Below are 106833 nucleotides of genomic sequence, written 5' to 3'. Positions count from 1 at the left end.
AATCAAAAAACTAAAAGTGCCAAAAGTGTGTTTTGTTTAGTTATTTACGGTTAAGGTTAGGGCTGGGTTAGGGTTAGGGTTAGGGTTGTCATGTTGTTAAGGTTAGGGCTGGGTTAGGGTTAGGGTTGTCATGTTGGGATTAGAGTTTTCTCAGTAGAAATGAATGAAGTCCCCACAAAGATATAATTACAAACCTGTGTGTATGTGTTTGCCTGTCTGTCTGTGAAAGTCATGCTTTTAAAAATGCCTTTTAAAATGTATTCATATTCAGTTGCAGCCTTAGACTTAGCAGTGGTTTAATGAAGCCAGCGTTGATCTTTTTGTTTCCTTTGACCCTGTTGAAATAAAATCTGTATATATTGTGCCTGAGTCTTGTGTTTTTCAGTTTCTTTTTTTGGTGCCAGTCTAGCAGAAGTGAAACTGTGTCTCTTAGCATGAGCAGAGAGCATAGCTGAGCTGATAAGGTCCCAGGCCAGAAGTTCATCAGCTAATTTACCGTAATTTTTTCCTGTAAGGGTCTAAATGGGGGACTAGACCATAAGTAGCTAGTTTCCTTTCCTCTCAACAACTGACACTGTCTAGACTGTCGCTGGCGTACAAGGAAAGGAAAAATAAACACAAAGTGCCATTTTCACGGCATGTGTGTGAGATGCAGGCCTGGCGGTCGTCGAGATAAGATGAGCGTTTCGTAAACCGCAGTAGCTTTTGCGCCTAGAGCTCCTGTCCTCCTCTTATTTTGTTTGCATGTGCACAGTTCATGTACGGACATATGATCAGTGCCTATGAGGGCAAAGGTTGAGATGGAACAGAAATGGGTTCAAATGCACGCTGAGGAGATTAGAGGAGAAGGCTTGGGGTTTCGTGTGCTGTGTTTGAACAGGAACGACAGAGGGTTAGAACCCAGCCCACACGGCCCCTTTAACAAGCTGGTAAAGAGCACAGCCTGGTGTAAATGAGCCTTGGGTGTGTGGAACGGCATCCATCCAGCATGCGGTGCGAGTGCTTCAGCTCCAGTAGCTAAGGGAAGTTTGATTTAAGTGCAAATACGAGGCCATTTTCAAGATAATATCAAAGGCTCCTGATCACTGAAAATGCTAACAGGCCAGGCCAGGTGTGGGCAGTGGATTTTTAAACTTGCCAAAATGAACCCCTCCCACGTCCTCAAGGAGAACCCAGATCATCCATTGTGGAAGGTGTGGCACGTCAAAGTTATTGGAAAGAAGTCACTGTGACAATGGAACCCTAATTGAATGATCTCTGACAATCTTCGACGATGCCACCTTGTAGATAATACAAATAAAACCCAGTCGGATTTTACAGCATGTGTACATCTCCCCACTGACCTCGCCCACCTGGCCGCTCACAGGTGGCCTTGACGGTCCCTGGTTCAGTTTAATACTTAAGCTCTGGTGAATAGTTAATTCCAGTAAATGTAAAGCAATGGTCTTCAACCCTTTTTATGGAGTTGGGGGTGGACTGTCCCTCTTGAATAATTGGAAGTTGGATTGCAATCAACCAGTTTGGAGACATCCATGATTCAAGGGTTTATTTGCACTATGCAATGAGAATCTTACTTTGATGTCCTTCCATCCATCCAATTTCTGAAACTACTTATCCTATTTAGGGTCATGGGGGGGGTCCAGAGCATATCGGCACAAGGCAGGAAATAACCCAGGCTGTGGCACTAACCCATCACAGGGCACCATCACGTACCATTCACTCACAGACCATTAACTCACGCACCATTCACTCACAGACCCATACACGACGTGATAACTCTAATTAGCCGCAACATGTTTTTGGACAGAGGGGGGAAACCAAACAACGACAGAGAGAGAACATGCAAAATCCACACACGCGGAACCCTGAACGCAGATGTGTGAGGCAGCAGTGCCAACTACTGCACCACCCCTATGTCCTTTTGATAAACACAGATTAAGCACAAAATGCAAATCACAAGAACAAATTAAGATACAATAAACAGAATTACAATTATAACAACAGATACATAGACACGATGCAAAGTAACAGTGCAATGTCATCACGTCACCAATTCTTCAGAGATTGGATAAGAGGAAGTCCTAAAAATGTGGGGGGGGGGGGGGCCCTAAGCGACAGAGTACTGAGGAGTTCGCGGTGTGCAGCAGTTTTCCGATTCACCCTTGCTCCGCTCTTCCCCATGTGAGAGTTCTCCTCTGTTCCGTTACTCCCCTCTACCACCTGGTCCCTCGGGGCCCGGGCCTCACTGTGGGAGGAGCACGGCCGGCGAGTGAGAGCGGATTCAGCCCTAGCGGAGCCAGACCAGGGAAAAGGGCAGCAGATGGCCGCCCACACCATGACGTGTACAGCAGCAAATGAGTCACGGACACTGTCCTACTCGTGTTCCCACGCGCGTCAAGGCCGGACGCCCACACCTGGGGGCCATCGTTCCTCCGCATGTTCTTTGGACAATGCCCTTCCCCCCAACCACCCTATCCACTCCCTCACTACACTGCCTACTCCAATCACCCTAAATCCAGGGAGCCTGAGGTGGCAGCTTCAGCCCCCAGCAGAGGCCTGCACTGACCTGGATCTGTCAAGCTGGTCGCCTCTTGGTGCCGATGCTTCATTGTGTCTCCCAGCAGAAGTCTTTCATCTGCTGCAGCAGAAGCACAGTCTGCAGTTTTACTGATACCCATTTAAAACTCAACTGCAAGACATCGGGGAGAATCTTTCAAAAAGTAGTTTTCAGTTTATGTAGCCGGGCGCATATATTATTGATCATCACTTATTGGCTATCTCTCTGCATGGCATTATAATGTGGTACACCTATCAGGCCCTGTCACAGGTGACCAGTTTAATGCCCGTTTTCAAATATCCAGGGACATTCACACTCACCCAGCCACACATAACATACGCAGCATGTTTGGCCCGCTTGTCAACCATGATATCGACACCCCACTAATTGATCAGCAGTCTCCAGTGGCTGTGTGTGGCCACTAAATGGACAGGCTGCCTTTGATTATGTCATCAAGGGTGGCCTGTGGGAGGTAAGCAAGAACAGGGACGGGAACTGGCAGACCGGAGACAGCAGGAGAAAGATTCATGCTGGAATGTCTAGTCAGAGAGGAGCTTCAGAGAAATCCCTGAACGCCATCATGGTGCGCAAGGTAAACCCATCCACCCAACACATTTAATTGGCTCTCTTAGGTAAGCAGGCCTGGCCCCAAAGTCTGTGCTTTGTGTGTGATTGCTGAGCGGGGGGGGTGGGGGGGGGGGGTCACGGCGGTAGCTAGTGAATGGCTCCAGAAACACGCAGGGACCGGGCAGCCAAAGGAAATGGGCAGATTCCAGCGCGGTCGTTCTCTCTCCCCCACTTAGAGGCACGCGGACAGCAGCCACGTCCTCCGGAAACTCTCCCCCATCTGCCAAGAAAGACCAGCGCCCGCAATGCCCATCCCTCCAGTCTCTCCAGTTCTCGTCCCGACGTTCTCGCAGGACGCCGCCAAGGCAAGTGGCCCAGGACGGCTGGGACCGGCCATCTGGGCAGCACTCCTAGGCGCGGCGTGGGATTCTGGAACTGCACGTAATGTTCTACTGAAGAACCACCGTCTTCTGACCTAAAGGGGAAACCCTGGGATACGTATATGCGAACGTAGGTGGGAATATCAAACAAATATCAAATACCTATACAATAAATTCGTCCGTACATCCGGACGTAAGTACAGATCACCTATACATGTATATATCAGAAAACCATCAAAGGCCCATAGTGACCCCATACTGCATAAGTGATTATGCAAGATGGATGTAGTGTATTACAGAAGCATATTTCAAAGTTTAACTGAAATTGTAATTCAATGCAACAGCATTTGAGATATTTATGATTTGTGATATTTATGATGAACATGTGTCAATATATAGCATCTAAGATAAGATAAGATAAGATAAGGTAAGATAAGACAGCCGTTATTAGTCCCACAGGTGGGAAATTTGCATTTTTACAGCAGCAAAGTGGACAGTGCATGTTAATAGCAGCAATAAAAGGAGTATTGTAACATAAAAACATAGAAACTGTCTCAATATATGTGTGGGATAAAATCTATACCATTGATATACATTTACAACAAACTTAGAGGAAGTGCTAGTAGACGGAGTGGTTGTGCTCGGCCATGCAGCTGTGTGGTGTAATGCAGACAGCGTTCACTACCAACAGATCCCTCCTCCTCGTCCAGATGGAGGCTCCTCTGGGGGTCACGCTTCTCCTACTACCCGGGTGGTCTGACCGCTTGACCTGATCCATATGTCGTAAAGCAGGATACCAAGATTTCTGGGGGTGAGGGAGAACAGAGTGGCCTAAGCAGCCCCCACTGCCATAGTCCTCTGAAAGCCTAAGCAAAATGGCATGGGATTTTAGATGAGGGTTCGAGTACCTGACAAGGTTCATGGAGGAAATGCAGTCATCTTCTGGTCCAGCAGGTGTCGCTGTTACAGCTGCATTACAGTTCGAAGGAATTTATGCAGGAGAATAAAAATCCACATAGATTAGAGAAGGTCTGTCTTTTCTTCTTTTCTAAGGCTGAGCTATTACCTCCATCAAAATCAGGGTTTGTGACGAAGAACGGAGAGAGTGAATAGTTTAGCTGAGGGATAAGGCACCTGGTCCCCCAGCCCCACACCGAATAAAACCACAGGCTTAATAAACGTTAAGGTTCTCAAGAACAGAGATCCCTAAAGGCAAAACCAGCAGAGCTCACTTCAAGTCAGCTGGCTGAGTTGACATGGCACTTCAGCGCCATGGCAACAGGTGATGCACACATGCAACCTCACTGCCCAGACTGCGATTTCAACTTTGATCCTAACAGGCTGGCATCATGTTATAGAATGATATAATTTATCATTCCGGTACCCAAACCAAGAGGTAAACTATGAAAATCTCTGCTTGCCTGCAGAATATGCAGAACCTCTCTCCAAAGGGAGAGATCAATGATTAAACAATTCTGTGAAAAGCACCTAAAGTGACTGTGGCTGTGACTCCATGGTTCACCTCCACATGTAATGAAGAAAATCGCACATGATGCCTAATTTGCTGTGTGACATCCGCTGGGAAAGAAATCCCACTCTGCTGTCCCTTGTCAGCTTGCACATCCGTTCCCGGACACCATGGTGATTTCTTGCTGCCACAGGTTAAGGATCAGGGTGGCTGTGGACAGGAACGGTCATTGCTTTAGTCTTGGGCAAGCCTCTGCTGATTGGCCAGCAGAGTAGATCACCCAAGTTAAATTTCACATGAAATATTGAGCCGTGTGAGTGGATTAGACATTACGTAAATGTTCCAGGTATGCCAATCTCTTTGTGATGTAACGGGCCAAACCAAGTGATTTGGGGTGGGGGGGGGACCTACTGCCCTTCCTCTTGTTATTGTTTTGGTCCATATCCTGCCATTGCTTAAAATCAAGTTGGTTGTTTGGAAACACACGAAGGGAATAAATAGGAGGAAAAGGGACTGAGAGTCCTTGATGTGTTAGAAAGTCATTGTCCCCCGTGGCTGTGATGAATGGTTTAGACTTCATAGCACATCCTCGACAGAGGAACCGGGTCCACCTGTCAGACAGCTGCGAAGGGAACACATCCAGTTCAGCAGGGAGATCCCAGCTCGGCCGGAGATTCAGCCAGTCACATTCTTGTGGCACCCAGGGCCACACGCTGGCTTTTTTTGGCCCCTGGGTCTAGACAGCGAGAGACGAAGAGGATCATCCCGGTTTCTCTGCCCTTAGCAGGCTGTTGCCCAAAATGGCAGGGGGGGGGGAAAGGGCAAGTGGGGGCTGGGAGTAAGGGGGTGGAGGGAAGCTGGCACCTGACTGCAACATGAGCGGGACAAATCAGGCCACGGATTACGTCACAAGCACAGACGGAAACAGATTTGCGTCATGTTCCAGACACACGCGACGGCAATGGTGGCCTTTGATCGTAACGATCCCAGGTAGCATCACTGCGCTCAGCAACTAAAGGCATGATTGCAGGGCACAGAACATGATGGAGAAATCATACAGGGGCCGATCATTTCAACAGCTAGGCCATTCACATTCCAGAAGTTAAACAAGGGGCAGGGCTAGAATTCAGTCCTATTATAGGTTAATCTCCTAGAGATTCTGTAGTACACTTCAATGTGCCAAACACACATGAATAGAATGAAAAGAGTCAGACCTACTGTGGCGCCACATGCAAAAAAAAGAAAACAAACCCTTCTCATCCCAACGGAATATAGAAGCTCAGAACATGGAACCTGGAAACTGAAACTCTTTAACCCCGGAACTCTGAACCTAGATTGGCGACAGGAATACCCTTGTGTCCTGTTCAAGAACAATGGAAAAATCACATGCACAGACAAGGAATGCTTAGGTGTGGAGGTGTTTATCTGGCAACATGAAACAGGATGAACGTGTTTCAGTGTTGGGGGGGGGGGGGGGAGCTTCTTCATATACCCCAAATGATGTGCCGTAATTGGAGTGAGCAGCAAACCTTGACTACACTGTCTGGGGAAAGACTTTATAATTATCCTCGTCAAAGGCATATTTATGGCCCAACAGCAAAAGTGGCTGCAGAGAAGTTTTACCTAAAGGGAGCCCTTCCCATTCTGTCTAATCCTGTAATGCTACAAGGCTGCACACAAACCACATACAGGCCCCCAACATCAGCCAATGTTTCAAAGATAATGACGCGATTATGTAATGGCTCACTACAGACTCTGAGTGCTTCGGAGGTATATTAGGGAAATACCACCTGGCTTAGGGGAAGACCTACAGATGGGTTTAGAGATGATCTGCATGATGTTTACTGGCAGCCAGAAGCTCACCACAGGTCTTACTGTACCATTCTAATGTTCTGCCCTAAATTCCAGAAAAAAACAGGATTAAAACAGAAACGTGCCACGGTGCTGGGTGGAAACACGCCGAGACCGGAGCCTGTCTCACGGTGCTGGGTGGAAACACGCCGAGACCGGAGCCTGTCTCACGGTGCTGGGTGAAAACACGCCGAGACCGGAGCCTGTCTCACGGTGCTGGGTGAAAACACGCCGAGATCGGAGCCTGTCTCACGGTGCCGGGTGGAAACACGCCGAGACCGGAGCCTGTCTCACGGTGCCGGGTGGAAACACGCCGAGACCGGAGCCTGTCTCACGGTGCCGGGTGGAAACACGCCGAGACCGGAGCCTGTCTCACGGTGCCGGGTGGAAACACGCCGAGACCGGAGCCTGTCTCACGGTGCCGGGTGGAAACACGCCGAGACCGGAGCCTGTCTCACGGTGCCGGGTGGAAACACGCCGAGACCGGTGCCTGTCTCACGGTGCCGGGTGAAAACACGCCGAGACCGGAGCCTGTCTCACGGTGCTGGGTGGAAACACGCCGAGACCGGAGCCAGTCTCACGGTGCTGATGCTTCCACAACATTAACACAATGTTACGTGAACGTAACAGATGGGACCTGGATCTGTCCATTCAAGGTGTGTGGCTTTTCTGACACATATTTTAAAAAGAGGTTTAGAAAACATTCTTGGGCAAGCGCTGACAGTTAGTTATCTGATGAGGCCTTGCACATCATCGGATGAGAAGTAAAATCTCTCTTAAATAGGATAGGCTCAGGGGGATATTCTTGCAGACTACCTTAAATCACCGGGCGAGATTTTAAGAAAGGAGGCTGTTTTTATTTAGTGGAGTTACCTGGGAAACAATCAGAACATGCCTGAGACACGATTCAAACTCCTCCTTTGCCACTTTGTATGTTTGTTTCCCTCAGAACATTTCTGAGCGCCGTAAAAAGCAAATGGTGATAAATTGCTGTTTGTGGATCCAGACGTGGTTCGCACAGGGAGCGCTGTCAGCACAGCATGTATGCTGGGGACGGGAGCCGTGGTTCCTGAGAAATCAGCCACACATCAGCTGACACGCACCGTAGCCAAAAAACAAAACTCCTTCCGCTTGCCCTCAAAAACAAGATCAAGGTTCATTTAATGATATACAATGAAATGACTAACATTGACATGTGTTAAACATTAGCTTGATACAGCAGTCTGTATAATTTCTGAGGGGTGATTACAGTCACCCACAAAATAGCTCACCTTAGCTTTGCCTTTCGTATGACTGCATTTTTAACAGCTATTTTCCATGACACTGGTTTCCTGGGCCACTGTCCTGTGGGACCTGATTCAGAGGAGCAAATCTGGGCCTGAACTTTCTTAAGGGCATATTCGTTGGACCCACATTATCCTATTTGCTTCCAGAAAACCAATAAACCACCAACTCAGAGGTCAGAGAAATTATCAGTGTTTAAGAGCCTGTTTTTAGTGCAGGTCGGTGGATTCCAACTGCAATAAAACACTCAACCATTCTGGAATGTTTCTCGTGACACGCTGTAATATATTTGGTGAAAGACATTTAGGCTGAAAATAGGCTGCGTGATGAGATTAGTTGCTCCTCTAGTTCCTCCTGTGCTATTCTTTTGGATGCTACTGGGTGTCCAGAATAAATTTAGGCACATATGTAGCTGGAGGGTAGAGGGGGGGGGGCAACTATTTCCTTTGCTGCTCCAACCATTTACTTTACAAGTTCAGGCAAATCTTGATTAATGTGTTTCATTCATTACCATATGGGTCGGAGCGGGTCACATGACAGCATTCCCATGGTAACCATGATCAATGCTGCCAATGTGGCGATTCGGAAGCCAGATGGAGCACCGGATTCGTGCAGCTGAGCGAAGGTGCCAAGGAGCTAATTCAGCAATTGTAAACAAACAAACAAACCTTCCTCTGTGATTTGGGGAATGGACACAAGGAGACGTAGAAGTCTGCTGGTTACGGAACTGGGCCCATGGAGAAACTGGGCCTGAGGAAGCAGCTGACCTGTCAGCCAGATACTGAACATAGCCGTAATTATTCCGGTGAAAAGGCGACTCTACAAACTTGCACGGTACCAAGTGATTTGGGAAATTTGGTAACACTTAACATAATCTCTTACCACAACACCTTGGCTGATCTGCAGAACTGCCACAGTGAGAGAATTCAACTCCAAGTCCTTCACTTAATGCTGCCACTGTGTTATTGTGGTCCAGAGAGCATTTTCCCCCAGAACATGTCTGATACGGACTATAAACAGCCATCGTGCTTCCTCGCATTAAGATTCCTAGAGTGTCTGGAAACCCTGGTGACAGAAGAGTCCGTATAACAATGGTTAGTTTGGACCGAATCCCATCATGCTGATTTAGGCAAACAATTTAAAAAAATCAGGAAGGGGGGTTTTGTTTAGATTTTGGCTTTGAGATTAAACACAGATCGGCTAAACAGTTTTACTCTTCTGCCCTTGCATAATTGATATGGAAAGACAAAGCACAGGCTGTGAGACACACTGCTGACAGCACAAAGGTGCTGTGAGAGTATCTGTGGGTTTATCTGGTGGCTCAAGAAATCCCCTGCATCAAGACTGCTGGACCGTTATGGAGTTAAGAGACTTATATTTGATCTGAAGAGTTCAAATCACCTTTTTTTTTGCCAATGGGGAGAATCAGGATGAGATTAAGAATCCCAGTCAAGGCCCCAGACTGGTACTCTCCTGATGTTGAAATTAATTTCTCCACACACTGTAAACACCCACCAGGATGAGTGCTTTAAGTTGCCAGTGATTGGTGACTGTTCCCTAAATGTCATGATGAAAGTGGCTTGTCATCATTTCCTATGGGGATGGGGAGATTCCATATGGCTTTTTTGGGGCCCTGAACTACTCGGACTTCCCTCATCTGATATCTGTCACATCTTAGGACCATGCTAAAAAGCGTTCCGTTTCATGCTGTTACTTAGATATAAGGTTGTATCTTAATATCGGGTGTGGAAAATATATATTTGCCTCTGTGTATATTTAGTGTATACATAACGTAGAAATATAGAAGCAGTCAGCAGGTGTAAAGTAAAAATATGTGTATTATATGTAATTACTGCGAGGAGTGTCCGATTGCGCGCGCATATTCTCAGCGATAGAACACTCACTATAGCGAAATGACAAGTTGCGTGAACTTCACATTTCTGACCCAGACGGAAATTGGCCAACTCTTGTCGGATTAACGTGCCTCCTTCAGTTCTCGTCAACTAAAACGCTTTAAAAAGCGTTTGAGCTCTATTGCCCCATAGTGTCTGTTATCTTCGACCAAGAGTTAACAGCAAGCTCATCTGCTGTAATACCCCCCACCAAAATTACTTTCACACACACACTTTGGCGATGACTTCTGAGTTAGTTTTAAAACGACAATAACAATGCATAGAAGGCTAGCGTTTCACTTCCACATTGCTTCTCAATGCACTGGATAAACCACATTTCTTCTGAACATATGCTAATTTACATTTGGGTACAGCTTACGTGGGTATACATTTAAAACAAACAGGCAAAACATTTCTTCGCGCAAAAAAAAACTATAAAAATAAAAAATTATAAAAGTGAATAACAGATAATCCCGTATTTGGTATTGTTGCGATCTATAACCACTGATAATTTTAGTTTCACATAATTGTAATACCTGTATATGTCAAACATGACAGCATATTACATTGTTATAGAATATTACAAAATCACTAATGAACTAAAATTGCCAAAAATATATATATTTTGTGCAATTTCTCAACAATCGCCCACGCAGCCTCCCCTAACATTTCCGGATCCGAACCCAAAATGCAGCAGCGTGACAGACGCAGGTTCAGACTCGCGCTGATTCGCACGCTCTCCGCCCCTTCCCTAAGCTCGCGCAGCTCACCGCACGGCACGCACCGCACCACACCGGGCTCCTCCGCATTCGCTTACCGAGCGCTGTCGGGCTGCTGTGCGAAGTCACCACGGTGGATTTTTTTTTCCACTGGAGCTGCCGCCATGTTTTGTTGAAGCAGAATGACAGCAAGTCGGGGCGGAATAGGGGGGACGCGCAGCTAATTTCTCAGTCGCTCGCGAATTATCTTCAATTTTTGTCCGGGAGATGGTCGTGGGAATAGACAAGACGGTCGAACGAGGCGCGTTTGATTTGCTTTGCCCCCCAAAAGTCAACTGAAAGGATTTAAAAGCAAGTTCAATTTCCTGGATATGCGGTATTACGTTTTCCTATGGCGTAGGCACCTTCTTTTAAAAAAACAGTATTTTGCTTTTTCGGGACAGAAGTCAGACCTTGCAGCAATATAAGGGATACTTTTGTACATTTTTTTCTACAACTGGCTTAATAAAAACGACTCGATCTGTAATGCTAGGGCACATCGCTGGCGTACGTATAACTGGCTGACGGTGCGCGTCTCAGCCCGAGTGCAGGAGTATATTTACCAGCAACTTACTATTATTATTGTCATTATTATTTTTGCGCTTAACTAAACTGGTGCTTCTGAAATAGCTGACGGAGGATTTTTTTTTGTTGAAGAAGAAGAAGAGGGGATCTCGTTTTTATACCTAGGAGCTTTAAAAGGAAACCATTCAGAGATGACAAACAGTATTCCAGCGGATATGGTGAGCCCCCCCGTGAAATTAATCGGATCGCTCTTGTAGTGTTTCCGTGTTGTTTCCTTCGGGCTTTTAGACCACCAGTTTGTGCGTTTAAAAAGTGTGCAGGGGGGGGGAGTGGGGGGCGACCTGCCGTATATCTGCGGAGCCGGTGGCAATGCGCCGCAATAGGACGGCATTGTGGAATTAGGGAACGGACATGAAGCGCTTTTAGGCTGCCAACTCGGATCCAGTGTGAAAGGGACGATATATGAAGTGCTTGACATTCGCTTTATCGCTATTGCGTGTGCGGTTGCTTAACCCAATATAGCAAATGCAATTTCCACTGCGTGTGAGCAGTAAAACACTTCTGGAGGTCTTAGAGATCACCCGCCATGTGACATTTTCCATTTAATCAAAGATAATTATCCCACAGTGGTTCTGCTGATTGGAAGGAACTGTTCGCCCTACAGTGGTAAAGGAAATCGTATTTTTGGTGTATAAGTTTAATTCTGAAATGTAATATGTCGCAGCACGGATGTTTTTGAGACTACAACGATCTCTTGCTTAGGTTGGTAGGTTTTTGTGGTTGAGCTGTAGGGTGGTCAGATCGTAGATTGCCTTGGTTATAGAAGTTGAGTGTCTGTGGTTTGGAGTACAGACTCAACACTTCATTGGACATTTCGTCCACATATACGGTTTTGTGGGTCGGAAGTGCAGGATTCAACGTACCAAGTGGCTTTTAGCATGCTTATAACCAGTGATGAGGATGCATGACTGCTTTGAAAAGCAACCCAAACACAAGGCCCTAGAAGCAGCGCGGATCAGAGCCGATGTGGCGGCCTAGGCGGGCATCAGTGCCGGCGCACCTGAGCCCCAAGAATAGTGAAATTGATTGGCAAGTTGGCGCTGCCTCCTAAGTTTTCGCCTTAGGCGGCTGCTTAAGTCGCCTGTAGGATTCACTGGCCCTGCCTAGAAGTTTATCATCTTAACTGAAAGGGCTTGTTTGTGTGTTAAAGTGGCCATAGGCTTGTTTTAGACTCGGATGAATGGTGAAGTCAGTCAGTGACTAACTCAGGACTCCGCACTCTTGGTGACAAACTGAGGTGGTGGTTTTTACATGAGAAGTGTAGGTATGCAGTAGTGTGGGCATTCTGGTGCGGGGGGGGGGGGGGTTGTTAACTGTTCACCAGGGACCAAGGCTCATATGGTTTGTCTGTTTGTCATCCCTGGGAGAACCCGTGAAAACGACACTGGTTTCAGGGGAACAAAGAGCCCTGTAACTAGCACACAGGCTGGGAACCTCCCTGATCCTTTGGTGTTTCTCTGCGAGGAAAATAACAGCGGTTTGCTAAAAGCAAACTGGGACGTAATGGAACTGCTGAACATCAGCCATGATGATGCACCGAAGGAGGCTGTTAAAACGTTTTTGTTGATACGTTTTGTGACTTTCAGTTAGCAGCGCTGTCTGAAGGCACCGTTGGGGACAGGAGGGGCAGTAGTGTCGGTGTGTGGGGCGTGGAGTGTGTCTACGCTGTCCTTCAGCAGGATTGAAGAGGTTAGATGGCTTCACCTATGATGAAAAGGTGACCTTTAGTTGTCTGTACCTTTAAGAAGGCCTCATTAACGCTTCCCTCAGTTACGTAATGTAGTATTTACTGGGGCAGGCCACTCCGTCATTAGGGTTTGTGTTTGCATGCCACTGTATGGCGCTTAAGCTGATTTGTGTGAGGCCAGTCAATCACTGGCTGGATGTCATAATGCAGAGTAATGCGTTTTCAGTCATAGGATTTTATCGAGCAGGTTTTCTGTCCCGAGGCTACTGCCCAGTGTGAAATGGGCGCTTTGACAACCAATAGTAATTTTCCTATGGAAAAAAAAATCTAATTCACACCTAGGGTAAAGGGTTGGAGGGTCTTTGGAGAATCCCCAAACTGCTGACATGGAGGAAACTTGGGGGAGGGGGGAGGGGGTAGTTTTTTAAAAAAAAAAAAAAATTATGCTTGAAATGTCTCAAATAACAATCATAGTAACAATTTTGCCTTTTAAAGCAAGTTCACTTACAAAGACCCATCATGCCTTGGCGTGAGTTTTCCATTTTCTCTTTAATATTTTTTAAGGTGACCCACTTAAATGCATCTCCCCCATTAATCCTTATATAATGTACAAGGCCAAGTCACATGTGACATTCTGCGCTGACTTCGCTGGTGTTTTCTCCTCCTTTCTTAGCCAACTCCTCTCAATGTTTGTTTATCTATTTATTTATTTTTCTTGTCCAGTTCTTTTTGACCTCCTGGTGGATGACCACAGTGAGGGGGGGGGAGAATCAATAAGGTATATGTGGACTCTGTCCCCTTGGGCCTGTGCGATAGAGGTCAGAAATCATCAACTGCCCTGGGAGGGGAAAAGGAAAAACAACATCTATCTGTCCATCTGCCTGCCCCCTTGTTCGCTGGCTGGACATGTCAGCTTCAGTGTTGCATGTGTGTGCTCAGCTGTATAGCCTTTTGTAAGCAGCCCTTACTCGGAGTGGGGCGGGGGGTGGGGGGGGGGGGTGACATAGTGGGTGTCCGATAGGTGAGGAATGTTGGTTTGTGGGTAAGAGAGACTCATTCCCACCGCCCCAGTCCGACCCACGCAGGTTTGACTCGGGGAATCGTCATTGGTGCACTGTTGCCCACGCGGTGCCGCTTCGGCCAATCAGAATATGTTTCTGCAGCGACTTGTGCATGTTTGATTATTCATGGAGTTAGTTTGGAGTGACATAACAGGCATGCAGCTGACCCCTGAGGTTGTGTGTGGGGGGGGGATGTAAAAAGGACATGACTTGGGGGGGTGTCACTGAGGGTGACCCCTCCACCCTTGTTATAATTTATATGGTATATAAAACAAAACCTTTTGACATTTGTTTCGATAAAACCTTTGAGTAGATGTCGTGTATGAGTTCTATAAAGCTTTTGAGTAGACATCGTGTATGAGTTCTATAAAGCTTTTGAGTAGACATCGTGTATGAGTTCTATAAAGCTTTTGAGTAGACATCGTGTATGAGTTCTATGAAGTCTTTGAGTAGATGTCGTGTATGAGTTCTATGAAGCCTTTGAGTAGACATCGTGTATGAGTTCTATGAAGCCTTTGAGTAGACGTCGTGTATTAGGGCTGGGTGGCGTTATGATTGTCGTAGTTGGCATTAGGGTTATGGCCCCAGAATGGAGAGTCCCCATAACACACGTGTGCGTATGTGTGTGTGCGTAAGCCTCATAATTAAGTGGCTGAAGTGCCGTGATTGCATCTCCGTGGAGTGACCTGCTCGGTAATGATGCCACTGGACTTGGAGACACAGAGATTCAGCCCATTTTTCCTGAGCTGTGTCATCTGTTCCTTCGGGCCCTTATCAGCCACGTTGCTGATATGCTGTGATCAGGCAGGAGGTGCTGAGGTACGAGTTTGGGGCTCCGCCCCCTTGGTGGTCTGGGATATTATGAGGCACTAAGCACAAGGCTTGCAGTCTGACTGCTTGGCAAAACTGCCTGTGAATACATTCTCTAACTTGACTCTGGCACAGTTTTTGCGGAACATTCGCTGAAATATCGACTGTGCACTTCTGCACTTCCTCCTGTCACTTTATAAACCTTCTCAGAAGCCCCGTCTCAGTCGGCCACAGCGTCAGCGTGCGAGTGTGAGTGTGCCTCTGTTCATCTCATGTGCTGCTCCTACATGGGCTACTTGGTCCCACAGAACGGGGGCAGTACCTATGTGAGGGGTGGTCTGTTACTGAAGGAAGTGTGTGTGTGTGGGGGGGGGGGTGGTGGGTTGGGTTAAAGGGCTGAGGCCAGGCTTTGGGTTGGGGTGGGGCGACGGAGCCGACTCATTCAATAAAGGAGCCTTTCATGCTGAGTCGGGAACAATTTACAACAGTATCTTCAGTGACTGCTCTCGGCCAGCCATGCACACGCTCCCTGCTCGGTCCTTTCTCATGTGGAAGAGGAGACGACTGATACATCAGTGTCTCACACTCCAATCCCCCCCCACACACGTGAAGTTGCCTTTTATTTTAAGCTGCTGTGAATCCACCTCCCATAATTATCACGCCAGGATTAACCCAATACTGATGATGGAAGATATCAGCCCTGTGCCTATGGCTGCTAGTTCCTTTACTTTGTTAGCGAAGCGGCTTCTGCCTTTTCTCGAGCGAGGGGCTGACTGTGCTCTTTAAGAATTAATGTCAGATGCTTTGATACTCCGGTGAAGAGGATGACTTTGCCGGACGGGGGCGGTGTTAGGGGGGAGTGGGTCTCTTGTTAGGTAACCACAGACCCTAACCTCTGTGTTGTGTCCCGGAGAACCTGCTGTTAGTTCTGCTGCCGTTTCTCCCTTTTATTCCTCGTGGACCTGGTCCTGGACCCGGCTTTAATCCCGCAAAGGCCGGTTCTATAATCGCTGTGGTTTTGGGCCCTTTTTGAATCTCAAAGAATAGCAACCATATCAAAATGAAAAGTGTCATTGTTTTGGTTTCTGTATTTTCATCTGAAGTTATTGTTTAAAAAATGAAAAAAATAGAAAGTGTCCATTAAGTGATGTAATGTTCGGTTTCTTAGCAACCTTTGTGAGGTTTTCCGTCTATGGTCCACCCTGGTTCCGTAGCCCTGGCAGTGACATCGCGCCCCCCCCCTTTCTCATGACAGTGACGTCACCCTCTGGCATGAGAGAGAGAACATTGCATCTTTTGCACAGAGGGCTCCTTTGTTGGGACGGGTTAATAGGTGCCGGCTCTCCATCGCGCCTCTCCCCGCAGGCAGCAGCTATTGTCCGCTGACTGTTCTGTCCCTCGTCTGTGTTTTTCCACACAATGGCTGTTTTGAAGATACTCCATAGATTGTCTTGGGCTCTTCTCTATGAGCTGAATTATGGGATGGAGTTTGTCTCCCCCCCCCCCCCCCATACAGGATGCTTTCTGTGTGGTCTCACCTTTTTTACGGATATGGTTTTGTAAGATGTGCTGATTTATGGGATGCAGTTACACGGCTACGGCGCTGGCATGCCGGCGGCTGGAGGAGCAGCTGCAGTGGCTGTCCTGCGCCGCCCCGTTGTCTGTCGCGTGATTTTGAGACAGATGCGCTTCCAGTTTGTTTTGTTTTTTTCTATAAACACCCCACCTCCTTCAGGCAAGAGTAATCAAAGCCTCTGTCATGTGTGTCTGTGATCTTTTGATTCACTTATGACATTTTTTAAAACTCTGAGCATGTTGGCTTGGGGGGTGTTGGGTGGTGTTGGGGGGTGTCCAGTGGTGGTTATAGATGACCATGTTTAATTGACTAGTCCCCTAGTGCCCTCCTGTTTAATGACACCCCTAATAGGATGTGGGGGGGGGGGGGTAATGGAATAACGTAAGCTGAAAATGTGACACAGGTGGCATTGATACAATGTCTGGTGTCGCAGAACCGAGGCAGTTTAATGTGGTGGTGGGGAGAGCAAACTCTTAATGTCATAAGTATGGACGGCTTCCTGTGCGCCGGTTAATCTGCACGTGCGCGGCGGGCGATGCGAGGGCCGCGGTTCAGAAGGACAGTCAGTCATAGGTTGGCAGTGGCTTCCGGTGTTTCCGAGGACAGAGAATCCCTTTTTGCTTGGAGTGCAGGGTGGCCCCACTGTCCTCTGACCCCCCCTCAACCCCCCCCTCCCTCCAGCCATGCAGATGTCTGTCTTTTTTTTTTATCATTTTATTTTTTGCTCTGTGGCCTTAAGGTGGGAGAGCTGTGTTCTTCTGGTCCTGCTGGTTTGACAGAGAGAGGAACAGAGAGAGCAGATTGGGGGAGGAAGGGGGCTTCTGCAGACCTCAGGATGCTCCGCTTCCCCATGTTTGGCCCCCGTGTTGGAAATAAATATGTATTAAAAATGATACTTTCAAGGAAACTGATAATTAATGATGCTACATAATAGCAAATGTAAAGTACAGAAGGGTGCTGCTGTTTAGATCTGGCAATTTATTGACAAACTGATTAAATCAATTAATTATTTTTGTAGCCTCATCCCTCCCCAGGGGAAATCCCGTGTCAAATTGCCATGCCGTCTGGGGACACCCGCCTCCCCTCGATGTCATGCCCTTACATGTCTTCTGGGTCCAGGCTCCCATTGAGACTAGTCCCATTGACTCATGGGAGGTGTAATAATGTCAGCATCCATGACGGGACTGACAGTCCTTTGCTTGGGGGTCCTGCAGCCCCCCCCCCCCCCCCATATATCCCTGTCCCTGCCTCTGGTCCCTAGGCTGGCCGCATCTGATTCCTCTCCTTCGCTTAAAAGATCTTTGTAATTATCGTTAATTCAGCTGGGTGCCCGTTAATCACGCCGTGGGGCATCACACGCTTCTGTTCTCCAGTCCTCCTTGAGCTGCATGCAGTGGGATGGTAATGCCCTGGTGCTTGGGGAGCGTCGATAAAGAAGGCATTGACAAAGTGGACATCCTCGCTTAATGGATATGGACGTGTTTGTAAGTGCTGGGGGAGGTGGTTAAACCAAAAATTAAAAGTGACTTCCGTTCACTAACCCTTTGTGAAATTTCTTATAGGAAATAAATATGACTCCGTCTTCCCCAGCAGTAATGGTGCAGTGCACATTTGATACGACGTTTTTTGATTTGCCCCGAAGCTGGTGTGGTTTCGTAGCTGAGAGGCCTCTGTGTTCCCGGTTCGCAGTCCAGCACATGGCAGCTACATGCGATATTGTTGCTTTTTAAATTCTAGGTAGGGCTGCATTGCTAAAATTATGTGTATAAAAAAAGGTGATAATGAAAGTGCTGGGGCAGTGTGTGAAATGTGAGATGTGTGTTTTTTTTTTACGCGTTATGGTGTAGATCTGTAAAGGCCGGTCAAAGTTCATAGACATTTAGAAAATGGAGGGGGGATGAGTTTCAGTAGTGGGTCATTCTTTTTAATTATAGTGCATGAATGAAAATAGGCCCTTTGTCTTCACACAGCGGAAGGCTGTCAGTGCTGTAGATCCTAGTCTGCCGCCTTGCTGGCCACAACTTGGAAACTCGCTCCTGATTGGTTCCCCCTCGCCAACACACTGAGTGGGCTGGACCAGACCAAGCCTGTCATCTGAGCCCGGCAGCCGGAAATCGCGCCTCGGAACCTGCCTCCTGAAGTTCTGAAGTTATGTGACAGACGGGATAAACGGGCAATAGCCGAGTGGGCTGTGGAATTCGAGGTGTTTATGCTGCTGGTCCGGAAGACGCTGCCCACGTGGTTCCCGGAATTATCTGTGCGTCTGCGGCCAAACGGTGCCGCCGCTAATGGGCCAAATTGAAGCCTTTGAGTTTTTTAATTCTGTGCGGTTGGGGCCGCCACCTTTTGACTTTTTGCTTGGCGAAGTGAAGCTGCCGTCATTCTTATGAAGGAATGTTCTTTTGAGGTTGATGGGGTGGGGGGGGGGGGGGTTGGTTGGTAGCCCTGTGAGAAGCCTGGAGTGAAATTTTAATTACGAATATCGTCAGTTCAGTGTAAATTCAGTGTGTTTGAATGTGCCGGAGGCAGTGGTTTCATGTTTGGCGAAGCCTGGATCTTTAACCACTACCAGCTTCCTCTGTGGAGTTTTGTTTTATTGGAAAGGAGCTCCGTAAGGAGGATTTCAGATCCTCTGCTACTGCTCTGCCTTATTTGTTTTTTGGCTTTGAGCCCCTGAAGGCCCCTCACTATTCCCCAGGGTCGTTTTAAGGCTTTTTTTTTTTTTTACTTTGAATGGAACAGGTCTGGGGTTCAGCGATGAGGACGACATCACTGTTTTGGGGCTCATTTCAGCACAGCGGGCCTGACATATTTATATAACGTTCTACATCTCGCAGTTCGAGTCATTCCCCGTGCGTAGATCATGACTTCAACCAAACTTCACGCATGCCTTCGAAGTGTTAGCTGTAAGGTGTCATAGAGCTGAACTTTGCTAGCCGGAATGAAACCACGCTGAGCGCCTTCTCCGTCCAGGTCTTCTCTTCCTCAGTCCAGATGGAACCTCTGTCACGAAAGGATTCATTTAAAAAAGTAGGAAGTGTTTTTGTTGCCCTTGCATGCAAACGCGCATCAGCGTCCTGTAGGGGACCAGTCTGATATATGTAGGTTTGGGCATATTCTGTTCTCACCTGAAGAAGTTTGTGTAACGGACCACACAGTGTGCAAATGACCCCCCCCACACACCCCCAACACACTCTAAGTAGCCAAATGGTAGATTAGCTCCTCTGCTGGAGCCAGTTGCATCAGCCTGACCACATCCTGGTTTCACGGCTTCACTTTGTGTGTGTGTGTGTGTGTGTGTGTGTGTGTGTGTGTGTGTGTGTGTGTGTGTGTGTGTGTGTGTGTGTGTGTGTGTGTGTGTGTGTGTGTGTGCGTGTGCGCGCTAGTGGGCTATATGTCTGCATAGCATGGCTGTGTGAGCTAATCCCAGGGTAATCCCTTGGCCAATCTTGGCAGGATGGGGTCAGGTCATGACCCCAGCCTCCTATCCCTTCCTGCCACCCCTGCCTTGTTTGTGGGGTTGTTGGCTGAACCAATCCTCATGTTATCTCCTGTCGTCACAGTCGACGATCACAAGATCCCCCACCCATAGTCCTTTTACTGTGCGAGCCGGATAATGTATGTCAGCCAGTGTGTGACCTCTGTTACTGGTGATGACACGAGGCCACAGCAGCCCTCCTTTCTACAGGTAGGACTTTTTATTTTAAAAGCATCACAGACTTCTTCCTCTCCCTCAGCTTCGAGACTGGGGGGAGAGGAATCCCAAGTCTGTGCACCGAAAGTCACCGTGTCTAGTTTCTGAACCAGGTTTCCCAGAACCGGGCTACAGGCATAACCAGGACACGAGTCGCGCTCACACACTGGCATGTTTCTCTTTGTGCCTGGCTCCGCCTTCAGTCACTGCGAGGGGGGGGGTCAGTGTTCGCTGGCTGGCAGGAATCCAAGCAATTCCAGTGGACATGCAAAAGCAATTTTGGCAGCTACAGAACACCCCCAGACCTCATATTGTGAAGCGCCCCTGGAAGGTGGTTTGGATTTGATGTGGGGGGGGACAGATCCCTAAAGGGGGGCACAGAGGACGGAACTGTATCATTTCCTTGTACTTAACCCCATCCCCTCCCCCCCCTTGAGCTTTTATCTGGAAACTCCATTGTGTAAAAGGCTTCCTCTTGTGAATAACTGTAGGGTGCATCTGCTCCCTGTGAATCCTTTATGTCCCTGGTGCATGAAGAGTGGTATATCAGCAGATACGGCCCATGGTAGTCAAGGTGGTCGTTAGCTCCTCCCCCTTTAAGTCTGCGTGGAATCCACATCGTCATCGTTTGTGTCTGCTTTGCCTAATTCACTGCCACATGGAATTACTTACACAGTCAGTGCATTTACATGCACAGCTAAGCCAAGCTACGGTTATAGCTCCACTACGCCACTTAATCGCACTACTGCCCTTGTCCCAGTATACATGCACGGGAGGGGAATCGATTTATTGACCAAAGTATGTCCGACTCCGCTACGATAGGCAGTGATGTAGCTCCTCTCAGCTTGTTAGTATCTCGTGTTTTCCGGTTGACCTATTATGTCAGTCATAAAAAAAATAATAAAATTAATAATAATGGATGTGTGGACAAATGAACTGACACAAGTTTTAATTGCGATCTGGTTAGAAGAATGGATGCGAGAAGATCCGGATAGCGCAACGAAATAAAGTATTTTGTATAATTATGATTGTCTCGGAGAATGCGTGCGGCGCTCATGCAAAAGCAGCGGATTTACAACTTTATATAGCATGTGTTTCAAAATTAGCTTAATCTTGAAAATGAATAATCATAAAAAATTTCAAAGGTTGTTAGGTTTTTTTCCTATGACAGAGTAAAAATGTTTTAGTGAGACAAACTTCCTCCGCTATAATATCCGTACCAAACTGAAGGTAAGAAAAAGCCTGATCTAATCTAGCGGACCAGTGATGTAAGAATTGGATGTGCATAACATACCATGGTAGTATTAATATCATACATTGTCCAGTCCTACTACAGCCATTTTCCAAATTAAGTAGAAAATACCCACCTCGCATTGATGCCATTTGGCCCCGGTACCAGTTTCTATGCCAGTGGAAAACCAATATCTTAAAGTACCATAATTTTGGTACCGTCTTGAAGTACCAAAAGTACCTGGTTCAGTGGATAAACGTCCTTTAGTTGAGCAGTGAATTGGACAGCTTTACAGCGCTGTACATTTCCTAAGTGATGTACATCTTCTGCTGTGCTCCGTGCTGCTTCTGTGTACCGGCATCTTTAGTATACGTCCGATTGAACGTATACTAACATGTTTACATGTACTTAAGGTTCGATTTCAGTCAGACTAACACAATAATTAGGTTTTCTTACTGTGTGTGTAAATGTACTGAGTGAGGAATATGTACCGTAGTCTGAAATGCCCCCCAACAGAAAAAGTGTTCAATGCTGAGTGATTTTCATGGCGCCCACCTTTTAAGATAAGTTCTGCAGCACTCTGAGGTGGCTGTAATGTACTGATAAGTGGAGGTGTTTTCTCCAGAGCTGGGAGTGCAAACCGCAGTCTGGCACTGGAACATGGCACTGCCGTGTTTTTCGTTAATTCGAAACGTCTGTCCACTGTAGTGGTTGAGCCACGTATGATCTCAGCTTTTCTCCATTCTATATCTGTACCTGTAAGCTACTACAAAGGCTGTCACATTCGTCTGCATGGAACAGAATTTAATGATGCATTAATTTTAACTTTCTGTGTTTAAATTTAGCCACGCGTGACTCATTAATGCAAGTATGGATTTTTCTGGACTTTCGTGATCTGATGAGTTCTCATGGCACCCTATCGTCTGCTTGTATTTAATAGCACATCAGTGAGAAGTTTTCTTTGATGGACTAGGCTTGGAGCGCACCTTAGCGGACATTAAAGACTGTATGAGATAGCGACTGTTAAGCTTTAGCTTATCCACTGACAATCACGCATTAATAATTATTTGCGTTAATAATGCATAAAGGCCAGCTACTACAAGCCCCTTTTGAGATATTGGATTACCCTTAGGGGGACTTATTGATCAGATGTACATAAAGACAGCAACTTGTGTTTCTTCAGTAAAGGTTTAGATGGGAATTTAAACTTTGCGTCAATTCGAGTGGTTAGGTTTACCGAAACTAGTCACGGAGCTCTTCGATGAGATGAGCTTTCGGGAAGGTGAGGTGAGGATCGCTCACAACCCTGATCCTTCTGTGGGCCGTTCGTTTTCCTCGTATGACCTCTGACGTCATGTTTTTCAGTCAGGGATTTGGCTTGCGCCGATTTCGCTAAGCAGAAACACATTCACTTGGGCATGGGAGTCTTTCCTGAATTGTTTTGCAACAAAAATAAAATAGAGCGCATTTGTTGTTCGTCCCTGTGACTGATGTCTCAGAGGAGAACATATGTCATCGGTCCATCCCAGTTGCCTAGGTGGAGTCACACGAAGATGGATTACACCACCCTGCAAACCACTGGGGAGCTTTGGGCGTTGTCTGCCATTTATAAACCAGTGGGGAGGGGAGGAGGGGGGGTCTGATTTCTGTCACTTAAGTTGATTCCCCTCCACCCCCCTTTGGTTTACGGTTGTTAAGCTGCTGCTGGTTTTATAATCTTTGTAATGTCGGTAAAGCTTGAATGTTCCTATTGGCTGGTCTTCCTTGGTTCTGGCCAATAAAGAGGGAGTTCATTGGGCAGGTTGGAATGTCCTGAGTTGCTTGGTGAGGAACTGTGAGCTTTTTATACAGTGTCTCTGAACGTGCATGTAAGAACATCTATTTTGGATGGCCCACTCCCCGCCTTGTTTTCATGGGGATGATGAGGCGCCCACTTGGTCGCAGGGCGACGTGAGGCTGCCTCTCGCCAGACGGTCATGAGTATGAGCCACCGTCAAAAATTATGGCCCTATCATCAGCTGTCCCTTTGCCATGCTGCCTGTGCACTTCTTTAATTGCAGTGTTTTTGTGCCTGTGGGTGTCTGCTTGAGGGCATGGAGCTGATGTGAGGGAACACTCGCTGTCTGACTGGCCAGGTGGGGGAGGGAATTGCATGGTGTGTGTGTGTGTGTGTGTGTGTGTGTGTGTGTGTGTGTGTGTGTGTGTGTGTGTGTGAGAGTGTGTGAGAGTGTGTGAGAGTGTGTGAGAGTGTGTGAGAGTGTGAGAGAGAGAGAGAGAGAGAGAGAGAGAGACCGACCTCCCATGGCTGAAGGCCACCCTCACGCACAACGCAGGTTCAAAGTTGGACTTTGAACCCAGAGTCATGGTTCCTGTGAACTCGAGAGGGCATAGTGTGCTATCTTTGGTCCTAATGGGTCTTCAGGGTGACGCCCCGTCAACCTGCTCTGTTTTGTTATGGCAGAAAACGGGCTGCCACTATGGTTGACTATCCCCAAGGGGGAACAGAGGTCAAAGGGTCACTGGTATAACTAGGATAAGGAAAAAAAAATCAACAAGCCAGGCCCTTCGGATCTTCAGATACTGTGTGTTTGTGATGGCATCTACCTCTGCATTCCAGTCGAGGTGATGGCGGTGTTGCAGAAGGCAGCCTTACGTGGTAGAAAATGTCATCGGCGTCTTTGACACGCGTCGACTCTGCATTCATTTACTGTTCTGCACCCATTTCCTGCCCCCAAACTGAACCCCTTCTTCCACGCAGGACCTCGGCATGTAACATGTGCCGGTTTTCAAAACTGCGGACTGGATCGCCTCTCGTCAACGTCACCCTGTCACCCTTTCTGTCCTGCCTGTTTCTACTTTGGTGTCTGATGTAGAAATTTTGACAGACATCATATTGTCTAGGTGCAGCCCCCCCAAAATATAAACGGGAGGGGAGGGGAGGGTAGGGGAGGAGTGTTTCTTTATTTTGCCTTTATTCCTTTTCAGGAAATAAAGATGAGAACTTGTGTGAATCCCCTGACGTTGCTCTGAATTACTCGCACACTACATGCCCCACATCCTTTCACACCCCCCCTTCCCCCCCATGTAAACTTCAGACAAGATTTTGAAATCTTCCCCAGTGTGTGATGTCATCTCGACAGGCAAACAGAAATGCCTCTGTAGTTATTTTGTCGGATAGATGGATCTCTTACAGCTTGACACTGGAAAATTGCCCTTCTTGACAGGCTCTAAAGCATTTTATTATTTCACACAATGGGCTGTTACATCTTCTAAAAATCCAATTTCCTCACGGCGTTACCCCCCCACCCCTTGACAGGCGACGAGGCCCAGTTGGGCCCTCCCAGAGGTGCGCGCCGCTCGTTGGCGTCTTCTCTTCCTCGCCCCTTCCTCTGACGCGTACGTTCCTTTGGCATGTCTGTCAGCCCAATTCCCAGACCGACCCCCACCAGCCGTTTCAAACTCCACGGGGGCTGAAGGAACATTCCGAACCCTTCCATTCTTGAATTTTACTCCCCCCGCCCCAGCAGAGCAGCTGAGATGAAGGTGAAAACTAACCGAAACTGGTCTAACGTGATGTCCACAGCGATATTAATGGTTTCCTCCTTTTCCATTCCGCCATCCTTCATGTCCGCAGCTTTGTTGGCGGCAGACACTGAGCCAATTTGTGGTGATGAGTCCTGCGACAGAATCCTTCAGACATAATGCATAACCTCAGCTTTTGGGTCGAAGGACCTCGTTTGCCATATGAAGGACGCAACCACTCGGGTTCCGAGGGGTGGTGTGCATCTGTGCTGTGTATGTCTAAGCCCTGCACAGATGTGCGTTAAAGCCTGGGGCTCTCTTAATCCCCCCTCCAAAAAAAAAAGAATAACAACAGCAGAAAGAGGAGATGAGGGAGAGAGAGAGAGAGAGACATGGCTGGTTTTGGAGAACCTCGCCCAGGGGTGGTGTCTCCTGTGCTGTTCACATGCTGTTCCTGTGTTGTCATTTATGTACGGATAAGTGCTTGTTATTCTTTCCTGTTTTTTTTTCTCTTTTTTTTTTTTTTTTTTTTGTCTTTGGGTGATTTAATCCCTCCCCCGAATCATCAGAGGACAAGTACAGAGAGAGAATCCTACAGCAATATGAAGCTGAGGACTATCTACATAAATTCGAGTGAAATCGCCAGCCAGATTGTAAGAGTTTGCCGTTTGCGTGCAGCCGGGGAGACTCGATGTGCATCGAGGGCGACACTGTAATTAGCTGTGTAACGCCCCCACCCCATCCCTGTTTGAACCATCTCCCTCAGTCTTCAAAGAACCAGTGGTGTTAATTGCATCCCATAATTAGCGTTGCCACTCGGAGTCAGTGTCAAGGTGCTGAGGAACCGGATGCAACCGCTTAGGAACGCTGATTTGGCCTGTTTACGCAGAGGCTGTTCCCAGACCCCCGAGGTCTCCCAGACTTGCCAAGGGTTCGAAATTTGGTAGCTGTAGCTCAAGAGATCACGGGGTACATTTTCAGGAAGGCTTGTCTGACCCCCCTAGAGGAAACGCAGTGAAAAACAGGATGTGTGGTGAAGCAAGCTGGATAGGGAGTGTTTTGTTATTCCTTACCAGCACTTCCTCGTATGTTTATAATACCAGTATAGACCAATGTTTCCCATCCAGGACCCACAGACAGTCCATATTTTTGCTGTCTCCCAGATTGCAACACACCTGTAGCAGCTATTCAGTGTTTTTGATTGGCCGGTAACTGGGAGTGACCAGAAATGTGGACTGTGCAGGTGTCCACGAGGACAGGGTTAGGAAACGGTGGCATAGATTATATATCTTGATTCCTTTTTATGAATCGATTATGCCTGTATACGCATGCACATGTATACACATGTATGTATAAAACAGAACATTATTTCAACTTTATACATGGAGTAAGCGACTGTATATGTGGATTGAACCTTTGTGTCCTTTGTTTGATTCGGCATTAAGAAAGAACAGTAAGAACATCTCACACGCACGCAGCACCCTAACAATGCAAGGAAACATGCAGCTCTAGCTCTTTGCAAGTAAACGCAGGATTATAGGCGGCCTGGAAGCCAACGTTGCAGTTAATGCACATCGGCGTCAAAGCAGTTCAGTCCAAGACTTGATTGTCAAATTCCAATTCGGTTACGTTTACATGAAGTAAAAATTACCCTTTGTGTGTGTGACGATGAACAGCTGGACTAAACGGGCTGCGGTTTAATTTCTGCCTTTGCTAAGAAAGAAAGGGGGCGGAGGTCAGCTATTTTGTTTACAGGATTTTAAGTGATGGATCATGGTATTTGGTGTAGGGCTGGTTTGGCATCCCTGCTTCTGTTCAGCGCCTTCGCCGACGGGGAAGCAGGGTGGCTCAGGTCGGCAGACGGCCTCCGTCTCCGCCCCATCCTCGGAGCGGCTGGCGGGACCCGCGTACGTGCCGCTCACTCTCACAAACAGCCTGCCACCTCATCTACCTGCGGGGGGGTAACCTCCCAAACCGGCTTTTCCTGCCGTTCCTAGAAGTTGCTTTGATACACTTTGTGAATACGGATGTTGAGTCGTCATGTGAATCATTAGTATCGTTATTAGTGGTGAGGCAGCTTCACGGTTCAGGATCTATGAACAGTGGCTTTCTTTGCTTATTGTTGGTAGTTTTGGTGGAAGCAGCACGGGCCTGTGATCATGGTCTCTGTGTGTTTGGACCGAGGCCAACGCTCCATGTCAAATCCCCAGGCCCCCCAACACGTGTTAGTGCTCTGTGTTAAATCTCCCTGCATCTTAACCCTCAATGTGATCATGCTTTATTACTTGCTACTGACGCAACCTTGGCCCCCGCTTTATTTTTGATGAGGGTTGTATGTTGAATTTACTACCCTCACCCCACGGAGCTGTTGCCGGAGGAGGTGCTGTAAGGAGGGAGAGCAGTTCGGCCACTTTTCCCCGAGAACGGAACAGAAATGACATTATCCTTGCGGTTTCGTCGTGCTTCTCTGTAACTTTGTGTTCTGACTCATGACGTAGCAGTGGCCTCAGGTAGGCTTCAGTGTGGCGGAGGGGGGGGGGGTAGGTATTTGAAAGGGGCAGCTTGCGAACTTCGGGCTGATCCCTTCTCATCACTTCGTAAAAGGAGAACGTTGGAGTAAGAAGAACGTTGATACATGGTGAATCCAGGATGGGTGGCGTGCATCACAGCATTTGATCAGCGTCTCACACTGGTTGACAGTTCAGTTGTGTTGACTTGAAATGAAACTTTACTTGTCGTTTGCTCGGGCACTAAAGTAAATTGGAATTCTTACCCAGTTCTCTAGGTCAAGGTTTAAAAATCAACAAACAAAACTATGACATAGAAAGCTGCATTAAGATTCAGTAATAGGTAAAAAGTTATAGAACGTGCTTGAGTGATGATGAATAAGGTACCTTGAGTGTCAGGGGTACTGGGCTGGGGTGTGTCTGAGTGCATTTTGGGTATGACGTGGAGTGGGGGTGTGTCTCCCCTTGTTGAACGTCTTTAGCGCCCAGCCTGATTGCTGCTGGAAAGAAGCTGTTTTGAGAACCGTCTGAAAAGACGTGGCCTTTGGTGCTGGGTTCTTGCATCAAGCTCTCCACCATAGTGGCCCTCTTTTCCTGTCTGAGGCCACAGGAAACGAGAAGTTCCAGCTGGAGCCCCTAACCCTGTCACATTTATCTGCACCGCGACAGGACAGCCAGGGCGGCCATCGTTTGGCAGGTTAGGTTGCAGAAGACACCCTCCAGAGCTGGACCACTGCTTAAATAATGGGAGGAGGGTTGACTTTTATACGAGTGCTGTTATCCTAGCAGTGTGAGCATTCTTTCTCTTCCCTCCTCTCACTCTTTCCTGGCATTGTGATGTGTTTGAATCTGCTTGCTGCCATAATCTCGTTTGATAAATCGCTTTTGTGGGAGGGGCTCTGAGGTCACTGCTTATTGCATGACCCTGGCCTGAGCAATTATGGGTTCTCCACGCGTGCAGGCAGTAGGATACCTGGGAAAGAATGCGTGCATGGGCATGCGTAAAATTTTTAGATCGCTCTCCAGAACATGAAGATGTTGGCGCATGCAAACGTGCTGAAGAATGTATCTGACACTCTCACATGGGATGAACAAAGGAACTGCACCCCTTCCCCCACGTGTCACGCTCGCTTCCCCAGACACTCATGTACGGCATGTATCCAGGCTTTGTCCTCTCATATGTGCGCTTGGTCATCCAGCATTGAATCTCCTTTGCTGAAGTTCCTCTTCCCAGCAGGCACTGGGTGACCCAAGTAGAAGGGAAAATAGAAAGTCTCTGTTGGGGGAGGTGAAGTTCTTCAAATCTCGCAAGGTGGTTTGGCTTGGGGGGTGGGGGGGTTTAGTGTATATGCTACGTTTAGGTGATACTACAATGGTAACCTAGTATAAGCACTGTTGGTTTGGTTAGGGTAGTGCACTCTGCTGAAGTCAACTTGGCTCTGAGGTCATAGCACCCTTGCTGTGCAACTTACTGTGTCCCCAGCATGTCTCAGAATGTCAGCTAGGATGAGGGTGACGTAGAAATACACGTGCTGCCGTTCAGAACATACAAGCAGGTAGGAGCTGAAAGGACAATGACTCATTACCTGCCTGTTAAACAAATATTTGTTTTAAGATGTTTTTCAGACACCTGCCACTCCTGTTAGCTCTTTCTTCCCATATGAGCTTGTGAACAGGTCTGCAGGCACTGAAATTTATGAACATGGCTGAGCGGCCTAACAGCAACCTCTGGCTGTGGAGAAGCTGTAAAAGGTCACCTCAGCCCCTACCCCAGCGCAGACCCCTCCCCAATAACGTCCTCATTCTGTGGTCCATTACAGATCAACCTGAAGCTCATCCTGGTGAGCGGTAAAACGAAAGAGTTCCTCTTCTCACCCAATGACTCGGCCACAGACATCGCCAAACATGTGTACGACAACTGGCCAATGGGTGAGTTGGTGTTCTGCTCCTTTACAAAAACAATTCGGGGATTTCCGTTATTGCTGTTTTAGTAGTAGGGGGTATGATGTCAATGGTTAAAGAATAAGCAGGTATGGTTTTGTCTTCTCTTTAAATAAATGCACTCATGACCTCTGCCGGTCCTTGTTATGAGGTGGATATAATTATTTTGTTCCAGTTTCTGTGTGTTCCACTTTCAGCTGTAAAAGTTAACCTTTATACTGTATATTTAGTTTAAGTTTAACCGACGGCCAATGCATTATCTGCTCAGGATTGAGTGGGGAATGTGGGCCTTCGTAATCTCGTCTGATCCGGGCCCGGCGTTGACAGAAAACGCAGAAATGGCGCCTCAGAATCAGGAAGGGGCCCCTATCTGTTCTGGTTTCGTTTTGACCCAGCATTGTCTCGCTGTAATGGGGGCTTATTTCCAGTTTTCTTTTCAAAAATAAAATAACTGCTACGTTCAGGAATTCTGTCCTAATAACATCTTTAGCTTGCTATGACAACAGTTGCGTAACTAAGTATTATTTTATTTATTTACTACTTTGTCACTCTCTTATTGCTATTTATGCCTGATTACTCCTCCCCACCCTGCCCCGAGGCTGAGGGGCTCTATCTGGGGAAGACTCCTGTCGGAGACTGACAGATGGCGTCCAGATGCAGATCCCCCCACCCACCTTGCTCCGCCAAATTTATTCAGTCGGATGTTTAACACACAGGATGAGTGCCTTTAAGCAGCCCGGCAGCTGGACCTGCGCCTGCTTTGGGTGTGTCAGGCATTTTTGACCAACTCGCTGTCTGGTCTACGCAGTGGGTGTGGGTATTATTTTTCTTTAACGGTAAGCTGACCCCCTTCCCCCTACTGACGTCAGGAATCTTCCCCAGATGGGTCGCTTTGGGGGTGGGTGGGAATTCATTGACGATTCATCAAATGAGACGTGACCAGTGCGGCTGATCTGTAAGACAGGGGCCTTGTACTGGAACAGGTGCCACCTTGCTGGGAATCACCCAACCAGGGTCATGTGACCTCAGGTCTTTAATAGTCTCTTAATTGTTACGTCTCCCTCTGTGACTTGCAGATTGGGAGGAGGAGCAGGTGAGCAGCCCTACCATCCTAAGGCTCATCTACCAGGGCAGGTTCCTGCACGGCAACGTGACACTAGGAGGTAGGTGCAGACCCCCCCCCACTCCCTGAAGATAGCGTCGAGCACAAACCAAACCCTGTCAGTATGATGAATTTAGTCCTAGGTGCCGTGTGTACGTGTTATGGAAGGACCTGCTCAACTGGACATTAAACCATGAACTGTGTGGTGGGGGGGGTGGAAACTCAAATGTCAGTAACCTTCCCATTCCTGGAAAAGCTTTTTTGAAGGTACAGTCCCAGGGTAGCCGTGGAATCTCTGTGTGGTGGGTGATGTTTGTGTAACTCTGCTGAATGAAAGGGAACATTCTCTACAATATGTATTGAAAAGGATGTGTCCTCTAAGGGTGAGCGAGGACCCCCACCCCCACCTTCTCCACCCAAAGTCAAAATAAGCGGTGTGACACCCCCCATCCCAAACCCCAGACAACAGACCAAGACTTGGGAGCAAAGAACCAAAGAACACAGTCAAGCCTCAGTCTGGCTTGGACAAACTGGCCGTTCACGGTGCCGGGGAGGAGCCCCTTGGCCCCGGGTCAGGGTGCCAACCTGGCGGAGAGCGGAGGGAGGCTTACACATGGCGGAGTGTCTGGGGGAGGCCGTGCTCTGCAGAATAAGCATGAGCACACCACATCAGTCGGAGCGATCCGGGGAACTGATATACTTATGCTGATATACTATATTACAATGTAGTCTAGTGTAATAATGGCAAAATATGAAATGTACTACTGTTAGCGTTAATTCTATTAGCGTTGCTTGTACTAGTGCAAATGTAAAGACTACTTCTATCATGGCTGTGATTATTTACTATAGCTGACGCTGTTACTATTCGTACTGAGCGTTCATCTACACTTTCACTGCTGCTGCCCCCGCCAGGGTTGTGATTCATACTAAACAGTAATACTAGCTGTTACGGGAGTTACACGTATAGCATGAGCAAGGGTATTAGTTTTCATTAAGCTCCGCCCCACATACCTCATCTGGAGGCAACGCTGTCTTTGCGGAGGACTTTGCCAGCAGTGGGCAAAGTTCACGCAGTGGAGGATTAAGCAGGGATGACATCAGAGGCATGCGAAAGGGTAGATTAACAGCAGAATTTATTAATTTCACTGCAAGGGTTTTTTATTTTTATTTTTTATGATTTAGTACTTAGCTTATGTCTACCTATTTGATCTGGCCTTGACCCAGATGAGTTTGGTCACATGATCCCCCCCCCCTTTCCTCCCGCCGGGCCACCAATCACAGACTCGCCGCCTTTCGACTGCTGCTTCAGTGGGGTGGCCCCGCCACCAGGGGGCACTTTCATTTTCTTTGCTGCGACAGCGGAAAGAACATTAATGTAATGCAGTTAAATGACGAATGATATTGGAGAGGGGTGTGCTTGGGGGGGGGATTCGGGGTCCCATTCAATAAGGCATTCATAATAAGTGTACATGAAAAAGAGGACGTCTGCCAGTGACATGCAGAGCTCCGCCGGTGCGTTTAAACATGCTGAAATAGAGCTCATGGAGGAAGCGGCAGCCATTAGGCTTGCAGTCTGGGCTGTTAACCGCAGTGTGTGCAAGGCAAAAATAACCATAATAAGAGCAGAAACTCAGCTGTTGCTGGGAGGTGCTCCTTAATTTCCTGTTGTTTGGACAGGGGGAGGGGGGAGTTGGGTGCGGACTGTGGAAAGCATAGAGCCAACCTGGATTGAACAAGTTTTCACAAGTTGGGTTCACAAGTTTAGGTTGTTAAACAGTAAGGAGAGCCCTGTCGTGTGTGTGAGGTTCTTGCATGTCACTGAATATATATTTCTTTTATTTAATTGGTTTATAATGCTAACTTTCATTCTCTCAGCCCTGAAACTTCCGCACGGCAAGACGACAGTGATGCATTTGGTTGCCAGGGAGACGTTGCCAGAGCCCAATTCCCAAGGTAACTGGGATTGTGGAAGTTTTCCCCAGTTGCATTTTAAAATGCGGATAAAGCAGAAATTATGCAAAAAGTGAATGGATGCTGTGCCCACAAAGCTTTGCAGTGTGTGTGTTCTTTTCTGCCTCTCTACTTTTTTTCTCTAGTGTAGTTCATATTCTGGGATGCGTCCGGTGTGTTTGGTGTGAGGGTGGCGCGTGAATATCGGAATGCCCAGCAGTCATGTGACCTCTGACCCGAGTCATCTCCTTTCCCACAGGTCAGCGGAACCGTGAGAAGACCGGGGAGAGCAACTGCTGTGTCATCCTGTAAACATCGGCAACTGGGTCCCACCGACTGCTGTGCGCTGTGGTCTTTCGTCTTTCATGCTGCTGAAATACATACATACATACATACATACATACATACATAATCACACACACACAAAAAAACACACACACATGTAACCATACAGTCAAGGGTCACACACACAGGTGCACGTTGTGGCTTGGAGCGTCAGTCGGCTCTTCATACAAAAATGATGATAATCAAAACCAGTTGAACAATGTGGGGAATAATGTAAGAACAAATGGTGTTGGGGAGGTCGTCACATGGCAGAGCTCCTCTTTGTCGACCATCTTCCTCTTCTGCCTCCTGCTTCTGCACTATGTCTGTTCTCGGGAGGACTCTGAGCTTCTCTCCCTGATGGGTGTTCCTGTAAATTTTTAATTTTTTTTTCCTTACCGGGGGAAATTTATTTCCACCCAAAAGGGGTTGTTCAAGAAGACGACTGAAGGAGGAGCTCGGTAAAGGGGTCTGGGGGTGTCGTGATTTGATTGGATCACACTAGGGATTTTGTGATTTGATTGGATCATTTTAACAGATCATTGACCAGTCATCGCAGCGATGTGGCAGAGGTAACCATTTTCAGTTGTGAGACTTTCATGATTCGAATCCAAAAAAAAACTTCAGGTTAACCACTAAATTAATCAAACTTGTCATTTTGTTCGAAAATGTTACTAGCGTGATGGCTGACTTAACATTTGACGTTTGACGTGCCTGTAATCTTGATCTGCAGTCGACGGGGAACTAAGGAATGTTTTTTTGTGTTTTCTAAGGAGATGGTGTGCTTACTCTGACATGCAAGTTGTGAACTAAAATCTTAACAAAAGCCCCCCCCCCCCCTCCCCCGGCTTGGGGAAAATGGCTGCACCTACTCAGCTACCTTACATGAGAAGGATTTACCTTAACAAATCATGCAACCATTTTCTTTGCATCCACGGCTGTGTTTTGACAGTCTCAGAGAATTTTATTGTCCATCATAGTGTTTCGCTGTATTAAATGACTCCCCCTTAGGGATGGGTGGGGGCATTGAGGGGCCCGGTATATTGTCGGCACCTTTTTAAAATGCAATGCATCAGCGAACGGTTTTCTGTGTTTGTGGTTCGAGCAGAGGGTAAATTTGGAATGAGATTTTTACTGCCCAGAAATCATGTCTTTCTTTGCGTATGAAAATCCATTTGCACACCACAAAGCATGTGCTATTTCATCTACACCTGTACATTTTTTTAAAAAATATTTTTTTCAATGGGAATTATATTCCAAACTAAAGTTACAAATGTGTAGAATATATTTAATATGAATCTTATATAGTACATGACTATAGATATTATTGATATATATTGGTGTTTTAGTGTAAGATGGTCTATATGAATAGCTTGCTAGCAGTTGAAACAGTCTTGCTGACAGGATGTCTTGTACTTTTTAAGCAAACAAACCTTAATCATAAACTTTGATTATTGTAACGTGTTCTTTTCTTTCTCCTGCCCCCAACTGTTCATATTTTTTTTCTGTGGTTATTGCTTTAAGGAAAATTCTTTAACACAGTACTAGATCATAAAAAAGGTATTGTTCATATTGTAAGATTTCATATCTGTATAGGACAGAGTTTTCAAATTGATTTGTAAATAGCACTAAAGCTTCTTTTTTTCTTTGAGAACTACAAATGGAATAATTCTTAAAACTAAATAAAATATTGAATTGCATTATGGGTGTTTTTTTGTTTAACTGTTCCTCCTTCCTCCAGGTTGTCCCTTGTGATCGTGACAATAAATGTTTGAATTACTAATTTTGGAGAGAGGGAGGGAACTCTCCTTTAGGTCCTGCAGTAGGATCTTTAATTTTACTTGGGTGAGGTCCCCCCTTATGGTGACAACCCTTCCCCCCCTTTGCTCAAAACAAGGTGTCTTAGGAGCTGTTTGTCGTTTGCACTATGCTGGAAAATATGAATGGTTGTGTACCTTTCTGTCTCTTGCAGCTAAAAATGAATATTTATTTGCTTAGTAGACCGTAACTCATTTCCAATTATGTAGATTTTGGCTTAAGTGTACAGCTGCTATTTGGGACTGGAACCCACAACTTTCCTGCCCACTCCTCTATCTGCTGAAGATCAGAAACTGTGTAAAGGAAAAAGGACCAGCTTCTGACCTACTTTGACTACAACGGAGTTCTTAATTATGTATCTTCTAGCTGATGAATGTTCCCTCTGTCCTTAAATGACTTCGGCCCCCAGGTGGTTTCCAGAAAAAGGGGCTTCTTTGGTCATAAGTGAAGGTGGTTTCATCTTCTGTTTTAGCCTTTAGATCAGGCAGCTGCATGCTCTGCTAGGAAGCTGTGGCAGATCCAGGTTTGAATTCAAATTCAGCCTGACACCTGTCTGCGCTGGTTTGTCTCGTCCATAAACGCACGCCTTCCTACACACTTAAAGAAGATAAAATCCTTTATTGTCCAACACTAAGTAAATTACATGCATAGGCTGTTGCAGTAATTTGAGGTTGGGGGGGTGGGGTCGGTGTTTTTATTTTTGGCTTTTGTTGAGGGGACAGACATTCTCTACCAGGGAATGAGACTGAACAGAACTACAGGGGTAAGCCTGCCCAATGGCACTGGCCTGGCAGCCCCACTAGTCTGGAAGTGTGCTACCAGACATGCTGTCTCCACCTCACAGGCAGGGTCCTGGCCTTCAGTGGGTGGCCCCTCGTTTCATAACCTGCCATGTCTGGGTACCAGCTGGAACCTGGTGCTGGCAAGCCTGGTGCCATTGACTTTCTCTGGGTACACAGAGTGCTGTTTTTGTCCCGTGCGTACCCAAGCCGTTTAAAACTGGCAAAGTAAATCAGCCTGGATTTACCCCAGTTCCCACTTTACAGGACAACCGTGTGATAACCCTCTGTGACCATGTGTCACCTTGCACACACCACGTCAGATCCGGAGGACGTGTGACACCAAGCCACGAGTCGCCCTTACCTCTGCAGTGTGTAGCTCCCATTTAACATCGTGCTGAAACGTGTCTATGATGCAGTGATGGTTGAATTTGGGGTGTTCAGGTTGCTTCAGGACTCCCCACTTGTACTTAGGGTTGCCACGTTCGATGTGAGGAAATACTGGCTGCTCCAGTCCATCCCACAGGGGGGATGCTATAATTTTTGGGAAAACTAGTAAGTAAACTCTGAAATGCTTTATTGCAAGACTAAATAACAAAATCACTAAAAATCACACAAACAATTAGATATTAAAAAACATAAACAACCTCGTGTCCATCCCAAAGGCATGGAAACAATCAGTGACAGCAAACATTACCTAAGAAATACATCGTATAGATAGTCTCCTTGTTTAGTGCAGCAGCTATTCAGTCAGTGATTATTGCCTGGTTTTGTTGGTTGCACTATAATATATGCTTACGTAGGCAACATAATATGAATTAAACAACAATATGCCATGTCTGCCTCGGGGGAAGTCTAAAGTATTAGCAATCGAGCGATTCCGCTCTGTCATCTGCTCTTTAGCTGCTCTGATCTGGGTAGCACCTGCAGCATGTTATTTCAAGTCACTAGCAGACATCAATAACCTGGAAAACAGCGACTGGGGTTGAACCTTCGGCTGCGCGAGGCAACCACCGGTTTTGGGCCAACGGCGATGATGACGTCGGCGTGACGTGAAGTCTGACAGCTCGCGCAATTTGTCGGTTTGTGACGGTAACTCACGGCAAACTTATTCTCTCCGCTTGTTTGGCAGGTTCGATGTGAGTTTTTCTTACGCCATTCTCTGGCATTTGAAGAGCTAGTGTCAATATGAAACGACGTGTGCGAAAATACGGACAAATTACGTCTCATCGTTTCAATAACTGTCGCGTCTCTTTTTGTTCCAACATGGGTGGATCCCGCGTTATAAGGGACGGGTGGTGGCCGTAGTTATGTCAAGAATTTCGTAATGGCTCTATGAGTATTTCTCCGAAAATTCTGTGCTTGTTAGCTGTTGATAGCTACCCGTAATACAAAAGAACTTAATTGGTCATTCCGACTTGTAGCACCCTGAGCTCAAAACGTCTTCCCGCGTTTATTCTATGACGAATATCATTTATACCCCTTACACACCGGTCAGCCAAGCAAATATGTCAGATTGCTGCTCAGCGTGTTTATTCATATCTGAACTGGAGCTGAACTGGAACCAAGGGGGAGCTCTGCCAACCTGTTATGCATGTCCTCTCTGAACGCCAACTGAGCGCGGAACGGCTTGTACCATGGACCAAAGGCTAGCTGGATCTGCGATCATGCCAGCTCAGTATTGATTTAGTACGCCTTTCGTTGCATTTTATGCTTATAGTTCTTATATAGAACTATAAGATATATCCAAATACAAAGTTTCGGGAAACAATTGTAATTTAACAATTTAAATTTGTCATTTTTCTTGTGCGCGGAAAACTGTAATGTGGTTAGGCTGAGTGTAATTTATTTATTGACACTATATTTGTATTTTATTTAAATACAAATTCGGAATGGGGAAATAATCTGTGTTATAAAAATATAGTAAAAAGGTATGCGTGAGAAAGTAGAAAGTAAGACATATAATAATGAAATATCTGCATACAGTTTACTGCTAAATACCGCGATGTTGTGTCATTGTGGAGAAAGAGACAAAACGTTCATTTGGCGCCACCTTCCGGTCATATCAAGGTACTAAATGCAGTTTGTAGTACGTTTAAATGAGCGTGAAGGGCCATTATTTTTAGTGCTTGTGAAGGTGTCTCAATGGGTGGCACTGCTGCCTCACGCAGCCACGTTTTGGGGATTGGAATACCACTACCTCTCAATGTGTCTGTGGATTTTGTATGGTCACCTGTCTGGTGCTATTTTACTATTTTTATTGCTACATATTAAATCCAGAAGCTTAAAGAAATATGTTCCCTGTCTGACTGCAGATCTCCGGTTTGAAAAGGTCTGATTTAGCAATTTTTCCATGTAGTGACAGTTACAGACATGGGTGTCAATTATTCAAAACCAGCCAATACAGCCTCCTGGACCCCCTTAAATGGGGGGAGACCTAAGCTCCCCCAATGCTCAAATAAAAATTATGCCCTTGGTTACAAATGACCTACATTATGGAACAAAAACTTGTTTCATTGAGAAAAAAATGTTCCAATAAATACATATGTCAAAATCGTAACTGGTGCTATTGTAGCGTTAAATTCGACCTTATTTAAAATTTTATTTTTCAAAGCATGATTTCCCTGTTTTTGCACAGATGCAGTTCAGATGCTGTTATGTGGATATCGCCTGCTTTCGCCTCACTCTTGCCGTGGTTTTTTTTTTCTTCCAAAGTTACATGCAGGGCAGTGTGCAGACGACCTCATCAGAGACCACAACGTCACCGGCGGTCATGTCCTGCTTTGGGTTTCTGCTGCTGTGACCTGCTTTATTTAAAAGCAAACTGCTTCTGCACAGAAAATAGTCTGTTACATAAAATGCGCAAGCAAAATCATTACTTACAAGTATTGATTTAACATGATGAAATGGCGACCATTGTATTAAAATTGCTAATTGTATTTTGATTGTTTCTCACCAATAACAAATATAATGCCAGGCTTAGTTTTTTTAGAGTGTCACTGAATAAGAACACAAAAATAAATTGTATCATATGGGGAAGACGTAAAAAGCTTTTTTGGTTAAGTTAGGACCCCCCCCCCCGACAGCAGGACCTGAAACGCAAAGAGCCGACTTGGGACCCAAACTCAACGAAAAAATTAGATTTTAGAAGGATGTGGCCAGTTAGCATTCAAAACATTTTGTGCACAGGATGAATAATTTTACTCTGATTAGCAGCCAGTCCTGGTTCCTTATTTACGGGTCCTTCAAGGCATTAGAACTGGGCTGAGGCAAGACCAGGGCTCTCAAAACTGTAACAAGGTGACACCAAATGAGCAGGTAAGAGTCATTTCCAGCTTGTAATGTAACACCTCAGGCCACAGCATTGTCAGTACAACAGATTTTATTTTTAGCTACACTATATTTGGAAGTTTAATGGGTAGCTCCAAGGGAAACAAACACACATTTAAACTGTCAGCAAAATTAACAGACAACTATATCTGTGTCATTGTCACATAGGTACAGGAGATAGATAGATTTTTTTTCTCATGACCTAAAAAATTCACAATATTTAAATTCGAAAAACATGGGTATACAGTTCACCAAATATTAGAACATTTATATAATTGTGTTCAGAAACTGATGCACTACTTTTCACGGTTTTATAATTCAGTAAATGCAGATCACCTTTCTAACTTGTCTCACCTGGAAACAGCTGAAACCTTTGTCTCTTGACTGACTGAATGCCCTCGTCGAAACAGTCTTAACAAAATATGTTTAATCTCTGTTGTTCTGAAGCAGTAAATTAGGGGGTTAACCAAGGGGGGCAGAAGGCTGTAAATTAGTACCAGCCCTATACGAGCATCTGTGTTTATTGTTGACATGTAGACGAATAAGCGAGGGATGTAATATATGCTGATAATGCAGAACTGGGTGATACAGATGGAAATGGCCTTCAGCCGACCCTGCATGCTGGCGATGCGGAGGACGGCGATGATGATGTGGGCGTAGGACAACATGATGAGAGAGAAGGGCACCATTAACACAATTGATGACAGTGCTAATGCGACTGTGGATTGCATGCTGATGTCACCACATGCAAGACTGTTTAGCGTCACCATGTCGCAGAAGCAGTGTAGGATCTGGTTCGATCCACAGAAGTACATCTGGGAGGACTGGATGGTGGTGACACCTGGGCAGATCAAGGCCATCACCCAGGCAAACCCATTGAGGAAGCCCACCATCCTTTTCGTCATTAGCGTAGGGTACCAGAGTGGGAAACAGATAGCCACGTAGCGGTCCAGTGCCATAATCAGCATGATGAGAGAGGTGAGAGCCCCAAAGTAATGGACCATCTGCCTCTGAAACAGGCAGACGTGGAACGAGATGGTTCCATCGTCAAACCAGTACCTGGCTATGACCTTTGGCAGTGCCACAGTGCAGAAGCCAATGTCGGAGAGGGCGAGGCTCACCATGATGATGTACATGGGCTTCTGGAGGCTGGGCTGTAGCACAAAGAGCACCACAAGGAGGCAATTTTCTGCTACTGCCGTTACATAGATGATGAAAAAGCCAGTGGCCATTAAACTGTAATATTTTGAATCAAGCCCAGGAAAACCAATGATGAAAAACTCTGTTACAACGGAGGTCAGGTTTCTCTGTGCCATGCTGAAAAAAAGGAAAGACATGGGACACAGAATTTTTCCAAGTTAAAATATCTTACTGGAGAAATTTAACAATCTGAATTCTAAGTCACTTGGCTAAGTCAGTTTGCTGCTTATTAAGATGAAAATTGAGAGTAAGTTTTCAGAGTAATTCTGGGTTTATCCTAGGAGGTGCTGGACAAAAAGCAGGACACACCTGGACTGGAATGCGAGTTCATCGCTGTGCCCTAAGTCATCACACTGACACCCAGTCACAGTCAGATGCTTACGGTGGGTTATGGGAGACATGCCATGAATGTTCTGCACAGACAGACCTAGAGCTGAGTATAAACTCATAGTCCTGAAATTATGTGAAGATGCCTGTCCTTTTTAAAGTATTGAAGGTATTCCTTTGCTCAGTGAACAAAATTAGAAGACCCTGGTATGATTATTGTTTTTCAGTGCAAAACTTGACAGTCATTATGGGGTTAAAGTTATCCATCCTCCACCTGCCTGGGTCATATACCCCAGACAGTACAGATTACAAGGCTGGGGTGTACTCTAGTAAAGATGCTAGTCCATCCTCACCCATCCATTTTCTGTTACCATTTATCCTGGTCAGGGTCGTGGAGGGGGTGGTGGGTTTCAGAGCCTATCGGCACAAGGCAGGGATCAACCCAGGATGGGGCTCCAACCCAACAGAGGACACACCTTTGGGCAATTTAGGAACTTCAGTTAACCTCATCATGTATTTGTGCTGGAGGGAAAAGCAGCAAAACTTGGAGGAAGCCTCACGACAATATCGGAAGAGCATGCAAATTCCACAAATATGGAACCCTGGTAGAAACTGGAACCCAAGTCCTAGAGGACTAAGGCAACAGTGCCAACCACATCACCACTGAGCCACCCAGTTCTTCCCTGCCCTGTTAAAGTCATTCGTTCGTTTTCCATTCCCACTTCTCTCGGGTTATAGAGCCTATCCAAACAGGGTATCCACATGTAGACAATTTGGCAATTCTATTTCACTTTACCATGTTTTTGGCCTGGGGGTGGAATCCGGAGAGACTGGTGGAAGCCTCATGATGAGACAGGGGAAACATGCAAACTGTGCACAGACAGAGCTGGGGAGACTCCTGACCACTGGCCTGCAGGGCTGTGAGAGCTCTGCTAACCACTGTGCTGTCCACTTTAATGTTATTATATGACAAATTAGATTCATATACACTCAGTAATTTGAAATCATTACAAAAAATCACATACTTTTTCCAAAAATGTTATTTCCTTTAGTTAAATCAGATCTTAAAGTTCTTGTCCTTACTTGATATCTTTTCAATAAATATGCTAGTTACAAATAGGTGTCTCTTTTACCCATGTGCATGTCCATTCTTACGCCAGTTTGCTAATAGAGGAGTTTCTTTGTTGACTGCTCCCCACTATTATCCATTACTGATATCTGAATATCACCTGTATGTACAAACAAGCCAACATGAGGTCCACGTACGCCAGAAAATAAATTCCCTAATCTGATGCACCAGGGTGTGTCAGAAGACAATTTACCTTCGCTCCCTCTGCAAAGTGAAGACAACTAAACTAAATTCTAAATTAATAACAAAAAAGCAACTACTTGTTTGAAAAAAAAAATGTGTACAGCATGCAGAAACATAACTATGCAATTAAGCCAAATTCAAAGCTCTGTCTCAATGTGCAGCTGTCACATGGCCTTACCTCAGCGATGGTGCAGGACTCATGGACATTTGCTGCCGTCTGCAGTGCAACCTTATATTCACAAGTGTGGTGGGTCCCGGGAGTGTGAAAGCCATGCCCCCACCTCAGGTGACAGGTAGTCATTTTTTTAATACTGTTTTCGTGACCTCGGGTAACCCAGAAGGAGACAGTGGGGAGAGGTGGTGGTCAGGAAAGTTATAAGCTTGTACTATTTACGTGTTTGTGAAATATTTAATGGTTTAATGTTCAATTACCGAATGAAACAAGTTTCCATGAAATGCACACTTCACACACAAGGTGAAAACCAAATGAGCAGATGCGTCGTTTTCAGCCTGTAGTATAGATAATACCTCTGCACTACAGAGGCCAGTTATTGTAAGTATAACAGATTTTTCTTTACAGATTTAGCCACACTGTATTTGGAAGTGTAATGGATGCTTCCAAAGAAGACAAAGACAAAAGACAGACATATATTTAAACTGTCAGCAAAAGTAATAGACTGTATCAGTTGTTACATAGGGTAAAGGTCAGAGAGAGATTAATTTCCCCTGATCTATAAAATTTGAAATGTTCAAATTCTGAAATTCACAAAACAAGCATATTAGCATATTTATATAATTGTGTTCAGAAACTGATGCACTACTTTTCACAGTTTCACAGTAAATGCAGATCACCTTTCTGCCTTATCTCAGCTGGAAACAGCTGAAACTGTAATCTCCTGACTGACTGCGTGCCTTTGACAAAAGAGTTTTAGCAAAATATTTTTAATCTCTGTTGTCCTGAAGCAGTAAATTAGGGGGTTAACCAAGGGGGGCAGAAGGCTGTAAATTAGTACCAGCCCGATACGAGCGTCTGTGTTTATTGTTGACATGTAGACGAATAAGCGAGGAATGTAATATGTGCCGATGACGAAGAACTGGGTGGAACAGGTGGAGATGGCCTTCAGCCGACCCTGCATGCTAGCGATGCGGAGGACGGCGATGATGATGAGGGCATAGGACAACATGATGAGAGAGAAGGGCACCATTAACACAAATGATGACAGGGCTAATGCGACTGTGGATTGCTTGCTGATGTCACCACATGCGAGCCTGTTTATTGTCACAGTGTCGCAGAAGCAGTGTAGGATCTGGTTCGATCCACAGAAGTACATCTGGGAGGACTGGATGGTGGTGACACCTGGGCAGATCAAGGCCATCACCCAGGCAAACCCATTGAGGAAGCCCATCACTCTTTTTGTCATTAGTGCAGGGTACCTGAGTGGGAAGCAGATAGCAGTGTAGCGGTCCAGTGCCATAATCAGCATGATGAGAGAGGTTAGGGTTCCAAAGTAATGTACCATCTGCTTCTGAAACAGGCAGACGTGGAACGAGATGGTTCCATCGTCAAACCAGTACCTGGCTATGACCTTTGGCAGTGCCACAGTGCAGAAGCCAATGTCGGAGAGGGCGAGGCTCACCATGATGATGTACATGGGCTTCTGGAGGCTGGGCTGTAGCACAAAGAGCACCACAAGGAGGCAATTTTCTGCCACTGCCGTTACATAGATGATGAAAAAGCCAGTGGCCATTAAACTGTAATATTTTGAATCCATCCCAGGAAAACCAATGATGACAAACTCTGTTACAACGGAGGTCAGGTTTCTCTGTGCCATGCTGAAAAAAAAGAAAGACATGGGACACAGAATATTATCTTACTGGAGAACTTTAACAGTCTGAATTCTAAGTCACTTAGCTAAGTCAGTTTGCTGCTTATTCAGATGAAAATTCAGAGTAATTCTGGGTTTATCCTAGGAGGTGCTGGACAAAAGGCAGGACACACCTGGACTGGAATGCGAGTTCATCGCTGGGCCCTAAGTCACCCCACTGACACACAGTCACAGTCAGATGCTTAAGGTGGGTTATGGGAGATGAGACATGAATTTTACAGACAGACGAATGAGACAGATGAATTGTACAGACAGACCTAGGGCCAGGGACACTTCCGTGCACAGGCTTACCAGGGCTGAATCCCAGGGGCCTCTGCTAAAAGGGAGCCCCAACCAACCTTGTTAAATAAATTTGTAATCTTAGACTTGCCACCTAATAGTGACCAAAAGAATGAGATTGTGGATACAAGTGGCAGAAATGAGCTTCCTTCGCAGGGTCTCTAGGGTCTTAGAGATAGTGTGAGGGCCTTATACATCAGGGAGGGGCTCAAAGTAGATCTGCTGCTCCTCTGCATTGAAAGGAGCCAGCTGAGGTTGTTTGGGTATCTGTCTAGGATGTTCAACCGGGAGGAGGCCCCTTGGCAGGCCTAAGACACGCTTCGTTCGCCAGGGAACTCTCAGGTATCTCCCCGGAGCTAGAGGAGGTGGCTGAGGAGAGGGAGGTCTGGACATGTCTGCTCAGATTGCTGCCCCCACAACCTGGACCCAGATAAGCAGTGGATGACAGATGGAAGAGTTACCATCCATCTTGTATTTAACAGATTGGTCCCATATTAAAAAATAAAATGCTGTGTCCAGCAGTGTTCATTTTGACAGCAAATTTTTATTTAGTTTTAGTCATAGTCGTTTGACTAAAATGTAATTTCGTTTCAGTCATAATTTAGTCATCTAAATTATTTTAGTTTCAGTCTTTGTTCAGTTTTTGTTGACTAAATATCATGATTACAGTCGACTAAAACTACAGTTGATTTAGTCGACCAAAATTAAAAGTGCAAAGTATAATGTTTAAAGTTTCCCTTCGATTTCTGAAAGTCATCATGTTCACCAAGATGAAATGAGACCAATGTTAAGGGATGGTGTTAAGGGATGGTGTTAAGGTCTGACTGTGCAGGACACAAATACACAGATTTCACTCCTATTTGAAACACAAACATGTGTTTATTTACCCGGAAACTGAGTACTGTAAAGTCAGTAGTGCCATTCGTGCAAAAATAAAATAACTTCAAAAAAATAGGGTATCGGCTATAATGCCACCAGGCCTGCTCTCTCTGAATATTAAAATAAATATTTGTAATATTTTTATTTGCTATTATTCGCTGTTAAATGTTTCACCTGAAATTCTCAAATATGTTCAAAGAAAAAGACCAATAATGGTATCAGGGATTTATACCCATTATCAAGAAAAAAAATACACAAACATCTGAAACGTACCTCTGAACAGCTATCAGTAGCAGGAAGTGCAACCATTCTATTTTAGCATTTTCAACATCAAAATAATCACCTCAAGGCTACAGTTCTATTAGTGTATAGAGCCAAAAATCAACTCTCCTCTCTTTCAGGTGATTTCATGTTCGTTTTTTTTTAACAACTGTATAAAGTAATGTTACTTGTTATATAAATCAACTCAGGTGAAACAAAAAATGTACGTTTTCAAGGTTGCCAAATCTCATGCATCTGGCCTGGCGCTCACGCTTTCAGACTCACACAGGAAATCTTACAGCAAATCTATATTTTTCCATTATAAACCTAAGATTAATTAAGTGTACTTACATACAAAACACAAAAGCAGACTATTTACAAGGTAAGAATTGTTACATTTGTGTGCAGAGAACTCGAACTGAAAAAAGGTTGGCAACCCCGCGTTTTATTTGAAATGAAAAGTAAAATGCGCTGTTTTTGCCTGAAACGGCTCGTCATTCCACTTGCAATGTTACTCTGAGAAATAAAGATAATATGAGAAAAACATAACATGTCACGTTTTATATCTTTATGAAATAACATGACCGCCCATGTCCTGCTCTAATAGTGATTGAAGTGATAAGTTCGTATGTATTTACATTAAAAGGAGACTTTAATTTTATTACCAGTGTGGCATTCTCGAAACCAATAGGCCGACTTAAATTCACGAACACTAAAATATATATATAAACACGACTATATTAGGGTTGTACGGCTTAAGTTAAGCACTTTATTTAAACATGCACGATTTTCACATTTTATTTATTTTCTCTTATTTTGAAATGCAGCCCTATTTTTTAAAACTAGTAAATGAGAAAATATACATATGGTCAGTCATACATATATGTTCTATGTTACATGACAATAAATATTGTCAAAACGTTTTTGAATTGTACTGAATTAATTTGATTTGACAGTCGGGTATTCATTATATGCAATGTTGATACAATTAATAGGCTACTTAAATTTACATCACACTAAATAGTTAGATATTTCGGCCCTTTGCTTCAAGAAATTTCAGTTGAATACCCCTACCTTGCGCAAACTACATTAATTGTGATTGTATTTCGTCTCTGGCAAACACACGTCTTCATTCGTTGACGAAAGTATCAATACACTTTGTCATACTCTTGGGTCTCGCAAAGTCATTTTTATTTAGTTATCGTCTGATTTTAGTCTGAAAATGAAGGTCGTTGATGGTAACGATGATAAAAAGGTAACCCACCCATCCTCCACATGCCTGAGTCAGGTATCCCAGATTACAATGCTGGGTTGTACTCCGGGCAAGATGCCAGTCCATTGCAGGGCACATATAATCGTACATCATAGGCAATTAAGAGATTAATAACTCCCCACAAACACAACGGAAGACAGATTCAAACCTTCATTTAGTTAAAGTTATATCATAAATTTGATTTATGTACATTCAGTAAATGAATGTAAAAATAAGCCAACATCAAATCTATGTGCACTGTGAGATAAAATCTCAAATCTCGTTCAACAGGGTGTTTCAGAAAACAATTTGCCCTCTCTGCCTCTGCATGGGGAAGGTGACTAAAAGAAGTTCTTAATGAATAAAAAATGTAACTACTTGTATGAAAAATATGTGTACAGCTTATATAGTAGACATACTATGTAGTTAAGGTGGATTCAAAGCTCGGCCTCAATGTGCAGCTGTCACATGGCCTTACCTCAGCGATGGTGCAGGACTCATGGACGTTTGCTGCCGTCTGCAGTGCAACCTTATATTCACCAGTGTGGTGGGTCCCGGGAGTGTGAAAGCCATGCCCCCACCTCAGGTGACAGGCAGCCATTTTTTAATGCTCTATTTGTGACCTAGGGTGACCCAGAAGGAGACAGTCAGGGGAGGTGGCAGTCAGGGAAGCTATGAGTTTGTTCCGTTGGGGGCAGTGTGTGGCTCGGTGGGTTAGGATGCCATAGCAGTGATCTGAATGTTGTTGGTTCAAACCATAAACTTAACGTGATTGCAGTGTTGGGTCCCTGAGCAAGGCCCTTAACTTCCAGTTGCTCCAGGGATCGTCCGGTCCTGCCTTCTCTCAAAAATGTATGTCACCTTGGGGGGTAGGGGGAGCTTTTGCTAAGTGAGATGTTTTCCCAAGTTTTTTAGAGAAATTAGTTTTCACATCCCAGTTTTAGCCAATCAGCCAGCAGTTGTTCTTTAAGGTACCTAGACCCATGTGTTTCTTGTCTGCTTTTCTCTCTGACCTTTTCATTGAGGCTATTCACACATCAGTGGGTCAGTGTTTAAATCCCCTTAGTTGCAGCCTAATTTCTTTATGTTTCGACAAAATACAAATCCTGCACCTGCACACACTAGTTATTGTACTAATAAAATCTTCCAACCCTTTATGGGGGGCCTGGAACCCATCCTAGGATGAGTACTTTCAAGATGGCCTGGCAAAGTGAAAAGAAATGTTCTGCTGGGAGTAGCAAAGAGAAAAGGCTCCCAAAGCAAATGCTACTTACTGCCAGTGGTTCTGACCATGTTGAACCATCCCTGTGCGACATGCTGTTGGGCTTCTGCACCTCAGGAGATGGCCTTGTCAGTGAAGAACACCTCAGCTGTACTTGTTCATTTTAGTCTGACATGAAACACTGCATTGTGAAAAGCTTGTGGTTTTTAATAATATTTCAATGCACGGTAGAGAAACCTATGTAATAAATTTATAAAATATAGGCATTTCAAAGAAATATTCTTAATAAATATAGCCTCAGTAATTTTGAAAAGATAGCCAAGAGTGGTGATGTTGATGTGGACGACGTGATGAGGGCGAATGGTACCAGTGACACCACATGGTGTATGTGGCTGATCCTAAACGCTTAGTGATGTTTCCACAAGTGAGATGGTGTGAGTGGATGGTCCAGCTGGATGCAAAAAAGTATAATTCGGAGGTCTGGATAGTGGTGGCACCTTGGGCAAACCTGGCTTTTTCCCAGGAAAACCTGTTGAGGAACCCAAGTGGTATGGAATCCTAAAGCTATCATCAGCAAGATGAGAGCTGTATGGGTTCCAGTGTAATGGATAATCTGCTTCTGTTACAGGTAGATGTGTACTCAGGCTGAGAGAGGGCGAAGCTCACCATGATGACGTACATGGGCTTCCATGAGCGCCATAAGGAGGCAGCTTCCTGCCACTGCTCTCAGGTAAATAATGAAAAGGTTTTTGGACATGATTCTATATATTCTATAACTCCCAGAAAGCACATCATGAAAAACCGTCAGAGTGGAAGTCTTGGCTCCCTGGTAACACAGTCACACGTTCTGAGTCCCTTTGCTTTACAAAGTCGCGACAGTCCTGGAAGTCACATCTGCTTACGACTCGCTTGTTTTCACGAGTGGGAATGCGGGTGTGTGTATGTGTATATTAGCTTGCTAAGACACAAATAGCCAGCTACTGGCACATCATAATAACTAGACTGACTAAGAAGTGGCAAGAGAGCATTTAATACAAAAAAAGAATAAATTAGTTATTTTGAATTCTGTGTGATTATGATTTCACCTGATGAGCAGGAACTGAAGATGACAAGAAAATCGTAATGTTAAATGGTATGTCAGGATGACTGACTTCAAGCTGACCTCAGTCTAGTGCTTCCATGACTGTAGGTTGTATGGGTGGTGTAGAGTTTGCATGTTCAGTCAGATTTCCTCCTGCAATCCAAAAACATATGGCTTTGTGACCCGGTGTCTATAAATGTTAGAAAATGTTCCCTGCCAATGCTGTGAGCTTCCTGGGCTAGGGTTGATGCTTATTGCACCCCTCTAGTGGCTCGGCAGTTAAGGATGATGGATGTTTAGAAGGTGAGCATAAACCAATATGACCTTACAGTTTTCATTATTCATTGATGCCATTCTTTAAAAGCTTTTCTCTGGTTTTGTACAGTTGCATTCCTTGGATTTATTTGCAATTTGAGTCAAGTTGGCAAAGCAGGACATTGGCATGTGGGCAGCACACAAATATTGGCTGAGGAACCCATTGTGCTGTCAAGGTTCATGCACCATGAAGATCAATAGGATGGTCAGCCCTGCATGCTAGGTGACAACAGTTGACACTTTACCGTATGTTTTCATAGTAAATTAGTAGCAACTCAGTCACTACTGAAGTACAAATCATGAACATACACTATAGGGACAAAGCTATTGGGACACCTAGTCATTACAGATACAGGAACTTGTATTACATCCCATTCTAAATCCAAAAGCATTAATATGGAGTTGGTCATCCTTTTGTAGCTGTAAGAGCTGCCACTCTTATGGGAAGGCTTCCTACGAGAGTTTGGAGAGTTTGGATTTTTTGCCCATTCATCCATTTGTGAGGTCAGGCACTGATGTTGGACTTGAAGATCTGGCTTGTAATCTCTGTTCTAGTTCATCCCAATTGTGTTCCATGAGTTGAGGTCAGGGCTCTGAGTGGGCCAGTCAAGTTCTTCCGCACCAAACTTACCCACATCTTTATTGACCTTGCTTTGTGCACTAGGGCACAGTCATGCTGGAACAGAAAATGGCCTTTTCCAAAGTGTTCCCACAAAATTGGAAGCATAGAATTGTCCAAATTGTCTTGGTATGCTGAAGCATTAAGAGTTCCCTTCACTAGAACTAAGGGGCTAATCCATACCCTTGAAAACAACCCCTCTTCCACCAAACTTTACAGTTGACACAATGCATTAAGGCAGGTAATGTTCTCCTGACATCCGCCAAACCCAGATTCATCCATCAGACTGTCACTCCACAGAACATGTTCCTTCTGCTCCAGACTTAAGTGGTGGTGTGCTTGACACCACTGGGCTTCTGCTGCTCCTAAACGCTTCCACTTTGCAGTAATACCACTTACACCTGACCACGGAATGTCTAGCAGGGAAGGAATTTCACAAATTTGACTTATTGAGAACGTGGGATCCTATGACAATACCACGCTTGAATCCACTGAGCTCTTCAGAAGGACTTATTCTTTCACAAATGATTGTAAACCTGATTGCATGGCTGGGTGCTTGATTTTATACACCTGTGGCAAAGGGATCTGAAGGAAACACCTGACTTCAATGATTGAGAGGTGTGTTCCAATACTTTGGCCCATATAGTGTAGTTTGCGGTTAATTAATACCTTAAGGAAGAGTTAGTTCATGACTAATTAAGAGTATAATAATATATTATTTAATATTTATTAATTCTTATCGATTTATTTGTTGTCTTTACGTATGTTCATGCATTAACAAGATGAATAATAGCAACTTGTAATTTACTTGAATAAGCTTCATTAATATTGTCAAACAACTGTGTGTATATGGGAAAATAGTGAGTCATCTGGACCAGTCGTGTAATTTACTGTTAAGATGAAGCCAGTTAAAAAAACAAAGAGGGGTGGAGTGTGACTCAGCAGGTTTTGACACTGTGCCACTTATCACGAGGTCAGCTGTTCAAGCCCCAGGACTGACAGGGAGGTTTCTCAGTCGGGCCTTTAAACCAGACCCTTAAACCCCAGCTGCCCCTGCAATGTCTAACCCTGCTTTCTCAATTGTATGTTGCTTTGGATAAAAGTAACTGCTCAGTACATATCATGCAAATAAATGAACTGACTGTTTGACATGTTGTTGCATTAAAGAAGGTGTGATGGTACAGAAACGTCAGTAGCATTAGCCACACTGCTTTGTACATTATACTGTCTGCACTGGAAAACTGAGATGGCGTCACCCCACCCTAAGAGCTTTGCATTGCAGTCTTCCTTGGCACCCACCCCCTCCACCGAACTGTCACTCACGCCTCTGACACACTCCTCGACCCCACATAACCACCTGAGCTCAGGTGTCACACTGCTAATTGACCTCGGTAATTGGCACTAGCTCCATAAACAACATGTGACTCATCAGAGCCCTGGAGAATCCTCGCAACACTTGCCTCGTTAATGTGTACTGGGGGACCATGTGCCCCATCCCCGGAAACCGTATGTCCCCTCCCAGAACACCACAAGTGTTACTGTACTTGGATCAAATGAGGTCAATGTTTTTGTGTTGTTCCAATCTCTTTGTTTACATGAAAAGCTCCCTTATTCAGACATTCTTTACAGGTCTCACGTTAAATGTTACGCACTAGTTACAAGTTTACTTACTGAAATTCTTATGCCATAGTTGCGGGGTAGGGGTCAAGTGCATGGGAGGACAATAGGACAAACAGCAGTGCAATAAGAAACAGGACATGGCAAAAGACAGCACATAAGAAATGCACGTAAATATGCAATAAATATGTGGTACAAAGGGAAAGGATGTGGAAATAGCCGCAAATGTAGCATAGCAACTAGCATGTCTATCCAGAAATAGCAAAATATCAAGACACATCTAAAATATTTTTTGATGCACAGAAAATCAGGGTATTTTAATCAATATTTGACTAAGAATGAATTTTTGGATCTATAAAAAGCGAGAGCTTTACCTTTATTTGGAATCGTTTACAAACTGTTTACAGCTCAGTCACATTTTCCAGAAGATCTTATGTTTCTTGTTTGTCATTTATTGGCTTTCAGCAGAAGCTTTATGATAGAATCTGTGAGTGTGACAGCTTGTGGCTAATAGTGAATTCAGTCTCATGATTCCCTGGCTTCTGACGGTGGTTCAGTAGAAATAGGCGTTATGTAAGCTAAATATAGCCCATAATTAATATTAAAACACTTATGCTTGTGATTAAATGGGTGATTTCTAAGTTGTTTTCATTGTGGGTCTTCTAGAGATTTTTGCTTTTTTATACAAACTTCTCTAACGTGTCAGATTCCCCATACATTAGCAGAAACGGTAAATGTTAGTAATGTGTGAGAAAGATCTGTGGTGGGGTTAAGGAGGCTGGTGGGATCAGCACAGCCACAGATCATTAATTTAATAAAGACCCACTAATGTGACCTTGCACTCGGGAGTCAGTTTCCAGCACCGTTCAGGGAATGGGCTGACGGCCATTAATGAGTCGGGGGAGGGGGCACATTAAATAGGGTGACTTCTCTCCATGCACATTTAGAATCACATACCAGCACTAAAACGTGAAAGTATGTTTCAAATGAAAATATTTCAAATGTCCCTAATATTATATGCCAAAGACCTAATCCGTTTATCATGTTGGGTGTTTTTAAGTCATATTGCTGGCTTATTGTGGCTTATGCTATATGGACAAAGTATCAGGACACCAGGCCATTAAACCCCCAAGAAGTTTTTTGAAATCCGATTCTAAATCCATGGAGTGGCCCCGCCTTTTGCAGCTGTGACAGCTGCCACTCTGTTGGGAAGGCTTTCCATTCATCCAAAAGAGCAATTGTGAGGTCAGGCACTGATGTTGGACATGAAGGCCTGATTTGTAATCTCCGTTCTACTTCATCCCAAAGGTGTTTGATTTAGTTGAGCTCTGGGCTCTGTTCGGGCCAGTCAAGTTCTTCCACACCCAACTCACATGTCTTTTTGGGCCTTGCTTTGTGCACTGGGGCACAGTCATGCTGGAAAAGGGCCTTCCTTCCCCAAACCGTTCCCATGAAGTTGAAAGCATAGAATTGTCCAAAACGTCTTGGTATGCTGAAGCATTAAAAGTTTTCTTCATTAGAACTAAGGGGCCAAGCCCAACCCCTGAAAAACAACCCAATACCATTATCCCTCCTCCACCAAACTTTACAGTCGGCACAATGCAGTCAGGCAGGTAACGTTCTCCTGGCGTCCGCCAAACCCAGATTCATCCATCAGTCTGCCTGACAGAGAAGCGTAAGTCATTACTCTGCAGCACATGTTTCCACTGCTCAAGGCTCCAGTGGCAGTGTGCTTTACACCAGTCCATCCGACACTTGGCACTGCATTTGGAGATGTGAGGCTTGCATGGAGCTGCTCAGCCATGGAAGCCCATTCCATGGAGCTCTTGGCGTGCAGCTTTTCTGCTGCCGTATGTGACCTGCTACTTCGTGGCAGAGCTTCTGTTGTTCCTAAACACTTCCACTTTGCAATACCACTTTCAGTTCACTATGGAATATCTAGCAGGGAAGTCTTTTCATGAGCTGACCTATTGCAAAGGTGTCATCCTATGACAGTGTCATGCTTGAATTCACTGAGCTCTTCAGAATGACCCATTCTGTCACAAATGTCTGTAAACCTGACTGCATGACTAGGTGCTTAATTTTATACACCTATGGCAAAGGGGTCTGAATGAAACACTTGAATTCGATGATTAAGAGGTGTGTCCCAATACTTTTGTCCATACAGTGTACAAGAGCTGATCTGAGGTGAATTACACACTTTAGGACTTTAAAGCTGCAACTGACATCCCAATAAGAACAGGTTGTAAGAAAACCCAGTCATAGATTCCTGGTTAGACTAACAGCCTCATGATATGACTGCATCGTTAGCAACTACGTTTCTCTGTTCGTGCCCCCTGCCCTCCCCATCCACCCTCATGCTCCCAAGGCGCCAATCTCCCATAAACACTCTAACCCACATCTCTAGTCCCTCTCCAGAGGCTAATGAGCAAAGCCAACAGCACATCATTATCAGCTCAATTAAGGATTTGTGCACCTGAGCTGGAGAAAACAATCCTCACCCATTCTCTGGTGACCCACCGCCAAGGCACTGGAGGTGATGCAACACCTGCGCTCCTTTTCGGCTCCCCTAACTCGAAGCCAATGGCTGATTCATTGATGTCACAAAGCATTTAGGTCAGTGGCACTAATCTTCAGGGCTGCTAAATGCTCTTGGACCCACTTAAGAGTGGAAGACCTCTGCCCACCTCCTGCAGCGTAACCTGAAGCTAAGTCCCTGCATGGCTGCTCTCCGCTGCGGTGGGGAAAGGAAGCCGACGCTGTAATGTCACCAAAGAGTTTCTGCACACACCCGTCCCTGTTCCTGCTTAAAGTACAGAGAAAAACTGCCGGTCTCATTTTGGGCCTCGTTCATGTCATCAGTGCCTTTGACCTGCATCCGGTTTGTTTCATGAAATCCTGCATTAGAGTATAAAGCACTTCCTGACCAATCTTTGCTGGCTGCCTATATTACACCCAAGTCCATAATTTATCTTTCACTGTTGAACAGGTGGGTATTTGCCTAAACCCTTACCTGCCCTAGAGCTACTCAACACAGACCCCACCTTTGACTAGAACCATGATTATTTGGGTGCCATTTGCTGAAGGTTTTCATCAATGTACAGAAATATTACTTGCGTCAGAACCTCTGTAGATCTTGTTTCCTGACATGACTGTTTTATCCCACTGGGCAAAAGTTATAAGTGATATAATTAATCATGTAATTAATACTTAAATTATTTTGTGGGGGTGGTGATATCATTTTGGGAATATTCTCATTTCAGTCAGTATCAGTGAGTCTGATTAATCCTGACCATTGGGATTTTAGCCGTTAATGTAAGGATGGAAGCTCCAAACATATCGTCAGCGTGGGTAAATGCAAATTCTCAGACAACTGGCTAGAGAATTCACTGTTTAAAGACTCAGGCTTGTAGCAGGAAATATCCAGCAAACTTACCGTTCGGTTTTTTTAAACAAAGATTTATCGTCTGGACTGGGGTTAATCTTCTCCAGGCACTTACACAATGCACTAGCCATAAACCTGGCATGCGCGGACGCGGAGAGCAGTTATCAATCTCTACGTTTTTGTGCTGCTGCCTCCGTTACACCACTGCAAAGCCTCCCAGTGACTATGGGTGCTGCACCAACACTGCGCCGAGGTTCCGTGATGTCTAGACACTGCTGTGAAACACCACCCTAATGAAGGAATTGGAGAGCCGTTTAAGGCAATGTTTCCCAACTCTGACACTGCTAAGTCATTCACGTGTGGTAAAGACCAAACCGGGTACATCATTGGGTTAAGGCCCTTGCCATGACATTGCATTGCAATCAGCGGTTCAAGTCCATTCACTGGTTGAAACAGCATCAGCAGTTTACGTAGTGAATTCCAGTTTGTTAGAACTTTTATCCTTTTATTGAACATTTTATATCATCTATTATTTTTATGCAGGAAGTTGAAAAAATCTATTCTGTTGACCCATGTTCCCTGTTTAATTTCTGTTGTATTGGCCAAGAGTGTGTAGTGTTATAAATCTCAACATCAGTGTCTGTGTCTAAATCCCCGTTTTCCTCGATCCCGCCCGTCTGCCTGCCTGCTTTCTGCCCGCATCGCTCGCCAGTGCGACGGCGAACGTAACAGTCTGAAAGGTTGCAGATTAAAACAGTTACAAATCAATGTCGTGTTGGTTTTAAAAAATACTGAAAAAGTATTTAAAAAGGTATTAAATGGAACTTCCGGATTTCTGTATATGCCCTGGTCCTGTGATGGACAGGCATCCCACAAAGCATGTACTCCTGCCCTGTACCCTGTGCTGCCTGGGCTAGGCCCTGAACAGAATATGCAGTTGGAAGATAGATGGATGCTGTTTACTGCTCTCGCAGTGTAAACCACAGGTGACTCTGGGCTTTTCTCCCAGGGGGCGTGAGGTGAGAGAGCCCAACCTGCCATTCATTCAGATAAATACATCTGTAAAAAAAAACACCTCTAGTTACATGCTGTTTTATAATTTATTTACCAATAAATTATTATTACACATTGATATGACGAACACAAGCCACATTTTTTAAAAAAAAAGCAATACAGTAATATTTTATTTAACTGAATTTGTTCAGATAGCATTTTTATCTGACCAGTATGGGGGGGGCACCCAAATAAAATCACCTATGTCATAGGCCTTATGAATTAAACCATGCAGATCAAAAATGTGCAAATTAGTTTAAAGGTATGAGAAGTTTTATTTATTCCAGGGGACTTTTTTGCAGCATACCCAGACAAGACATGAATGCAAAGCCCCCCAAACTGGACTGTTGCACTCACACTGTTAGGGATTCTGCCTAACGGTCCCTGAGCCCAACAGGACACTGCATGACACAATGTCACTGACTGGACAGCGGGTTCTGGAAAGAGGTATGGTGGAGAAGAACTGAATTGTGGATAGTTGGTAACAACAGCGAAATTGAAACCAGGACAGAGTGAGGTTTGTGTTTAGTATGTCCAGCAGCTTTCATACCTGACATTGTATTTCTTATGAAAACTTTTTATTAATAAGGGACAGGCATTTGATTGAAATTCTAACGGCGCAAATTGTCACGTCCATGTGTAAGCGAGCAAGCAGGGGATGTGGAAACAAGGTCAGGCAGACCGAAGTCCAACGAACAGGGGATTGATTTGGGCAAACAGGCAGGCACACGGTAAAGAGTTCAGTGACGGCACTGGGGATGCACAGTGACATGGACTTAAATACACAAGACTAAATGAAACAACAAGAAAGAGCTGGTTATGTTGGGATATCGCACGGGGTTGACCAGGGGAGTGGCACACAAGAGGATCGTACGAGCAGGTCATAACACAAATAATGTAACACAAAATGATTTTATAAAATACCTAAATAGTTACAGGCTATATTATATCCTCTTATTCATCAAGACAAAACCTGATAAATGGTGTTATTCAAACAACATGCCTTTCTACTGCAGTGATGAAAGTCTGAATATGGGGTTTAATTTCAACCCAGACCGTAATCCCAGGAAGGCTGTAGTGCGGAATCTTGCAGATGAATTAATGTGGCAACACCCGTCATCGGCCTAAGTTCAGTCTCTGCATTATTATGTTTCTTGTGTGCAGAAGATGAACACAAATGCATTGCCATTATTTTTAAACGGGTATTTAATCTTATTATTGTGCTTTGCTTTACCCATGAAGTTTGGATTTAATTATGCTGGTCAGTCCAGGGATGAGTGAGGGAGCAGGAGCATGGCCTACCCCAGGGGTGGGGAACCGGGAGGGCCGGTGTGGGTGCCGGTTTTTGGGACGACCTCTCAATCAGCAAATAATAAAGCGGTGTGGCACCCACACCGACCCCACAGGGAACAGGCAAATAATCACAGTTTGCAATTTATCTGTAAACAGGAAAATAAACCAGCTGAAATTTTTTAAAGATGGATTTACTCCTAAACACATAAACTCCAAACTACGGAGAATATGTCAATGACACTTCATTTTATTGCATTCACACGGTTTCTTGTCAGTATTTTAATGAGTCGGGTCCTTATTTCTTTTGTCCTGAGGCAATAGACAGTGGGATTCATGAAGGACGGGATCAGCGTGGAGACTATGAGCAGAGCGTTACGTTCTGTCAGGTTCAGCGTGACACCCACCCTTGTCAGCAAGATGACGATGAACTTGGGCAGGAAGTAGCAGGTGACCACGATGACATGGCTGACACACGTGTTGACCATTTGCTTGCGGCTCTCATTTTTTGACAGCCTGAGCACGGTATAGATGATCTTCACATACGTGGCCAGGATTAGAGGCAGGTGCACGCTAATCAGCCAGGTGACCAGAATGGTGGTGTAGATGAAGTAGGGTTCTGGATCAACACAGGCCGCCCGGACCAGCGTTGCATAGTCGCAGAAGCTGTACCTGAGCAGAGGCTGGCAGTAGGGGAGGCTGGTAACAATCCTCACCAACAGGCCCATGATCACAATCGCGAGCAGCCAAGTAAAAGCAATCAAGGCAAGGGTCCGCCCGTTGGTGAGGATGCTGTGGTAGTGCAGGGGGCTGCTGATGGCCACCACGCGATCCACCGCCATCAGGGTGAGGGTGAGACTCAGGCAGATGTCACCCATGTGGTAGATGAACATGCGTGAGATGCACTCCTGGTACGAGATGTTCCGGATGCCCAAAAGCAGCAGTCCGATCAATGTGGTGCCAGCGCTGGTGGTGAAAGTGATGTCCACCGCTGCCAGGTTGCAGATGAATATGTACATTGGCGTGAACAGGCGCCTGTCTGATGCCACCACACATATGTTGGCACTGCTGCCAAGCAGTATGAAGAGATAAGTAACGAGGATCAGAGTTCCCAGCAACCGCTGGTTAGGCAGGTGGTCCGAGCCTGTTAATGTAAACTCTGTCACACGCTGAGCTGTGACGTTCTCCATCCTTTTAAAATTATAAAAGAGATCATGCAGGATAAACTAGTACTAGTGTATTTTAGTATATTATTAATTTCAGAAATGGGTACATGCAAAGTCACCTGAAACAGGAAATGAAAAATACATTTTTCATATTGAGGCTGCTACTTACAATAGGACTTTGCTTCTGATGTCCTACGAGTCTTTAAAAAAGGCTGCATGTGGCATCTGGAGCCAGAGGGTCGGCTTTTATAGCAGGGCTGCTTAGATGGGCGCCCCCTGGTGGAGAGGAAGGGAATCAAAACCCAGCAAGGCGGTCACAGGTGTGGCCCTGTTAAGGTTTGTCACCTGCATGCTGCCCCCCCTCCTCTGCCATATCACGTCCAGCGCATGACAGTCACAGAAATGTGGGTCATTTTCTGTGGGTCTGACTCTTCCTCTGAACTATGACACCACTAGTGACCAGTGTAAACCCCAGTGTAAGCCTACCTATATAAAAGCAGCAACATATTGCATTGAATAGTACAGCATCCTGAGCTACATAATTTAATATTTACCTAAAAACACACTGCATTGCAAATGCACATACAGTAAGTACATATGACCAGTTGAAAACTTTGAATCATAATGTGTCTCTTTGACAGTTAAACTGCAGACCCTTGGTCATCAAAATCTGACCCTAAAATCTTTCTCTTCTGTCCTGTGTTCTACAGCAACACTGTGCAGCTCAGTTCTGCTGTCAATCACCAAACTTCTCACCCTCTCTGTAAGGGAGAGCCCAGACACCCTGTGGAGAAACTTCATTTTGGCCGCCTGTATCCGCAATCTCATTCTTTTGGTCATTACCTGTAACTCATGACCATAGGTGAGGGTTAGGGATGAAGATGGACCAATAGATCGAGAGCTTTGCTTTCCAGCTCAGTTCTTTCTTAGTCACGACGAACCGGTTAAGCGCCTGTAGAACTGCAGACGCCGCTCCGATCCATCTGTCCAGCTCTCGATCTCTTCTACCCTCACTCATGAACGAGACCCCGAGATACTTGAGCTCCTCCACTTGAGGCAGTACCACCTCCCTGACCTGAAGCAATTCAGGTAGGCAATTCACCCGTTTCCGGCTGAGAACCATGGTCTCGGATTTGAAGGTGCTAATCCTCATCCCCACCGCTTCGCGCTCGGCTGTGAACCGCCCCAGAGCTCGCTGGAGGTCCCCAGCAGATGATGCCAACAGGACAATATCATCCACAAAAAGCAGCGACACAATCCTGAGTCCACCAAACTGAACACCCTTAACGCCCTGACTGCACTGGGAACACGTCCGACTTATTACCGGCAACGCGGACTAAGCCTCTGCTCCGTTCATACAGGGACCCAATCACCCACAGTAGTGGGCCCTGAACCCCATACTGCTGAAGCACCCCCACAGAGCACCTCGGGAAACCCGGCCGTAAGCCGTTTTCAAGTCCACAGTACACATGTAGACTGGATAGGCAAACTCCCAGGTCCCCTCCAGTACCCTCACAAGGGTATAAAGCTCGTCCAGCGTTCTACGGTTAGGATGAAAAACGCATTGTTCCTCCTGAATCCGAGATTTTACTATCGATCTCACCCTCTTCCCCAGTACCCCGGAATAGACTTTCCCAGGAAGGCTGAGAAGTGTGATCCCCCTATAGCTGCGCGTACATGTATCTGAGGCAGGGTTGAGGAAGTCCTCATAGCATTCCTACCACCTCCGGGTGATGTCCCCAGGTGAGGTCAACAGCACCCTGTCCCCACTATAAATAGTAGGAACCAGTACCTGCTTCCCCCTCCTGATATTCCGGATGGTTTGCCAGAACCTTTTTGAACCTGACCGAAATTCACTTTCCATGGCCTCACCAAACTCCTCCCACGCCCCGGGTTTTTGCTTCCACAACTGTCCGAGGCCCGTTCCACCTGGCCTGCCGGTACCCGTCAGCTACCTCCGGAGACCCCCAGGCTAATAATTCCCGGTAGGCCTCCTTCTTCAGCATGACAGCCCCCCACACCTCTGGTGTCCACTATCAGGTACGAGGGTTACCACCATGACTAGCACTGACCACCCTGCAGCCACAGCTCTCTACAGCCGCTTCCACAATGGAGGTCCGGAACAGTGTCTATTCAGACTCAATGTTCCCAGCCTCCCTCGGTATGTAGTTGGAGTTCTACCAATGTGCAAGTTAAGGATCCGGCGAACAGGAGCCTCTGCCAGACGTTCCCAGCAGACCCTCACTACGCTCTTGGGCCTAACAGGTCTTTCCTCCTCTGCCACCTGAGCCAACTCACCACCAGGTGGTGATCAGTTGACAGCTCTGCCCCTCTCTTCACCCGAGTGTCCAAGACAGAAGGCCGCAGATCAGATGATATGATTATGAAATCGATCATCGACCTGTAGCCCCAGGCATGTTCGTACCATGTCCACTTATGGACACCCATATGCTCGAACATGCTCATTCGGATCGGCACCAACACCATCACATTGAGCACAGGCGTGCCGCAGGGCTGTGTGCTCAGCCCATCGCTCTTCACGCTATTCACTCACGACTGCACAGCAGAACTCAGCTCAAACCACATCATTAAATATGCAGATGACATGACTGGTGGGCCTCATCAAAAACAATGACATCTCAGAATACAGAGGAGGTGGGAAGAGTGGCAGACTGGTGCAAGAACAACAACCTCTCATTAAATGTGGACAAAACAAAAGAAATAATCATCAGCTTCAGGAGAACCGGCACTGTGCATCCCTAACCCTAACCCTAACCCTAACCCTAACCCTAACCCTTTTCAAGACCCGCTGCTACAACAGAGCCAGAAACATAGTGAAGGATCACTACCACCCATTAAATGGACTTTTTTCACTCTTACCATCTGGCAAACGTTATGGTAGCTTCCATTCTGCCTCCACCAGACTGTGTGACAGCTTGGTTCCACAAACCATCAGGGCTCTGAACGCACTTTAAGTTTAGATCATAGCTCCTCTGAAATACCTCATACCTGCATTTTCATGTTTACTCTGTGCAATATAGTAACCAGTGCAATAGTACCGTGCAATACAATATCATATAATAACCATGTGCGATTTCAGTCTCTAAGGCTCCCCACTCAAACAATACTGAAGTGTTGTGTACTGTTCTGGCCATTCATTGTTCCGTCGGTTCAGTGTAAATTGTTCATTGTAAATTGCTGTGCACTGTAATGTGATCGCACCCTTTGCACTTTATTGTGTTGCCTGTTTGTACCTTTTTGCCCTGTTGTATGTGATGTTCAGTGTTACTACATGTTGCACTGGGGCCATGGGGAAACATCTCATCACACTTTGTACATGTATAAAGCCGTTGATGTAAAAAGTAACCTTAACCTTAACCTAATGCAGTCAGGCAGGTAACATTCTCCTGGCGTCCGCCAAACCCAGATTCGTCCATCAGTCTGCCTGACAGAGCAGCGTAAGTCATTACTCTGCAGCACATGTTTCCACTGCTGAAGGTTCCAGTGGCAGTGTGCTTTACACAATGGATGCAATGGAAGAAAGAGATACGATGAATTAAGAGCACACTCGCTATCTTGAATTACTGAAGCCAGTTCGCTGAACATGCAGAGCGCGAGGATGAAACATGCAGCGTACCTAATGAAGATTGTTGTCCTACATCAGACAAAATCATTTGCATTAACTTGTCCACTAAGGGGGCACCTGTGTTCTCTGTCCGCCCCTGGGAGGGAGGGTATGGAAGACTTAATTGGGGAGGCATTTGGAGTTGGTATCTCTTACCCTTTTCCTCTCCGGCTTGAGCAGGATTATTTTTGTGGAGGAGAAGGACAGTTTCCTCCGGCCCTTTAAAGAAGGTCACAATTAGTAGGAATTGTTACCCCCCCCCCCACCTCTGTTAGCCTCAGCCTTTGATCTGTTCCAGGGGGCCCCCGTTTATATTAAAATGTACCTCCATAACACCTACCACCTTATTAGAATGTGGAAAAGTACTGAATAGACCGTCTTCAGCACATCTACGGGTCATTATGAATATCTGGTTATGCCCTTCGGATTGTGTCAGCTGCTTTTCAGGGTATAATAAATGTTTTCCTGCAGGACATGAAAAATAAATCTTTATGTACCTTAACAACATCCTGATTTTCTCTCATGATGAGCAGGATTATGCACAGCATGTCTGGAAGGTCTTATAATGTCTGTTTTTCAATAAATTGTTTGTCAAGTTGGAGAAATGCGAGTGCCCTCAGTGCATCCTGAGGTTTGCCGATTCCTATTGGCTGTTCATTCATGGGTACGTTACCATCGCCGTGGTTACCATCACTCACTGCTCTCACCTCTCCAAACATTACTTTGCAGTGGATGGAGGCGGTCCAGGTAGCCGTCTCTGTCCAGGTGTCGCTTCATGTCAGCCCCCATCCTGCAGGCAATGGATCCTTTGAGATCGTGAAGGTCGATGCCTCTGAGACTGGGTCAGGGGGCTGTATTATCACAATGCTCTCCACACAATGGTACATTACTCCCCATGCCTTTTTTCCAGCAAATTTATTTGATAGCAAAGACTACTGAGTGTATTTTCAGTAAATGTTAATTGACTAACATCCAAATGTAAAAAAAAAACTGTGTGCAAAAGTGTAGAAGTGGAGACTGGTTGGAGGGCACCGGCTAAGCGTCCTGCCTGCCCCTTGACTGCTTGGGGCGGTTTCTTGGGGAATTGAGGCGGCCAAAGCCATGCAGTGTTTTGAGACACAGATGGGTGCCCCCCCCCCCAAACAGGCTCTTTGTTCCTGACTTTGCATGTGCTAAAACTGTTCCTCCTTCACTTGCCACTCTGGGTCCACCATAACTGAGCCTTGCTGGAATAACTTTTCTGATGGTCTGTCATACCCTGGAACATCCACACTTTTGTCGCAGACCTGCTCCATCTGCACACACAACAAGAACCACTCAAATCGGGTTTGAATCCCGCCTCCTTTCTGTGTAAAAGCACCCTGTGCTGCCTGGGCTAGGCCCTGAACAGAATACGCAGTTGGAAAATAGATGGATGCTGTTTACTGCTCTCGGAGTGTAAACCACAGGTGACTCTGGGCTTTTCTCCCAGGGGGGGGCGGGAGGTGAAAGAGCCCAACCTGCCATTCATCCAGATAAATGTTAAATTTAAAAAATAACAGTAAATATATTTACACATTGATAGGACTAACACAAGCCTCTTTTTCAAATGTAACTTTTATTTTATTGAATGTAATATGTTGAAATGGCATTTTCATTTGATCAGTAGGGGGTGCAATTGCTCCCCTACACCCCTGGTAAAATCACCTTTGACCTTGACTTTATGATGCAGAGAATGCAGATTGAGAAGGCGGAAACTGGTTTAAAGGTAAGGCGTATTTTATTAATCCCAGGGGGTGCATGAGTGTGCAAATACTGCAAAGACAGTGGCACCAAGGAAGACACTGCAGCACTGGCCACTGCACAGTTCTGATAAGTACAGATGCAAAATGTAGGAGGTTGTGCAGAGTTGTGACAGTATATTAATAAAAGCAAGTGTAAACATTACAATGGAAGAAATGATAAGTATCAATATATTACTAAAATGCAAGATGTAAATACAATCAGCCCAGTTTCTTAGTGTTGGGACCTCATGGCATAGAGTCACGTATTGTGGATGGTTTATTGCAGCATGGGAACTGAAACCAGGACAGCATGAGCTTTTTCACATTTAGTATGACCTTAGTATAAATGCAGGAATAGATATTTTGCAGGTTCTTTATTGTTCTTCAACTGCTTGTTCTATGGTGAAACTACAGTTTGGTAGATGTGAGTCTGCATCAGCCCCTTCGAATTCTTTATAAAAATTGCCTTTTTCTTTAAGTAGTACCCTCTTACTCATCAAGACTAAACATGATAACATGCTTTTCTATTGCAGTGGTCAAAATCTGAATATGGGGCTTAATTTTAACCCAGGTCGTAATCCCAGGAAGGCTGTAGTGCGGAATCTTGCAGATGAATTAATGTGGCAACACCCGTCATCGGCCTAAGTTCAGTCTCTGCATTATTATGTTTCTTGTGTGCAGAAGATGAACACAAATGCATTGCCATTATTTTTTGTGCTTAATTTCTTTTTAATTTAACTGTACAGGTCAGTCCAGGGATCAATGGGGGACCAGAGTTACAGTAGACTAATCACTCAGTCAGAGACTTGGCCAATACAATATTATTGTAAACAGGAGATAAATCAGCCAAATTTTAAATTGTATTTACAGCCAAGAACAGGTGAATGAAACTTCACTTTATGGCTTTCGTGCGGCTTCTCTTCAGTATTTTAATCAGTCGGGTCCTTATTTCCTTTGTTTTGAAGCAATAGACAGTGGGATTCATGAAGGACGGGAGCAACGTGGAGACTATGAGCAGAGCGTTACGTTCTGTCAGGTTCAGCGTGACACCCACCCTTGTCAGCAAGATGACGATGAACTTGGGCAGGAAGTAGCAGGTGACCACGATGACATGGCTGACGCACGTGTTGACCATTTGCTTGCGACTCTTGTTGTTTGACAGCCTGAGCACGGTATAGATGATCTTCACATACGTGGCCAGGATTAGAAGCAGGTGCACGCCAATCACCCAGCTGGACATTACTGTAGTGTAGATGAAGTAGGGTTCTGGATCAACACAGGCTGCCCGGACCAATGTGGCGTAGGAGCAGAAGCTGTACCTGAGCAGAGGCTGGCAGTAGGGGAGGCTGTCAACAATCCCCACCAACAGGCCCATGATCACAATCGCGAGCAGCCAGGTAAAAGCAATCAAGGCAAGGGTCCGCCCGTTGGTGAGGATGCTGTGGTAGCGCAGGGGGTTGCTGATGGCCACCATGCGATCCACCGCCATCAAGGTGAGGGTGAGACTCAGGCAGATGTCACCCATGTGGTAGATGAACATGCGTGAGATGCACTCCTGGTACGAGATGTTCCGGATGCCCAAAAGCAGCAGTCCGATCAATGTGGTGCCAGCGCTGGTGGTGAAAGTGATGTCCACCGCTGCCAGGTTGCAGATTAATATGTACATTGGCGTGAACAGGCGCCTGTCTGATGCCACCACACATATGTTGGCACTGCTGCCAAGCAGTATGAAGAGATAAGTAACGAGGATCAGAGTTCCCAGCAACTGCTGGTTGGGCAGGTGGTCCAAGCCTGTTAATGTAAGTTCTGTCACACGCTGAGCTGTGACGTTCTCCATCCTAAATTATAAAAGAGATCATGCAGGATAAACTAGTACTGGTGCATTTTAGTATATTATCAATGGCAGAAATGGGTACATGCAAAGTCACCTGAAACAGGAAATGAAAAATACATTTTTCATATTGAGGCTGCTACTTACAATAGGACTTTGCTTCTGATGTCCTACGAGTCTTTAAAAAAGGCTGCATGTGGCATCTGGAGCCAGAGGGCCGGCTTTTATAGCAGGGCTGCTTAGATGGGCGCCCCCTGGTGGAGAGGAGGGGAATCAAAACCCAGGAAGGCGGTCACAGGTGTGGCCCTGTTAAGGTTTGTCACCTGCATGCTGCCACAAACATTTCTTTAAGGTGCTAGAGTATGTATATTGCACATAGATTTATATCCTAATGACTGTAAGCCCTGTATCTTTTTACATGTACAAGAGCAGGGGACACATACAGTAAGTACATATGACCAGTTGAAAACTTTGGATCATAAAGTGTCTCTTTGACAGTTAAACTGCAGACCCTTGGTCATAAAAATCTGACCCTAAAATCTTTCTCTCCTGTCCAGTGTTCTGCAGCAAGACTGTGCAGCTCAGTTCTGCTGTCAGTCCCCCCCCCCCCCCGCCCCCCGCCGGCTCCCATTAAGAGTAATCTAAACAAAGCCTCATTAGCAGCTCGATTAAGGAAGATCCTGGGGGGGCACTTTCTTTTGACAGGCAGACACAGTGTTTCATAGTCTTAGCGATCCCCACATTGAAAAGAATTTCACCTGGGCTAAAGTTAGCATTTTCATATCTTGGCATCCACACTGCTCATATAAATGCAACCCTTGTGCCCATATGTAGTCGTAACCTCATTAATAATATTTAAGCAAATTCTGTAATTTTTATGCATGATTAGCGCACATACTTCTGCTCCTCAGACTTTTGTACCATATATTGTTCAAAGACTTTAACAAAACTGGTTTTAAAGTAAGACATATTTTATTAATCCCGAGGGAATTGTTTTTCTTGCAGTGTGACTGGACAAGACATGAATTCAAAGCACATTGAACTGGACTGTTGCACCCAGACTGCTAGAGATATTGCCTAATTGTTTTTCTCCAAGTCAAGTCATGTCAAGTGACTTTTTATTGTCATTTCAACCATGTACACGTGGTACAGTATACAGTGAAATGAAGCAGCGATCCTCCAGGACCATGGTGCCACATAAAACAACACAGGTCTACAAAACTACAGAAAGTGACATAAAGAACATGTGTGCAGAAACGAAGACAGTGGCACAAACGAAGACACTGCAGCACTGGCCACTGCACAATTCTGATGTCTACAGGTGCAAAATGTAGGAGGTTGTGCCAGTATGTGACAGTATATTAATAAAAACAAGTGTAACGATGTCAATGGAAGAAATGAAAAGTAACAATATATTACTAAAATGTAAGATGCAAATATAAGATATAAACAGTCAAGTCTCTGAATGTTACAACACTGCATGGAACAGGGTCCCTTATTGTGGATGGTTTGTAACAGCAGGCAAACTGAAACCAGCACTGGATGAGATTTTTTGTTTTATACGCCCACCAGTGGCTGTCTTAAAGCTTACTTGACTCTTTCTCATTTTTTTTGTGCTCAGAATATTTTATTAATTGAAAACAGGTACATGATACAAATGCTTGCAGTGCAAATAATAGAAAACAAAATGATCATATAAAAACAAAGTTGTTAGGTACAGTTTCATACAGTGTTATTGTTTTTCAAGTTTATATTTAATTTCACAATATATTACAGTGCCCTGCAGTGGGCTGGGTTACTCCCTGCCTTGTGCTGTAGCATTTGGGAGGGGCTCCGGACGGCCATGACCCGGCTTAGGGCAGGTGGGTATAGAAAGCAGATGGATGGGGAGATATTTTACAGGCAATTTTTTAAAACTGCTTTGCTCTTTGGCAAAACGACAGCTTGCTAGATGTGTCTCCATTGGCCCCTTGTGCCTTTATCTCACTCGTCAAAACTAAACCTGATAAACAGTGTTGTTCAAACAACATGCTTTTCTACTACAGAAAACAATGTCTGAATATTAACCCAGACTGCAGTCCCAGGAAGGCTGTAGTAAGGAATCTTGCAGATGAATTAACTTAATATGCAAACATCTCTCACTGGCCTAAGTTCAGCCTCTGCATTATTATGTTTCTTGTGATTTACACCCAACCTCCAGACCACAGAGAATATGTGAATGACACTTCATTTTATCACATTCACGCAGTTTCTTGTCAGTATTTTAATGAGTCGGGTCCTTATTTCTTTTGTCCTGAAGCAATAGACAGCGGGATTCATGAAGGACGGGAGCAACGTGGAGACTATGAGCAGAGCGTTACGTTCTGTCGGGTTCAGCGTGACACCAACCCTTGTCAGCAAGGTGACGATACACTTGGGCAGGAAGTAGCAGGTGACCACGATGACGTGGCTGACGCACGTGTTGACCATTTGCTTGCGGCTCTCGTTCTTTGACAGCTTGAGCACGATGTAAATGATCTTCACATACGTGGCCAGGATAAGAGGCAGGTGCACGCCAATCACCCAGCTGGTCAGGGCTGTGCTGTAGATGAAGTAGGGTTCTGGATCAACACAGGCCGCCCGGACCAGCGTTGCATAGTTGCAGAAGCTGAACCCGAGCAGAGGCTGGCAGTAGGGGAGGCTGTGAAGAATCCCCACCAACAGGCCCATGATCACAATCGCGAGCAGCCAGGTAAAAGCAATCAAGGCAAGGGTCCGCCCGTTGGTGAGGATGCTGTGGTAGCGCAGGGGGTTGCTGATGGCCACCACGCGATCCACCGCCATCAAGGTGAGGGTGAGACTCAGGCAGATGTCACCCATGTGGTAGATGAACATGCGTGAGATGCACTCCTGGTACGAGATGTTCCGGATGCCCAAAAGCAGCAGTCCGATCAATGTGGTGCCAGCGCTGGTGGTGAAAGTGATGTCCACCGCTGCCAGGTTGCAGATGAATATGTACATTGGCGTGAACAGGCGCCTGTCTGATGCCACCACACATATGTTGGCACTGTTGCCAAGCAGTATGAAGAGATAAGTAACGAGGATCAGAGTTCCCAGCAACCGCTGGTTGGGCACTTGGTCCGAGCCTGTTAATGTAAACTCTGTCACACGCTGAGCTGTGACGTTCACCATCCTTTTAAAATTATAAAGCAGAACTTGGAGGATAAACTAGTACTGGTGTATTTTAGTATATTATCAATGGCAGAAATGGGTACATGCAAAGTCACCTGAAACAGGAAATTAAAAATACATTTTTCATATTGAGGCTGCTACTTACAATAGGACTTTGCTTCTGATGTCCTATGAGTCTTTAAAAAAGGCTGCATATGGCATCTGGAGCCAGAGGGCCGGCTTTTATAGCAGGGCTGCTTAGATGGGCGCCCCCTGGTGGAGAGGAGGGGAATCAAAACCCAGGAAGGCGGTCACAGGTGTGGCCCTGTTAAGGTTTGTCACCTGCATGCTGCCCCCCCTCCTCTGCCATATCACATCCAGCGCATGACAGTCACAGAAATGTGGGTCATTTTCAGTGGGTCTGACTCTTTCTCTGAACTTTGACACCACAGGCAGTGTCATCCATAAGGACTAGTGACCAGCTTAAACCCCAATGGGGTCCTTGTAACCCTAACCCTATATAAAAGCATGAAAAACCTTTGCATTGCATTGAATCGTATTTCCGTTTTTGTGGTTATATCAGAGTTTGATTTAAAAAAAACTCCCTTTATTACAAAACTGCATGACTGTGTCCCTGATGATACATTGATGAAGAATGAGGTTATGGGGCTGCTGAGCTAAACCTGCTCTCAGAGGAAGACTAATGCAGTTGCGTATCTTGTACACTGTATAACCTTAACTGCGAGAAATTGATATATTAAACGTATAATATTGAAAATGCACAACTGCCAGCATTATAAACAATGTAGAGTAATAGCATGTAAGTACCTTAGATGTTCCCGTATTTTGAAGATGCCTTATACTTATGTGTCACCCCAAAATGACCTCTGGTCCCACAAAAATGTCACTGTGTTCCTTAGAAAATGTGACATTAAAAACTTGTTATTTCTTTACTTCTAGGGGTCTCAAAAAATCACTTGCCATGTAAACTCACTGCTATTAACTGCCACATTTATTTACACACCTTAACAGTTTATTGACTTTTTAAGCACGACTGAAAAACATTTCTTTAAGGTGCTAGAGTATGTATATTGCACATGGATTTATATCCTAATGACTGTAAGCCCTGTATCTGCAGCTACGTAGTCAGATCCCTGGTTTATAGGGACACATACAGCACTCTTTTGTACTGTGAACTTGTATGTTAAACTTAAAACAGGCTGTGGCCCTTGGCTATGATCAAAATCAGACTCCAACTCCTTTCTCTCCTGTCCTGTGTTCTGCACCAAACTGTACACCTCACTTCTTTAGCTGTCAGTCAGCCCCCCGCCCTCGCCCCCCCAGGCTCCCATTAAGAGCGATCTAAAGAAAACCTCATTAGTAGGTCAGTGAAGGAAGATCTCGGGGGGGCACTTTGTTTTGACAAACAGACACAGTGTGTCACAGTCTTGCCGATCTCCACATTGAAAAACAAGGGGCCGCGTGCTGTTTGCATGTGTGCCTGAGTGTGAATGTGTGTATCTGCTTATATTTGTCTCTCGTATTTCACTGTGTTTTTGTACTTGTGCATGTTATAAATCTGGCTGTTATATGCAAAAGAAAAATTTCCATTTGGGATCTATAAAGTATTTTCCTGTTTTGAAATTTACATTCTACGATGGGAATAACCACGTCCTGGGTTATTCTCTGCCTTACATCTGTAGCCTCTGGGATAGGCTCCAACCCCCCCCTTCCTCGTGACCCTGAGCAGGATAAGCGGTTTCAGAAAATGGATGGATGGATGGAAATTCACATTGTCCATATAAATACAAAACGTGTGACCACGTTTAGTTTTAACTCTATTTAATATTAAAGAAATTCAACATTTGATTATGTTTAAGCATGATTAGTGTATATAATTCTGCTCCTCAGGCTTATGTACCTTACATTGTTTGACGACTTCGCTGACGTCACTCACTGCAGAATTACACACATTCTTTCACATGAGTGGTATGTATGTGCCTCTGAAATTTAATGGCTTTTTAAAGCACATGTGAAGAGCACATTTCCAAAACTCTGTCCATTTTTTGTAGTTTTTGAGATGAGACCACCAATGAAGTCAGGCCTCCTCATCATAAAGTCTGGCCTCCTCATCATAAAGTCAGGCCTCCTCATCATAAAGTCTGGCCTCCTCATCATAAAGTCAGGCCTCCTCATCATAAAGTCAGGTTTCCTCATCATAAAGTCTGGCCTCCTCATCATAAAGTCAGGCCTCCTCATCATAAAGTCAGGCCTCCTCATCATAAAGTCTGGCCTCCTCATCATGAAGTCAGGCCTCATCATCATAAAGTCAGGCCTCCTCATCATAAAGTCAGGCTTCCTCATCATAAAGTCTGGCCTCCTCATCATAAAGTCAGGCCTCCTCATCATAAAGTCTGGCCTCCTCATCATAAAGTCAGGCCTCCTCATCATAAAGTCTGGCCTCCTCATCATAAAGTCAGGCCTCCTCATCATAAAGTCAGGCTTCCTCATCATAAAGTCTGGCCTCCTCATCATAAAGTCAGGCCTCCTCATCATAAAGTCTGGCCTCCTCATCATAAAGTCAGGCCTCCTCATCATGTTACTGTATCAGGAACCAAAACTCACTAAGTCCTCATGAAGTAATTGACCTGGTGGAGAAACGTAACACATCCATAGATTGGCTGAGATGTACCTAAGGAAAGGTTTGGGAACCAATGGGCAGTTTATCCAGCCATCCAACTAGATATCACTCTTTGGAGGACAAATTAAATTCTTCTTTATTGTTTATTGTAACTTAATCATTTAACTATGTTCTATTACAGACATTGATTTATGATGAATATATGGGAAAATGGATAGTAACCCTCAATTACCATCACCTCTCTGGCCTTAGTGCCACCTACTGGTCACATTACACTGATGCAGGAATGACACAAAGTAAAAAATGATGCAATATACTTTTAAACTGTGTTGTGTGACTGCTGTCAGTGCAAAAATGATTGTCAAGGGAACTGTGATCACTCACAGCATCCACAAGGGGGCATTCGTGCTTCACTATAAATTCTCTTTAATTTGAATTTCTAGATGCATATAAAGGTCTGGGCTGAAATGTAATTGTTCTTGCTGAAACCAAGGACCAGCACTTCTGTGCCACTGCATCCCTGTCTTATTACAGAGATGGGTGCCATGATTGCAAAATGCTATTTCTGAAAAACTTTTACCAGGCGTCTCTGTTATTCTTTCCAGCTGCTTATTTAACCAAATAAATCAGGAGCATTTTAAGGAAGAAAATCCAGAAAGTTCTACCCAACTAAAATCCATGGAGGGGAACACGACAGTTTACCAGCCATTTGGGTTTTTCATTATGGGCTTTCAGGGCCTGAAGGACACTAATTATTATTTCATGTTCTTGGGCGTCCTTTACATCGGAACGCTTCTAGGGAACTTTTTCCTGATGATGGTGATATGGCAGTCTGAGGCTCTTCACACGCCAAAGTACATGGTCGTGTTCAGCCTTTCCGTCATAGATGTGAGCCACAGTACTGCCCTCGTGCCAAAATGCATCGATCAGTTCCTCTTCAACTCACAGTTTGTGCCGTACAACCTGTGCCTGACCCAGATGTTCTTCATCCACTCCTTCTACACCATAGAGTCGTATTCTTTGGTTATCCTGGCTTTTGAGAGGCTGGTCTCCATCTGTTTTCCCCTGCGGAGCAGCACCATCATCACCAACACCCGAATGGTGGGCGTCGTCGCTTTCTGCTGGGCCCTGGCCTTTACTCTTCTGGGTACAATGGTAGCTCTGATCACTCGCCTGTACTTTTGTAAGCCAATTCCCGTGGTTGTAAGCTACTTTTGTGATCATGGCCCAGTGTTTAAAATGGCCTGTACTGACAACACTGTGAACTGGAAGATTACTACTGTCTTCATGATCGTTGTCATTTTTGTGCCCCTGGCATTCATCTTAGCCTCGTATGTGTGCATTGTTATCGCCATCTCCCGAATCAATTCTGCCGAAGGGCGATGGAAGGCAGTGAGAACCTGCACTGCACACCTCATTCTGGTAGCGATGTTTTTCATGCCCATCCTGGTGATTTACACCATTGCATGGATTAACGTCACGATTGAAGTTAACACCCGAATTCTTAACACATCACTGTCAATGGTCTTACCTGCCCTCCTGAACCCTGTCATTTACTCGCTTAAGACAGAGGAGGTGATGGAGCAAATTAGAAAGCTTCTACGAAAGCATGTGTTAAAACCAAAACATTAGTTTTAGTACATCCATAGTTATTTTTGAATGAAATTACATCTCAAATATATGTGAAAATAAATAAGACCAAAACATGGAGAGATAAATATATCACCAATATTTAATACACATTCATTTGCAGTCATTATAATGGTACATTTGATCCTAAATCTGGACAAAGCGTCTATTTAGGTTCTAGAGTCCAATTGGTCTGACTCTAACCATCACCACCTCTGGTTATATTTACTTTAAATATAAAGGGCCTGTTACTCTTATGTACTGTATTGTTATTTTTAAGATATGTTTGCAAGTGTTTCTTACATGTTTTATATGCCATTAAAGGTAAAGTATATACTATATATTGAGACAAACTTTTAACTAACTGACACTAAATAGGAACTGCATACGCCTGTTCCAAATTTCCTACAAATTCCACTTAGAGAACCAATCTGATTTGTAACCAGCCTGTAACTCCATCCTCAGCCTGTCCAGCCCATTCGCAAGAAGGCATTACACCTGTATATAGGAGCTATATCAGAATTTTCCTTCCAATGATTTTATTTCCAATTATTTCTTGTTTGATTTTACAGTACATGTAACAGCCAGTGTTATTTAAATGATGAACATGCAATGTCATGCATTTCTATACCTCTGTCCAGCTTACCTGATGTCTTAGTGTGTCTTGTGATTGCCGGTTATCCTACCCTGAATGCCCACATGACTTGCACCTGTGTCTTACCCTTTGTATGTAAGGTCTTAAACCTGAACTGTAGGTTGAACATTTGTTGTGTGTGGTTGTGGGGACCTGGACACAGCATAAGCATCCTGGATTCCCTGTAGATGTGCCTGGCTGTCATGTGACAGTCGTGTATGTGCTTTGCATAAGTAATATTACTAAGTGACATTTTCCAGGACGAGGTTGGATTTTCTTTGGTAAAATGACAAAAAAAAACATGCAGATCTATAAATTCAATAAATGTAAATGTCACCTGGTCAAACTGAATGCTTGTATGTTCTCTCTGTGTCTCTCTGTTCCACCCCAGACACCGGCAGGTATTTCGCCCCTTGAGAGCAAAGTGCATTGTAGGTAAGCAGCAGTACCTTACAGTCGGTATGAGACCTAACTGGAAGCCAGTGGAGTGAGGCCAGTACTGGACTGACATGCCCAGGTTTCCTAGTCCTTGTCAGGACTCTGCATTCTGTACCAACTGGAGTTTATTTAATGATGCAGAAGGGCACCCAACCAATTGGCCATTGCAGTCGTCCTTTGTAAAAACATTTGCAAACGTATTTTTTGACGGAAATGCTTGCTGCAACGGTAAAAGTGAATTTGAAATTTACAGGGTAACTTGAAACTCGTGATTGCACCATCATGATTTCCTCATCCAGTGCTCCTTTTCGGCTCCCCTAGCTCGAAGCCAATAGCTGATTCATTGATGTCACAAAGCATTTAGGTCAGTGGCACTAATCTTCAGGGCTGCTAAATGCTCTTGGACACACTTAAGAGTGGAAGAGCTCTACCCACCTCCTGCAGCGTAGCCTGAAGCTAAGTCCCTGCATGGCTGCTCTCCGCTGCGGTGGGGAAAGGAAGCCGACGCTGTAATGTCACCAAAGAGCTCTGCCCACCTCCTGCAGTGTAGCCTGAAGCTAAGTCCCTGCATGGCTGCTCTCCGCTGCGGTGGGGAAAGGAAGCCGACGCTGTAATGTCACCAAAGAGTTTCTGCACACACCCGTCCCTGTTCCTGCTTAAAGTACAGAGAAAAACTGTCGGTCTCATTTTGGGCCTCGTTCATGTCATCAGTGCCTTTGACCTGCATCCGGTTTGTTTCATGAAATCCTGCATTAGAGTATAAAGCACTTCCTGACCAATCTTTGCTGGCTGCCTATATTACACCCAAGTCCATAATTTATCTTTCACTGTTGAACAGGTGGGTATTTGCCTAAACCCTTACCTGCCTTAGAGCTACTCAACACAGACCCCACCTTTGACTAGAACCATGATTATTTGGGTGCCATTTGCTGAAGGTTTTCATTAATGTACAAAAATATTACTTGCATCAGAACCTCTGTAGATCATGTTTTCTGACATAACTCCCCCTGTTTTATCTCACTGGGCAAAAGTGATAAGTGATGTAATTAATCATGTAATTAATACTTAAATTATTTTGTGGGGGGTGGTGATGTCATTTTGGGAATATTCTCATTTCAGTCAGTATCAGTGAGTCTAATTAATCCTGACCATTGGGATTTTAGCCGTTAATGTAAGGATGGGAGCTTTTTTGTTGGTGAGTAGATTCCGAAGGTCAGAAGCTGTAACACAATGCAGGTGTGAATCCCGCCTCTGTTGCATGTGAATACAGAGTTTATATGGTCTCTCTGTGTCACCTGCATTTTCACTGGGCCCTCTGCTATCTTCCGGAGTCGAAAGGCTGTTTGGCATCTCTATGCCCTTGGGGTATGGATTTGTGGGTCTATGTGTCCTGTGACTGACAGGCATCCCACCACGCGTGTACTCCTGCTCTCTAACCTGTGCTGCTTGGCATAGGCCCTGAACAGGATGGTTTGCTGTAATGCCATGTCTGGGCCAGGTGTGGATTTCCTGTCCCACAGTGGAGGTCCTCCTAGGGGAGACGCCCAGTGTTCTGCAGCCAGACCCAGATAGGGAAACACAAGAAACGTATAATGTGGTACATCTGACCTGCTGAAGACTTTGGATCGTAAAGTGTCTCTTTATCTGTATGTTTTGGTCATAATCATCTTTCTCTCCTGTCCTGTGTTCTGCACCAAACTGCACACCTCACTTCTTTAGCTGTCAGTCACCCCCCCCCCCCCCCAGGCTCCCATTAAGAGCGATCTAAAGAAAACCTCATTAGTAGGTCAGTGAAGGAAGATCTCGGGGGGGCACTTTGTTTTGACAAACAGACACAGTGTGTCACAGTCTTGCCGATCTCCACATTGAAAAACAAGGGGCCGCGTGCTGTTTGCATGTGTGCCTGAGTGTGAATGTGTGTATCTGCTTATATTTGTCTCTCGTATTTCACTGTGTTTTTGTACTTGTGCATGTTATAAATCTGGCTGTTATATGCAAAAGAAAAATATCCATTTGGGATCTATGAAGTATCTTATCTTGAAATTAACATCAACATAAATACAAAACTTGTGCCCATGTGTCTTAACCTCATTAAATGCTAATTAGAAATACATTTTATTATGTTTAAGCATGATTAGTGCACATAATTCTTCTCCTCAGACTTATGTACCTTACACTGCTTGAAGACTTCGCTGACATGACTTACTGCAGAATTAGTGTCCTTTGGGAGAAAAACATCTATTTTAATATTTATGCTTGTTTTTAAAGTGCAGTCTGAAGTGCATTCTTTGGCATATTAGTGGTATATATGTGCCTAAGACTGTTAATGGCTTTTTAATGCACGTGTGAAGTGCAAATTTCCAAAACTTGCTCAGTTTTTTGTCATCTTTTGAGATGAGACTGTCAGTGACCTAAAGTCAGGCCTCCTCATCATAAAGTCAGGCCTCCTCATCATATGTTTCTGTTAAGAACCAAACCTCACAAAGTCCTTATGTGATCCAACTAACTCACAAGGACATATTTTTGTCTGAGTAAATGTAACCAGTGATTTATGAATCTCTGGGAAATTGGATAATAACATAACAGTAAACCTCCATCCTTTTCTGGGCTTAGTGCCACCTACTGGTCACATTACACTAATACATTCAAAGTCAAAAACGATGCAAAATACTTTCTGTTTTCAATGTAACTGCTGTCATTGCAAAAATGATTGTCAAGGGAACCCTGATCCCTCACAGTATCCACAAGGGGGCACTCGTGTATTACAGAGAAAGTACATGTTCCATTTATCTTAACCAGCAGATGTATATAAAGACCGAGGATGAAATCATTCCCTCTACAACCAAGGACCAGCACTTCTGTGCCACTGCAGCCCTGTCTTATTACAGAGATGGGTGCCAAGACAGGAAAAAGATATTTCTGAAAAAATATTTACCAAGCATCTCTCATTCTTTCCAGCTGCTTGCTTAACCAAATAAATCAGGAGCATTTTAAGGAAGAAAATCCAGAAAGTTCTAACCAACTAAAATCAATGGAGGGGAACACGACAGTTTACCAGCCGTTTGGGTTTTTCATTATGGGCTTTCAGGGCCTGAAGGACACTAATTATTATTTCATGTTCTTGGGCGTCCTTTACATCGGAACGCTTCTAGGGAACTTTTTCCTGATGATGGTGATATGGCAGTCTGAGGCTCTTCACACGCCAAAGTACATGGTCGTGTTCAGCCTTTCCGTCATAGATGTGAGCCACAGTACTGCCCTCGTGCCAAAATGCATCGATCAGTTCCTCTTCAACTCACAATTTGTGTCGTACAACCTGTGCCTGACCCAGATGTTCTTCATCCACTCCTTCTACACCATAGAGTCGTATTCTTTGGTTATCCTGGCTTTTGAGAGGCTGGTCTCCATCTGTTTTCCCCTGCGGAGCAGCACCATCATCACCAACACCCGAATGGTGGGCGTCGTCGCTTTCTGCTGGGCCCTGGCCTTTACTCTTCTGGCTACAATGGTAGCTCTGATCACTCGCTTGTACTTTTGTAAGCCAATTCCCATGGTTGTAAGCTACTTTTGTGATCATGGCCCAGTGTTTAAAATGGCCTGTACTGACAACACTGTAAACTGGAAGATTACTACTCTATCCTTGATCGTTGTCATTTTTGTGCCCCTGGCATTCATCTTAGCCTCGTATGTGTGCATTGTTATCGCCATCTCCCGAATCAATTCTGCCGAAGGGCGATGGAAGGCAGTGAGAACCTGCACTGCACACCTCATTCTGGTAGCGATATTTTTCATGCCCATCCTGGTGATTTACACCATTGCATGGATTAACATCACGATTGAAGTTAACACCCGAATTCTTAACACATCACTGTCAATGGTCTTACCTGCCCTCCTGAACCCTATCATTTATTCGCTAAAGACAGAGGAGGTGATGGAGCAAATTAAGAGGCTTCTACGAAAGCATGTGATAAGACCAAAACAGTACTTTTAGTACATTCTTAATTATGATCGTGAATAAACCTCGAAATAAACCTTGAATAAACCTCCGAAAACCTCGGATTGCTAGCATAATTCGTTCAAAAACCTTGCTCATAATCCAAAGCACTCATACATCAAAGCAAATTTTCCCATAAGAAATAATGGAAACTTAGATGATTCATTCCACAACCCAAAAATATTCCTATAAAAATGATTAATATAAAACATGAAGTAAAAATATGCATGTAAAACAAATTAACCTGCACTTTACATTTGCAAAAAAATCGTGGATGGTGTGAGTGAGGCGAGAGAGGAGAAGAGAAGGGATATTTTGTAGGACGACTTTCACTATAACTAACGGAATCACTGCTATCTGTTGGCTCACTGGAATCTTTTTTTTTGTTGCGACTTTAACAAGGAATCTGTCCGGGGGTGACAGCCGCTATGCCTCCCTTTATTTCGCGGAAATGTGGACATTGCATTGACGTTAAACAGATTCCTCCCTCGCACTGCTACACCCTTATTTGGGTGGTGCTTTTCTATTAAATATTCACTATATGAGTGAGGCACCCCGACTGAGACCAAGCATGGGAGATGCCGACTGCGATTGAGCATTGGAGACCATTACCCACAATGCCACAGTGAGACGATTACCCACAATCCCGCAGCGAGAGAGAGAGAGCGAACCATCGGCTCAGCTCTGATCATGTGATGCTCGACAGACAAAGCGTATACGTAATACTCGTATTGCAAGACATGGCCCATTTATCAAGTTTAAATTTATTAAAAAAATTTGGTCGTCTCGCAAAACACTCGCAAACCAAGTCACTCGGTTTTACTGTACTACGTATCGAGACAAACATTTAACTAACTGACACTAAATAGAAACTGCATACGCCTGTTCTGACTTAACTTACAAATTCGATTTAGAGATCCAATCTGATTTGTGACCAGCCTGTAACTCAATCCTCTGCCTGTCCAGCCCATTCCCAAGAAGGCATTACACCTGTAAATAGGAGCTATATCTGAATTTTCCTTCCAATGATTTTATTTCCATCTATTTCTTGTTTGATTTTACATGTAACAGCCAGTGTTATTTAAATGATGAACATGCAATGTCATGCATATGTATACTCTGTCCAGCTTACCTGATGTCTTAGTGTGTCTTGTGATTGCCGGTTATCCTACCCTGAATGCCCACATGACTTGCACCTGTGTCTTACCCTTTGTATGTAAGGTCTTAAACCTGAGCTGTAGGTTGAGCATTTGTTGTGTGTGGTTGTGGGGACCTGGACTCAGCATAAGCATCCTGGGTTCCCTGTAGATGTGCCTGGCTGTCATGTGACAGTCGTGTGTGTGCTTTGCATAAGTAACATTTTCCAGGACGAGGTTGGATTTTCTTTGGTAAAATGACAAAAAAAAAACATGCAGATCTATAAATTCAATAAATGTAAATGTCACCTGGTCAAACTGAATGCTTGTATGTTCTCTCTGTGTCTCTCTGTTCCACCCCAGACACCGGCAGGTATTTCGCCCCTTGAGAGCAAAGTGCATTGTAGGTAAGCAGCAGTACCTTACAGTCGGTATGAGACCTAACTGGAAGCCAGTGGAGTGAGGCCAGTACTGGACTGACATGCCCAGGTTTCCTAGTCCTTGTCAGGACTCTGCATTCTGTACCAACTGGAGTTTATTTAATGATGCAGAAGGGCACCCAACCAATTGGCCATTGCAGTCGTCCTTTGTAAAAACATACAGGGTAGCTTGATACTCGTGATTGTACCATCATGATTGCCTCATCGACCAAACGGCTGGTCACCACTGCACAGGAGGAAGGAATTTGTACGGTGGAAGAGATTTTGCATGACTGACTCAACTTTCGGAATGCAACTGTTGAATCTGAAGCTGTGCAACGCCTAGCTGGTATACAAAGACAGAACTATGATTTATATGCTTAAAGCTGCTAGATCAATCATATCCAATCATTAGGAATTACAATCAAGACCAACTAAAGATACAACTTATAACTGGATCACTTTCAAATTTCCATCCTTTTTCCAAACCGCTTATCCTACTAGGTCGCGGGGGGTCCGGAGCCTATCCCGGAAGCAACGGGCAAGAGGCAGGGAACAACCCAGGATGGGGGGCCAGCCCATCGCAGGGCACACTCACATACCATTCACTCACACATGCAGACCTATAATAATTATATAATTTAGTAAGTCCAATTACCCTCAGCATGTCTTTGGACAGAGGGGGGAAACCAGAGTACCCGGAGGAAACCCCACAACATGGGAAGAACATGCAAACTCCACACACATGTGACCCTGGCGGAAACTCGAACCCGGGTCCCAAAGGTGTGAGGCAACAGTACTAACCACTGCACCACCATGCTGTCAGCTTCAGTTTCTGAAATTTTCATCCCATTTTTATTAGTTTACAAAAGTATAAGTACATTTTATAATAGTTTTTGCCGTTATAAATTAAATTTTATCATCTCGTTTTCATTAATTTAATATCTTTCTTGGCATCAACAAAATGAACACTGCTTGCATGCTGTTTGTAGCGCCTTTCCCCATCACCATGGTAATCAGTCCCACAGCAGTTTGTCTGAAGTTGCCAGTAAGTCATATGGTATGTTCACCCAAACTTCCATGTCCATTAGCCCCTCCCCCTCTCTGGTGCTGCCACCTCCTCCGCCCAGGCTGACTGACGGGGGCTCCAGTTTTTGGTAGACGAGGAGGTGCCTGGTCCAGAGGGGTGTTGTTGGCTGCTGGCATGGCACATCTTGAATCCCACCCCCATTGATTATTTCCTCTGTGACCCCCCCCTGGATCTTCTGCCTTCATGATATAACAGTAAAACCCCTTAAAGGACATTAAATGGCAATATTTTAGATGCAGGTCCCAATGCTGTAACAGTTGAGCAATCTGCCACAGAAAAGGTAGCAAATAGTGTAAGAAATGGTGCAGTGATGTGTAACCTTTCACATCCTGCATCATTAGTATAGTCATTGCTATGGAAACAGCCCATCTAATTCTTATACACTAGCTCATTATGAATAGAAATATGTTAAACAAAACCCAATCAAAGCCAACAGAACATTTGTGCACCTGAGCTGGAGAAAACAATCCTCACCCATTCTCTGGTGACCCACCGCCAAGGCACTGGAGGTGATGCAACACCTGCGCTCCTTTTCGGCTCCCCTAACTCGAAGCCAATGGCTGATTCATTGATGTCACAAAGCATTTAGGTCAGTGGCACTAATCTTCAGGGCTGCTAAATGCTCTTGGACCCACTTAAGAGTGGAAGAGCTCTGCCCACCTCCTGCAGCGTAGCCTGAAGCTAAGTCCCTGCATGGCTGCTCTCCGCTGCGGTGGGGAAAGGAAGCCGACGCTGTAATGTCACCAAAGAGTTTCTGCACACACCCATCCCTGTTCCTGCTGAAAGTACAGAGAAAAACTGTCGGTCTCATTTTGGACCTCGTTCATGTCATCAGTGCCTTTGACCTGCATCCGGTTTGTTTCATTAAATCCTGCATTAGAGTATAAAGCACTTCCTGACCAATCTTTGCTGGCTGCCTATATTACAACCAAGTCCATAATTTATCTTTCACTGTTGAACAGGTGGGTATTTGCCTAAACCCTTACCTGCCTTAGAGCTACTCAACACAGACCCCACCTTTGACTAGAACCATGATTATTTGGGTGCCATTTGCTGAAGGTTTTCATTAATGTACAAAAATATTACTTGCGTCAGAACCTCTGTAGTTCTTGTTTCCTGACATGACTGTTTTATCCCACTGGGCAAAAGTTATAAGTGATATAATTAATCATGTAATTAATACTTAAATTATTTTGTGGAGGGTGGTGATGTCATTTTGGGAATATTCTCATTTCAGTCAGTATCAGTGAGTCTAATTAATCCTGACCATTGGGATTTTAGCCGTTAATGTAAGGATGGAAGCTTTTTTGTTGGTGAGTACATTCCGAAGGTCAGAAGCTATAACACAATGCAGGTGTGAATCCCGCCTCTGTTGCATGTGAATACAGAGTTTATATGGTCTCTCTGTGTCACCTGCATTTTCACTGGGCCCTCTGCTATCTTCCAGAGTCGAAAGGCTGTTTGGCATCTCTATACCCTTGGTGTATGGATTTGTGGGTCTATGTGTCCTGTGACTGGCAGGCATCCCACCACGCGTGTACTCCTGCTCTCTAACCTGTGCTGCCTGGCATAGGCCCTGAACAGGATGGTTTGCTGTAATGCCATGTCTGGGCCAGGTGTGGATTTCCTGTCCCACAGTGGAGGTCCTCCTAGGGGAGACGCCCAGTGTTCTGCAGCCAGACCCAGATAGGGAAACACAAGAAACGTATAATGTGGTACATCTGACCTGCTGAAGACTTTGGATCGTAAAGTGTCTCTTTATCTGTATGTTTTGGTCATAATCATCTTTCTCTCCTGTCCTGTGTTCTGCACCAAACTGCACACCTCACTTCTTTAGCTGCTGTCAGTCACCCCCCTCCCCCCCCCCCCAGGCTCCCATTAAGAGCGATCTAAAGAAAACCTCATTAGTAGGTCAGTGAAGGAAGATCTCGGGGGGGCACTTTGTTTTGACAAACAGACACAGTGTGTCACAGTCTTGCCGATCTCCACATTGAAAAACAAGGGGCCGCGTGCTGTTTGCATGTGTGCCTGACTGTGAATGTGTGTATCTGCTTATATTTGTCTCTCGTATTTCAATGTGTTTTTGTACTTGTGCATGTTATAAATCTGGCTGTTATATGCAAAAGAAAAATATCCATTTGGGATCTATGAAGTATCTTGTCTTGAAATTAACATCAACATAAATACAAAACTTGTGCCCATGTGTCTTAACCTCATTAAATGCTAATTAGAAATACATTTTATTATGTTTAAGCATGATTAGTGCACATAATTCTTCTCCTCAGACTTATGTACCTTACACTGCTTGAAGACTTCGCTGACATGACTTACTGCAGAATTAGTGTCCTTTGGGAGAAAAACATCTATTTTAATATTTATGCTTGTTTTTAAAGTGCAGTCTGAAGTGCATTCTTTGGCATATTAGTGGTATATATGTGCCTAAGACTGTTAATGGCTTTTTAATGCACGTGTGAAGTGCAAATTTCCAAAACTTACTCCGTTTTTTGTCATCTTTTGAGATGAGACTGTCAGTGACCTAAAGTCAGGCCTCCTCATCATAAAGTCAGGCCTCCTCATCATAAAGTCAGGCTTCCTCATCATATGTTACTGTTGAGAACCAAAACTCACAAAGTCCTTATGTGATCCAACTAACTCACTAAGACATATTTTTGGAACGAGTAAATGTAACCAGTGATTTATGAATCTCTGGGAAATTGGATAATAACATAACAGTAAACCTCCATTACCATTCTTTTCTGGGCTTAGTGCCACCTACTGGTCACATTACACTAATACATTCAAAGTCAAAAACGATGCAAAATACTTTCTGTTTTCGATGTAACTGCTGTCATTGCAAAAATGATTGTCAAGGGAACCCTGATCCCTCACAGTATCCACAAGGGGGCACTCGTGTATTACAGAGAAAGTACATGTTCCATTTATCTTAACCAGCAGATGTATATAAAGACCGAGGATGAAATCATTCCCTCTACAACCAAGGACCAGCACTTCTGTGCCACTGCATCCCTGTCTTATTACAGAGATGGGTGCCAAGACAGGAAAAAGATATTTCTGAAAAAATATTTACCAAGCATCTCTCATTCTTTCCAGCTGCTTGCTTAACCAAATAAATCAGGAGCATTTTAAGGAAGAAAATCCAGAAAGTTCTATCCAACTAAAATCCATGGAGGGGAACACGACAGTTTACCAGCCGTTTGGGTTTTTCATTATGGGCTTTCAGGGCCTGAAGGACACTAATTATTATTTCATGTTCTTGGGCGTCCTTTACATCGGAACGCTTCTAGGGAACTTTTTCCTGATGATGGTGATATGGCAGTCTGAGGCTCTTCACACGCCAAAGTACATGGTCGTGTTCAGCCTTTCCGTCATAGATGTGAGCCACAGTACTGCCCTTGTGCCAAAATGCATCGATCAGTTTCTCTTCAACTCACAATTTGTGTCGTACAACCTGTGCCTGACCCAGATGTTCTTCATCCACTCCTTCTACACCATAGAGTCGTATTCTTTGGTTATCCTGGCTTTTGAGAGGCTGGTCTCCATCTGTTTCCCCCTGCGGAGCAGCACCATCATCACCAACACCCGAATGGTGGGCGTCGTCGCTTTCTGCTGGGCCCTGGCCTTTACTCTTCTGGCTACAATGGTAGCTCTGATCACTCGGCTGTACTTTTGTAAGCCAATTCCCGTGGTTGTAAGCTACTTTTGTGATCATGGCCCAGTGTTTAAAATGGCCTGTACTGACAACACTGTGAACTGGAAGATTACTACTCTATCCATGATCGTTGTCATTTTTGTGCCCCTGGCATTCATCTTAGCCTCGTATGTGTGCATTGTTATCGCCATCTCCCGAATCAATTCTGCCGAAGGGCGATGGAAGGCAGTGAGAACCTGCACTGCACACCTCATTCTGGTAGCGATGTTTTTCATGCCCATCCTGGTGATTTACACCATTGCATGGATTAACGTCACGATTGAAGTTAACACCCGAATTCTTAACACATCACTGTCAATGGTCTTACCTGCCCTCCTGAACCCTATAATTTATTCGCTGAAGACAGAGGAGGTGATGGAGCAAATTAAGAGGCTTCTACGAAAGCATGTGATAAGACCAAAACAGTACTTTTAGTACATTCTTAATTATGATCTTGAATATAAAGATAGAAAGGTAAAGTATTTACAGTAAAACCTCGGATTGCTAGCATAATTCATTCAAGAACCTTGCTCGTAATCCAAAGCACTCATACATCAAAGCAAGGTTACTTGAGCTAAATCTGTTCAGTCTCAAGCAAAGGAGACTGAGGGGGGACATGATCCAGGTATATAAGATTCTAACAGGTTTGGATGCTGTTCAACCAAATAGTTACTTCAGCATTAGTTTAAATACACGAACTCGTGGCCATAGGTGGAAATTAGCGGGAGAACATTTCAAGCTGGATTTAAGGAAGCACTTCTTTACACAGCGCGTAGTCAGAGTATGGAATAGCCTTCCTGATAATGTAGTGCAAGCTGAATCCTTGGGTTCCTTTAAATCAGAGCTAGATAAGATTTTAACGACTCAGCTATTAGTTTAGTTCTCCCCAAGCGAGCTTGATGGGCCGAATGGCCTCCTCTCGTTTGTATAGTTCTTATGTTCTTAAATTTTCCCATAAGAAATAATGGAAACTTAGATGATTCATTCCACAACCCAAAAATATTCCTATAAAAATGATTAATATAAAACATGAAGTAAAAATATGCATGTAAAACAAATTAACCTGCACTTTAAATTTGCAAAAAATCGTGGATGGTGTGAGTGAGGCGAGAGAGGAGAAGAGAAGGGATATTTTGTAGGACGACTTTCACTATAACTAACGGAATCACTGCTATCTGCTGGTTCACTGGAATCTTTTTTTTTGTTGCGACTTTAACAAGGAACCTGTCCGGGGGTGACAGCCGCTATGCCTCCCTTTATTTCGCGGAAATGTGGACATTGCATTGTCGTTAAACAGATTCCTCCCTCGCACTGCTACACCCTTATTTGGGTGGTGCTTTTCTATTAAATATTCACTATATGAGTGAGGCACCCCGACTGAGACCGAGCATGGGAGATGCCGACTGTGATTGAGCATTGGAGACCATTACCCACAATGCCACAGTGAGACGATTACCCACAATCCCGCAGCGAGAGAGAGAGCAAACCATCGGCTCAGCTCTGATCATGTGATGCTCGACAGACAAAGCGTATACGTAATACTCGTATTGCAAGACATTGCCCTTAATCAAGTTAAAATTTATTTTTAAAATTTGGTCGTCTCGCAAAACACTCGCAAACCAAGTCACTCGGTTTTACTGTACTACGTATCGAGACAAACATTTAACTAACTGACACTAAATAGAAACTGCATACGCCTGTTCTGACTTAACTTACAAATTCGATTTAGGGATCCAATCTGATTTGTGACCAGCCTGTAACTCAATCCTCTGCCTGTCCAGCCCATTCCCAAGAAGGCATTACACCTGTAAATAGGAGCTATATCTGAATTTTCCTTCCAATGATTTTATTTCCATCTATTTCTTGTTTGATTTTACATGTAACAGCCAGTGTTATTTAAATGATGAACATGCAATGTCATGCATACGTATACTCTGTCTAGCTTACCTGATGTCTTAGTGTGTCTTGTGATTGCCGGTTATCCTACCCTGAATGCCCACATGACTTGCACCTGTGTCTTACCCTTTATATGTAAGGTCTTAAACCTGAGCTGTAGGTTGAGCATTTGTTGTGTGTGGTTGTGGGGACCTGGACTCAGCATAAGCATCCTGGGTTCCCTGTAGATGTGCCTGGCTGTCATGTGACAGTCGTGTGTGTGCTTTGCATAAGTAACATTTTCCAGGACGAGGTTGGATTTTCTTTGGTAAAATGACAAAAAAAAAACATGCAGATCTATAAATTCAATAAATGTAAATGTCACCTGGTCAAACTGAATGCTTGTATGTTCTCTCTGTGTCTCTCTGTTCCACCCCAGACACCGGCAGGTATTTCGCCCCTTGAGAGCAAAGTGCATTGTAGGTAAGCAGCAGTACCTTACAGTCGGTATGAGACCTAACTGGAAGCCAGTGGAGTGAGGCCAGTACTGGACTGACATGCCCAGGTTTCCTAGTCCTTGTCAGGACTCTGCATTCTGTACCAACTGGAGTTTATTTAATGATGCAGAAGGGCACCCAACCAATTGGCCATTGCAGTCGTCCTTTGTAAAAACATACAGGGTAGCTTGATACTCGTGATTGTACCATCATGATTGCCTCATCGACCAAACGGCTGGTCACCATTGCACAGGAGGAAGGAATTTGTACGGTGGAAGAGATTTTGCATGACTGACTCAACTTTCGGAATGCAACTGTTGAATCTGAAGCTGTGCAACGCCTAGCTGGTATACAAAGACAGAACTATGATTTATATGCTTAAAGCTGCTAGATCAATCATATCCAATCATCAGGAATTACAATCAAGACCAACTAAAGATACAACTTATAACTGGATCACTTTCAAATTTCCATCCTTTTTCCAAACCGCTTATCCTACTGGGTCGCGGGGGGTCCGGAGCCTATCCCGGAAGCAACGGGCACGAGGCAGGGAACAACCCAGGATTGGGGGCCAGCCCATCGCAGGGCACACTCACATACCATTCACTCACACATGCAGACCTATAATAATTATATAATTTTGTAAGTCCAATTACCCTCAGCATGTCTTTGGACAGAGGGGGGAAACCAGAGTACCTGGAGGAAACCCCACAATGTGGGAAGAACATGCAAACTCCACACACATGTGACCCTGGCAGAAACTCGAACCCGGGTCCCAAAGGTGTGAGGCAACAGTACTAACCACTGCACCACCATGCTGCCAGCTTCAGTTTCTGTAATTTTCATCCCATTTTTATTAGTTTACAAAAGTATAAGTACATTTTATAATAGTTTTTGCCGTTATGAATTAAATTTTATCATCTCGTTTTCATTAATTTAATATCTTTGTTGGCATCAACAAAATGAACACTGCTTGCATGCTGTTTGTAGCGCCTTTCCCCATCACCATGGTAATCAGTCCCACAGCAGTTTGTCTGAAGTTGCCAGTAAGTCATATGGTATGTTCACCCAAACTTCCATGTCCATTAGCCCCTCCCCCTCTCTGGTGCTGCCACCTCCTCCGCCCAGGCTGACTGACGGGGGCTCCAGTTTTTGGTAGACGAGGAGGGGCCTGGTCCAGAGGGGTGTTGTTGGCTGCTGGCATGGCACATCTTGAATCCCACCCCCATTGATTATTTCCTCTGTGACCCCCCCCTGGATCTCCTGCCTTCATGATATAACAGTAAAACCCCTTAAAGGACATTAAATGGCAATATTTTAGATGCAGGTCCCAATGCTGTAACAGTTGAGCAATCTGCCACAGAAAAGGTAGCAAATAGTGTAAGAAATGGTGCAGTGATGTGTAACCTTTCACATCCTGCATCATTAGTATAGTCATTGCTATGGAAACAGCCCATCTAATTCTTATACACTACCTCATTATGAATAGAAATATGTTAAACAAAACCCAATCAAAGCCAACAGAACATTTGTGCACCTGAGCTGGAGAAAACAATCGTCACCCATTCTCTGGTGACCCACCGCCAAGGCACTGGAGGTGATGCAACACCTGCGCTCCTTTTCGGCTCCCCTAACTCGAAGCCAATGGCTGATTCATTGATGTCACAAAGCATTTTGGTCAGTGGCACTAATCTTCAGGGCTGCTAAATGCTCTTGGACCCACTTAAGAGTGGAAGAGCTCTGCCCACCTCCTGCAGCGTAACCTGAAGCTAAGTCCCTGCATGGCTGCTCTCCGCTGCGGTGGGGAAAGGAAGCCGACGCTGTAATGTCACCAAAGAGCTCTGCCCACCTCCTGCAGCGTAGCCTGAAGCTAAGTCCCTGCATGGCTGCTCTCCGCTGCGGTGGGGAAAGGAAGCCGACGCTGTAATGTCACCAAAGAGCTCTGCCCACCTCCTGCAGCGTAACCTGAAGCTAAGTCCCTGCATGGCTGCTCTCCGCTGCGGTGGGGAAAGGAAGCCGACGCTGTAATGTCACCAAAGAGCTCTGCCCACCTCCTGCAGCGTAGCCTGAAGCTAAGTCCCTGCATGGCTGCTCTCCGCTGCGGTGGGGAAAGGAAGCCGACGCTGTAATGTCACCAAAGAGTTTCTGCACACACCCGTCCCTGTTCCTGCTTAAAGTACAGAGAAAAACTGTCGGTCTCATTTTGGGCCTCGTTCATGTCATCAGTGCCTTTGACCTGCATCCGGTTTGTTTCATGAAATCCTGCATTAGAGTATAAAGCACTTCCTGACCAATCTTTGCTGGCTGCCTATATTACACCCAAGTCCATAATTTATCTTTCACTGTTAAACAGGTGGGTATTTGCCTAAACCCTTACCTGCCTTAGAGCTACTCAACACAGACCCCACCTTTGACTAGAACCATGATTATTTGGGTGCCATTTGCTGAAGGTTTTCATTAATGTACAAAAATATTACTTGCGTCAGAACCTCTGTAGTTCTTGTTTCCTGACATGACTGTTTTATCCCACTGGGCAAAAGTTATAAGTGATGTAATTAATCATGTAATTAATACTTAAATTATTTTGTGGAGGGTGGTGATGTCATTTTGGGAATATTCTCATTTCAGTCAGTATCAGTGAGTCTAATTAATCCTGACCATTGGGATTTCAGCCGTTAATGTAAGGATGGAAGCTTTTTTGTTGGTGAGTAGATTCCGAAGGTCAGAAGCTGTAACACAATGCAGGTGTGAATCCCGCCTTTGTTCAATGTGAATACAGAGTTTATATGCTCTCTCTGTGTCACCTGCATTTTCATTGGGCCCTCTGCTATCTTCCGGAGTCGAAAGGCTGTTTGGCATCTCTATGCCCTTGGGGTATGGATTTGTGGGTCTATGTGTCCTGTGACTGACAGGCATCCCACCACGCGTGTACTCCTGCTCTCTAACCTGTGCTGCCTGGCATAGGCCCTGAACAGGATGGTTTGCTGTAATGCCATGTCTGGGCCAGGTGTGGATTTCCTGTCCCACAGTGGAGGTCCTCCTAGGGGAGACGCCCAGTGTTCTGCAGCCAGACCCAGATAGGAAAACACAAGAAAAGTATAATGTGGTACATCTGACCTGCTGAAGACTTTGGATCGTAAAGTGTCTCTTTATCTGTATGTTTTGGTCATAATCATCTTTCTCTCCTGTCCTGTGTTCTGCACCAAACTGCACACCTCACTTCTTTAGCTGCTGTCAGTCACCCCCCCCCCCCCCCCCCCCAGGCTCCCATTAAGAAAACCTCATTAGTAGGTCAGTGAAGGAAGATCTCGGGGGGGCACTTTGTTTTGACAAACAGACACAGTGTGTCACAGTCTTGCCGATCTCCACATTGAAAAACAAGGGGCCGCGTGCTGTTTGTATGTGTGCCTGAGTGTGAATGTGTGTATCTGCTTATATTTGTCTCTCGTATTTCACTGTGTTTTTGTACTTGTGTATGTTATAAACCTGGCTGTTATATGCAAAAGAAAAATATCCATTTGGGATCTATGAAGTATCTTATCTTGAAATTAACATCAACATAAATACAAAACTTGTGCCCATGTGTCTTAACCTCATTAAATGCTAATTAGAAATACATTTTATTATGTTTAAGCATGATTAGTGCACATAATTCTTCTCCTCAGACTTATGTACCTTACACTGCTTGAAGACTTCGCTGACATGACTTACTGCAGAATTAAAGAAAAATATCTATTTTAATATTTATGCTTGTTTTTAAAGTGCAGTCTGAAGTGCATTCTTTGGCATATTAGTGGTATATATGTGCCTAAGACTGTTAATGGCTTTTTCATGCACGTGTGAAGTGCAAATTTCTTTTGAGATGAGACCATCAGTGACCTAAAGTCAGGCCTCCTCATCATAAAGTCAGGCCTCCTCATCATAAAGTCAGGCCTCCTCGTCATAAAGTCAGGCCTCCTCATCATATGTTACTGTTAAGAACCAAAACTCACTAAGTCCTTATGTGATCCAACTAACTCACTAAGACATATTTTTGTCTGAGTAAATGTAACCAGTGATTTTTGAATCTCTGTTTAAATGGATAATAACATAACAGTAAACCTCCATTACCATCCTTTTCTGGGCTTAGTGCCACCTACTGGTCACATTACACTAATACATTCAAAGTCAAAAACGATGCAAAATAGTTTCTGTTTTCAATGTAACTGCTGTCATTGCAAAAATGATTATCAAGGGAACCCTGATCCCTCACAGTATCCACAAGGGGGCACTCGTGTATTACAGAGAAAGTACATGTTCCATTTATCTTAACCAGCAGATGTATATAAAGAGCGAGGATGAAATCATTACCATTACAACCAAGGACCAGCACTTCTGTACCACTGCATCCCTGTCTTATTACAGAGATGGGTGCCAGGACAGGAAAAAGATATTTCTGAAAAAATATTTACCAAGCATCTCTCATTCTTTCCAGCTGCTTGCTTAACCAAATAAATCAGGAGCATTTTAAGGAAGAAAATCCAGAAAGTTCTATCCAACTAAAATCCATGGAGGGGAACATGACAGTTTACCAGCCGTTTGGGTTTTTCATTATGGGTTTTCAGGGCCTGAAGGACACAAATTTTTATTTCATGTTCTTGGGCGTCCTTTACATCGGAACGCTTCTAGGGAACTTTTTCCTGATGATGGTGATATGGCAGTCTAAGGCTCTTCACACGCCAAAGTACATGGTCGTGTTCAGCCTTTCCGTCATAGATGTGAGCCACAGTACTGCCCTCGTGCCAAAATGCATCGATCAGTTCCTCTTCAACTCACAGTTTGTGCCGTACAACCTGTGCCTGACCCAGATGTTCTTCATCCACTCCTTCTACACCATAGAGTCGTATTCTTTGGTTATCCTGGCTTTTGAGAGGCTGGTCTCCATCTGTTTTCCCCTACGGAGCAGCACCATCATCACCAACACCCGAATGGTGGGCGTCGTCGCTTTCTGCTGGGCCCTGGCCTTTACTCTTCTGGGTACAATGGTAGCTCTGATCACTCGCCTGTACTTTTGTAAGCCAATTCCCGTGGTTGTAAGCTACTTTTGTGATCATGGCCCAGTGTTTAAAATGGCCTGTACTGACAACACTGTGAACTGGAAGTTTGCTACACTCATCATGGTCATTACCATTTTTGTGCCCCTGGCATTCATCTTAGCCTCGTATGTGTGCATTGTTATCGCCATCTCCCGAATCAATTCTGCCGAAGGGCGATGGAAGGCAGTGAGAACCTGCACTGCACACCTCATTCTGGTAGCGATGTTTTTCATGCCCATCCTGGTGATTTACACCATTGCATGGATTAACGTCACGATTGAAGTTAACACTCGAATTCTTAACACATCACTGTCAATGGTCTTACCTGCCCTCCTGAACCCTATCATTTACTCGCTGAAGACAGAGGAGGTGATGGAGCAAATTAAGAGGCTTCTACGAAGGCATGTGATAAAACCAAAATAGCAATTTTGCTCATCCTCATCTATGATCTTGAATTTTCAAAAAAACTATATCTACAATATTTGCGATTAATATATAAAAACAAAGATAAGTCTATCACCAATATTTAACCTGTGAATAAATAATTGCTCACCTAATCATTAGTAATTTACTATCTAGGAAAGTTAATGAAACTAGGAAAGATATTGATCAGCAGGTTATGACAACATACAGTAGGTAAACTATACAGGTGTTTAGTATATCTGTTAAAAACGTCCTCTTTCATCAAGCTGCATGACGTCAGTTGCTTCACTAAATCTATGCTGTAAATTTTCTTTTAATTTATCTGTAATTACCTTATGAATAAAGTAAGACGTGATTTTGCTTTGCAATACAGGTATCCCTCAAGTCTTGGCGTACACGAGGGAAATACAGTGATCTCTTTACATTCGCGAGGGGTAGGAGTGCAAGATCCCGCGAATATGTGGGAACATCTACCCTCAAAGCATAGCATTCTGTTAGCCTGAACGATGGCATAAAAAGTTTAATTATTACCAATTTATGAACACACAACACTATACTGTACATTTTGCATGTGAATTTGCTTTGTCATTTCCCATATATGGCTTTTTTATTTTTATAAGTAAGATGTTATTTTCCTTTGCAATACAGGTAGGTCTATCCCTCAGATTTGGGGGGTTGGGGGTTATACGAAGGCAGTAATTTAATAAAGTTGATCGAATTACGAGCTAATGTGAGGGTGATTTTTCACACTTACTAGGAACAACAACCGAGGTGGGAAACGTTAAACCCTCGCTGGTGGCGCCTGACATGCCGTCTCCCCACTTTGGTTTTTCCTCATTGATTCTCCTTCGCGAGATCTCATCTCAACAGTCAGTGCTTAATTGTTCACTATTGAAACTAATGGTAGAAGCAGTCCCCGGGTTAAGAACATCGAAATTACATACAACTCGTACTTAAGAACGAACTGCCATGATGTCTATTATATTAAAAATTCGAGTTAGGCACAATAAATCATAACAGCGAAGGCGCGCGTTACTTTGTGTGGCTTAAGCGCTTCGTCGGCTCGAGGTACAGAACAGTACAGTATGTACTTTTATTATTACTGTATAATAATAATATTCGGATGTATTTCGATGTGTTTCATAATGCATGTGTTTTATATGCATAGAATGACTTTACATAGATACGTGTGTGTGTGTGTATAACATACTAAGACAACGATTTGATTAACTGACGCTAAATTGCAACCGTATGTACCTGTTGCGTTAAGAAACAGATCTGGTTCGTACCCGGAAGCCTGTGTAATTTTGTCTCCTGCCTTACCAGCCTTTTTCCAAGAAGGCATTACACTCACAAATAAGGGATATATCTGAAATTTTACTTCCCCTGATTTGATTTAAATTACTTCTTAAAATTTTACCTGTAACACGCAGTGTTATCTAAATGATAAACATGTGATGACATGTGCTCACCTACTGTGTTACTTTAGTGACTCTCAGACTCGGTCCTCGGGCCCCACTGCCCTGCTTGTTTTCCTGCTATCCCTGCCCCACACACAAGTCCCAGCTGTCTTTCAGCTTCTGATTGACTGAACACACCTGATCCAGGTAATCAGCAGTGTGTAGAGCAGGGATAGCTGGAAAACAAGCAGGGCAGTGGGGCCCGGGGACTGAGTCTGAGAACCACTGCCTTAGTAATAATAATAATAATAATAATTGACACTTTTATTGATCCCCGTAGGGAAATTGTCTTTTACGCCTCCCACAACTTGCTCTTTTTTTTTTTTCTTTTCATAGAGGAAGTTGTCTGCGAAGGGCTGCCACCCGTAGCGGCGCCCAGGGAGCTGGGGGTTAAGGGCCTTGCTCAAGGACCCACAGGCTGAGGCTGGGTTTGAACCTACGACCTTCTGATTACAGGCACAGCCCACTGAGCCACACGCTGCCCCCTATGTATGTCTTGTAATTGCCGGTTATCCCACCCTGAATGCCCACAGGTGCTGTACCTGTGTCTAACCCTTTCTATGTACGGTCTGAAGTCAGACCTGGTAGGTTGAGCATTTGTTGTGTGGTTCTGTTCGTTGGAGGTCTCCGTTCCCTCAGCTGCATGTATGTACCTTGTGTGTCCTCAATAAACCCCCCTAGGACTCTGCATACGCATCCCGCCATACCTGCACCCACGCCTGGACGTGATGTCACTACATCTGTACATGTGCTTCGCCTAAGTAAAAGTGATATTTTCCAGCATGAGGGAAGACTTCCTTTGGTAAAATGTCAATCAATCAATCAATCAATCAATCAATAACACATGCACATCTGTAAATTTAAGAGATTTCACCTGGTCAAACTGAATATGTCTTCAATTAAAAGCAATTTAACTGTTTTATGTAATCACATCCCAGTGATCAGTTAGACTATTTGGGCATAATTCAATGTCTTAACCAAATATATTTAGGGACCAAGCACCAAATATGCAAGTTGCCTGCTGTAATTGTTCAAACATTTCACTGTTATACTATCTGCAATGGAAGTCTATGGCAGCAGGTGATTATGATCCAATTTGTCACGTTGCTAGAGGGCAGCTGAAAGCATCCAAGTGTCAGATTTGGGGCCAATTCCATCCGTGTCTGTAGTGTCACCAACAGGTCAAATATCAATGTACATTGTACCACAAGGTACAAACAACATTAAAGTACCTCCAAATTCTTCAAATTTCACGTCAAATCAACAGCTAGATGGTTGAAACTTGGAAACAGGACAGCAATCTCAAACACACATCAAAACTGGTTTTGTAATGTATAAAGCAGGCTAACATTAAGCTTCTGGAATGGCTTCCCAAAACTTAGTAAGAAACTATAACCAATCCATTTAATGATCAACATATAGCAAATGATAAACAGCATAACCCCCTACAGGACATTAGGCCAGTAGGTCGCGACCCAAAAATGTCATCGGGTGATGGATTAAAAAAAATCGTTAATTTTTTTTTGTCAGACATTTTGTGGTCACCACAAAGGTCGTCCTGGAAATATATATTTTTTGCATTACTGCCAGCACACCCCACCCCCTCATTAGTATAAATAAATAGACACAAACAAAAAAACTCAGGGTTGTAACTAAATGAATGTCGAATAATGTAGAGCCTGAGGCTAAAGCAGTTAAGAACTGCTGCTTTAGGCACAATCCCAGTCCTCTAGCAAATGCAGAATGTACCACATGAAACCGGAGCACATGGTGTAACAGGTGGTGCAGTGATGCATAACCTGACATCCCACATCGTTAGAATACTTGTTGCTATGACAACAGTCCATCTCATTCTTATATTCTACTTGACGACATTAAATGTTATTAGACAAAACTCAATCACACATCACTCTTAAAGAGCATTCAATTCTGTCCCTATTGACTAACGTTTATTACAAAAATAATAAGTAACAATCACGGGCAATAAATCAAATATATCAGCATCTTCATGCCACATTGTACTCCTAAAAGCAGGGCTTAACAGAAACCCATTGTCAAATCAGTGACAAACAAGCATGAGGGGGGATACATTCAAATTTGCAATATATACATGAATCAAAAGATGAAAAGTCCTCTTGCACAGCGTACTGAATACAGCAAGGATTTTATTATTTTCTTTTTTCCAAGTCTCGTGGCTATGATGTGTCTATTAGTCCTTTGTTCAGTAGCTGCCCCTTCCTTGCCTTCTGGTACGCCGCCATACACTCCTTGAAGCTGAGAACTTGGGGCTGGCACTTCCGCCAGTCCTGGTGCTTCGCCATGCAGTCCTGCACGGCGTAGTGCTGATCGCCACAGCCCGTCCGATTAACCATACGGTCCACTGGATCGTCCTCGTCTTCGGGCCGTAGGCGATTATGCGGAGGGGTCGGTACAGCCATTCCGCGATTCTTTAAGTGAAGGTTGTGCGTGCTTGTTATAACCTGCCGGTTTGCAGCAAAGTCAGGTGTTCAAATAGACTGAATCAGCCAATACAGTTTACAAGTATTCACAATCCACCGTAGTGATGTCACCTAGGTGACTGTCATAGTCAAAAGGAGAGTAAACTACTGTCATACCATCAAATGTGTTAGAGCATTCGCGAGTTCATACTGCTTTCTTAAAAAGAAGCTTAATATATCGCAGTTAATCCACATCCCTTAAATCCACGAAATAAACTCCATGTAGATTTGTTTTTAGAAATGTACAAGATAGTCTGCTTACACATATGAAATCCCGTTTTCATGAAAAGAGCAACGACTTAAACATCAACTCACTATCAGAAGGCAAATTTACCTAAAAATACCGGAAGTGTGCAGCTGCGAAGAGAGTCCGACCGCCTCCGGCTGACGCGGCTCTTCAAACTTCTATGTAAGACTGCGTAATGTAACTGTAAACGGTATCGTTTATTCATCTTTACTTTTACCTGAATGCCGGCTGTTTAATTAATCACTTTAATTTAATTTAAATTAATATTAATCGACAAAGCTGAACTACCTGCAAAACTGAATTAGATTATTAGAAAATAAATGGTAATTTATTAATATTTTGCTATGTCATTGCACAAATGTTCCTCGATAAAATTAATATATCTAATCAACTCATTCTGTTGATCTAAGGAGTTGTAAATATTAAGTAGTAAAGACTAACACAATCTTACAACTTTAAAACAAAAGTCTTCTTAATTACTGATTTACATATAATGTATGACACAATTTATACAGCCTACCCTAAAACAGTGAATCGAGTTTCTTCAGCATGTATCAACAGCGACATCTGGTGGACTAACGATAATGATAATGAAGATTCTAGTCATTTTGGAAATGACTAGATACGTGATTTATTTTAGTCACTGATAAATTCAGATTGGAATCCCGTCCAGGGTGTTCCCTGCCATTTGCCGCAAGCCCCCAGTGTGTGTCACCTATTCTGGATAATGGATGGAGGTTTTCAGCAGAGCTTTTTTTGGGCTGTGTCAAATTCTCAAAGTATGTTGCAACTCGGACAACATACCCGGACTAAGAATCTAAGGTAGTACAGTAGGCAAACTCATTAGTGGGTAAAAAAAATGGAGTAAGAAACTGTACTACACACACACACACACACACACACAGGTTGACTGACATTGTTCAAGCATCATCAGTCATGTTAACAGCACAATTATATTTTTATACTCAGCTAAAGATAATTAGCCTCCTCGATTCCTAGAAAACCTTTACTGTCCCCAGGCAAAAACAAATCAGTGTAACACAGACCGCAGGCCTCACGGACGACCCAGTAATGTGACCACTATGCTGTCTTAAAGCTGCTGAATGTGAACATTTGTTAATAGCTTTGAAGTTATAGAGACATTCTATTTTTTGCTGACAATTGCGTTGCTGGTATCTGCCGCTATCAGTTTACCTGCTGAGAGAAAAATCTTAAAAATAGAATGTAAGTAGACTTTGCAAAACCAAGGATATTTCCCAGTAACAAAAATACGTTTGATGCTGATGGATTATGGTGGGGGGTGGTTGCCAGGTTGTATCACATAATTTGACCAAAAAAGACAGGAGTAAAAAAAATAGCTTTTATAACAATGTATTAAGGGGTAAATAAAGAGAAGTAAATAAATATTTACTATTTATAACAATATATTTCATGAGTGAGTAGCACTGTTGTTTTGAACCAAAGCGTATGGTAAGCTGTATTAATGACATATATAATAGATTTGAATAGTGATGCCTTATTTATCTTCTTGGCCGAATTGTATTTTCATCTATCCAGTCAAGCTGTACATGAGACACAGACAGACAAACTGAATTTAAGGGTCATGTTCAATGTCAATCATCACTCTGTCAGCTAAGGGATTTGAACCAGTGACCTTTCGATCATGGACACAGACCCACACAACAGCCAGTGGTGCTCATCCATCCATCTTCTGAAACCACTTAATCCCAACCAGGGTCACGGATGGGACTGGAGCCTATCCCAGGAACAAGGGGCACAGGTGGGAACCAACACGCCACAGGGCCACACACTAACACAACTACAGGACCAATTTAGATTCACCAATCAACCTATCCTGCATGCTTTTGGACCGTGGGAGGACACCAGAGCCCCCAGCAAAAGCCCACACAAACACAGGGAGAGCATGCAAACTCCACACAGAGACGACCCAGGACTGAACCCAGAACCTTCTTGCTGTGAAGCAGCACTAACCACTGCGCCACTGCACCACCACGCCAGTGGTGCTCAGGTGTTAAGAGATGATCGGAAAGCAGCTTTTTCCTGTGGCAGATATGCTTTTCAGTTACGACTTTGAGATCTACTCCTTGACCTACGTTGAGCGCCGGCACACAGACGTGTTTCACTGTCTCTCTCGGTCGCACAGTGAGTACGATCCATCTCCTTTTTCACAAGGATCTTCAATCTTGTTAATAACCAGAATAGTTGAAAGTGCCAGTTTTGAAATGCATATCCATTTTATCGTTCATTACTAGAGGAAAGATTCATGTGTTTGTCATTGGCATTACATCTACATCTCAATGATGGAATTTTATTACATCTTATTACAGCCAAAGTATAGCATTGAGGTAAGGTACACTTTATAGATCACAGAGAAAATGTTTACAGAACAGTCAGTGAGGCTGGAAAAAAAACCCAGCATTGAACCAGGAACGTTCTCTCGACTGCACTATTTCAGCGTTATTTCAGCAGATACGGGAGTGATTATACGCTATTTCAGCAGATGTGGGAGTGATTATACGCTATTTCAGCAGATACGGGAGTGATTAAATGCCATTTCAGCAGATACGGGAGTGATTAAATGCCATTTCAGCAGATACGGGAGTGATTAAATGCCATTTCAGCAGATATTGGAGTGATTAAATGCCATTTCAGCAGATACGGGAGTGATTATACGCTATTTCAGCAGATATGGGAGTGATTATAAGCCATTTCAGCAGATATGGGAGTGATTATACGCTATTTCAGCAGATATGGGAGTGATTATAAGCCATTTCAGCAGATACGGGAGTGATTATACGCTATTTCAGCAGATATGGGAGTGATTATAAGCCATTTCAGCAGATATGGGAGTGATTATACGCTATTTCAGCAGATATGGGAGTGATTATAAGCCATTTCAGCAGATATGGGAGTGATTATACGCTATTTCAGCAGATACGGGAGTGATTATACGCTATTTCAGCAGATACGGGAGTGATTAAATGCCATTTCAGCAGATACGGGAGTGATTAAATGCCATTTCAGCAGATATTGGAGTGATTATACGCTATTTCAGCAGATGTGGGAGTGATTATACGCTATTTCAGCAGATACGGGAGTGATTAAATGCCATTTCAGCAGATATGGGAGTGATTATAGGCTATTTCAGCAGATACGGGAGTGATTATATGCCATTTCAGCAGATATGGGAGTGATTATACGCTATTTCAGCAGATATGGGAGTGATTATACGCTAATTCAGCAGATACGGGAGTGATTATACGCCATTTCAGCGGATATGGGAGTGATTATACGCTATTTCAGCAGATATGGGAGTGATTATACGCCAATTCAGAAGATACAGGAGTGATTATATGCCATTTCAGCAGATATGGGAGTGATTATACGCCATTTCAGCAGATACGGGAGTGATTATACGCCATTTCAGCAGATACGGGAGTGATTATACGCTATTTCAGCAGATACGGGAGTGATTATACGCTATTTCAGCAGATGTGGGAGTGATTATATGCTATTTCAGCAGATATGGGAGTGATTATACGCTATTTCAGCAGATACGGGAGTGATTATACGCCATTTCAGCAGATACGGGAGTGATTATACGCTATTTCAGCAGATGTGGGAGTGATTATACGCCATTTCAGCAGATACGGGAGTGATTATACGCTATTTCAGCAGATGTGGGAGTGATTAAATGCCATTTCAGCAGATATGGGAGTGATTATATGCCATTTCAGCAGATATTGGAATGATTATACGCTATTTCAGCAGATGTGGGAGTGATTATACGCCATTTCAGCAGATACGGGAGTGATTATATGTCATTTCAGCAGATACGGGAGTGATTATACGCTATTTCAGCAGATGTGGGAGTGATTATACGCTATTTCAGCAGATGTGGGAGTGATTATATGCTATTTCAGCGGATACGAGAGTGATTATACCTTTGAACAGGTCATGGTCTAAAAATGGTGATGTGTATGGGAATAAGCAAGACAGTTAAACAGATTTGGCAACACGACTGTAAATCATGCCAAAGATTTTTATATGATTGCACTGTTCATGCAGGATGAGTAATTCATAAACGTATCTGTGTCAGTCTCACGGTGATGTCATTAGTTTGGGTGTTTTCCCAAAAAAAGAAAAGAAATATCAGGATGTTTCCTGAAATGTAAAACTGAATAACTTTTTTACTCTACCATCATTTATCATAATACCTATTTCCTCTAGAAATGTCAGGTCCTTGATCAGAAGTTCAAAAAATTTGTAGCTGGTGAAGTATTTCAAGTCTGGCTTTCTACACAGAAGGGCCAGCTGTATGTGATCTGCAGTGGATCTGTTGTGCAGCAAAATGTCAGTTTAAGGTTAAGTATGCCGCTAAAACGTTTTTTTAGTGGGATCACAACCTCAAAGGCGTCTTGGCATAATTTCCAGGCCAATAGGAAAAGGTTCAGCTTTCAACAGCAGATTTTCCTCCATGCCCTCTCAATCCTCAGCATCCAGACAGAATTTTTTATGAAAGGGTTGCAAACATTTTGAGGCTTACTTTTCTCTACAGACTCACCTTTGAACCATGCAGGCTACTATATTGGTATGTAATATAGTTGAAAGTTTTAAAAACATAATCTTACTTGTCTAATCTATATTCCCCTTTGTATGAATCTTGCTGGTATCTTAGCTTGCAATTTCAGCTTAAGAAGTGTACATTTTTGGGTTTCATCTGCAACAAATGGCCCTACTGGTTCACAAGCAGCCTCACCAGAAACATCTGAATCCGGGCGACAAAAAGATGAAAAGTCTCCATGTTCTTTCATCTGTCTGGAGCAGAATTATCTATATGCACTATAAAGTTCTGCTGCCTTGAAAGCTGAAAATCTTTGCAATAATGGCAGCTTCTTTCCTTCTGGAACTTCGTCGGCATACTTCAAATCAAATTTTTTATAGTATATCGATATTTTTCTCAAAACAAATCATAGGATGGCAATATCATTAATAGCATTAATGGATTATTAAGGCTTTAATGAAGATTTGTAAAAGAACCCAATCCACCTTGTTCCGAGCTCCCATGATACACTGTGGTTCATGGCGATGACTTACGATTTGTTGCACCACGGAACAAGAACCAACGTTTCAGAGCTGCGGCGAATCATGAATCGGTCATGTGGGAACAGAGCCTGTTAACCCTGAAACCTGATAGTGTCGTCATGCATCTGCCTTTTGTGGTCGATGGATGGAAAGATTACATGAAAAGTGGCCTTAGATAACACCCAAGAACATACTTAGTAGTGATGTAAACCTATGATCAGTATGCCCCCCCCCCATATTCAAAAGAACTTACATTGTTTGGCGTAGCCTGGGCAGGGAGGCCCAAACGCCTTTCTAGCCACTCGGGATCAGTACCTGTCTTGTTCCGTCCTGTCTGTCTTTTTCCTGTTTGGCCAACAGATGTCACTGTCCGTCCCATTCTCCCCCATTTCCAAAGGTTACTACACCTCACAGCCCTCGTCTTTTCCCTTGCTCTCTGGGCTGCCACATGGTTGAATGGGCTGAGCATGCACCCTGAAACCTAGTATTCGTTACTGTGTTGGGTTTGTTCTTTGAAGCCGCAAGATTGAATTGTACCCTGTGTGAATTATGCTTTGGGCCTGTTCATTTGTCGGTCGTTGTGCTTTTGTTTCCCATAGGTGCTGCGTGTGTTATAGATGTCACTTGTGTTTAGTATCAGCCCTACTTAGTTCTTGTTTTACCCGACTGCCTTTGTTTTGACCTCTTGTCATTCCTTTTGTTTCTGGTGTTTTCATATTCAGTCTAAAAAAATTCTCCTTCTTGTTGTAGAAACTTATGAATGAACAATGAAACAAAATTTCTAGCTCCACTTATTTTTACTTAGGCCTGCAAGCCTAAGTGCCTTAACGTTCCTAACACAACTAAAGGGTGAAAATGTTTAGCCATTATTATAGTGATTTATAATTCAAAGGCACTGTAAACATTACTGATAAACTGGGATTTATCAATGGTACAAATTTAACAAATTCAAACATACATGACATATTTCCAGAACAAAGAAAAATTAACATTACATTTAGCCACCAATGATTGACTTTATTGGCATGAAGTGACAATCCCAAAACGAACAATTGTTCAGCGCATAGCGCATGTTTCAGAAAGTGATATAACATACAGATTTAACTATAGCAGAGACACACTTCATAGAAACAAGAAATCATGGCCACTTCACAAAAAGTGTTTAGTTCATGCTTCCCAAACAGGGTTTTCTACACTTCAGGGAAGATGGGAGATTCTGGTTGAGGTCTTCCGGTGGGGGGGTTACTCAGGATGATTCCAAGAGCCCTCAGTGACCGAAATCACCATGACCCCCCTCCCCATGGTGCCCCTTGCAGAATATGTAACGTTGCAATTTATAAATCACATTCTATTACATTGTCTACACATATGACGCAGGAGTCATTAACTGAAAGTAATATGATGCACAAAAGCTGAGAATAATTAGATGCATAGAAAACAAAGAAAATATGAAAAGTTGCATACGAATACCAAACTTCAGGCAAATACATTAAAAGTGAATTCATCCATGTCGGAAACAGCCTTTGTAGGTTTAAAACACAGAATAGGGCACACTTAGAGTTTAATTAATATGGGGAGACAGTTTTGGGTAACAGTGACATAAATGCTGAAAAATAATGTTTACTCTGCATTGGTGACGTGCTTTAAATCAGTCATTTAGGTGGGATTTACTGCGACCTAGACTTGAATTATTAAAACCAGTAAGAATTTAAAAACCTGGAACAAGGTCATCTTTATAGCACTGACTGGCTCTACCTTGACCAAGCCTTTTCATCTCTCTCTCTCCCTCCCTCCCTCTCTCTCTCCCCCTCTCTCTCTCTGGTTCAGACTGCCGACCTAACTTTAATTTTTTGGAGGATGACAAAGGCTCTGGCCCTAATCTCTTTAGTTTTCAGTGAGTACACTACAGGATTCAACAGAGGTGGCAAGCAGGAAGCCAGTGACAAGGTCAGCATTCTCATATCTGGGTTTACACCAAACAAAAACAGCCCTATGATAAATAGTGTTAAAAAGGGAACATAGAAAATGGCAACTAAAAATAGGTGTTCAACACAGGTGGAGAGCGCTTTGAACCTGCTCTCTATGCTTTGCATTCTGAACACCGATATCAAGATACATATATACGTAAGTGTAATAAAACTCAGGGGTCCAAACAAGTTTACTAAGCTCAATGTGGTAGCACAGGTCCACTGCAATGAATAATCGTTACAAGCGAGTCTGAATACAGGTGCGAAATCACAGAAATAGCTGTACACGTCTGTTGATTTACAGAAGGAAAGACTAGTCATCGTTGAAATCGAGAAGGCATGGGTGCCCACGTCAACAGCCCACATTATCATTATAATGCTGATCATTCTGGTGATCGTATTGATGGAGTGCTGATGGAGAGGGAAACAAATCGCGATTAATCGGTCATAAGCGAGTACCGTTATGGAAAGGGACTCCATAGTTAAAAAGGCGTAGCAGAAAAACATCTGCGTCAAACAAATATTGAAAGTAATGAAATTATCCTTCACGAGAAATGTCTTCAGCATCCCAGGTATTAAACTGGTACTGAGAGCCAAATCAACGACAGCCAGGTTAGCGACCGCAATGTACTTGGGTGTATGCAGGCGGTGCTCGAAACAGACAACGGCGATGACAAACGTGTTACACAGAACGGTAGCAGCGTACACTGCTGCTAAGAAGATTAAATACAATTCGACCAAAGGCAGTGCTCGAAATCCCACAATATAAAAGCCCACTGGTCTAATGATCGAGCCGTTTCCCAACGAAGTGCCGAGCGCAGTCATGGTCGGGCGCCAGCCGGCGGCCCTTCATCAGTTAGAGGGGAGAAAAACCGACGCCAGTGACGCCAGTGGCAGCAGCATCCCATGAACTCAGATCGGATTCCTGTAAAAGTCACTAAAGACAAAAGACGTCAGCGATCCGGTTAAAGTCAAAGTAGCTCAACCCGAATGACGCGAGATATTACTTATAGGTAGCGATTAAATACTGAAGGCGAATTGTTGTGGAAAAAATTAAAACAACATATGTATAATAGATCAGGAAATACGGAATATTTTAATTCATATGAGCAGTGTATTGTGTTTTCACTGTAAACGGCATGCGTGGTTATGTTTGTGTGATGTATCTATAGTCTTATTCCGTTTTTTATAAATTCTCCGGCAGTCTTTAAGCGACAGACATCGTTATTTGCTTTCTTTGTCGTTCAGTCAGCTGGACAATAGAGTGGAAAGTCGCGAAGCGGCACCGAAACAGCAGAAACGAACAATCTCACCTGCTGACTGAAGAGAAGATTTCCGCTTATGGTGCTATAAGTGTATCTTCTGATCAGTCTACCAGTAGGTAGAAAAATATATTCTCCAAAATCCCCCAGCGATGTAATTAAAACAGAAAGGCTTTTTTGAAAGTAGTTCTCCAATGTATAATTATTTGGGTGAAATTGAGTTCAATTACCGGTATACTGTGTTTTAAACTGCCGCATAGCAACCCAAACACTATTACCTCATTAGACGCCAGTCCTTCGTGAAACTGTGTTTTGTCCTTGAGGTACACCGTTAAAAAAAACCTTAATAATCGGTGTGGAATCAAGGGTATCAGACAAATACCATGAATTAACACTACAAAAATGGGTAACATTTTACTTGTGGCAAAATGTAATTTCAATTTATGTAAGTACTACTTCCTAATATAAGTTAACAGACTGGCAACATGTGTAAAACACACACACACAAAAAATCAATAACCTGCTTTGTGCATCAAAATAGTCACTACAAATGTTTTAAGAAGGTCAAAAGGTTAAAGAGACAGCTAACCTTTGGTAAATGTATGGAGAAAGCACCCAATGGCCTTAATGACGTATTGTGCCATAGAATGGACATTCCTCCCTGTCATATAAGAGGGAGTAATTAACCAAGGCGACCTCTGTGACACTGTCATCAGCTGTGACCATTCAGCACACGGTGCAGGTCCCTGGACTTCAGATGCACTAATAAATCCAAATGTGCATGCGACAGCAGACGTGCAGTGTGCATGCGACAGCAGACGTGCAGTGTGTATGCGACAGCAGACGTGCAATGTGCATGCGACAGTAGACGTGCAGTTACACGAGTAACATTAACAACCTGCCAAATGACTATTACTGATTTCAAATCTGAATCTCCTGTTGATGTGTAGCCAAATCTAAAGACCTCAGTGTTTGTAGACTCCTGCATGAAGTATCCTGTTTTTTTGTAGCTAATGACATAATTCTTCAGGAATAAAGAGATAATAAAGAGCTGATGTGGAGGGTTTTCACCATATAGACTATTCAGTCTTATATTCACATTAGGTAGCATGTATTAACAGTGTATTCGGTGTAGGGGCTCTGAATACAGACACAATTACCTCTTTGTTGTCATCAAGATAAAGTATGTGGATGTATCTATGGAGTGCTAATGGGCGGGGGGGGGGGGGGGGGGGGGGGGGGACAGGGACATCTCCCTTCACAAACATCCCTGCAGTTATTCACCTTGTTATACTTGTTAATTCAATAATGCAATAACTCTATTCAAAGTGCTTGAAAAAAATCGATCTCAACCTTCACAAAACAGACCACATCTGTTCGTACTGACAGCACAGCACCTCACCCCCTTCTTCTTTAACAGTGAATGTTGCTATGACTGACTGCCCCCTGCCCTATTATCACTACACCTCGTGTTTCTTAAATCTTCAGTGCAGTACCTTTACATCTTTATACATCGTGTTTCACATGTTACTTTCATAGAGCACCATATATACAATTTATTGAAAATGTTTCTCAGTTCTCATATATTCCTGTGTCCTGTTTTGTATAGTTATTTAGGTTGATTGTGTATAAGTCAATGCCTGTTTGTATGTATATGTCAATGCCTGTTTGTATGTATGTGAGCCAGTTATGTTATTTACCTCATTATGGAGGCACTAAATTTCATTTGCACAATGACAAAAATCTTTGGTAACACTTTACTTAAGATCATGTTTTTAGTAATTTACAAACATATTCATAACAAATAATAATGCATTTACTAAGTATTATAAACATGGATATAAGTATTTATCAAAAAGCATAATACATTTTAGCCACGCATATCACGCATTATGACTGCCTTATGACGCTCTCATCTATAATCTATACATATACTTTATAATGAGTTATAATGGTCAGTATAAGCATTAAGGATGCTTTTTACTGCATTCTAAAGGTATCTGTAGTGCATTATAGGTGAGAGCTTCATAAGGCAGTCATAATGCATTATAAACATGGCTGTAATGTGTTATGCCTTTCTATGAATATTTATAGTCATGTTTATAATGCTTTATGAATTGTTAGGAATGGCTGAGAGGCCAGAGGCTTCAGAAACCAGAGAAGGCGAGAAAAGGTACAAACTTTTATTCTATTCTCTCACAGAAGGGCACAAATACAAAGTATTAGCAAAAAAGAGAGAAAACAACCACATAAAACAGGCTATATGTTGACAGGCCCTGCATCCATAACAACCTCTCCCTTTAGCACCCTCCCCATATAAGGATTGTAACCCCCCCCCCCCCTTGGAGCAATTAATCTAACAGTTATCATGCTCAATGCAATACATCCCACATATACAGTTCTAAAATATACAATTTAAAATTCCACAATTTTATTCAAATTTATAAATAAAACCAACAACGGCTAAAAATATAAATTTTATTGGAATGCACAAAAATACGCCCCCAACCACTGGCACTCACACCTACAGTATGGACAGTTTGGCA

The 106833-nt window shown here is 44.2% G+C and overlaps 10 protein-coding genes and 3 long non-coding RNA genes across 23 annotated transcripts; 4 read left to right on the top strand and 9 right to left on the bottom strand.

Annotated features, from left to right (window-relative positions):
• Positions 1–1532: 1532 nt before the first annotated feature.
• On the bottom strand, positions 1533–10438 carry LOC125712601 (uncharacterized). Its single transcript, XR_007383351.1, has 2 exons — positions 4413–10438; positions 1533–4309 (listed from the first exon to the last, which is right to left on the bottom strand). It is a non-coding gene; the product is annotated as an uncharacterized LOC125712601 (long non-coding RNA).
• A 276-nt stretch (positions 10439–10714) lies between these two features.
• ubl3a (ubiquitin-like 3a) lies at positions 10715–34447 on the top strand. The gene is made up of 5 exons (XM_048982819.1): positions 10715–11500; positions 29251–29359; positions 30448–30534; positions 32349–32426; positions 32683–34447. The coding sequence occupies exons 1-5, from the start codon at positions 11474–11476 to the stop codon at positions 32733–32735; spliced, it is 354 nt and encodes a 117-aa protein (XP_048838776.1). The 5' UTR covers positions 10715–11473; the 3' UTR covers positions 32736–34447.
• A 4261-nt stretch (positions 34448–38708) lies between these two features.
• Positions 38709–41775, bottom strand: LOC125712582 (olfactory receptor 2AT4-like). Of its 3 annotated transcripts, none has more exons than XM_048982795.1 (3): positions 41692–41753; positions 40555–40723; positions 38709–39991 (listed from the first exon to the last, which is right to left on the bottom strand). In XM_048982795.1, exons 2-3 carry the CDS (start codon positions 40560–40562, stop codon positions 39025–39027), a joined length of 975 nt encoding a protein of 324 aa, XP_048838752.1. In that variant the 5' UTR covers positions 40563–40723; positions 41692–41753; the 3' UTR covers positions 38709–39024. The 3 variants fall into 3 exon arrangements, with proteins under 3 accessions (XP_048838752.1, XP_048838753.1, XP_048838751.1); XM_048982796.1 differs by having other exon boundaries at positions 40555–40677; positions 41692–41721; XM_048982794.1 differs by lacking the exon at positions 40555–40723 and having other exon boundaries at positions 41692–41775.
• On the top strand, positions 39517–43294 carry LOC125712602 (uncharacterized). The gene is made up of 3 exons (XR_007383352.1): positions 39517–39652; positions 40156–40257; positions 42938–43294. It is a non-coding gene; the product is annotated as an uncharacterized LOC125712602 (long non-coding RNA).
• LOC125712580 (olfactory receptor 2AT4-like) lies at positions 41843–46657 on the bottom strand. Of its 2 annotated transcripts, none has more exons than XM_048982792.1 (2): positions 46549–46657; positions 41843–43346 (listed from the first exon to the last, which is right to left on the bottom strand). In XM_048982792.1, the coding sequence occupies exons 1-2, from the start codon at positions 46641–46643 to the stop codon at positions 42380–42382; spliced, it is 1062 nt and encodes a 353-aa protein (XP_048838749.1). In that variant the 5' UTR covers positions 46644–46657; the 3' UTR covers positions 41843–42379. The 2 variants fall into 2 exon arrangements, with proteins under 2 accessions (XP_048838749.1, XP_048838750.1); XM_048982793.1 differs by lacking the exon at positions 46549–46657 and adding an exon at positions 46083–46123.
• Positions 46658–56496: 9839 nt separating this feature from the next.
• LOC125712589 (olfactory receptor 11A1-like) lies at positions 56497–58019 on the bottom strand. The gene is made up of 2 exons (XM_048982808.1): positions 57988–58019; positions 56497–57843 (listed from the first exon to the last, which is right to left on the bottom strand). The coding sequence occupies exon 2, from the start codon at positions 57840–57842 to the stop codon at positions 56898–56900; it is 945 nt and encodes a 314-aa protein (XP_048838765.1). The 5' UTR covers position 57843; positions 57988–58019; the 3' UTR covers positions 56497–56897.
• A 5789-nt stretch (positions 58020–63808) lies between these two features.
• On the bottom strand, positions 63809–68363 carry LOC125712590 (olfactory receptor 10G4-like). 2 transcript variants are annotated; one of them, XM_048982810.1, is made up of 2 exons: positions 68354–68363; positions 63809–65044 (listed from the first exon to the last, which is right to left on the bottom strand). In XM_048982810.1, exon 2 carries the CDS (start codon positions 65041–65043, stop codon positions 64099–64101), a length of 945 nt encoding a protein of 314 aa, XP_048838767.1. In that variant the 5' UTR covers position 65044; positions 68354–68363; the 3' UTR covers positions 63809–64098. The 2 variants fall into 2 exon arrangements, with proteins under 2 accessions (XP_048838767.1, XP_048838766.1); XM_048982809.1 differs by lacking the exon at positions 68354–68363 and adding an exon at positions 65185–65235.
• Positions 64571–72473, top strand: LOC125712586 (olfactory receptor 6N1-like). 3 transcript variants are annotated; one of them, XM_048982805.1, is made up of 4 exons: positions 64571–64603; positions 70099–70176; positions 70260–70394; positions 70542–72473. In XM_048982805.1, the coding sequence occupies exon 4, from the start codon at positions 71507–71509 to the stop codon at positions 72458–72460; it is 954 nt and encodes a 317-aa protein (XP_048838762.1). In that variant the 5' UTR covers positions 64571–64603; positions 70099–70176; positions 70260–70394; positions 70542–71506; the 3' UTR covers positions 72461–72473. The 3 variants fall into 3 exon arrangements, with proteins under 3 accessions (XP_048838762.1, XP_048838763.1, XP_048838761.1); XM_048982804.1 differs by lacking the exon at positions 64571–64603 and adding an exon at positions 67665–67768; XM_048982806.1 differs by lacking the exons at positions 64571–64603; positions 70099–70176 and adding an exon at positions 67659–67768.
• Positions 66202–68341, bottom strand: LOC125712588 (olfactory receptor 51E2-like). The gene has a single exon (XM_048982807.1). It carries the CDS (start codon positions 68206–68208, stop codon positions 67264–67266), a length of 945 nt encoding a protein of 314 aa, XP_048838764.1. The 5' UTR covers positions 68209–68341; the 3' UTR covers positions 66202–67263.
• A 3900-nt stretch (positions 72474–76373) lies between the features above and the next one.
• On the top strand, positions 76374–93964 carry LOC125712585 (olfactory receptor 51F2-like). Of its 2 annotated transcripts, none has more exons than XM_048982802.1 (2): positions 76374–76983; positions 93544–93964. In XM_048982802.1, the coding sequence occupies exons 1-2, from the start codon at positions 76561–76563 to the stop codon at positions 93574–93576; spliced, it is 456 nt and encodes a 151-aa protein (XP_048838759.1). In that variant the 5' UTR covers positions 76374–76560; the 3' UTR covers positions 93577–93964. The 2 variants fall into 2 exon arrangements, with proteins under 2 accessions (XP_048838759.1, XP_048838760.1); XM_048982803.1 differs by lacking the exon at positions 76374–76983 and adding an exon at positions 83166–83775.
• Positions 79906–80886, bottom strand: LOC125712604 (uncharacterized). The gene is made up of 2 exons (XR_007383354.1): positions 80643–80886; positions 79906–80434 (listed from the first exon to the last, which is right to left on the bottom strand). It is a non-coding gene; the product is annotated as an uncharacterized LOC125712604 (long non-coding RNA).
• A 1160-nt stretch (positions 93965–95124) lies between the features above and the next one.
• LOC125712595 (cytochrome c oxidase assembly factor 4 homolog, mitochondrial) lies at positions 95125–96091 on the bottom strand. 3 transcript variants are annotated; one of them, XM_048982818.1, is made up of 2 exons: positions 96040–96091; positions 95125–95687 (listed from the first exon to the last, which is right to left on the bottom strand). In XM_048982818.1, exon 2 carries the CDS (start codon positions 95643–95645, stop codon positions 95403–95405), a length of 243 nt encoding a protein of 80 aa, XP_048838775.1. In that variant the 5' UTR covers positions 95646–95687; positions 96040–96091; the 3' UTR covers positions 95125–95402. The 3 variants fall into 3 exon arrangements, with proteins under 3 accessions (XP_048838775.1, XP_048838774.1, XP_048838773.1); XM_048982817.1 differs by having other exon boundaries at positions 95968–96077; XM_048982816.1 differs by lacking the exon at positions 96040–96091 and adding an exon at positions 95823–96033.
• A 6014-nt stretch (positions 96092–102105) lies between these two features.
• Positions 102106–104474, bottom strand: LOC125712583 (olfactory receptor 5F1-like). Of its 2 annotated transcripts, none has more exons than XM_048982797.1 (2): positions 104339–104474; positions 102106–103962 (listed from the first exon to the last, which is right to left on the bottom strand). In XM_048982797.1, the coding sequence occupies exon 2, from the start codon at positions 103848–103850 to the stop codon at positions 102882–102884; it is 969 nt and encodes a 322-aa protein (XP_048838754.1). In that variant the 5' UTR covers positions 103851–103962; positions 104339–104474; the 3' UTR covers positions 102106–102881. The 2 variants fall into 2 exon arrangements, with proteins under 2 accessions (XP_048838754.1, XP_048838756.1); XM_048982799.1 differs by having other exon boundaries at positions 102106–103950; positions 104339–104389.
• Positions 104475–106833: the final 2359 nt, after the last annotated feature.

Source organism: Brienomyrus brachyistius, chromosome 18 (genome assembly GCF_023856365.1).
Source record: "Brienomyrus brachyistius isolate T26 chromosome 18, BBRACH_0.4, whole genome shotgun sequence".
In the NCBI taxonomy this organism is placed as follows: domain Eukaryota; kingdom Metazoa; phylum Chordata; class Actinopteri; order Osteoglossiformes; family Mormyridae; genus Brienomyrus; species Brienomyrus brachyistius.
Note: the sequence above shows the minus strand (reverse complement) of the source record. Positions and strands in the feature narration are given on the sequence as shown.

Excerpts from the sequence above, each read along its gene's own strand:
- ubl3a (XM_048982819.1), top strand. The coding sequence starts at position 11,474 with ATGACAAACAGTATTCCAGCGGATATG. Across the intron at positions 30,535-32,348 it reads CGGCAACGTGACACTAGGAG|CCCTGAAACTTCCGCACGGC; the intron begins GTAGGTGCAGAC and ends TCATTCTCTCAG. Across the intron at positions 32,427-32,682 it reads GCCAGAGCCCAATTCCCAAG|GTCAGCGGAACCGTGAGAAG; the intron begins GTAACTGGGATT and ends CCTTTCCCACAG.
- LOC125712582 (XM_048982794.1), bottom strand. The coding sequence starts at position 41,720 with ATGTCCATGAGTCCTGCACCATCGCTGAG. Across the intron at positions 39,992-41,691 it reads AGTCCTGCACCATCGCTGAG|CATGGCACAGAGAAACCTGA; the intron begins GTAAGGCCATGT and ends CCTTTTTTTCAG.
- LOC125712580 (XM_048982792.1), bottom strand. The coding sequence starts at position 46,643 with ATGGCTTTCACACTCCCGGGACCCACCACACTGGTGAATATAAGGTTG. Across the intron at positions 43,347-46,548 it reads AGTCCTGCACCATCGCTGAG|CATGGCACAGAGAAACCTGA; the intron begins GTAAGGCCATGT and ends CTTTTTTTTCAG.
- LOC125712589 (XM_048982808.1), bottom strand. The coding sequence starts at position 57,842 with ATGGAGAACGTCACAGCTCAGCGTGTGACAGAGTTTACATTAACAGGC.
- LOC125712590 (XM_048982810.1), bottom strand. The coding sequence starts at position 65,043 with ATGGAGAACGTCACAGCTCAGCGTGTGACAGAACTTACATTAACAGGC.
- LOC125712588 (XM_048982807.1), bottom strand. The coding sequence starts at position 68,208 with ATGGTGAACGTCACAGCTCAGCGTGTGACAGAGTTTACATTAACAGGC.
- LOC125712586 (XM_048982805.1), top strand. The coding sequence starts at position 71,507 with ATGGAGGGGAACACGACAGTTTACCAGCCATTTGGGTTTTTCATTATG.
- LOC125712585 (XM_048982802.1), top strand. The coding sequence starts at position 76,561 with ATGGAGGGGAACACGACAGTTTACCAGCCGTTTGGGTTTTTCATTATG. Across the intron at positions 76,984-93,543 it reads TCATCACCAACACCCGAATG|AGGAAGTTGTCTGCGAAGGG; the intron begins GTGGGCGTCGTC and ends TTCTTTTCATAG.
- LOC125712595 (XM_048982816.1), bottom strand. The coding sequence starts at position 95,900 with ATGTGGATTAACTGCGATATATTAAGCTTCTTTTTAAGAAAGCAGTAT. Across the intron at positions 95,688-95,822 it reads ATGCTCTAACACATTTGATG|GTTATAACAAGCACGCACAA; the intron begins GTATGACAGTAG and ends GCAAACCGGCAG.
- LOC125712583 (XM_048982797.1), bottom strand. The coding sequence starts at position 103,850 with ATGACTGCGCTCGGCACTTCGTTGGGAAACGGCTCGATCATTAGACCA.